General features: G+C 40.8%; 1 protein-coding gene and 1 non-coding gene across 4 annotated transcripts; one reads left to right on the top strand and one right to left on the bottom strand.

Moving 5' to 3' along the window:
* Window positions 1–33,693: 33,693 nt before the first annotated feature.
* On the top strand, window positions 33,694–118,514 carry LOC126344094 (GDP-mannose 4,6 dehydratase). 3 transcript variants are annotated; one of them, XM_050001993.1, is made up of 7 exons: window positions 33,694–34,064; window positions 72,706–72,948; window positions 73,039–73,231; window positions 73,333–73,565; window positions 74,074–74,289; window positions 93,238–93,306; window positions 116,802–118,514. In XM_050001993.1, exons 1-7 carry the CDS (start codon window positions 33,993–33,995, stop codon window positions 116,862–116,864), a joined length of 1,089 nt encoding a protein of 362 aa, XP_049857950.1. In that variant the 5' UTR covers window positions 33,694–33,992; the 3' UTR covers window positions 116,865–118,514. The 3 variants fall into 3 exon arrangements, with proteins under 3 accessions (XP_049857950.1, XP_049857951.1, XP_049857952.1); XM_050001995.1 differs by having other exon boundaries at window positions 33,811–33,934; XM_050001994.1 differs by lacking the exon at window positions 93,238–93,306 and having other exon boundaries at window positions 33,778–34,064.
* On the bottom strand, window positions 108,492–108,566 carry Trnas-cga (transfer RNA serine (anticodon CGA)). The gene has a single exon. It is a non-coding gene; the product is annotated as a tRNA-Ser (tRNA).
* Window positions 118,515–144,179: the final 25,665 nt, after the last annotated feature.

Genomic DNA, 144,179 nt, shown 5'->3' with positions numbered 1-144,179 from the left:
TCACACTTGATGTGATTGCAACTTCACTCTTACCAGACGACATTTCATTATACAATAGTTAAATCCTTGTTCACTCACCTCATGTATCAGCTTTACACCTTTGCACTTGTGCTATTAGGTTTCTATTCCATTTTAGTGATAGAGTACTATACACTCATGCACACATCGTACTTCTATGATCACTATGAACAGCAGATTTCACATTAATAAAATAGTCCATCTACAGCTCCTTATATGCAGAAATTAAAATTTGTTGTTGTTGTTGTTGTTGTTGTGGTCTTCAGTCCTGAGACTGGTTTGTTGCAGCTCTCCATGCTACTCTATCCGGTGCAAGCCTCTTCATGTCCCAGTACCTGCTACAGCCTACATCCTTCTGAATCTGCTTAGTGTATTCATCTCTTGGTCTCCCTTTACGATTTTTACCCTCCATGCTGCCCTCCAGTGCTAAATTGGTGATCCCTTGATGCCTCAGAACATGTCCTACCAACCGATCCCTTCTTCTGGTCAAGTTGTGCCACAAACTCCTTTTCTCCCCAATTCTATTCAATACCTCGTCATTAGTTATGTGATCTACCCATCTAATCTTCAGCATTCTTCTGTAGCACCACATTTCGAAAGCTTCTATTCTCTTCTTGTCTAAACTATCTATCGTCCATGTTTCACTTCCATACATGGCTACACTCCATACAAATACTTTCAGAAACGACTTCCTGACATTTAAATTAAAGACGTCTTACTAACTGCTTATTTCATACATACATTCATTTTAATACATTTATTGTGTCCTTTAAAATTCTAAGTTAATCACAAGTAACTCACGAATGTTATGCTAGTATTTTTAAGTTGCAGTCTGTTTTTCCTTATTGGGCTCCCACAAATGTGATATGATGCAGCGCATCAACGTAGGCTGCCAAATCAATTGAATGATCCAATCTCGACTGAACCACAGTCTACCCATCAGTTTACTTGAAATAAAAATCTACTACTGGTACTACTACTACTACTACTACTACTATGAGGTGCATTCAAGTTCTAAGACCTCCGATTTTTTTTTCTAATTAACTACTCACCAGAAATCGATGAAACTGGCGTTACTTCTCGACGTAATCGCCCTGCAGACGTACATATTTTTCACAACGCTGACGCCATGATTCCATGGCAGCGGCGAAGGCTTCTTTAGGAGTCTGTTTTGACCACTGGAAAATCGCTGAGGCAATAGCAGCACGGCTGGTGAATGTGCTGCCACGGAGAGTGTCTTTCATTGTTGGAAAAAGCCAAAAGTCACTTGGAGCCAGGTCAGGTGAGTAGGGAGCATGAGGAATCATTTCAAAGTTGTTATCACGAAGAAACTGTTTCGTAGCTATAGCTCGATGTGCGGGTGCGTTGTCTTGGTGAAACAGCACACGTGCAGCCCTTCCTGGACGTTTTTGTTGCAGTGCACGAAGGAATTTGTTCTTCAAAACATTTTCGTAGGATTTGCCTGTTACCGTAGTGCCGTTTGGAACGCAATGGGTAAGGATTACGCCCTCGCTGTCCCAGAACATGGACATCATTTTCTCAGCACTGGCGGTTACCCGAAATTTTTTTGGTGGTGGTGAATCTGTGTGCTTCCATTGAGCTGACTGGCGCTTTGTTTCTGGATTGAAAAATGGCATCCACGTCTCATCCATTGTCACAACCGACGAAAGGAAAGTCCCATTCATGCTGTCGTTGTACGTCAACATTGATTGGCAACATGCCACACGGGTAGTCATGTGGTCGTCCGTCAGCATTCGTGGCACCCACGTGGATGACACTTTTCGCATTTTCAGGTCGTCATGCAGGATTGTGTGCACAGAACCCACAGAAATGCCAACTCTGGAGGCGATCTGTTCAACAGTCATTCGGCGATCCCCCAAAACAATTCTCTCCACTTTCTCGATCATGTGCGAGCCCGAGGTTGTTTCGGTTTGTTGTCACTCGATGTTCTGCCTTCATTAAAGTGTCGCACCCACGAACGCACTTTCGACACATCCTTGACCCCATCACCACTTGTCTCCTTCAACTGTCGATGAATTTCAATTGGTTTCACACCACGCAAATTCAGAAAACAAATGATTGCACGCTGTTCAAGTAAGGAAAACGTCGCCATTTTAAGTATTTGAAACAGTTCTCATTCTCACCGTTGGCGGTAAAATTCCATTTGCCGTACGGAGCTGCCATATCTGGGACATATTGACAATGAACGTGGCCTCATTTTAAAACAATATGCATGTTTCTATCTCTTTCCAGTCCAGAGGAAAAAAATCAAAGGCCTTAGAATTTGAATGCACCTTGTACTATTACTATTACTATTACTACTCATTATTTAGGTTCAAGTTCAGTTTTAGCAACATAAGTGAGAAATTCTGACTATTTCAAGCTACTCATAAAAGCAGAAAGGGAACCACTTGAAGTAGAGCTCATCAAATTAATATTTACATCCTTCACGTTCTTGCACCAGTGAGAATCTACATGCTAAAAAAATTTCTATTTCCTAGTACTTTTAGGGCATATTATCTACTAATTCATATTTACAAAAAATATGCAGTTGGACAGTGGACTCTTTACCAAAATCATCTGTCTTCATATTTCTTGTATGAAGAATAATTATTATTGGCTTATCTGCAGCTTATTCACCTCAAGTAAAAGTATTGATATATGGTTACCTGCAATGGTAGCGCTTCCTATGTGTACTGTTTTAGTATGTAGGAATTTGAAAACTGCTATCACAGTCCCAACACAACATTCATTGCCTGCACCACCTAATAGAATTTGCTATTTCAAGGTATATAATTTTATTTCTGTTTGGAATCACAAAAGACATCAACTTTGTATGGAACGTGTGTGTCATGTAAGATATAACACCCCTTTTATTTCGTGAACGATTACAAATATCGAAATGTGTGGATCTTTATACTTTTTATAACTACATTCTATGGCTCTTGAGAAGACAGTTAGTGATATAGCGTTTGTTACTGTTTATGTTGAAATCTGTCATAAAACAATCGAGAAATGTCCTAGAATGTGAAGGAATGGTGGCCAGAAATGGCATTTGTGGTGCAAACACTGCTAAGCAAGCATCTCCGAATAGGCTGCATAGTTGTATGTTATAAGGTACGACTATGCTGTGAGAATAAAGCTTTATTTCCCCCTGAACCAACTTAAACTTAGATGCAGGTTCACCTACGAATGTATATGGAAATACAACACAGGCTAGAATCTAGCTAATCACAATCAGCTTATGAAAACTATTTCACTTTGTATAAATTCCCAGATTTACATGCACTGAAACAGAGAAATCAATTGGTTGTTCTTCAAAAATAAAGAGATCTAACATGCGCAAAGGCAAATACCATATTAAATACCTGAATGTTAGAAGGAATATTTATTTATTTATTTATGCATTTATTTTACCTGGCAAGATTAGGGCCTTCAGGCCCTCTCTTACACCTAACCAGGCATACTCAGATTGAAGGAGTTACAGTTTCTAAATAACATTAAGGACATTTAACGTATTATGCAGTATTGATGTTAAACAAAAAAAATTGAGATTATAACAGTAGTACAATGATAGTTATAACAATAAAAATAATTATGACAATGAAGAATAATAATGATAATAGTAATAATAATAATAGTGACTAAGTATATGAAAGTAAACATACATTTCTTTTGTGAATGTCAGTTAGTTGGGAATTTTCTCGTTATATTCTTGCAGCTTGTGAGTTATTCTCATCGAGCAGAGACATAAGACGATAGAATGGGGTGAAAGAGATATATAAGAGGTAGATAGGTTAGAGGAAGAGAAAAAGAATGGTAAAATTCGAAGCTGTGATGGAGAGGAGAAAGAAAGAGATGGGAAGGGCACAACAATGGTGGCTATACCGTCCCTAATATGTAAGTTTTGAGTTCCCTCTTGAATGTTGAGTAGTTCTGGATAAGACGCAGATCACAGGGGAGTGTGTTCCATAGTCGTATGGCTGAGATGGAGAATGACACGGAGAAAGATTTTGTGTTATGTAAAGGTACAGCCAAGATGCTAGACGTATCTGATCTGGTATTGCGATTGTGGAATGATGATAGGTGTTTAATGTGAGAAGATAAGTATTGGAGGCACCAGTGGCTAAGAAATTGATGAAGTAAGCACATCGTGTGGAGATCGCGTCCCTTATGTGGGCGTATCCAACCTAGCTGGGAGTATGAACGACTGATATGATCATACAACCGAATATTGCACACGTATCTAACGCAAGCATTCATCACTAGCTCGAGGCATCTAGAATTTTCACTATTTGTGCCGTGTTGAACTACATCGCAGTAGTAAAGATTGGACTAATTTTTGTTTAACATGGGTTGGAAATATTTTTATAAATTTTTGAATTGCATGTAGGGAGGAGAGCGATTTCCGGCAAGCTGTGACTGTTTGTTCTTCCCAGTTTAGGTGTTCATCCAAGATTATTCCAAAGTCTTTTACTGTTTTTTGGTATGGTAGTTGGGTACCATTGAGGAGTATTTTAGGGACCGTTTCACGAAAGTACCGGCTGATTAACTTTGGATGAGATATAAGTGTGACCTGGGATTTCTTGGGGTTTAGTTTCAGACCTAGGTTCTGTGCCCATCGAGAAACAGAGCAAAGATCTGCGTTCATACTCGCTACTGCGCCAGCAATGTTTTTGGGGCTTGCACTTATGTACAGTTGGATGTCGTCAGCATATAGATGGTAGCTGCAGGAGTGAATCACTGAAGAAATATCATTAATGCACAGTGAGAACAGTAGTGGACCAAGGACGGAGCCTTGGGGAACTCCAGAGTGCACGCTTTTCCATGATGACTTTTCCGACCCACAAACGACTTGTTGACTTCTGTTTTTGAGGTAGCTGTCGAACCAGTGTATTGTGCTGATTGAGAAATTCAGCTGTTTCATTTTAATTAGTAATATATCGAAGTCAACTTTGTCAAAAGCCTTGCTAAAGTCAAGCAGTGTGAGGATAGTAGCTTCACGTCTGTCCATAGCATGTTTAATGTCATCAGTTACTTTGATTAATGCAGTTGCTGTACTATGGTGCTTTCGAAAGCCTGACTGATATTCGTCATGGATGTTATGAGTTTTGAGGTAATCCGTCAGCTGTTCATGGACGATGTATTCTAGGGCTTTAGATATTGCAGGTAGTATGCTGATCGGCCTGTAGTCACCTGGCGACTTAGGGTTGTCAGTCTTGGGTATAGGCTGGATTAAACTTTGCTTCCACTCAGTAGGATATATACTACTGACAAGAGACAGGTTGAAGATGTCTGTGATAACTGGAATAATAGTGGCTACGACGTTTTTAATCACGCCAATGCTCACTCCATCATTTCCTACTGCCTCGGAAGAGATTCTCATAATTGCCTTGTGTACTGTGCCGGTAGTGACATGTTTTAGGAAAAACTTGTCTCTCGAGAGATTGATATCTTGGGGCTGGTAATTTGTCGCTGCGTGGCAGATTACAGCTGTTGAGAAGAAATCGTTTAATTCTTCTGCAGACGCTTGATAAACAGCGTCATATCTTTTCTTATATGTGGCTGTGTACTTCTTACAGGTAAAATAAATGCTGTCGGATAACTGTTTCTACCTACATTGCCCTAAATTATATCACATGGGATACATTTTTTGAATTACACATTTATTAAAAAGACTTTGGTGACCACCTGTACACTGCAAAATAAATATTCTACTTAACGAAGAATGCCATTAATGCTGAAGGTAAGCATATAATGGCAATGTTAGCAGCTAGGCGGAATACATGCTGTCGACTTATTTGACATTGCAATGCAATTTTGTACCCACATAAATGAAATAAACAATACACTAACAATGATTTGGTAACCACCCAAATCACATAACATAAGTTTTGTCTTCCATACAGATAACTTTATCCTTTATTGAAGCATGTGTTCAAATTGTGACCATGGACTGAAAGGCACATTTGCAATGCCTTTCGAAAGAACTATAAACAAATGTAATTATAGTGGATGATATGGTAGAGCATACACTGGTGATTCGACAGCACATATCACTGGAGGAGTTGGGACTTCATATTAGAGTGCATCTTTCAGTGCTTCACAAAGAAAGAAATCAAATGGAGTCTAATCGGGGGACCTCACAGGCCATTTGACAGCAGAATTGTGTCGTATCCAACGTCCAGAAAAGTTCTCATTTAGTATTTGCGTTGCATCATGAGACAAGTGAACTGGACAAGCGCCGTGTTGGAGCTGCATACCCTGTCGAAAATCCCATGGCACCTCTTCTAGAAGAACGGGCAGAATGTTCGTCAGAAAGTGTGTGTACGAATGTCCAGTTAAAACGCTTGAGATAAAATAACTTCCCACAATGCAATTTCCTAAAATACTGCACCATACGTTTATGCTCCACAGCTGTTGATGAAGCTAGTGGGGATTTTCAGCTCCCCACTTGTGCATGTTATGCAAACTTACGTTAGTGTGGTTATTAAACGTTGCTTGGTCGGTAAAGAGCACACGTTGGAAAAACGTAGGATCGTCTCTCAGTTGCTGAACAGCAAAGTAACAGAATTCTGAACGTCGTTCGAAATCACGATCGTCCAGTGCTAGGTGTAGCGACAGGTGTTGGAGATGGAAGCTCTGTTAATACAGGATGCGAATGGCACTCGCCTGGCTGATTCCACCTTCCTTGACAATATTCTTCGTACCACTATGCAGATTCATTAGCATAATTGTCAGAACAGCTTCCTCGTGTTCTCTGTCAGTTGCAGTCTTCTTTCTTGTCCTCTTTTTGACGTTCAAGCATCCTGTCTGCACTAGCTTCTGAATAATTCGTGCAATTTTCTGGCACATTGGACATAGCAAATCCGGAAAGACAGCCTTATATCGCTGTTCTGTTTTTACTTCATTTCATTTACATTCCCCACATAAAAGTATTATATCCATCTTCTTCTCATTGGTGTACACGTCTCCATGCAACGAATGTCGAAGCAGAAATAGATGGCCTACAGTGCAGACAACGAAACAGACAAATGTGTTGACATTCTGACGCAGCTGAGCACTAGAGCCCTACTTGGCGGTGTTTGCACCGCGAATGTCGATACCAGCCATTGTACTCTCATATTCTAGGACATTTCTCGATTTTTTTATAACAGGTTTCAATGTCAACATTAACAAATGCTTTATCACTGTAGTGGTCTTCTCAAGAGGTATCGAATGCAGTTGTAAAAATTATATGGTTCCCCTTAAAAAATACCTACTTACTTCAATATCTCAGTTGATACCTGCTCTAAAATCATTAACCAAACAAAAAAATGCTTGCCTTTCGACACTTCTGCATTTTCCTAAACAAACGTTTTGATATGTGTAACTGTTCACAAAATAAAAGTGGTGTTAAGTCTTACATAATTCACCCAACATACATATACACACATATTTTCAGTCATTGTAAAATGTACTTGATGACATAGCTGAATCAATACAAAGATAACAACATCCACTTTGTATTACTGTTACACCAGTGTAACAACTTAGTTGATTACACTTGCAGGAAATACTTAGCTTATTTTTTCAATAAGTGTGCACAAATACACATTTTCACAATGTGAGATTGTCTCTTACTCTTATGTAATACACATTCATCTAATATCTATACTTTATTAGCCAAGTAAGTGGGAAGTGATCCTATAAGCAGTATGTCATTCAGTGCCTACGTTGTTTCTTGCTTTACATTCGTTAGTTAGTTTCGTGCCCAATAGATAATTTTCTGTAATAAAATGTAACATTGTGGAACGAGTAATTTTTACATTCACATCACAAATTAATTTGTAAATATGGGTGCATACTGAACATTTAGAAGCTTTTAATTTAGTTTAATTTTTTTCAATATACACATATGTGTTAGTAATTCCTACCCACTACCTTTTACTGATTACAATAAGAGAAATTTTCTGTGGAGTAGAAGTAGATGTGAAGGAGAAACTTCTTCCATTTGTTTTCAAAGTTTACTTTGCTGTCTTTCAGATGTTGTATATGGGTGGGTAAGGGGTAAAAAATTTTTGTTGCACCGTTGTACATCCATTATAGTGCTAAAGAAAATTTTAATGTGAAGTAATGAATATCATTTTTCCTTGTGGTGTTGTAGTTATTTACATCATTGTTCGTTTTGGACTACAGTGGATTATTTAAAAACAAACTTCTAAAGGGAATAAATATACCGTGGAGCAGTAGTCAGAATACTCAATACCTTAAACAGATGTCTACAAATGGTCATGGGTGAGCACCAAGTGTTATATTTATGGCACGTTTTTGGGCAATGAAAACTTTCTTTCTTATTGATGTGTTATCCAGAACATTATTCCACAAGACATTATTGAATACAAATATGCAAAATACGTCAACTTACTGATTTGTCTCTTCCCAAGATCTGCAATGATTCTAAGTGCAAATGTGGCTGAACTAAGTTGTTTTAGATGCTCCAAAATTTGCTTTGTCCAGTTGAAACTCTCATCAGTATGGACTAAAAACATTGAAGTCCCCACCTAATTTGTTGTTTCATCATGTTTACACTTAACATTGGTGTAGTACCCCCAGATGTGTAGAACTGAATATGTTGTGTCTTTTCAAAATTGAGGGTGAAACCTTTCACAGGAAACCACTCAACGATACTTTTAAGAATACTGTGCACAATTTCTTCTGTTTCTATATGTGTGTTTGGATTGATAACAATACTAGTGTCATCTGCAAAAAGAACTAGTTCTGCTTGTATATGAGATGGGAAATCGTTTACATATATGAGCAACAAGGTGGATGTAAAACTGAGTCTTGGGAATACCATGTGTGATTTCTTCCCAGTCAGAAATACGTCATGAATTTTCTGCATTATTTTGATTAGATATGACATTAATGTTGCTTGCATATACTATCAGTCCCATAAAACTTCAATTTATCCAGGAGAATACTGGATGAATGCCTTAGATAGATTGCAGAAAATACCAATTGTTGCTTTATTTTATTTAATGCCTGGAAAATTCGCTGAGTTAAAATGTAAAAGGCATTCTCAGTAGAGCAAAGCTTCTAAAACCCAAATTGTGATTTGGAAAAAGATATCAGTAGTGAAACAGGTTCGTAATTATTGACATCTCTCCTGTCACCTTTCATAAAGAGCAGTTTAAGAAAGCCATATTTCAGTCTCTCTGCGAAATGAGTCGGTGATTCATTACATATTTCAGATATGACCACACTTATTATATGGAAATAAATATTAAGAACTCTGTAGGAAACACCATCAAAACTGGATGAGGTTTTCTTTTTGAAAAAAATGTATATTTTTCTTAATTTCAGAAGGAGTGGTTGGTGATCTATTCATATGACTGAATTTTACAAATGGATACAAAAATATCGTTCTATAAACATATATTTCAATGTATTCTTCTTGGAGAGATACTAATGTAGCCAGCAGTAATTATGTTTTTGTAGTTAATTCCGCTAAATTCACCTTCTTTGTCTCAGCATCATTCCCTTGAGACCCTGCCGTTTTTGCATATAATAACCTTAGCTGTAGTTCTTTCATTAACTCTATATCCTTTCACTTATAAATATTTCCTTAGGAAATGTCATGCATACTCTTCCTTCTAGTATATAGTTGAGTAGCTCACTGTGTAAATAATTAGTTTCTTCAGCTGTATGTAATGTAGTAAGTGGTTGTAGATGGCTAGTAGCTTTCCTGCTCATTTAACTGTAAGTTATATATTCTTTTCAGTGGTGGATAATTATACAAATGGTATGCTATGTGAAATGGAGGCGATATCTCGAACAATTGTTTCCAATCCGCATTAGGATTAAAACCTATGGGTACTGTACTTACACTTCAAGGGGAAAACAATGTAAGATGTAAATAATCTTTACACAGTACAAGATAGTGTATCTAAAACTAATAAAATGGTACGCTATACACATACAGCTCTGCAAATATCAACATAGGTATGGTGATGTGATTCAGAAACGTTACAGTCGGTTTGCGAAAAGAAAAATATTCCTCTAAGGTATAGTTTTAATACTAAACATGTTTGCACTTAGGATTCACTGTGTAAACTTCCATAAGTGGCTAGATTCCATATGAAAGGCATTTCCCTGTCGCAATTTATATGGTCTCAAAACTGCTATATACAATACGATAATTTAAATATTTTTGTGTCCAGGGCTACTGCTTATTTCCCATCCCTTCTATATGAAGAAATCCCACAGTTCATGCAAATGTGCATTGATTTCAACAAAAATTTCGTTGAAAAACTGCAGAAAGTCCAGGCGTTCCATCTGTATTTCATTCATTGCCAGCAAACGTGTTTTACATGTGAAAAGAATTGGAGACTTTATTTTATGGACATGACTGAAACTTGTTAACCAGTCATAACTCTGTTACCAATGTCTTTATCTTTTGTTCAATTTATATTCATCATAACTGAGTAATTGTTTTATCATACATAATTTTGAAGATCTTTATGTGGGAATAGGCCACATAACGTACCTGAGTTGGGCTGCTGTAATAAATAGCAAGCAGAATGTAGGATATCTATAATTAAAAATGGGCCTGAGTATAACAATTGCACATTACAGTTTAATTGTTCTAATTTAGTTGATTTAGGGTACATTCATAATAAAACTTCCTCTCTTTATTGTAAGTGCAGGTGCATTTTAACTGACTGTTAAATGATTTTTCTTAATTGCTTTGACAATCAACATTATTACAGTTAGGCGAATCTTTTCCTCTAATGATTCATCGCCAAGTGGTGTCGAGGGTTATAGTTTAACTAATCCTTTTCATGAGACATAAGTTCGGTTGGTGTGAAACCTGTGGGTCAGTGTGGAAGGTTATTCACTATCTGCTTGAAAGGAGCGAAAATCTGTAAATTGTTTATTGATTGGAGCAAATTCCTAATTGATTTGATCAAACTGCTGATCTTGATTTTTAAACTCAGTGTTCATTTGCTAACTATTTTGAGCTGTTTTTTCACTGACACTCTCAATCTGTTGATTAAACATCTCAATATATTGTAATATTATGTTCATGCCATTTCGCATATCTGCCCATGGACCTTGTATTACCAGTAACGAGCGATTACTTCTAACTGGATGTTGATTGTCTAATATGTGAATTGTGAGAACTTTTAATTTCAGCACTATTTGTTCATATTCATTTAATTTGTTATATGAGTGTGGACTGCAGAGGCTTGCTAGGGTTGTCACTGCTGTTGTGCAAAGCTGCTGTACCAGTGTGGTGTAGTGGTTAGTGCATCCACCTATAATGTGCCCAAAATTATTTTAGGATTGACGGAGAGAACAGAAATAGCGGTGGTGTTGGTGGGGGGGGGGGAGGAGTGTGCGAGAGAACCCACACAGCAGGCCTTGGCCACTTGGCGCCAATACCACCCTACCTGCAGTTTGCAGCAAATTCTTTAAGTTGCCAAACCTTCATCCCACACAACACTTCCTGCTTGCAGTGGCCTTCAGTAGCATCCAGCTTCCTGTCCTGTGTGATCCTTGCGCCCTGTGAATTTCTGTGTTCATTTTTAAGTTGTAGCAGTTGTTACTGTTATTCGTTGTTATTGCTACTTGGTACTCAACGGCGTCAGTGGGAAGTTCGTCGGAAGCTGTAAATGCAAAATTTCGACGTCGTTCTTTTTGCCAAGGCGTTGTCATATGAGGGCAGTCAAGAGAAATGGTTTGCGTGTTATGTGCCTACCTTGAGAATGAAAAACTTAATGATGGCTGGCTGCTATCCGTTAACAACTTGCTTCACATAACTGCTTTGAGTATAAGCAAAAACACTTCTGTGAAGATGGGGAAGGAAATGTTCAACAAAGAAAGGGAAGCTCAAGTACATCGAAACTGAACACACCTAGGAAAAAACGTCAAATGGATAAGCGGATTGCCGATACCGATTCGTTTGCAGAGGATTCGATTTGTCGTCACGTTTATGATTACTATCGCAGGAACATCAGACGTTGAGGAAGTTATTGGTCACACTCTAAGAATCAGAGCTTTTTCTAATGAGCCACACATCCTTGTCCACAGTTTTACACAACCTTGGCTTTCGCTATGGACATTTTTGTTGTTGGAAAGAGAAGATATAACTGTACGACAATGCCATTTTTTGAGGGACATCCATAACATAAATATCTACGAAGTGGTGTGACTTGACGAAATGTTGTGGTCACGATGTCTAACAGGGCTGGACAGAGGACACAGCTAAAGTAACAATGAAAATGCCTTCTGACAAGGGTGCCAGACTTATTCTTCTGCAAACAGGGTTTTCTCCCAAACAGTCTCAAAGAAAACAAGAGATTATCACGAAGAAATGAACTGTGTTACATTTGCAAAATGGTTCGAAGATTTCACTAAATGACAACAGTGGCAGTAACAGTGACAGTGATAGTGATGCTTCAAGAATCGGTCATGTCAGCGAGAGTGACATCAGTGGAGCTTCTCCATTACTCCCGATGAAATCCAGCACAGCCGGATCCAACTACAGTACGTGTTTGGAGTGCGCAGTTTACATTTGAAACTGCCTACACAACGAAATATACCTTCTTAAATTTTCAGATTATTATAATAAGGCCTCAATAGCACCTGATTTAAAAGCAAATTCATCTCAGACACAGGGTCCAAAAGATATTATGTTGTACATTAAGTGGACTCTAGATAGTCAATTAAATTACGCAATATTTCATAGTGCACAGTGTTATTGACTGTTTGTAGATGAGGTTGAAGACTGTGGAATATGTTGCTGGATCTAATGAAACTAGAAAATGGGAAAAGTTGCTTAGATTGTATAGTCTCTGGCCAATACTGTACATATGTTTATCTTTTCAGTTCAATGTCTTTTGCTAATCTATTTATTTTGCGCGTGGTTGTGAAATGAAAATGGCTTAGAAATCACCAGGCTTCTTGTTTACTTGAGAGTTATTATAACTATATTGTTGTTTATCAGCTGTACAGTGTGTTAAATGAAACGAGTTTAGTACTCACAAAAGAAAAGAGAGAATTACAATCAGTTGTTGTCCAAATGTAGAGAAATGTTCCTGGACACATGTAACCTTCCATTAGGAAAGAAATTAAATATATTGTGGCCAAATTAAATCTATTGTGGGCGAATTTTAAGAGCGAACTGAAAATAAATGTGAGTGCATCAAAATGTGAAGCTGTTGCTGATGAGCTACTACAGCCAACACACTGACAGTTTAATGCCAATAAATTTTTGCAACTTTTTTAAAAAAAATGTTGGATCTAAATAAATGAAAAACTTATAGAGATATAATCATAATTATAAATGCAACCATTCACTTAAGTACATCGTACGAACTAGGGCTATTCCTCAGGTATTTTTGATAGTCATTTGGCTTATCTCAAATCACTTAGCAATTTTCATGTGCCAATATTCCTCTTTTCTTTACCACTACTTCTTCCATCTACACTCCATCTTTTCTTTATGTGAGCGCAAAGACAGCCCAAGAGCCAAACAACAGCTGGTGTTCATGTTCACCATGTTTTCACGTCTGAAATATGACACTAATATCGTACAATATCGATTCACTGTCTGAGTTAATGTGTTGCACAATATTATTTCCCATTATTATTGATAATCTAGAGGCCAATTTAGGAGAGTAATAACTATATAAATATCAGCCATTGCCACAAGCTAGTTGTAGCTTTCCTTAATGTTGTGTGCAAAACTGAAGCAGATTAATGAGCTTATTAGGAGAACCTGGCAACTAAACACACAAGTCTTTACTTTGGAGGTCTATAAAAAAATAAATATTCGCCATCACAGCATACTGCTTGCAGCATTTATAGTAGATTGCCTATATCATTTCTTTAAAAAAATGAATACAAATTAACAACATTTTAGAGAGACTGGCAATTAAATCACCATATAATACCTCCCATATTCAATTATGGTTTTTCCTAGTCATCTCTATTATATAGCTTCATTTTTTCACACAAAACTACAAAAAACATTTATTGTGGATACTGCAAATGGTATCTTGTGATGCTGAATATTTATTTATATCTCTGGTCAGGCATACTGACAGATAGTTATTAGTGTATTGTTGCCAGACTGTAAGGCACAGGACTTTATAGTCATTTGCACCTCTGTTATGTGTTGTAATAGTTTCTACTTTCGTTAAAATCAATATAATTACGTTTTATGGTGAAATATTGATTTAGGTTATGTCAGTCATTTTGTTATATAAATGATGTACATGTGCATTACTTGAATTTAAAAACATTTTAAAAGCCTTGTGAGGCAATTCATTACTTGCAGTCTACATTGTGTAGAATTATTATAGACAACATTAGGTATTATAAGTTTATATCAAGTATAAATGTACATAAATGAGTGATAAATAAGTATTTCAGAGTAAAAAATATATAACTACTAAAATTTCAAGCAAATTAGCATGCTAAAGAAATTGTATAATAATTAATATGATACATTCTAAATGCATATTGTTAACTCTATGATAGCTGAAATGTATTTCTGCAATAAAACCAGATTACTGTGTGACAGACTGCTGTAAATACCTGCCTTGTGTTTCAAATCAAACAATCGTTCAGCACACCAGTTCCCCATGGAGTCCAATCTGATATCTGTATGGGTACACCTGACAGTGTCTTAATCAAAGTCGTTTGATTTGCTTAAGGAGCTTTGTTGTTTGGTATTTTCCCTGGGAGAATCGAAAGTTGGGTAATTTCCTTCAACATGTAAGTAGCCTGTTTGTATGTTGGCAGCACTATAGACTATGTTAATATCGCTGACAAAGCTCTGTGCCCTCGGCAAGAGATTCTGTGGTTGGACAGACTAGCAGTTAGCAAGTGGATCGAGAAGTGTATGGACATATTTTTTTCCTTAGTGGAGCCTCTGTGTTAGTAGGACATGCATTGTAAAGTGAGATGCAAGGAAATTTATGATGACATATGCTTGATTGGTAATATCTGGGCAGTGGAATTATTGGCAGATTTACAATTTTTGGAACTGGATGTTACAGGAATAAAGTAAAATTTTCTAAATACATTGTTTGTTCTTCAGCAAAATCTTTCTTTTGCTAACCATATGCCTCCTAGTAGTTAGAGTCTATAGTACTTAGAATTTTTTTATTTACCTGGCTATAGTTGCTGCTCTCTGTAATTGCTGTAGTTTATGTTATCAAGATTTTCTGTGAGGTAACTTAAAAAGAAAGGGGGTTTCCACTGTTGGGATTCAGGACTGAAATGCGTTTACGAAATTAACGGAATTGCAGGTAGTGTCAAATTTCTTTAATTTCAATTTATTTGGATTTTTATTATTGTTAGGATTTCTTGGAATTCTGGACCACACTTTTGTGTTAATTATTGGGAGACATGTTGTTACCGTATAGCAATCAGATTGTATTGGGTTTTATATTGTATGCAATAAATAAATAGGTTAAATTTGACTTGTCTTTGTCAAAGAAAATTCTGTAGGTCAGTTTCTGGGTGATAAAAATAATTAAAGACTTAGTTTCACCTGATGACCCTCAGCCAAAGATGCTACACTGGAATCTTCTGACTTCCTTGTAGTTTGAATAATTTGAAATTAGTTTATGGCTAGCACGTAATTGTATGTATGGAATTTCCTTTGTAGTTGTAGTTTCTTTTTTTTGTACTTTATTCTCATCAGCAAAGTGGTTGTGGCGTTCATGTGAATTTGCACTAAGTAACTTGTATTCTCTTTTGCAACTAATTAGATATTTACTATTTTCAGTGCTATTTTAGTGTTTCTTCTTATTTTAGCTTTTCAAATGGTTTTTGTGTGTTCTTGTGCAAAATAGTGCGATAATCATGGCGAGTAAAAAGCGTAACACTATGCTGTAAAGCAAATTGAGAAATGACAGCAACAATGAGTCTAACTTGTTAGCACCGCCTAGTAACAAACTGACAAATGTTCAAGACGATAATTTGATATTAGAGGATAGAGACTTGGACCAGATAGTATATAATAGGGTAGAAGTTGAAACAATCAGTGAACAGAGACCTATTGACGATCGATTGGTCGGTAACAGTTCGCCTCAGGAATGTGAAATAACAGAATAAAATCTTGCAGATACTGTAGATTCAGGTTTTGCATCAATACACTTTTCTCATTTAAGTCAAGACACACTCTCTGCTTTTCAAAGTACTAATATTGCCAGTGCAAACGTGCAGACGAAGAACACAAGGAAACATGTTTCAGTCAGTAATGCATTGGTATTGCAATTAATTAAAAAATTTGATGAAACGGAGAAACAAACACAGCAACAACTTCAAAAGTTAGACATAATTGATGAAATTAAACAAACACTTGAACAAACATGTGAAGGTTCGACTGCTGAGATATACAAAATCAAATCGAAATATCAAAACATTTCAGAAGATCTAAAAACACAAATTTTTGAACATTTTCAGCCTATTTTATCGCATTATGAAGACACATTACAGAACAATGAGGAAAGCAACGAAAGAACTGCAGATCATTGTACACGAAAATCACGACACAATGAAGGCTAAAATTGACTCTGTTGCATCTACTAATATGGTGGCACAACCTGTAAAAATATCAGGAAAACTTAAAGGGCACAGTAGATACGCTTACAACACAAAAGGGACACTCTAAAACTTGGTTCAGAAAAACACACGGAGGAGATCAGTACATTCTCGGAAAAAGTAACCAAACTTTCCTATCAGTGAACAAATTTATCTACAAAGGTAGATGATGATTTGCATGATACAAGCCTGATAGCGTTTACTGACACAGAGGAGTACGAGACATTAGGAAATTATACAGATTCAAAAACAAATTAATATGCAACACAAAGCAGAAATATGGGAATTACAAGACCAGTTTGTCACAGGTGATACAAGAATTACCTATTTCAGAGGATCCTCGTGTTCCAACACGGGAAGAAGGATTTAGAAATACTGAAAAGTCACACAGTAATAATACATGGTATTTCCGAGATCTTGAAAGGAGTGAGTATGGTGCACTGTGCCTTGAAATGGAACCACCAACACAATGTAACAATGAGTGATTTGCGACACTGTGACTCGATTACTTTGACTAGAAGCTTTACATCACATCGCATAAATTTAAAACATTCAAGAATGCTAGTAATAATATATGTCCACGAGCTTCGCTTCATCAATTTTCTCATTGGTTTCCTCCTAATCGGTCATTAGAACATTGATTAGAATTTATGTGTGGCTATTTAGAAAGTCAACCAGCTGTACGAATGCGATATGTTATTCGCTATCTACAACAATATACTAATAACAAACGATAGCATAAAGATCGTGCATTATTTTTGATACTGTCAATTAGCAAGCAGCTTGTGTGGAACAACAACAAAAAAGTGTTTGCAGGCTATGTTGACCTGGGCAACATTGTGAATACAGATGCAGAAGAATAGGCTACTGAAGCTTTACTTTTTCAGATAGTGTCATGCACTGAAAGTTTTAAGTGACTAATCGCGTATTTCTTTGTGCATAAACTATCATCAGAGGTAATGACTGAAATTGTGAGAGTTTGTATACTGAAATTGTTTTCTGTGGGTGTTCTTGTAAGGTTAGTGACATGTGATGGTGTTGCTGTCAACATTCAGGTGCTGGAAAGTCTTCAGTGCTCATTGAATCTGGATAATTTTGACCCTTACTTCAAGCATCCTTCCAATGACCCTAATGTCCACACAATTATTGATCCATGCCATGTGCTGAAATTAGTTAGTAATACCTTAGCTGAGAAGAAACTTATTAACTGTTAAGCTTGATGTGAAGTGAGACTTTGCATTGTTTGAAAGAGTGTGAAGTTTTAAAAATTGCCAATTTATTCTCTGGTTCACATGTGAATTTCTACAATATGAAAATGAACATCTCTTTAGGAGCCCAGACAATAACTTCCAGTGTTGCTGATGCCATTTAATTTCTAGAGAGTTCCCAGCACCTAGATTTTCAGGAAGCTTTTACCACTGTAGAATTTATGAGAATTATTGACAAACTGTTTGATGTGTAACTCTAGGACTGTTCAGGCAAAGTTCTTTAGACAACTATCACGAGATGAAAATGTAAATTACTGGACTGAATTTCTTTGTCACACATAAAAATTTATTTAAACATTAAGGGTTGATGGTGTGTCTGCATTAGTACATTCATGAAAAACATTTGTGGTGGATACATGGTGTTAGAAACCTCTCACGGGAGTTTGTGCTTTGGGATACTGAATGTCAAAAGTATTTTTTAACATACAAAGGCTCACAAGATCATCTAACATGTTTAGATTTGCTGAGTGCAAGGAACGTATTACTGTTCCTTGCATGTAACCAACTGATCATACTTACTGTAAGACTCCTGCGGCAAATCCAACTGCCTTTAATATGAAGGTGTTTAAAATAGTGCAACATACAGAAAAAAGCTTTCGTTCTGCTATAGTAAAATTTACCTTAAACTTAAACAATTTTTATGATGGACTTATTAATTCTATTCATTGTTTCTTTGGTGAACAAGCCAATGTATGTGGCAAAGCTCGTATTCTAATCTGCCACAGATTGTGAAGACATGTTTGAGTAACAGTTAATACAATACATTGCTACTGCACACCTTCAGATTAGATTAAAGGCAGGCACAAAATAAAACCAAGAGCTACTGCACAGGGTAACTATTCTGGCATGAGGCAGAGGTTGGGGAAGCCAATTACTTTTGTGAATATATATTGTGTGAATAAATTAAAATTAAAATTTGATGTTGACATGTTACTAATTTGACCACCTCATTCCTTCCCCAAAATTCTTGCCTGTTAATTGTTAACATAACCTGTTAAACGATTCCTGTTAACATTAAAGGTGTTTGCCCTGTCAGCAGCTGAAATTAGCAACAAAGCAATGGTTTAGCAGTTTTATTGCCTAATGTTGTCTACAGAACTTTTATCGTTACATGTAGAGAGAAATACACTTTCAATCATATGTGTTATTGTGTGAAAGTTCTCCACATATCTGATAGGGTAGCTATAATAAGAAATTTTTCATGTCAATGTTTTGGTCATTTTGTGTACAGTTCCCTCATTCAGGAAATAAAATGCGAAAATTGAAAGCAAAAAAAATCTTTCGCACAGAGGTAAGATTTTTGAGAATCATTATTTGTCAGCAGCTGTAGGGGCAGTATAGAAAATACGTATGTAAACACAGCAGAATAATTGTGAAATTGCACTTTCGGGGAATGGTGAGAAGTTACAAGGCAATAGCTAACAGTGAACTATAAACTAAACACACACAACGTCATATAGTGTACATAAATGAAAACTGTATTGTTTCTACTTAGCAGAACATTTGACACATTGTCTCAGTTTAACATGGCGTCTATGACATCAAGTGTCATAGCTTTTCTTCATATAGTAGTCTCTCCAATTTAGTATTGTGCTCAGTGGTTCACACATATAACTAATATGATGCCAAAGCTTGTATCTGTCCTTATTGGCACCATGAACATTCATACAGAATGCTAAAAATTCTATGTGGTTGCACAGTTTCCAATAGAGCAGCAATTGAAATCATAGGAGCGGATATTAAGCTGGGATCACACAAACAACAAATGTGGCACCCCAGCTAGCAGCTCTGTGCAATAGCTTCGCAAGCTACTGTTCACACAGAACTCCACAAATTCTACATAGTTACATTGCTTTCAATATTGCGTCAATTGAAATAATTTGGGTGGGTATGGATGGTACAGTGTAGGTTATGGTATCGGAGCTGTGAAAAAAGTTAAATACAAGAAACACAAATTTTGGATCCAAAAATAGATTTGGCACAGGGAAAAATCAGAGGCCACAAACTGATTTATAAAAGAAATGACGCTAGGAGAAGAAAATGCTGTCTGCAGTGGAAACTAACCAATATCTTCGTGACACTCTTCCAAGATTTTAGAATGTTGTTCTATTATCTGATATAGGCACTTCAAATATCTAACTTTTAGTTTAACAGTTACTACATCAAACTTGGGAGCTATTTTTTGGCATAAAATCCACGGTTTATAAGATGCTTGGTCTCACAGATCATGAAGTTTGGACAATTTAGTTTTTTTGTTACATATGTTAAGTATATTTATTTATTCATCCAAAAACTGGTAAAGATTATGGGATGGGTCATTGGTTTGTATCAACACACACAAACACACACACACACACACACACACACACACACACACACACACACACACACACACACACACACACACATACATACATACATACATACAAAAGTGCGCCCACTAACTGCTGCTGAAAATTAAACATAGGTTGCTGTTCTTGAACATTAATTGTATTACATTAATAGTTGTTCCATAGTTCATGAATAAGACATTTTGTAATGTGCTCAAACATGTCAGTTTAATATAAGTTTTCATTACATATTTTTATGATTGCTAAACTTATATCATCAGCAAAAATAACTAGACTTGCCTCTTCATCAACATAGAGCAGTGAATTATTAATATATACTAAGAACGATAAGGGATCCAAGACTGAATCCTGTGGATCACAATTCTTGATACCTCTTCAGTTAGAGAACTCTGCTGATTTTTGCAGACTATCTGTACTGTTAATTTCAACGTCCTGCATTCATCCAGTTGAATATGATTTAAACCACTCGTGCACTGTCCTACTCATACTACACTACTTAAGCTTATCTAGCAGAATTTCATGATTCACACAATCAAAAGCCTTTGACAGATCACAAAATATCCCACTGGATGATGTTCAGTTAATTAGAGCATTTATTATTTGATCAGTGAAAGCACATATAGCATTTTCTGTTGAAAAGCTTTTCTGAAAACCAAACAGACATTTTGTTAGCATTTCAATTTTACAAGAATGTGTAGCTACTCTTCAATACATTACGTTTTCAATTTTGGTTAAAGCTGTCACAAGTGAGATTGGGCAGCAATCTTTTGCATCAGACCTATCCACTTTTTATGCAAGGGTTTAACAATAGCATATTTAGATCTACCTGGAAAAATGCTCTATTTCAGTGAGCCACTACATATGTGGCTGAGAATCCTACTTATATGTTGGGAACAAGCTTCTAAAACTCTGTCGAAAATGCAATCAATTGCATGTGAGCTTCACTTTTGTGTGAATTTATTACTTTCCTGATTTCAGTAGGAAAGGTGGGATTTATTTCAATTTTATCAAATTGCACATGTATTGCCTCTTCCATATAAAGCTCAGCATTTTCTAATGAATAGCTGGATCCTATTTTCTCTAAAACAATTAAAAATGATTATTAAAATATTTTTTACTTGTGACTTTTTGTTAACAAACTTTTCATTGAGTTTGATAGAAACACAGTCTTCCTGTGCTCTCAGTTACCCCATTTCCCTTTTAATAACATTCCATTTTTTTAATTTTGCTGTCAGAGGAGCTAATCTCAGCCATAATGCACTCATTTCTCAATTTTTAATAACTTTTCTTGTAACAGTGCTGTAGTTTTTATAATGTTTGTTTCTGGATCATTCCTCATCCTATCTAAAGATACATTTACCTTTCCTGTTTTCAAGATATTTTTATCCCTTTTGTAAGCCATAGCTTTTTATATCGTTTCTTAAACTATGTTTCACTATTTCTTAGCGAAACTGTTTTCAAATTTACCCACAAAGATGTCATAAAATAGGATAAATTTTAAATTAGCATCAGGTTCTCTGTACACCTCATCCCAGTCTAACTGTTGCAAGCTTTCCCCAAGATTTGCAGTTGTTAAATCGTTAATTAAACACACTATTTTGGTGGACTGTTTTCTGTTAGAACTATATCATATACTGTAATTAGGTATAAATCACGATCAGACATCATTCTTAACAGGAAACGTTTTTAATTGATTAAATTTATCTTGGTCTATAAAATCATTATCTATCAGTGTGCTGATTTCCTGTACCACACACACAGGAAAGTTAGTAATTTACATCAAATAATACTTCAAGTTCAAGCTTTCTATCGGATTCTTTCAGAAAATCTACTTTGAAATCCCCAAAAAATTAATTTCCTTGCCTCTCTCTGACAGATAGCACAACAAAGAACACAGGTTTCTCAAAAATATCTATAAATTTCCGAAAGGAGATCTACGCAAGCTACAATTATAAAAGAACAATTATTTAACTGAAGCTCACACGCTTGTGTACATTGCTCTGTACAACATTTTTAGTTTCTAAATTTATTATACTACGATAAATGTTAACATACATGGTAACTATTCCTCTCTCCATAGTGTCTCTACTTACATGTGCTGGAAGCTTATATCCACCTACATTTACGCTTTCCATGTCTCTGACTATATGATGTTCAGATAGGCATAGTGCATCTGTTTCATCCTCACTTACTAAATCTTCTAAACAAACAAGAAGCTCATCTACTTTGTCTGTTAATTCGCTGATATTCTGATGAAATATACGAACATTATTTTTCACTGTATTTTTATGGGAAGCTTGGGACATATGTACATCATTTTTCACTGCACTTTTATCAGAATCTTGTGATACTTGAACATCTCTAGTACCTTCCTGTCTGAGTTTCACATTAAGCTTAACTTCACTCGATATTGAATCATTGGACACTGGTCTTGGCCTAAGAAAGGGGGACTCCCATGAATTTCAGTGTCACCCCTTTTAAAGATTTTTCTACCATCCCGGCCAATTTAACCTTTCCTTTCCTTCTGAGGTGCAGGCCATGATTTGTGAAGTTCCACCCACCAATAGCAACAACAGGAATCAAACCTAGGCCTGACAAAGTAGCTTCCTGAACCAGTTGATTTAGCTCTGTACTGACCCTCCTGAAAGAGCAGTTCAATTAGGACCAATCATACCCTTCCTCTATCACTTGGCTAAAACAAGCACTGGGCTCGAAAAAACTTGTGACCTGCTACCTGTCTCCTAATTTTTCCTGCAAGATCTGGCAAACATTTCTGCCATGGCTATTACGCAACAACAGAACTTTCCTCCTACTTTCTACTTTTTTTGAAACAGTTGGTTTCCAGGTGAAAGTCCGTTAGTATTAACTCCACTTAAACATCTACCAGAGCCTCTTCCTTAGTTAACTCAGGCAGCAACGGAAATCTATCGTTTCTATCATTAATGAAAGTGTCATATACTGTTCTCTGTCTGTTGCTCCTGTTCCTTGCTACTACATCCCACCTATCTCCAACCTTCTCCCCCCCCCTTAACCGCATCAGTTGCTTCCAAGCACTACCCAATTCAGCCTTAAGGGCCCTAATCTTCCCTTCCTGTTTAGCTATTTTCGTATCCATTGCAAATACTCTTCAAAACTGTGGAAGAGATTCATTTAGTCCCCAATTCCCATGCCACTACATTCACCCTAAAGTAACAGTCTGTCACAACAGCTACATAGAACGTCAGGACTATTTTCTATGCCACCTCAAGCATTTCTCATTCATCGTTTTCACGATATTTTTACAAAAGTTTTCTAAATTATAACAGTAATATTCTATTAACTACAGGTTACAGGAGTCACTAAGGTTACACGGAACACTAATATATGTGTATACTATTAATATAGTAACGTAATACTCTTAAAATAACGTTAAAACTCAAAACTTGTATACCAGAAAAATTAAACTTAAGATCACATATGCGCGATGTCGACTTCATGCATTTTAAGAAGAAATAAAAGGTAGCACTTAAATAAAAGCTTTAATTCCCCAAGCATGGCACTACTAAATATATGTGTAACGAAACCGACCTAGGTTCTTCACTTAATACTTATGTAAACATCTTAAATTTGTATGTAAACCTATGTCTAAACTACATAGAAACTGGACCTCAGTTACGTTTTTCTTCTTTTTTTGTTCGAGAAATACTCTGAAACGAATGAAACCTTCATAAATAATATGGAATAGACTCTAAATAATTAATTAAATAATGCTCATATTTCTGGACTTTTTAATAACTTTTCTTAATAGTGTGCAATAGTTTTTATAATGGTTAAATGTTTGGGGATAATTGCTCCTTCTAGCTATAAGAAACGTTTCCCTTTTCTGTTTACAATTTATTTTTTATCCCTTTAGTAAACCATGACTTGTTAGAAGGTTTATTGCAATAACGTTTCACTATTTTCTTAGGGGCACTGTTTTCAAATATACTCACAAAGGTATTATGAAACAGGCTAAATTTTTAACTAGAATCAGGTGGTTCCAGAAGCTGCAAAAATTGTATCTGTCGACCATTTTTTTCAGTAATTACATGAAAACTCAGTAAATATAATAGAGCACTGCAGAAATTACTCCAAGATAAGTGCCACAAATGCTCATGTTTCGAAATCCCACCACCAGGGAACAGTGGTGGAAGGAAAATGGCAGTACACAGTACAACCAAGCTGAATTTTTTGTTGACTGACAAAAGCTGTGTCTCTTACATTGTACCACTAGAAACAGGGAGTTCACATATGCAAACACATTGCAACTGCAGTATGCCACAAGCTGTGGCAACAATTTTGTTGTGTATGTGAACGTGGCTTTAATGGTATTGTGCAGGGTCATAACATTAGAGTTGTATCAAGAGATAAATTCAAGGACAAAGAAACCCAACGTTAGATTCGAAAAAAATATTTCATTCAGAGATAAATAAGTACACACGAACACATTTATAAAAGAAATAATTGTTTGCTATGGCAAACTAATCAACATCTGTCGTGTAAATATCATCTGCAGACTTACCACTATTCCAGCATTTTTGAATCTTATTATATCTACTGAGTAGGCATTTGCAATAAATAATTTTTAGTTTAACAGTTGCCAAATCACACTCATGGACTGTTTTCTCCATATAATACACTATTTATACAGTGCCTGGCCTCACAAATCATGTGGTTTATATGACTACCATTATGGGGTATAGGGGAAGATGTCATTATTGAGTGTCTGTAGGAGGAGACAAGATGACTTAGACAGAATTTCTAGTTAGTGTGATGAATTATAGCTTGGTCTAAATGTAGAAAAATGTACGTTAATTCAGGTGAGTAGGAAAAACAATCCCATAATGCTCGAATACAGCATTAGTACTCTGCTGCCTGACACAGTCACATCCATGAAATGTCTAGGCCTAATGTTCCAAAGTGGTGCGAAATAGAGTGGGCTAGAAATGATGGTAGTAGGGAAGGCAAATGGTCGACTTCATTTTTTTGGGGGGGGCATGATTTTAGTAAAGTGTGGTTTTTATCTATAAAGGAGACCATGTATAGAACACTAGTGTGACCCATTCTTGAGTACATCTCAAGTGTTAGGGACCCCAAAAGGTCAGACAGAAAGAAGACATTGAAGCAATTCAGAGGTGGACTTCAGATTTGTTACCAGTAGGTTCGATCAGCATGCCAGTATTATGAAGATGTTTTTCTTCTCTCAAAAGGGAACCTCTGAGGGAAAGATGACGTTCTTTTCACGAAATACTATTAAGAAAAATGAGAGAAACAGTATCTGAAGTTAACTGCAGAACATTTCTACTACTGTCAACTTACATTTCATCTAAGAAACACAAAGATAAGAGAAGTTAGGGCTCATATGGAGGTAGATAGACAGACGTTTTCCCTCACTCTGTTGGCTACTGGAACTGGAAAATAAATCAGCATTTGTGCTACTGGGTACCCTCCGCCATACACTATATGGTGACTTGTGGAATATGTATGTGGATATAGATGTATATTACCAGGAAAAATATATAGTGCATGGATTTTGTCTGAAAATACTAGCATAAAAATACATGGATAGGTAGTATACTGCACATAATAACATTGAAATTGGCACATACAAATGCAATGAATTACAGAAATCTTCTTGTAGAAATAATAAACAGCCAATTAGTTTATTATTTAGACATGAACATTTCATCCTATGTTTGTTGCTCCAGCCACATACAAAATTTTAAAATCACAGAAAATTGTGTTGTATATAATACATATAGTTGACATTTACACAGAAACAAAATCTGAGTTATGACACATTTGTGAAAAATATTCAATCATATTAAAGTAAGCACTTAATGAAAGGCACAGTTTGGATACAATAAATGAATCTACTTATTTGCCAGAAGTTTACTACATATACTCATTTGCAGTGTAATACTGCTACTTATGAAATCTGAACTCTGCTAATTTCAATTGCTTTGCAATTTTGTACCCATTTTGCTTTATAATAAAGCCTTGTTTACGCTTTATCAATGACGTTGCATATTCTAGTGTTGTAAGAATGAGAATTTGGATGGTTTTGAAACTGTCAATGTACCTTTCTTTCTTAATTATACATTTTTGATTGTAGAAGTATGGAAAGGGGAGAATATTTAACTTTTGAAATAATTATTTTAAGAGTGTTAGATTTGAACCATTAGTATTTATTCTGATACTCGTTTTTTTTTGTAGGATAGTTAGTTTTCATGCTTTTCTTATGATCCCAAAAGTTGAGGCCATAGGTAATAGAAGCTGGATGTATAGGAAGTAGACAATTCTGCTACATTGTCTACTATATATATATATATATATATATATATATATATATATATATATATATATATATATGGTCCAAATGACATGTAAAGTAAGAGAAAGGGTGTTTAGATTGTAGTGAAATGAAAGATGCAGACTTATTGGTCCAAATTTTCGACGATAAGTACATCTAAAAATTTGATAACAGTTACCATTCCTAACCACCTACTTTCAATTCTGAGGCTTCAGTCATGATGTCACTTTTGTGTAATGAATATAATTAGTTTTTGAAAGAGTTTCATTTTAACCCAGTTTTTTATGTCTTTGGAAACTATACTTGGAGCTGTTGTTAACATCTGGCCGATTTCAAGTATAGTACCACAACATTTGTGTCATCAGCAAACAGAGTTATATCAGTAACATTGATTAGAATCCTGATATACCATCTGTAATACAAAATAACAGACTGTAGTATCAAATTAATTAGCTAAGTATTGCAGTAGAAATTGTTAATGACCAAATCCAAATTCATCATAGATGTTCTTGAAAGGATGTGTGGTAAATTTTCAACTCTGCTGAGAAATGAACCAATTAGTATAATGTCATCCAAATATTGTATGTTTCTTTTACTAGTACCTAATAAAACAAAAAAGCTTATTTTCTCTTTCTATAGAGTCGAATTTTTCACTGTTAAAGGAGTTTATTTAGTCTAACTGTTTCTTCTATTTTCATTTCTATGTATGGACAATGTAGAGATTTTCTTTTTCCAGATAATGCAAAACCTAGAGCAGTTCTTGCTTTCAGATATTTAGCATCTTCTGTGGAACAACACTCATAGGAAAAATATACTTGTCCTTCTGCAGCTTTCACAATGTGTCACAAAAAGACAGAAAACAATAAAATAAGGATAAAGAATGCAGAAAATCATGCTATCCACCACTATACTGCAAGTGATCGATGCAAGTGTATGGTTTCTCTCAATGTTCGCAGATGGCGCCACTCTTTCCCCACCAAAGTCAATGTCAAAACTTCCTTTTTCAGAACCCTTGACGTTGACGTTAATAATGTCTTGAAGTTTTGTGTCTGAATGTCACAGTTCAGAATGCGCTGTGGAATGCTTTGATGTTCCATAGTGCCCATTGCGAATTAATTTTTACTCCAAAACTTATAATCTGTTCATCATAAGAATAAACATGATCTAAACACTACGGCATGTATTCCTCCATATCTGCTTCAATCTCATTGGATTTTGCTTCGCGTGGAGTGGAAGCCAATCTGTGACCAGTATAGTCAAAAGCAGTCATACAGATATGTTTTGTGTGCACATAGACTAAGCGATAATGCTAGAAAACAGCTTTACTGGCGCATTAAATATGGGACAGCACGCCCAGCCAGCAGTCCAACTAACCTGTAATGATTTGAGCAGTTGCAGTTCGGGTATAAAAAGAGATGAGCAAACAAACACTATAGCTTCGAATGTCATTTAATTTTTAAAGAGAATGAAATAATATTCGGAAAACCTCCAGCACTACTTCCTGCTTATTAGGTGACCAGACGGCAAGCATAAAATGCTTTCGATCTCACCTGAGATAGTGTTCTAATTACAAACAAGAGTGATGAAATTTTCTAACTTAAACACAGAGTAATTTTTCTGAGTGCGCTGCAAAAAAATATTGCAGGGATTTCACCGTACTGTTGAATACTGCAGTCTCTGAAGGTGTTAATTAGTCAGTTTTCTGGTAATCTCTTAGCTCCTTCCTTCTCCGAATCGGAGAAATACATTTCAGTTTTGAAAATGCACCTGCTACATTGATAATGAGCCTATCAACAACAGAATCCATGAAGCCAACAAGGGCCCGCATTTTCTCCTCTTCTTTTATGACGAGCTGTTCCATATCTCACGAGCATTCGGCACTGACACGTGAAAAACCTGAGTGTGTTAGTTCCAGTACGTCTGGCAGCTTAACAATCTTGTTATTTCACGATCCATACCCCGTAACTTGGTTCCAAATCAATTCTCTTGGGTTCATATGGTATTGGTACAGTGACAACAGTAAAAATGTAGCATTTGTACAATGTGCTCGGTGCTGTGAAAATGATTGTTTTCCACATTTCTACAACACTTATCAACATCTGTGGTACAAAACGATGGTCATAGTCCATATAAAAGAGCATTTGGTATTTCATTTTTGCCTTATAAATTAAACTGTTATTTATCCTTAATTTAACCACCTTTTATTAAAAGTCTTTCATAAAATACCGATAATTAATAATTCATAGTTGGAATAAAAACAGGAATTTCGCGTGCATTATTTAATTAGAGGTTGTGGATTATTCATAAAAAATGATCATCAATTTTACAATTACGTGATGTAGATATTTCAAATTGAAGGAGAAATAACAATGATACAGACGATATTTGAAGCAGTGAAGCACGAACTGCCATACAACCTACAATCTATTGCGCTACCGATTCCGCTATACGTACAATGTGTATTTATGCCTCAACTGCATCTACTACACGTCTTCGAAAACTTCAAAGCCGACTATCTCTGTGAATTTGTGAATAACAATGAGAACAATCTATTTCTTGGCATTTTTAACAGTGTTCCACACGCGTGTTTCACAGGAAGCAGCCTCAGTCATTTTCATACTGTTCGTTAACAGCGTGACAATCAAGATGCAACACTGCAGAGGCTGTGACTGTTCACCAGTTTTGAAATAAAAATTACATAGCTAAAGCCTGATTAAGAATATCGTTGATGGCTACTAATACGTTTGAAATCTTAAAGTTTCATTTAATGTAACTTAGTAATAATATATCTAATATATAAATATGACCTATTACAAAGAGCGTAACAACACCATTGTACGTGTGCTATGACTACTGATGAATCATCACGTCTGTATTTGTTTACATCAAGTTAATTTCATGGTGCTGGGTGACTTGCGAATATTTATATACCAGCAGCGAGGCTCAGCATGAACGCAATAGACTCCATGCAAGCAAGGATGCGCCAGCTGTGAGCAGCGAGGTGCCAGCAGCGTGGCTGGAGCATAAATATACCCTAAAGACATTGGCACACGGCACGAGAAAATGTAGGGGTGCATGCAGGCGAGATACCCCACATCACATCACACAACAGTGTTGGCACGAGCCACGAGCTTGTTAACGTTATTTTGCACACTCAGGGCTATCCAGAGGCGCATGTCGGCTTTATTTGGTTAGCAAACCATACAATTTGTTCACGAAAATGGAATCGCATAGAATTTCTAATACTAGTCATGTTGTTCTGTCTGTGGCATATATAAATAAAAAACTTCAGCATCCCTGGACGTGTAATAAGATAAAAAATGAGATACATTTCCACCCAGGATGTAAATCAGTTTAAAAATGTTCACCAAATCGAACAAACTCATCCCTGGCAGAGAGCATTCTTGCATTTACATAACATGAAGAATTAGGGAAATTAATTCTATTAAGTTCTTATAGAAAACGCGAAAGTGAAAAAAAGGACACAGTAAGGCGCGCATCTTCCACCCACCCCCACCTCAGCTTCAAGTGGTAATACTTCAAACAACTACGCTATGCTAAACGTCAGTCTTCACCCTCCTCGTATTTGTATTACAATGTTGTAAAAGCTTTAATCACCGAAATGTTATTGATATTTAATTCTAACAAATCCTAGCAAGAATGACACGTTTTCATGAAACTTCCTTCAATGGGTCGTTGCCTTAAAACAGCTTTCCTCCATAACATGAGAGTTATAACACGAAAATACTAAACAGGAAAATTCTTCAACAAGCAATATGAAGTTCCCCATCATTTTGTTACAACAAATCGTATGAACAACGATTTCCCATAACCTCCCACTCAATCATTCAATAGCGATTTGTTCTCAAGACATTTATTGCTAGGATTTCACATTCAACATAAAAACCACAAAATATGGGTTTCTGCTGAACATGACAAATACAGTATGGTGCCTTGCTTTCTACTTGTGACGCAGGGAGCGTTCTCGCTTCCTATGGGTTCGATTTTACTTGGCACATCGTCGAAATATCGCAGAACTTAAGCCGGGTTCACACACACATCTACTGTAGCGCCACAGCTTGTGGCCTGCTGTAATGGCATCGTGGTCCACTGTTATGGCCTTAGAGCTGTGGCAACAGTTAAATGGAAGGAAGACGAAACCCAAATGTTGGATACGAAAATAAATTTCGCACCGGAATAAATCAGCTAAAACAAACACATTTATAAAAGAAATAACTCTCAGAGACGAAAGTGCTGTCTGCAGTGGAAAATTGACAACAGCTGACATTTAAATATCATTGGCAAGCAAGACACTCTTCCGAGATTTTAGAACAGACATGCATATCTAAAATTTTGTTTAACAGCTGCCATATCACACTCTAGAGCTATTTCTTGCACATAATCAACAATTTAGACAATGCTTTGTCTCACAAATTACGAAGTTTATAGGACTCTTTTTTTGATTACATAATTAAGTTTATCAATTTACTCCTTCGTTTGATATGTCATTGGCTTGCAAATAATGCACACACACACACACACACACACACACACACACACACACACACACACACACATTGCAGCAGAAAATCGTAGTTGCTGTTCTTGTAGTTCTAGAAGCTGCGAAAATGTACCTGTCGACCATTGTTTTTATTTTTTTTCAGAAATAAAATAAAAACACACTGAAATCGAATGCAGTACAGCAGCAGTTACTGCAGGATAACTACAACAGAATGCACAAGTTTCGCAACACTGCCACCAGGGAGCAGTGGTGGTATAAAAAAAAAAAACAAGCACAACGAAGTTGAACTTTTTGTGGCGCGACAAAAGTTGCGCTACTAAGCACTAGGGACGGCGAGAACAGAAACAACACTATCCCCACCACATTGTCCCAGTTGTAACCAAGTGGCCAATGAAAAGTTAGAGCTTGTTTTCTTACTCTTTGACGCACTGAAGATTTATCACAAATATGTTACCCTTGGTAGGATTTCTTATAATTAAATATCAACTAACGACACATCGACAAAGTCATCAGGAGATCCTAGTACGAAAGAAAACAACCTTTAATCCACCATGTCCATCGTTCCGTCTGGTCGTGTGGTTAGAAGCGTCAGTTTACAGTGTCGAAGATCGCAGTTTCAAAGCTAGTTCTAAGTATCCTACTTTTTTTAAAAAACCTTCGTAAGCAGCAAGCTTAAATTGTTGTTGGTGAACGAGCAGCAGTGACATTTGCTAAGGAAAGTGCTAAAAGAGGACTCCCATTTCGTTTTTTTATTCAAAAAATAGAAAATAGTAAAAGATTGTGCTTTAAAAGCATGTAATATTTATTATGTCGTGTGCCATTTACAGTTTAGTAGTAGGAAATAAACGAAAAATTATTAAGAAAAACTTTACACTTAGATAGTTCAGAAAGTAGCCCCCAAAATCGGATCCCATGTACAACCAAACAAAATAACGCCAAACAAAATTAGAAGAAGGTATTAAATCGGATAAAAGATAATCTAGTTTCAAAGTAGGTAACTTCCAAGAGCCCTCTTATAGGATGTTCTTGTTGGATTTATTCTGGTAGTTTGGTTTTGTACCATATAAGAACTAGCCTACATTTTCGTCTTTGAATGGCTGTTTGTTCAGTGTTATTTCTCTCTGAGAGTTTATAGCCCTTCTTCACAAGTCATTGCGATTAAACATAAAGGAATAAGCTTCCATAGCAAGGCAACACTAAGCTAGCTCTTCTTCAAAATCTTCAGCCAAATGTCTCTGTCTAACACATGTTTTTGTTGCTTCATCAGGTGCACTGTACTTCTTGCTGGATACCATTATGAGTTGCTTTGGAACATTAAAATGTCCACTGGCTTTCTTCTAACTCACCTGTTTTGTAACTACATCAGTAGCTTTCATCATTTTAGACAGACTCCACTTTCTTTGATTAACGTTCCCTATTATCTTCCTAGAATCAGCAAGAAAATCACAAGGGAAAAGGAGTGCACTTATAAGAGGTCCAGTTTACGTGACTAACGCTTATATTTTATACCAGAATAATTTCTTACCAAACATATCAATTCATCAAAGCACAACAGATATGTGGCGTCTTCTGTCGTCGTCCAGCGCCATGACATAGACGAGTGTCTGAAAGTACAGTGCCGCGAAATTTTCCCCCTGAACGCCAGAGACGCTATAAACAGGCGACATTTGTTCTGTGATTTACTCTTTGATTGTTGATTTCTGTTCCACGTTCTACTCCTTAGCGAAAGCGTGAATCCAAGTGTGTTAGATACGGAATGATTTACCGCACTGAACTTTTCTCACGCCTTCGCACGGGTTATCGATTGCAGTGTATTATTGTCTGTTCCGATCGCAGGGTTTCGTTAATAAATTATTACATCAAGCTGAGACAATCCTACTTCCCTTATTCAGGCTACAAGCACACGCACATGTTAAACCGTCGATCGCGGTATTTCAAACCGGTACCGACAGATATGCAGTGTGTGAAAACCATATAAAACATTGCTACGAAAAATACCAATTTTCCATATATGCGTTTACACTGTGTGTATAATTCCACTTCAGATAATTTATTTGGCGCCCCATTGACAGCATTCGCCGGCCGCGGTGGTCTCGCGGTTCTAGGCCTGCAGTCCGGAACCGTGCGACTGCTACTGTCGCAGATTCGAATCCTGCCTGGGCATGGATGTGAGTGATGTCCTTAGGTTAGTTAGGTTTAAGTAGCTCTAAGTTCTAGGGGACTTATGACCACAGCAGTTGAGTCCCATAGTGCTCAGAGCCATTTGAACCTTTTTTTTTTTGATAGCATTCACGAAATAGGTTTCTTTTCTTTTCTTTTCTTTTTTTTTTTTTTTTACAACAGTGCTAACCTTCAACTACACCAAACATTTCAGAACGAAACTCTTCTAGAAGCTTCACATTTCAGTTCATACACGAATAGTTTTCTAATTTCACTGTTTGAAACAGTAACACGAAAAAAGCACTGAACATAATCTCCACAAACAAGTACAATTATAGCAAATAAATATAATTTTCAGAGGAAACACTTTTCTCCCACAAATAGGCAGGTTTTCACAGAAGCGGCAGTACTTTACACAGTAAACAAAAATCAGCTGTTTTTAGAAGCACACAGGTGAAGCCGCGCTTTCGATTGGCCGTCCAGTTTTGATTTTCATTGGTCGCAGGACAACGTAGTGGGGATAGTGTGTCGACTGTCGCGTAAGTTCTCGCGTAGAGGGTGTGTAGTACGTCTTTCTGGAGCAAAGCACCACACATACGTAAACAAATATATGTTTGTGGTTTTCTCTGATTTGCGGGCGGGTGATGCTCCGTGGCAACAAGATAATAGATAGGCTACAAAGGTATGACAAATCCACGTCGAATGCTGGATAGTGTTGCTTAAAAGCGAAAGAGAGCGACATGGACTCTGGCGATTCAGCAGCAGCTGCTTGTCAGCGAAAAGTTGCGCTGATAACCGGCATTACAGGACAGGTACCATAGTGTTTTAATTGTAAGAAACAACATTTATTGAAATTTCGTTATGATTTCGGGATTAGTGTCGTGGATCGGAAATGGCACGAAATTAATAGATGTCCTGTTAGAGAATGACAACAGGACTATGTTCCAAGACATTCCAGGCACAATAAAAAAAAAAACAACAATATAACTCATATTTTAGGATAAAGTACACCTGGTTATACACTGATGTTTATTTGAAGAGCCGCTGAAATAGAAAACTCTGTCTGTGCACAAAATAATAGATGTCACAAAACAAATACCCGTTTCTTTTTATGCAGAGGGTCTCGCGAGTGCAACTGTCTTTCTTCAGAGCTAATGAGAGAATAGTGAGTTTTCTTCAGTCTAAAACGTTTTTACGTAAATTTCCTTTATATCTGTTTGATTTGTGCTGGCTATTAGCTTTGCTTGCTGTTACAGCAGTTAAGTTTTCCCCCCATCTGTAGCACAGCGTGTTAAAATGAGCTTTAAAGCTGAACATGGCTGTATCAGTTGTAATGTAAATAAATTTTCGTGCTATGTAATACTTTTTTCTCGAGCGCACAGAATAGTGTGTAGGAGCACTTCCGGGGACTTGGAAAATAGTTACAAAGCTGACTTTGATCATTTGGAAGTAGCAGCACTGGTAAAATTAATTAAACAATATCGTCCTGCCATTAGTTGCTGTGAAGAGAGTAAATGCAGAATATTCTGAGTGCATTGTAAATTGAGGAATAAAAAGGAACATTTGTTGAGTCTATCACCACCCCTCCTCTCCACCTATCCTCCAAGCAAACTGTCCTATAGCATCTCGCACACCTACATGACTACTTTTATTGCCAACTCCTCCACTCTTGCCACAACTACATCCCCAAACACATTAGCTCTTGACAGCTATTCTCCCATCTTCTTCTCTCATTACTCACTTGTCCTATTCACAACCTTCGCCTGTCTACCTGATGTCACCCATCAGTAACCATGCTTACTTCAAATGCAAACTTGTTCAGTCCACATACCATCCGCCTTGGGCAGGGTTGATGTGTTTATATTTGTGTGAAGTAATTTGGGCAGCTGTCAAGGAGAGACAAACTGGGATTGGAGCTCCACTCCTCCCAAGCCTCTCAACTGTTGCACAGGGTTTGTTGTTTGCTTGATTTAAATTTCTTTCTAGCTCATTTACATAAGTGTCAACTCCCCTCTTTCCTAACTTTGTTGATAAGAGTTTAATTTAATTAATATTTGTTCTATTGCCCCATGAAAGAAAACACTTTATTTCTGTCCATCTTAGATTGACTAACTTTTCATAATTGCACACTTGAAGGAATACAATTAATTGATTTGTAATGGCTTTTTCCATTTCAACTTTCATTGTATTGAGTTAAATGTAATATGCATGTATTCCAGTGACTTGTGTTCCCATTCTTTCTCATTAACTAATAACATTTTCATTCTATGTATGAATACTTTAGTAAATGTGCACTTAGACACTAATCATTTTATACATTAGAACACATGATGAGGGATTGATTGGTATTTGTATGGAGCTGATCTTAATGTTATTAATCTTTAGTCAGTATCTATTACTGTAATATGACTTCTGCACTGCTTGCCTATCCTGTTTTTATTCTTGTCCCAATCTTCTCACATCTCTTAGACTTTCCTAAGCCTTCTATGATCCAGCTTCACTGTCTCCAATCCTTTTTTCATTTCATTGCCCTCTGGTTTGTTTGGTTTGGAGTCTTTTACTTTTGTCAGTGACATTATAAAGGCTCCATTGTCAGAGATATTTATGGAAAGGTCACAGTTAGCACAAACCCCTTTTAAAATTGGTTTTCGAAATTCAGTGTAGACTGAGTTGTTAATGAAAATTCAATGGCAGTGAGATGTTGCTTATTTACTATTTAGAATGGTATAGACTGTGATGAACATTAGTGACACATTATGAAAATCGTGCTGTGTGCTACAAACATGAAATTTAAGACATCTGATGGGTCAACTTAATGCTCCAACTTGTCACTGTTTGATGGTTTTCTATGAGTTCTTTAATACTTATGTGCTGCCTGCCACTTTTAGTTTATTCTCAGACTATTTTGCAATTTCTGCCTTGAGCCATTTCAAGTACCTAGCTACATTTGTAAGTCATTTGATCATCAAAATATCTGCAGTGGCAAATATTGTGCAGTTTTGTCAACAGAGTGTATCTGGGTACATAAAAATGGCTTAAGGCCAATATTGTACAGTACCACAGTACAAAAATAAACAAAAAATCAACAATTGTAGACAGCATGACGTCAACCAAAAATTACTGTAATTTATTCTCCGTATACCATTAAAATTCCAAGGTCGTTTGCACAACACTGTGGGTTTAACATCTATAGAAAAATGGATTTAATAGTAGAGAGTTGACTTAATCTCAGGCTTAGGAAATTTGCCAAGATGAAAATACTATAGCTTTGAGCCTGTACTTGAGGTGAAGGTACATTTGGACTGCCTGGCTAGTAATACACTGACAGAGAAAGGTAGGGATTCAGGTTGTAGTACTGGTTTGGCACACAGTTCTAACATGTCACATGTATTCTACAGAAGAACAATGTTTACATTGAAATTATGTCCTAAGAGTTGTTCATATATATCTCTTTATTTACCTTATCGGGCATTTATTTTCGATTGTTATCTTTGTTTGAAATCATTTGCTTTCAATAAATTTCAATACGGGTTTAGTTGTAATTTTAGGTACATTTGGGTTAAAGCTCAAACTCCTGATAAAATGTGCTTAACCAGTTACCCTAATCCATTTCTTTTTGTTCTCTGCTCTTCCATTATTTGCTTCACTTTTTGACTTGCATGGAATGTATGTGAATAGAGGCTTTCTTCATGAATTTCATTGATGAAATCATTGTCAGGTATCAGCTGTGTTGTGAGATGTTGGTCACTGTTTCATTGGGTAGGAAACTAAAATCATTTACATGATAACACACCACACCACTTCATAAATGCACTGTTAAACAATGGAAAGTCCAGATTAACAATTACGGGAAGGATAAATTGTTCCCAATTATAGAGATGAACTTAAGTTCCAGGCAGGCATGACAAAAAGACTGTTACATAGTGAGCTTTTGGTCAAAGCCTTCTTCAGAAAAGAAAGGGAAATACACATACATTCACACAAGCAGGCACACCTCACACACACACGCGATCACTATCTCTGGCCACTCTGACCAGACTGTAACTGTTGGGTTGAATGAAAGCAGCAGTGGAGTGGGGCAGGGAAGGCAAAGGGGTAGCAAAATACAGATGAGGTGAAAGATGAGCACTGTTTGGTGGAAAGTGCAGGAACTAGAAGGCGGCAGGACAAGGCTACATTTTGCAGCGTTGGAGGCCGAGGGGGGTGGGGTGGAGGGGAGCAGAGAGGGTAAAAGACTGGTAGGTGCTTTGGGAGAGAACAGCACACAATGCAGATGAAAGAATTTGAATTGGGAGGACTTTAAAAGACAGATATGCAGAAATAGTAGGGTGGAGTATATGGGGACAGTAGGTTATTATAGGTTGAAGTCAGGATGATTTTGGGAGTGGAGGATGGGTTGTAAGGATAGCTCCCATTCACAGTTCAGAAAAACTGCTGGTGGAGGGGAGGACCCAGATGGTTTGGGTTGTGAAGTAGCCATTGAAATCAAGCATGTTATATTGAGCTGCATGTTGTGTCACGAAGTGGTCTGTGTTGCTCTTTGTCTGAGTTTGGCGAAGGCCATTCATACTGGTGGACAGCTGGTTGTAGTCATACCAATATAAAAAGCTGTGCAATAATTTCAGCAGAGCTGGCATATGTCATGGCTGCTTTCACAGGTGGCCTGGCCTCTGATGGAGTAGGGTAAGCCTGTGACAGGACTGGAATAGGAAATGCTAGATGAGTAGATTGGGCAGGTCTTGCCCCCTGGGTTTTCCACAGGGGTATGCTCGATGTGGCTGGCAAGAGGCTGGTATTGGGAGTGGCATAGGGTGGAGTAGGATATTGTGGAGGTTGAGTGAGAAACGGAATAATGCTTTAGGAAATTTGGAAAAGGTCTTGAGTAGGATGTGTCTCATTTCATGGTATGATAATAGATAATCAAAACTGACAGAGGATGTGGTGGTATTCAGATGATGAAAAGCCTCATCTTCAGCCCTGCACTCACATTAAACAATGTTGAAGTTGTCAGAGACCTACTCTCCCGATCCCTGCAATGGAAACACTTCTTTGCCACTAACCCCTCTAACCAAAGCCAATATAGTCACAACGTTGAACCATGCATCTCCCAGTTCATACCACCATCCAATTGAGACACACTCTCTTTCCCACCTAACCTCCCCCTAGTCTCTTTCCAGAATTTCCTTACATCCAACTTTGCCTCATCATCCTTCCCCAGGTCTCTCCCTAAGAAAACTGATCTTCCAAAAGAAGAAATGACAGCCATACACAGTCTTAAAATAAATCATAAACTAATCATTCTCTCTTCAGACAAAGGCTCCACCACTGCCGTGATGAATCACAGTGACTACCTGGTAGTCTCCTTTCCAACATAACCTCTGATCCCTGCTTATAGCCTAGGCTTTTCACAGAACCTCTCCCCTGAATCCGTTTCCCTCCTCACCCTCGTGACACCCTGCACACCCACCGTCCATATCCTCCCCAAAATCCATAAGTTCAACAGTCTTGGACTCCCAATTGTAGGTTGTTATTGTGCCCCCACTGAAAGAATTTTGGCCTTCATTAACCAACAGCTCATCTCCAACCAGTGGCCCAAAATCTGACCTCACACATCAGTGATAGCAACCACTTCCTTCCCCGACCCTCCACCAGCCCTATCCCTTTATGTCCTGGATCCCTATGTGTCTTTGTTGATGCCACTTCCCTGCCATCCCTTTTTTTAAAAAAAAAAAAAAAAAAAAAAAAAAAAAAAAAAAAAAAAAAAAAAAAAAAAAAAAACTCCCGTACAACCTGGCCTCCAAGGGACACCTATTTGCAGTGATAAGAAATTTCTTGCCCATTATGCTGAAGGTCTCACAAAGGCCTTCACCAACAGGCACTGTCCCTCTAGAAATAGTCTGCAAACAGATTTCCTGTACCATATCCCCACACACCCCAATCCTTCCACCATCACTGCCAAGATCTAGCTACAGTGATTTCTCTAAAATTGCTTCAGGTGAATGCTGAGATGTTCCTTTGAAATGGCTGACTTCCATATCTAATCCAGGATTGATGACCTTGCTGTTTGGTCCGTTACCCCAAATCAACCAACCAAAAACCAGCTACATAGAAGGATCCCCCTTGTCACCCAATACCTTCTTGGACTGGAAGAACTGAATCACATCTTTTGTCTTGTATTTGATTATCTATTTCATGCCCTGAAATGAGGGACATCCTACCCAGGATCCTTCCCACCCCTCCTAAAGTGTTGTTTTCATTTCTCACCCAACCTTCACAACATTCTAATCCATCCCTATGTCATTCCCAATCCCAGCCTCTTGCCAAAGGGTGCATATAGGTGTGGAAAACCCAGATGCAAGTCCTGTCCAATCTACCCACCCATCACTTTCTGTACTGTTCATGCCACAGGCTTATCCTACCCCATTAGAGGCTGGGCCTCTGGTGAAAGCAGCCATTTCATTTACTAGCTTTGCTGCAACCATTGCATGGCATTTTATGTGGTATGTCCACCAACCAGCTGTTTACCAGGATGAGTGGCCTACTCCAAATTGGGGCCAAGAACGAAGTGGACCACCCTGTGGCACAACATGCGGCTGAATGTAAGATGCTTGATTTCAATGGCTGTTGCATAACCTGGGCCATCTGGATCCTTCCCTCTGTCACCACCATCACTGCCAGCATTTCTGGATTGTGCAGATGAGAGTCTTCTTAAAACACATCCTCTACTGCTGAAACTATACCGGCCTCAATCTATGATAATTTATTGACCATACACCCTCAACCCAGCAATTTCTGCCCCCTCTGCCCTATAACCTCCTCCCAATTCACATCCTCTCATCTTCATCGTGCACCACTCTCTGCCACCACAGCCACCAGTCTTTCTCCTCTCTGCTTTGCTCCTAATCTGCTCCCCTTTCCCCCACTCCTTACAGTCTCCCAACACTGCACCTGGCAGCCTTCTCGTGCTGCCTTCTAGTCCCTACATGTTCCGCCAGACACTGATTTTCTCTCCCCTTATCCATACTTTGCTATCCCTGACTCACTACATTGCTGCTTTCATTCAATGCAATAGTTCACCCGCAGGGCTCAGCATTTGTTTGCTGGGTACAGGCCTGGCAACCCCAGCGTTCCTGAGCTGTGGACTTCTAAGCATCACCAGTCCTCTGTCACCGTAAGTGCTGGGCATGTTTCAGCGATCATTGTATGGCGCAGTGGTGGAATGTAGTGTGTCTTATGGACCAGGCACCTTGGCTTGACCATCAGGATCACGAGGATGATGAAAACCTTTATAAAAACCCCTAAACATCAAGGTGTTCTGCACACCGATGAGGTGCATGGCTGTTGAGATGGAACAGTTATAGGCAGGAAATCTCTGGGGAAACTGCCAAAACTCAGTTGTATAAGGCTTACCTAGTCACGCGTGGTTCTGTCTAGGTGGGCATCTATTTCCCTAGCTACTTGTAGGACCGGGATGGACCCCTCAAAGTTCACTCTTCTTCCTTCCAGTGGAAAGGGTGGGTCTCTGGTAGGTACCAACAACCAATCGATCCTGTGGACTCGTGTAGCCAGTCCTCCAGTCTTGGGGATTACACAGAGTCTTGCATTCTTGAGTAAGAGGACACGTGCTAATGGCCAGAATGTGTTTCTTATAGTTAAATGGAAAGAGGACAATTTTGAGAAAGTTTCATCTTTCTACATACAAAAAGTTTTAGAGGGCATCACTGGGACTTTCAAATCAAGGGAGACCCAGGAGGTTTAAACTACTAAGCATATCTGGTGTGCTGAGGCCAAAAGGATCTATAGGGACATGCAGGCCCGAAAGTTCGCTACCTCCTTTGCATGTGTTCTTAAACAGGCAGCTCAGGTGACTGACACTCTTCCACAAATTGAAGTTGCTAGTGTTAGCAGTAGCACCGGTGTTTGTCAATGCACTTGTGCTGCTGCAATTCCTTTGAAGCCTGTATTTCTTCCCAGACCAACAGACAAGGCTATGGTTGTCAGCATTGCAAAGCTCCCTGCTCCTCCACAGTTTCAGACTGGTTGTCCAATGCAACCACTACCAGCTCTGCAGTGTGGCCCCAAAACCTCCCCAGTCAAAAACTCAAAATCTGAGATGAAAAATTAGCTTACAATGGAGATGAAAAGCAAGCAGTCTGACGATGTCGACATCACTCTGTATGGCACCTCTCATGACTGATCTACAGATCTGATGGACCTCGATTTTGGTGTAGGGCACAGATCATTGCCCCAGGAATGACCCTCCACTCAATACAAGCTCACTTCTGCAGCAGAAAGACAGACTAAAAGTGCAACGCCTGTGATAGATGGCTCCCATATTACAGTGGAGCATTAATGGGTTCGGGACACACATGAAGGAACTGAAACTATTAGTACAAGGACAACCTGTGTTCTTGTGTTTGTGGGAAACATATTTCAAAGTGTCAGATGCTCCCGTACTGTACAGGAGTGTCTTCAAACAACGTTTGGAAACATCGCCCAGACAATGGCAGAGCATTTTGCAAAAACTACTGCCAATGCCAGGCAAAATCCAACATTTTGCCACTACAGTGTGACTGCAGAGAGGGGCAAATGGGACTTCGGATCCAACAGTTCTGGCTTCTACAGCTCCTGTTTCTCCATGTGGGAACTAGAATTGTAACTGTCTGAGACTCAAAATACTGCATCTCATCACGACCAAATCTAGTATTATATGTTTCGACATCTGCCTACAGCATCAAAGGAAATCCTCCTCTAGTGTTTTAATTTTATATAGCAGGTAGGTTACATTCCCAGCTCATGGAGAGAGACAATTTTGAGCCCTCTCTTCAAACCAGGAAAGGACCGCATGTGTCCCAGCAGTTACTGGAGTATTGCCTTAACGAGCTGTGTAGGAAAGATGCTGGACAGTCATCTGGTCTAGTTGCTAGAGGCCAGGTAACTTCTTAATTGTTCTCAGTGTGGGTTCCAGATAACCTAACCTTGCTAGAGGCGGCTGTTCAGCAGGCTTTCTTATGTAAGCATCATTGTATCGGTATTTTCTTTAACGTCAGTAAGGTGTACAATACTATTTGGAGACTCAGCACTTTCTTGCAACTCTATCAGTGAGACTTTAGTGGCCACATCTCCATCTTCATATGGTCTTTTTGTGTAAGCAGTTTTTTAGATTCTTCGTTGTTGACACATCATTTTGTGCAGGAGAGTGGTGTCCATCAGAGCAGTGTTGTAAAGGTTACAGTCATTGCCATAACCATAAAAAGTATTACATGTGTGGTACAGGGTCCTGAACGATGCTCCTTATTTGTGGCTGATTTGCTGTTTTCTGTTCCTCATCCAGTATTGCAATAGTGGCTCGCAAGTTCTAACTTACATTGCAAAAGTGGGCTTCAAAGACAGGTTTTTCAGTTCCTGCAGGTGTGTGTGTGTGTGTGTGTGTGTGTGTGTGTGTGTGTGTGTGTGTAAATGCCAGGGCACATGGGTATTGCAGGGAATGAAAGGTGCAGATGTAGCATCCGAGCAGGTGTGTCACAAACCTCAGTTAGTTCAAGGTGCTGTCCTCCTGCATGCTTTCTTCTCACTGTTGATGTACAGAGTCATGTGTCAATGGGAAGATGAGTGGCTAGAAGTGACAGACAATGATCTCTGCCTAGTAAAGCACACAACATGGTTGTGGCATCTTGCTTGCTTTGGTGAGAGGATCCCTCAGTGTGTGGTGCTTATGGCATATGGGTAACTGCGTCCCTGTGTCATTTTCAGACCAGAGGATAACAGCATATTTGTCAACAGACAACATCTGTTTTAAGTGACTTCCCAATAAATGTCATAAGAGTTTTGAAGTTTTGTGAATTGTCCAACATTTTTCCCAATATTTTAGGGAGATGATCTTAATTTGCTGCCAGGCTGACTGGCTCACCAGTGTTTTCTTGTAAGTGGTCAGCTAGACACATTTGCCAATGCTCTTGTTTAAGCTCTTCTGTCATTTTACTTGTGATTTAATTGCTGGAATAGCACCTTTCACCCTTTCTCCATTGTCTTAAGGTGTGTGAGAACGTGATTGTGTGAATGAGCTGGCAGTGTGTGCATGAGTATCATTCTGTAGATTCCAATTGTGTGTGTGTGTGTGTGTGTGTGTGTGTGTGTGTGTGTGTGTGTGTGTGTGCACGCGCGCGCGCACATGTACGGGCGCTGTTTTGTTCCTTTCTTTCCTGAAGATGGCCTTGGCCAAAAGCTCAGTGTGCCTGTCTGCAAATCAACATGTTATCTTTATTGTGAGTAACAATCTACCCTTTAATAATTGCTAAAGTTATTATTAACACTTTCCTTCGCATGCAACCAACTGACTGGGTTCCATGTGCTTCAGATGGCTACTTTTCTTGCATCAGGTTGATCGTACATCAAATTGGAGACCCTTCAGAATTAGGTATTTATTAGTTATCAAGACATCTTTAGAGTTTAATGTCTGCTATCATATTTGTATCCTTTACACACTATCACTGAGTTTGTGACATTCCTCTCTTAAGCTGAAACTAAATCTTTCACATGCATCAGTGACTAAAATGTTCCCTAGTTTTCTTACATCATGTTGGCCATTATGATATAGGTAATACACTTCATTACAATAAAATGAAAGCTGAAGTTATTATGCCACCATACCAATTTTCATACCCAGTTGAGAATGGAGAACAGGACGGAGTAATGTTTTGTTCAAAATAGTAACGACAGATTTTATCTGGCAGCTTTGTATGATAGATTCCTGCGAGGGCTCCTGTCTAAGGTTACAGATGGTGGCTTGATGGATTTGATGGCAAACGAAGCTCGTAATGTCAATGGTAGTTATGAGAGAATAATTAAAAGTTACACATTAGAATTAGAAACCTGATACATCTTTTCCTGCATCAAGGCGCATTCTGATCAGCATTTTCTTCTGTGTTAGAAATGGCTGTTTCATAAAATTCTGAGACTTAAAACTATTACCACAACCTTTATATTGTAGTCACATTCATTGGTATCACCAACTCACAATTATATTGGAAAGTTCCTGCATGACTTAGATCGTGTGCTATGCTACAGAACAGTCTTTCATGACAGGGAGACCACTATCAAATTTGAACAAACAATTTTATATGGCTCTGCACAAGACCCGTGTAGATGTGATATACAAAATGTTTCATGTCATTTTTCTCAGTGGCACACTATCTCCACTTACAACTTTATTGGTCTAGTAAAAAACAGAAACCAATCCAGGACACACAAATGAATTCAACAACCTATTATAACAAAACACACGATGACTTTTATTTAATACAAGTAGAGTGTACAAATAAAAAATTACAGATACAATCTATGTACCTTACATCACACTTCAAAGTGGGGCCATGTTGTTCACTAGACCAGAAACTATTTTAGCACACTGTACTTTCATTTGGGAGGACAACAGTTCAAACCTGCATCCAACCATCCTGATTTAGGATTTCTGTGATTTTCTTTAATGGCTTCAGGCAAATGCCGGGACGGTTACTTTGAAAGGGCACAACCGACTTCCTTCCCCATCCATCCCTAACCCAGTGGGATTGATGACCTTGCTGTTTGGTCCCTTCCACCAAATCAACCAACCACCCAAAAACTGTCCCATGTGCTAAATTGAAAGGTGTCATTACACTAAGCAACACAGTATGCTCACTGGAGTCCAGAGAGCCCAAATCAACATGCAGGAATAATGAAGTTGATGCTTTCTGGAAATAGGAATGAATACTGAGGAACTACATTTTATTTGCGATAATACACATTCAGAAATACACCAGTAATGTCTTAACTACTAGAAATGTAGCCAGTAAAACTCTTTCTCATATCGTTTAAATTTGTACAAGCGAATAACAAAATTAAATTCAAGGAAAAAAATCTCTAAATATTGACTTCTCTTACTCATACAACTACATTCTTGGGATTGATGTTGCAAAGTTTAGTTTAGAACTCCGTATGCTGTTGAGGAAGAAATGGCAACATTGCCAGCAGATCTTTATGTTTTGCAACTAATAAACGAGGCTAGTCTTTCAGATGAAGTATGGGATGGCGCACATCTGCCATTGTCTTTACTTTTGAGTAGACTGACTTTTCCATTTTGCTTTTTCACAGTAAGCACTTTAAAAGCTATTTGGGATGGGTGAGTATGGGGCACTTTGATCATACAGCATTTGGAGATCTTATGTGCCTGCTTTGACAACAGTGTTTAATAGTACGCATTTTAATTGCCTAGGATGGGTTCATAGCTTTAGCTAACTCAACAATCTTGTGTAAATCATGTTAAGCAAAGACCTTACTTACCTTTGTTTGTTTCTCAGTAATTGAAAAACCTTCTTTCTGTTACTAAGATGTTTTATTGATACACACAAAAGCTTACCACACAAAGTATGCGTCAACTAACTGTAGTAGTCGTTGATGCATGATTCATGAAACACTAGAGGGAAGCACTGCTCGACACAGAGACCATGCACCACATATTCATTACCCCCTGTGGGTTCGGGGGTAAGAATAGGCCTGTGGTATTCCTGCCTGTCATAAGAGGAGACTAAAAGGAGTCTCGAACATTTTGGACCTTATGTGAGGGTCCCCTCTTGGGTTTGATCACCATATTTCAAAATTATTCCAAAGAGGGAGCCAACTGGGGAAGGGCATTTTACTTGGTGCATTGTGTCCAACGCACATTGAGACCTTTAGCCAGCTCATTCATCTTTGCATTGCAGTCCCGCTCGCTCTCCATCTCTTGGGTGAGGATACATTCCTGGGTGTGATTTCCACCATGCACTCTGCAGCGTTGCTTTCTGCACTGACGATGACCATGGACCACTTGCCACCTAATATCCAGCATGGTAGCCAGTCTGTGTGGTGGGGCCACCATGTACCCTGTTGGTTGTAGCCCCCTGACAACACAGGGATCGCTCTGCTAATGCCTGCGCCGTCAACTTCCCATGTATGCTAAGGAGTAGATGCCTATCTCCCTGGGGCATTGGGACTCCCGGCAATGGCCATCCTGCCAGGTGGCCCTTGCTGAGGCTGTGTGGCACCTGTGGGAAGGACCCTTGGTCGGAGTGGGTGGCATCAGGGCAGGTGACCCGCAATGAAGCGTGGTACATCATCTCCTGTTGGTGGCCAGCCGCCAGCAGTCTCTAAGAGTTCTTGGGTTCAATTCAACACACAGAAATACGATCCCAAATTGTTCCCCTCCCTGGCCACATTGTGGGAGGAGTGTAAGGCTCAGGATGGCAGTGACACTTATTTGTCCCGGTTCCTAGTTTGTACGAGAGCTGATGAGACTCTTTCACATCAGTGAAGCCTCAGTTCTTCGTAGAGCATTTACAGGCCAAGTTTGAGGAGGTGGAGGGCTTGTCCAAAATGGGCTCTGGGTCGGTATTGATAAAAATGGCATCCTCTGCCCAGTCACGAAGGTTACTTGCTTGTGACAAGTTGGGGGATGTTTCAGTTACCATCACACCCCATAAGGGTTTCAATATGGTCCAGGGTATTATTTTCCATAGGGACCTTCTTTTGCAGTCTAATGACGAGCTGCATGCCAATTTAGGGTGTCAAGGTGTTCATTTCATCCGGCGTATTCATCGGGGTCCGAAGGATAATCAGATTGCCACCAGTGCTTTCATCTTGGCCTTCAAGGGTGATTCATTACCAGGGAAGGTCAACGTGATGGTCTACCACTATGATTCAAGCCCTATATCCCTCCCCCAATGTGGTGTTTTAAGTGCTGGAAGTTCGGCCACATGTCTTCCCGCTGTGCTTCCAGCCTCACATGTCGAGATTGCGGATGCCCATCACATTCCAATACTCCATGTGCCCCACCTTCCATCTGTGTCAACTGCAGAGAGCATCATTCACCTTGCTTGCCAGACTGCAGGATCTTACAGAAAGAGTAGAAAATCATGGAATATAAGACCCTGGACCGACTGACCTATACTGAGGCTAAGAGGAAATATGAACGACTCAATCCTGTGCGAATGACTTCCTCATATGGGGCCACTACGACAGCCATGATAGCCCCATTTGTTCAGCGAATTCCAGTCGGTTCACCGAGCCGTACAACGCCACATGCCCCCTTGCCCATGGGGGGCACTACCCACCCTGTTGCTCCTGCGCCACCTACTGCGGGAGCAACACGCCCCCCCCCCCCCCCCCCCCAACCCATCGGGGACGTCCATCCCCACTTCTAAGCCAGAGAAGCGTCCAACTTCTTCGGCTCCTCACGCTCACAAGGGGTCCCTTGAGTCCCTCCCTTTCCAGGTTTCCACAAGTGGGAAGGATGACGCTCGGCAGTGGCATAAGTGCCCACAAGCAACTGGTCGTAGGGCTCCGTGATCCTCCTCCATCCTGGAGACTGAATCAGTGAAGCCCTCCCAGCCAGTAAAATCCAAGGAGCAGTGAGAAAAGTCCAAGAAGAAGACCTCTAAGAAGAAGGAAGTTGCAGTGTCACCCACCCCACTGCAACCTACAAGCTCTGAGGGTGTGGTAGAGATTCAGGCATCTGCTGAGGACCTAGATCTTGCTGGACTCTCAGACACAATGGATGTCACTTGCACAGGTACTCAATTGGTGGCAGCAGGTGACCCAGCTGCGTAATCTGCCTCCTCGGTCCCTTCACGCCTTTCTTGGCCATGGAAAATGCCATCCTCCAGTGGAACTGCAGCAGTTTTTTCCACCATCTTGCTGAGCTCCGACAACTTCTCAGCCTTCCCCCTTTCCCCCGCATTTCTCTCCAGGAAACTCGGTTTCCGGCGATGCGAACCCCTGCCCTCCGTGGCTATTGGGGTTATTATAAGAACCGGCCAGCTTATGAGAGGGTATCTGGTGGTGTCTGCGTCTATGTCCTTGGCTCCCTTTACAGTGAATCTGTCCCTCTACTAATACCTTTAGAGGCTATCGCTGTTCGGGTGTGGATGCCTCAGGCTGTTACTGTCTGCAGTCTCTATCTTCCACCGGATGGTGATGTCCCACAGCATGCCCTGGCTGCGCTGATAGCCCAATTGCCGCCACCTTTTCTGTTATTGGGTGACTTCAACGCCACAGTGTCACTCTTCTGGGCGCCATTGATGCGGTGGTTCACTCGGTCAGCCCCGGCATTGTTACTGCTGCAGAATCACCCAAATCAAACATAAAACAACCACAGACATAGTGAACAATGTAAATACTGTCTATTTAACCATATTATTTTCCATTAATGATTTCCTGTCTTGTGGTGAAGCTTTACTCATTCACATGTGAAGCAGTTTATTGCCCACTGACAATGCACTCAATATTAGCTAGGCATGACAAAACAGAAAAGAAATATGTTTACATTGAAGTTGAGCAGCCATTGTTACAGTGTACATTAATGAGATGTTGTTTGAAAATGAAAGCACCCCCATCACTAGGGTAAATAGAATAGTTCAGTGTGTCATGAAATTGAAATGTCATCATATTTTGTAGTAATGCCCATTGGTGTGACAGCTGAGTGCAAGATGCACATTGTGAAACAGCCACCCCAATTATCTGCTGAGATGTGTACAGTCCACTAGAGCGAAGTCACTATCAAAGGCAGAGACCGCAAAGTAATTAGAAATCCATACCTGTTCTTACAGAATATTCTTTTGAATTAATGCCTTACTGAAGTTCTATTTTTGCTATTGATTTTATTTTGAAGTATCTAAAACTTCATTAGCAAATTATTCCTTCAGAAGAAAAAATCAGAGGGAAAGGAGACAGTAATTGCTAGATTCATTGTGTGCTGGAGAACAGTATTCCAGAATTTGATTTCTGATGCAATCATTATTGTGAGGATCTACTTATTTCTTAGAAATGGCAACTACCACTAAAATCTTCTAAAAATATGACTCCTTTTTCTTCAAGGAGAAGCAGTGATACAAAAAATGGCTGCGATCATGTTGGTTGGATTCAAGGTAGGATGAAGAACCTCTGTAAATCGAAGATGTTATCTGCATCGCATGTCCTGGCTGGTATAACTTGGCTAATGACCTCCCCAATTGTTTATACAAGATCAATTTCTTTATTTAAAGAATGTATCATGAAACCACCAAAAGCTTCTGCAATGTGTATTTATTTATCAACAACCAGTTTAAGTCAAATGACCATCTTAAAGTCACAGAAACAGTTACATCAATTAAAGGAATGTTCCTTGGTTACGAGTACGTAACTATTGTCTGTTGCAGCATCTGTCGCTTAACATGTGTGTCCATTTTTGTTGCATATTTTTTTCCATCAGTCACGAAGTGCACACAAATTGACAGTACATTGCACTGTTATGCACATTGTCTCACCAAAGTCTTATTGTAGTGTTGCAAACTCACCAACCCCTCCATCCTGCATGGATCTTTTGTGCATTTAACTCTCTCTCCAATCTCTTGACCTTGATGTATGTGGAGATTGTCCATCCACACTATCACCAATGTATGCGTAGAATCTAGCCATCTATGTGACGGCATATTGTCTGCCCTCTGTGTGACTACCACCCAGTTTCATTAGCATATGAGTAATGCCTGTTCTATTTAAGTCATCATTCATGCGATCAGGCCCGGTGGACTGTGCACCATTTGTCTCTATCTTCTGCTATCTGTCTCCAGTTTTCCGTGACTCCCAGCTGCAACAAGTGTTCTTTCACTCCATTGATCCACCTCTTTCTAGGTCTTTCCACTGGTCTGCTGCCTAATGGGATCCGGTCCATTGCAATTTTAGGACACCTTGTTGCCTCCATTGTAACTAAATGTCCAGCCCATTGCAGTATTTCGCTTCTCATCACTCCCAAGACATTAGCTCCTTGTACAGCTCTTCTAATTGTGTTATGGTGTCTTCTCCATTCTCCAGTAGCCTGATCTCGGACTGGTCCAAATATTTTCCGGAGGACCTTCCTTTCAAATGTAAGCAATCACTTAAGATTGTGTTTTCCAGTGCTCCAGGTTTGAGAATGTTGTTAATGTCTTACACGATCATAGCTTTAGTTGAGAAGTTCAGTGGGAATTCCATCTTCTCCTGGACTTTTACCATTCTTAAGGTTTTTAATCTGGTTCCTTATCTTTTCAATGGTGAGTGGAGGATATTCTGGGTCCACTGTTACTGGGTCATCAAACTCTAGTATTGTGGTCGGTTCATCAGAGTTTAATAATTGTCTGAAGTATTCCACCCATTTTCTCCCAATTTTTTGATTTTCTGTTAACATTCTTCTGTTGGCATCTTTTATGAATTTGTGTTGATGGTATGTCCCTTCTTTAAAATTTTCACTTTACTATAAAGATCTTTGTACCTATTTCCATGGAAGTCTTATTGAGCTTCCGCTATGATGCTTTTTACATACTTTCTCTTTGCTTCCCTCAATGTGGCTCGTGTCTGCCACTGTATTTCTTTGAACTTTGATTTTCCTTCTTCCAGCATATTACTTTGTATCCACAGTAGTTTGGCCTGTTGTCTCTCCCTGATAGCTTCCTCTTCATCAAACCACACTCTTTTTCTCTTAGTTCACTTTGGGATTACTTCTTGGGCTGTTTCTTTAATGGTCTCTGCAATTGCCTTCCAGTTATGATGTACCATAGTATCTTCTTCCGCTTCATTCAAAGCCTCAAAATGGTTTGTCAGTGCTATCTTTAAAGTTCTTCTTATATTATCTTTAATCAGACTCTCCTGGTTGTATTGACTCTTTGCATTCTTTCACACTTCCTGGCTCTCCATATTGTTTTCATCCTTATTCTCACAAGGAAGTGGTTTGATCCACATTCTGCACCTCTTGCTGTTTTGACATTTTGTATCCTCTTCTTTATTCTCGTATCTACAAATAGGTGGTCAATTTGGTTCACTGTCTTCCCATCCGGAGACACCCAGGTTCATTTATATATTGCCTTCCTGTCGAACTCAGTACTAGTGATAAACAAGCCTTTTGCAGTCGCAAAGCTAACCATCCTAGTGCCATTGTCTCTGCTCCCATCATATAAACTGTGCTTTCCAATAGGCCCCATGAAGGCTGCTTCGTTCCCTATTTTCGCATTAAAATCTCCAAGGATAATTTTGTAATGTTCACTTGGTACATTGTGTAAAACTGTTTCTAATCCCTCATAGAAAATATCTTCTTTGATGTCATTGCTTTCTTCGGTTTTGGCATAACAATTTATATACGTGAGTTTGTTTTCCTGTGTCTATGGTTAGGAATGAGAGTCTGGGGTTGAATGATTTAAAATGTATAAGAGTGGTACAGAGTGATTTCTTCACTACAGAACCAGTTCCTAGTGAGTGGCTTGCTTCTGAGGCTCCATGGAATATGACATAATTTTACATTTCTGTAGCTGTGGTTTCTGTCCACCTTGTCTCTTGCAGAGCCAGTAGATCTACTTGATACTTATCTGCTTCCTTTACTACACATTTTGCTGCCGCAGGCTAGAATAGCCTTCTGACATTCCAGGTCCCTAGTTGTATTTCCTTCCATAGTCCTTGTTCTTGCTTAGGTCTTTTTATAGAGATCAGTCCTATCCGAGGCCCTTCTGTGATGCTCGTACCAGTGATTATTTTTTCCTGGTCAGGTTGGTAGCCCATCGCCAACCCCCAACCTGGAGGACCAGGATTTTTCATTCGGGATTTTCTGCCGTAGAAAGATTGGCTTCTCCGTGCCTATAGAGGCCTTTCTGCCCTTTTTTTTTACAAATACCAGGGAATGACAGGAAAAGGAAATGGTGAGGACAGGTTTGGGATAGGAAAGGCAGCAATAGGTCATTGTGGGACACACTTTGTCTGGCTCCTCCCCTTTGGCCTGTCCGGCTTGGGTGGCCCTGCTGGTAGTTATGCTATTCCTGGCATAGCCCTCCAGATCCGGAGCACACAAACCTTCTCTCCCGCACGGGCACTGCTACGTTAAGGCGGTGTCCCCTGTCCATTTAAGTAATCATCAATATTTTGTTTTATTTCTTGTGAAAGTATGGCTAGTACATTTATGAAAGTTGTTCTCAGTAGAGCCAGGGATTCCTGCTACCACCAAATAATCTACATCTGTAGATATCTGCAGTAGATCGAAACCGGTCATCCACAGATAATGTAACAACTTACATGTGATTGTAACTGTGTTAACTAAACAAATTATACATTGTTCTGCAGTATGGTAGGGAGATGTTCACAGTCCTACCCTCTTAGGAATGAGCCCGTAGCCTGTCAGTTAGTGGCTAGTGTCCATCCAGCTGTCTGTAACAAGTCCTGGTACCCTGCTTTGCTGGGCCCATGGCTGTGTTCCATGAACCGCAGCACTAATGTTAGTGGCACATACTGGAATCTTGCAGAGGTAGCCCCTCTTTGACGAATGATCGCACCCAGCTGACCGAGGTAAGTGGCAAGAGAGCCACTCACAGCATTATCAGAAGATTGCTGCTGTGTCCAGGGTCTGACCCATTTCCTCCTGGCAGCAGTCTGGCTGCTGTTGGAGTGGACTGGCAGGCCTGCTACACAGTGGTAACAAGTCTGGTGGATGGATTTGGTGTAGGAAGCAGGTATACCAACAGAGTCTCTAATGAGTGGCTGCGGCTGGCAACTCCACATTGTCTTGTTATCTGGTCACCTGCACTATAGTTCTATGTACTGACTTGGCAGAAAATACTAAGAAATTTTGGTCTTATGTCAAAGCGGTTGGTGGATCAAAACAAAGTGTCCAGACACTCTGTGACCAAAATGGTACTGAAACAGAGGATGACAGACTAAAGGCCGAAATACTAAATGTCTTCTTCCAAAGCTGTTTCACAGAGGAAGACTGCACTGTAGTTCCTTCTCTAGATTGTCGCACAGATGACAAAATGGTATATATCGAAATAGACGACAGGGGGATAGAGAAACAATTAAAATCGCTCAAAAGAGGAAAGGCCGCTGGACCTGATGGGATACCAGTTCGATTTTATACAGAGTACGTGAAGGAACTTGCCCCCCTTCTTGCAGCAGTATACTGTAGGTCTCTAGAAGAGCGAAGCGTTCCAAAGGATTGGAAAAGGGCACAGGTCATCCCGGTTTTCAAGAAGGGACGTGGAACAGATGTACAGAACTATAGACCTATATCTCTAATGTTGATCAGTTGTAGAATTTTGGAACACGTACTATGTTTGAGTATAATGTCTTTTCTGGAGACTAGAAATCTACTCTGTAGGAATCAGCATGGGTTTCGAAAAAGACGGTCGTGTGAAACCCAGCTCGCGCTATTCGTCCACGAGACTCAAGAGGGCCTTAGACACGGGTTCACAGGTAGATGCCGTGTTTCTTGACTTCCGCAAGGCGTTCGATACATTTCCCCAGAGTCGTTTAATGAACAAAGTAAGAGCATATGGACTACCAGACCAATTGTGTGACTGGATTGAGGAGTTCCTAGATAACAGAACGCAGCATGTCATTCTCAATGGAGAGAAGTCTTCCGAAGTAAGAGTGATTTCAGGTGTGCCGCAGAGGAGTGTCATAGGACCGTTGCTATTCACAGTATACATAAATGACCTGGTGGATGACATCGGTAGTTCACTGAGGCATTTTGCAGATGATGCTGTGGTGTATCGAGAGGTTGTAACAATGGAAAATTGTACTGAATTGCAGGAGGATCGGCAACGAATTGATGCATGGTGCAGGGAATGGCAATTGAATCTCAATGTAGACAAGTGTAATGTGCTGCGAATACATAGAAAGATAGATCCCTTATCATTTAGCTACAAAATAGCAGGTCAGCAACTGGAAGCAGTTAATTCCATAAATTATCTGGGAGTATGCATTAGGACTGATTTAAAATGGAATGATCATATAAAGTTGATCATCGGTAAAGCAGATGCCAGACTGAGATTCATTGGAAGAATCCTAAGGAAATGCATTCCGAAAACAAAGGAAGTAGGTTACAGTACGCTTGTTCGCCCACTGCTCGAATACTGCTCAGCAGTGTGGGATCCGTACCAGATAGGGTTGATAGAAGAGATAGAGAAGATCCAACGGAGAGCAGCGTGCTTCGTTACAGGATCATTTAGTAATCACGAAAGCGTTACGGAGATGATAGATAAACTCCAGTGAAAGACTCTGCAAGAGAGATGCTCAGTAGCTCGGTAAGGGCTTTTGTTAAAGTTTCAAGAACATACCTTCACCGAAGAGTCAAGCAGTATATTGCTCCCTCCTACGTATATCTCGCGAAGAGACCATGAGGATAAAATCAGAGAGATTAGAGCCCACACAGAAGCATATCAACAGTCCTTCTTTCCACGAGCAATACGAGACTGGAATAGAGGGGAGAACCGATAGAGGTACTCAGGGTACCCTCTGCCACACACGCCAGGTGGCTTGCGGAGTATGGATGTAGATGTAGATGTAGATAGTCAATGGCCAGGGACAACAACATGTTTATCATTGATGCTCACTGTAGACTATCGTGGGTAGTTACAGCAAATAGAAAGGCCACAGCGCTGCAAATAAGTAGTCATCTGAATGTTGGGGAGCAAAAACAACTAGCCACGTGATCCAGAATCAGTTCCTTGCTGTGGTACGCACAAGGAACTACCCCATTGTGTACTTCTGCTCACTATGTATCACAGGGCACAGAGTTTAAAATGAGTGCAGGAACCACTGCCATTTGGCACTGGATGCATGATAACCTGAGATGATAAATATTGATATAAGTAGTTACATAACAATGGCAGAAAACCATTATGGTGAAAATCACCTGAGGCTAAGCCATCAGTGTGACAACTTGTAAGCTTTCAGGCTGGTAGAGGAAGTATTCTCACACTAGGGATGTCATGAATTGATGCTCCTCATATGTCTGCTATCATCTCACCGGCAAACAACACAAGAACCCATTGTCAAATCATAGGCATACATGAGGGGGTACCAAAAAAAAAAAAGTAATTTTTTTAAAAGCTATATATTTTCAACTTGTTTGCCAAACAACCTTCCCCTGCGGGGTTCTCTCAAACTTGTCTGAGAGGTGCCCTCTTGGTTGACCTTCTTAATCAACTTAACCTTTTCTGCTTTAATGTAGGAGCACCCACATTCCTTTCATTCTCCACGCCCATCTGTTCCCATGTGGGCCTATCCTTCTGCCCTGCCAAGCTTGCCCATTGTCTTGAGTGGACTACTCTCTCTGACACATACTTGAGCGACCATTTCCCATGTGTACTATTCATTTTCGGACACCTACCCCACCTTCATGCCCCCTTCCCCCTCTCCTCCTCAGGGGCTCACCTTTCATTTGCCAAGTATGGGCTTGGCAAGAGGCTCCTGAGCTGGGGACTGGTAGGTGCCGCCAGCCCTCTGTCACTGTAAGCTCTAGCCATCCTTCAGTGACTACCATGCAGTGCAGCAGTGGAATGTTGAGTGTTTCGGAGGATGGGGGCCTTGGATTCACAACCTGGACAGCGAGGAAGGTACACACCTCTATATAATAAAATATAAATAATAATAATAAAAAAACACCTCAATCTCAAGGTGTGCTAGGTGCTGATGATGTTAATTGCTGTTGAGGTAAAACTGTATCTAGCGGGCAACCTCTGGGGCACCTGCCACACCCTAGTTGTATAAGGCTTGCTCAGGCATGCAGGGCTCTGCCTGGGTCAACAGTGGTGTCCCTAGTGTCTCATAGGGTCCCTGTGGAATGGTCTCATCAAACTACTACTCCTGACAGGATGGGTGTACTGTCAGGTAGTACCTAAATCCACTCATCAAAGAAACCTCAATTGTTCAGTGCTCCCGAAAAGAAGTCTCAGAATCATAGTAACAGGGCATTAGCATGCCATAACACTTTCATTGTAATCAAGAGTATAGGGGGAACCTTTGAGAAGGTCTCGCCTTCCTATATTCACAAGGCTTTGGAAGGTATTGCTGGACCTCTAAAAAGTGTCAAATGACTTCATAATGGAACTCTTGTAGTTGAAATTGCTGATTCAAACCAAACATCTTAAGCTTTTGGGATGTGAGGCCTTAGGTGACTACCCAGTTGAGGCTGAGTTGCATAATACCCTTAACTTTACTACCTGCTCCGATATAACGGAGGTGGAACCTGCAGGGTTATGTGAAGGATGGAAAAATATGGCCATCATGGAAGTGCGGAACTATATGAGGAGAGTCAGTGGCAAATTGGAAAAATTGGCAACATTTATTCTAATGTTTAGTACTCCGGAATTACCTGAACATATCTTTGCAGGCTATATCCATCTTAAGGTTTGCCCATTTGTTCCTAACCCAATGTGATACTTCAAATGTCAAAGATGTGGCCGTACCACTATGGGATGCAATGGGAGGGCTACGTGTGGCAATTGTGGAGGGTCAGCTCATGAATCAGGCAGTGCTTGTACACTTCCTCTGAAATGTGTAAACTGCTCTGGGGATTACCAGTGTGGGCTAGAAAGTGTGCAGTTTCCAATGAAGAAAGGAAAAGTTAGGATTTGTAAGTCAAGAGATGCATACCCTGTAGTAAACTACAAAACCTTTCAAAGCTATGCAACCTCCAGCTTTTACTACTACTTTTGCATCAGCCCTTAAGACGTCAATTGCCAAAAGTGATGCCTCCACACAAACTGTGACCACAGATTCAAGTACGAGCACATGCTCTTGTTGGTGCACCTATGGGAGGAAACACTCCACTTGAAACAGCAGTCATTTGGAAGCCGTCTGAAATGGGCTTACCATCTAAGCCATGTACCACTGCCCACCAGCAGAAACCAACTAAGCTGTCCATGCAACCCAAGCAAGCATCACCTCCCATAAGTAAAGGAAAGCATCCTTCAAAAAGTAGTACCAAGTCCAAGAAAGTGGTAGTTAAACCTTCAGATCAGCATGTTCTCCCTCTCTGATAGGGACTATGCTCTTGAGGGTATGAACTTCCAATCGGAGGAACCGGAGAGCTGGGAACTGGCTAATGTTCCCCCTGACCTCCCTGGTAAATCACCGCATCTGAGAGAGGAAAGCAAGAACAACCTTAGCTAAACAATGGCTTCCACAGGGACTTACTCATTGCAGTGGAATTTAAATAGATATTGCTCGCACTTGGAAGAATTGCAGCTCCTGATCCAGGAGAAACAATTCTGCATCTGCTTACAAGAAATGCCTCTTAAAGTCACTGACACACCTGTATTGTGGGGTTACCTTCCATACAGGAAGGGTGATCTTACTGGAGACAGGGCTAAAGGTGGAGGGGCTGTTTCCATTGATGACAGATTCCACTCCTCTCGTGTCCCTCTTACCATGACCACACAAGCAGTTGCCATGAAAGTTCTAGCACTCTAATATTACACGTGTTCTTTGTATCTTCCACCTAATGAGGATGCAGACGTTCTGACAGAACTTGTCTGAACACCCCCACAGCAATTCCTACTTGTGGGGGACTTCAGTGCACGCAATGTTCTGTGGGGCTCTGCTACCACTTGGTCCAGGTGTTGGATGATTGAGCGACTCGTCCATTCTGAGAATATCTGCCTTCTGAACGCGGGTCAGGTGACACACTTTTCCACAGGCACAGGGTCTTTTTCAGTCACCGACCTTTGTTTTTGTTCCCCAGCTACTGCAGACTCAGTTCAGTGGAAAGTGGCTACAGGTTAACATTCTAGTGACCACTTCCTGGTGCGGATCCATCTGCCAACTAGGACGGTGGCCAACAGGAGATCATGCACATGGATGTTACAAAGCGCAGATTGGTTGAAGTACAGTTGGTAGGCTATTTTTGAACAAAAGGTTTGTGCACAGGAGACGGAGGCCCATATCACTTGTGAGATCCGACAGGCTGCTGCTGAGTCCATCTCCCAGTCTAGAAACCACTTCAGATAATGGCCTGTACCTTGATGGAATGACAACTGTCGATTGGCATGACCAGACAACAGCTCTGCGAATTTCAAACACTGTCCAACTACAGAAAACCTTCATGCCTTCAGATCTGTGAGGGCACATGCAAGGTGAGTGATAAAAGAATGGAAGAGGGCTTCCTGGAAGGAATTCACGTCTTCCATTAATCGGCCCATTTCCACTGTGCAAGTTTCCGACGTAATAAGATGGATTTCAGGCAAGGGCTGCACAAGTCCCCTTACGACCCTGTCAAGTAATGGGGTTGTGATGGACACGACAGAACACATGGTTCAGATTTTAGCTGAACACTTTTTTACTGTCACTACATCATCCAGACAAACTCCTGCTTATCAAGTGTCCCATAGGACTGCGGAGATGAGAAAGTTCAATTTCTTCTCTCATAATGAGAAACTCTACAAGCTTGCATTCGCTATGTGGGAGCTGGAATCCGCTTTTTCTGCGGCCAGAGACATTGCTCCAGGACCTGATGAGATCCATTATACTATGCTTCGTCATCTGTGCCCTGAAGCAAAAGGACAGCTCTTTTGTTTCAATCAGATCTGGTTTGATGGACCATATCGCGTGACTTGGAAGGAGGCAATATTCATTCAATTCTGGAAACCAGGCAAGGACTGTAGCACGACTAACAGTTACTGGAGTATAGCTCTTACCAGTTGTACGTGGAAGACTCTTGAACGCATGGTCTGCTGCTGCCTCGTTTGGCTGCTTGAATCCCGAGATTACCTGTGTGCCACTTCCAGTGCAGTTTCAGGTGCTACTGTTCCACCCTTGACAACTTAATTCTACTGGAGTTGGTGATGCAGGAGTCCTTCTAATGCTGAAACTATTTGGCTTGTGTGTTTTTTGACCCCAAAAAAGCATATGACATTACTTGGAAGTACAACATCCATTTCCAGCTTCATGAATGGGGACTATGTCGATGACTGCCACTTCTTATCCATCCTTTCTTAAGCGCTGACATTTTCGATATCACATTGGCAATGTCTCACAATCTTCTACTCTTCCTCTGATCTTAGAACGGCAACAAGGTGGCTACAGCTGACCATTAGGAGGCTGGAAACCTGGCCAGGACAATTGGTTTTTGGTTCTTATGCAAGAAGACTACATGTGTCAATTTCAGTTGTGCTTGTCAAAGTTTTAACCAATGAATGCTCATAATGGAGGAATATATTTTACATTTTCAAGAAATTGTCCATCTTTTTGTGTTTATTATTTACCTCAAAATTGACTTGGTTCCCACATCTGATATACCTATGAACAAAGGGCTTCCCATCATTGAATATTTTGAAATGCCTTAGCAGGAAAACGTGGGGAGCTGACAGGTCCAACCTTAAGCAGTTTTACAGAGCATTTGTTCAATCACGCGTAGATTACGGTAGTGTGGTCTATGGATCAGCCTTAACTTACTTAAAGATGGTAGACGCTGTCCACCATGAGGGCATTTGGATATCGACTGGAGTGCTTCAGACCAGCTCAGTTACAAGTCTGTCTTCAAGAGGCTGGTGAACCACCACTCTGGATTCGGCGACACATCCTTTTGGCTCATCAGGCACTGAAAATCTCAGCATCACCTCAGTCATTGGCATTTAGTGCAGTGGTTCAACCCACCTTTGGATCGGCCCCATGCGACCAAGCAATATGGGATATTTGCTACAGGCTGTCTCGAGGATCTGGGTCTATAGGCATCAAAATACACAGCCTGGGATGGAACACATTGCCGTCTTGGTGTCTTCAGAGGCCCAAAGTGATTTTAATCTTGACACAGTACAAGAAAACTTGTACTCCAGATTACGTTTTTACAACTTTGTTTTTGTCCATTTTAAGTACCTACCACAGTTTTATCATTGCTTACACAGATGGATCCCAGCAAGAGAATGTCCTCAGTTGTTCTGCTTTTTCCCTGATAATTCTTTTACAGTAGTTCTTCCGGAACACTTGGAACTGGAAAGATTGGGAACTAGTATGGGCACTGATGACCACATTGTTGAGAGCCTCACAAACCATCATCATGACCATCATCATCTTCCTGAACAATTCACAGATTATGATGCGGAATTACATGGCATTATGATGGCAGAGAGGATTCAGAGACATCACTGTACAAGGTATCCCTGTTCTGATTCACTTAGTGCACTGCAAGCACATCACCAAATGTATCCAGTAGGCCAGCTGATTCAGCTCAACTATGACTCCTTACAGCGGCTCCAACACCATGGCAATGAGGTGATCTTTCACTGGGTACCTAGCCACATTGGGATACAGGGAAATGGCATGGCTGACAAAGCCACCAAGGAAGTGTGTTGGGGTGGTGCTGTCCATCAATGTCCCATCCTGTTGCACACCATCATCTCATTTTCTGACAGATGCATCATGCGTCAGTATGAGACTGAATGGTTGTAGGTGACAGAAAACAAACTATGGTCGCTCAAATCGACCACATAGGCATGGCGGACTTTGTCAGTTTCACCGCTGGAAGGAGGTTCTGCGTTGGACATAGCCCCTTAACACATGGCTTGCTCCTTCGGTGGGAGAATGCCCCACTCTGTGAAGTTTGTGGTGTGTCATTTTCAGTTAAGCATATTTTAGCAACGCTTAGAAACTTCCACATGGGAAAAATATATTAAAAACAAAGATTACAAGACTTACCAAGCGGGAAAGCGCCGGCAGACAGGCACAATGAACAAAACACACAAACACACACATAGAATTACGAGCTTTCGCAACTGGCGGCTGCTTCGTCAGGAAAGAGGGAAGGAAAAGGAAAGATGAAAGGATGTGGGTTTTAAGGGAGAGGGTAAGGAGTCATTCCAATCCCGGGAGTGGAAAGACTTACCTTAGGGGGAAAGGATAGGTATGCGCGCGCGCGCGCACACACACACACACACACACACACACACACACACACACACACACACACACACACACACACACACACATCCATCCATCCATACATACACAGACACAAGCAGACTTTTTAAAAGACCGAGTTTTCATGGAACATGTGGGTTCTGCCTTGTCGGACACCTTTATCTAGGAAAACAGTATGCCTCATGGCTGCGATCTGAGTGTCATCCTCTTTGCTATTGCCATTAACCCTCTAATAGCCTCTCTTCAGCTCTCATTGATGATTTTGCCATCTATTGCAGTTCTCCATGGACTTGTCTCATTGTGCAGCATCTCCAGTGATGTCTTGATTGTCTTTACTCAGGGAGCATTGACAATGGTTGTCATTTTTCCACTGACAAAACTGTTTGTATAAATTTCTGGTGGCTCAATTTGTTTCTTCCTGGGATGGAACACATTGCCGTATTGGTTTCTTCCACCGTCCTTACATCTTGGTCCTGTCACTCTTTTGTTTGTTGAAACTGAAATTTATGGGGCTCGTGCTCGATAGGAAACTTTCGTGATCCTCCCACGTCTTACCTGGCAGAGCGCTGTATGCTGTCCCTCAGTGTCACACAAGTCCTGAATGGTACTTCCTGGGATGCAGATCGAACCACCCTCCTCCATTTGTACCGGTTCCTTGTCTGTTCAAAACTTGACTATGGATGTTTTGTTTATGCATCCACACTTCAGTCCCTCTTATGCCTTCTCAATACTATCCACCTTGGTGGCATCTGTTTGGCTGCTAGCGCCTTTTACACTAGCGTGGTTGAGAATTTGTATGCAGAAGCTGCCAAACTACCGCTGTCCTAGTGCCATGACTTTCTCCTCAGCAAATATGCATGCCGTCTGCCACGTGTGGCCACCCATCCTATGCCTCCTTCTTCGATGACTCCTTTGATCGCAAGTATGGGGCATGTCCTTTTTTTCTGTTACCTCCTGAAGTTTGCTTTTGGCTCTTGCTCCGGCAGCTTAACTTCATGCTACCTGCACCACCATCGCTTCATGCAGTGGCCTGTGTTCATGTTGGCCTTCATTCACTTCCTAAGGACACTACTCTAGCCTATCTCTGTTGCCTTCACTTTCATGACCATCACATGGAATTTTGCTCTAAACTTTGAGTACATTGATGGCTCGTAGACTGACTGTGTTGTTGGGTGTGCCTTCCTCATTGGCGCCAACATGTTTCGTATCGGCTTCTAGAAAACTGCTGAGTATTTACAGCAGAGGTCTTTGCTCCGTATCAGGCCATGCGGTACATCCGGTGGCACGGGATTTTCAATTGTGTCATCTTCTCTCAGGTTTTCTCAGCACCCTTCAAAGCTTGTGTGTGCTGCACTCCATCCATTCCTTAGTGCAATGGGTCCAGGAAAGATGTCACTTGCTCAGTCTTGATGGAACCACTGTGATGTTTATGTAGGTTCCTGGTCACATTAGTTTGACGGGAAACGAGGCCATTGATGTTGCTACCAAGGCTGCAATCCTCATACCTCAGTCCACTAGTTCTTATATTCCCTCCAATGATATCCATTTTATTGTCTGTCAGCAGGTGGTATCCCCACTGGTCCTCCATTTATGGGAACAAGCTCTGGGTTATTAGGCCTCTCCCAGCAGCTTGGATGACCTCCCCTCGACCCTCTGGCCATGAGGAGATCATTTTAACTAGGCTGTGTATTGGGCACAGTCTCTTTAGCCATTGCCATTTGTTGAGTGGTGCTCCCCCACTACTTCGTGCACATTGCACCCAACTTTTGACTGTCCACTATTTCCTTATGGGATGCCCTTTTTTTAATCACTTACATTCCCATTTGTGTTTGCCATCTGAGTTATCGGCAGTTTTAGCAAATGACACATAGGCTGTTGACGGCGTTTTACTTTTTATCCATCGTAGCAATATGGCGAAGGCCATTTAATTTCTTGTTCTGGACCTCTGTTTCTCTATGGTGTATTTTATAGACCTTTCTCCATCTCCCTGTGTTTAGCTGCCTTCTCTTCCGCCGATTGTGATTGTCATGTAATCATTTTTAATTCCTCTTTTTGTCTTCATGTTCTACAGTTTTGACATGGGCATGTATGCCACTAGTTGTTTTTGTGCCCTAAAACAAAACAAACAAACAACCTTATCCCCTTCAAAATACTCTCCATTACAATTAATACATTTATCCCACCAGTGCTTCCACTGTTTGAAACTTTTTTTTGTAGCCATCTTTAGAGATGGCTGACAGCTCCTTCCTTGATTTTTTCTTGACTTCTTCAGTGTTGTCAAATCAGTGTCCTTTCGTGCCCCCTTTGATGTGTGGAAATAAGAAAAAGTAACACGGAGCCAGTTCAAGTGAGTAAGGTGCATGGGGCAGCGGAACCATGCTATTTTTAGCTAAAAACTGTCTAACAGAGATGGCTGTGTGTACAGGTGCATTGTCATGGTGGAAGAACTGGTCTCCTGTCTGCCACCAATTGGGTATTTTTTGACGAACGCTGTTGTACAATCTCTGACAGTTGGCCAATTTTCTGTTGATGGTCTGTGAGCACAAGCTCTTGAATTTTTTTCAATATGTTTGTCGATTTGAGCAGTTGATGGATGTCCAGAATGAGGTTTGTCATCAGTTGACATGTCGCCATTTTTATAGCGAGCAAACCACTGTGCACTTGAGTTTTTCCCATAGTGTCATCTTGGTAAGGTATGTTCAACATTAAAATAGTTGCAGCAGCATTTTTACCGAGTAGAAAAGAAAATTTCACAGCTGCCTGTTGTTCACTTAAATCTGCCATCATAAAAACAAAACAAGAACAAAACAGCCCTTGCAATAACAGTCACTATAGATGAACACAATAAGCCAGGTCAGTAACACAGGTGGCACTGAACTTGGGTTGAGTTTTCCTATTCACCCCTAGCAGCGGAAATGCATACTACACAAACTCTGCCCCTGGAATTGTTATTCCGTGGTGTTTTTTTTTTTTTTTTTTTTGTTATGCTGCAGTCAGCTTGTACCTTCAGTACAACAGTGCACCATAATGTCACCAAAATGGTTTTAAGAACACACCACAGTCACGAGAATGCTTGAATCCACCCTTTTACCTCTCTGATTAACTAATCTGCAACCTATTGACTATGAAGCTTAGTTAGTATATGGTCAACTAATGTTTGTGAACCTTGGATCCAGTTTTCACCAGTTCCTGACTTGTGGGCAGTGATTAATTGCTCCCTGCCGCCGTTGGATAAGCAGCAGCAAGCCGTATACCCCTAGCTTACTTATTTGTTACATAGTTCAATTCTTAATTTCTTTGCGTGTCTTTCGGGCGTATTATAGTATTAGAGAGTCGTAGCATTGCGCTTTAGTGTTTACTTCGTAAATTCTTACTTAAATTGTGTGTGAGTTTCGTATAGGAGGTGTAATATCGAGTTTTAGTTACTGTAATCGTAAATTCAGGCAGATTGTAGCACAGTCGTTAGGCATTTGTACATGTTAGTTAATATATTCTTTGCGTGTTTCGCTTGCGTTATCTAGGCACAGACTCGTGTTTCAGTAACTGTTGTTCAACATCGATTTGAATGGACAGGGACTGCGATTGCTGTGTTCAGATGAGGGCTGAGTTGGCATCCCTTCGCTCACAGCTGCAAGCGGCGCTGACTTCAGTCGCGCAGCTGGAGGCTGTTGCCAATGGGCACCACTGTGGGGAGCCGGACTTGGGTATCACGGGGATGTCAACCTCGTCCCGTCTGTCCCCAGACCGGTCTGCCACTGTGGTTGCCCCGGTTGCTGCCCGCAGTGGGGCTGAGCCCTCGCCTGTGGTTGATTGGGAGGTCGTTACAAGGCGTGGCAGGCAGCGAAAGACGTCCCCGGAGGCTGATCAGAAAGCCTCCCCCGTGCGTCTGACAAACAGGTTTCAGGCATTGTCTCTGGCTGAGCCAGATACAGCTGCCTACCCTGTTTCAGAGGATCATTCTCAGACTTCAAGGTCCGGGCAATCACAGAGGGTGGGCTTATTGGTAATTGGGAGCTCCAATGTTAGGCGCGTAATGGGGCCCCTTAGGGATATGGTGGCTAAGGAGGGGGATGAAATCCAGTGTGCACTCTATGTGCATTCCGGGAGGAGTCATTCCTGATGTGGAAAGGGTCCTTCCGGATGCCATGAAGAGCACAGGGTGCGGCCAGCTGCAGGTGGTGGCACATGTCGGTACTAATGACGTGTGTCGCTTTGGATCTGAGGAAATTCTCTCTGGATTCCAGCGGCTATCTGATTTGGTGAAGGCTACTGGTCTTGCTTACGAGATGAAGGCAGAGCTCACCATCTGCAGCATTGTCGACAGAACCGACTGCGGACCTTTGGTGCAGAGCCGGGTGGAGGGTCTGAATCAGAGGCTCAGATGGTTTTGCCCCCGTGTTGGCTGCAGATTCCTTGACTTGCGCCATAGGGTGGTGGGGTTTCGGGTTCCGCTGAATAGGTCAGGAGTTCACTAGACTCAGCTGGTGGCTACACGGGTAGCGGAGGCTGTGTGGCGTGGACTGGGCGGTTTTTTAGGTTAGAAGGCCTCGGGAAAGTACGGGGTGGGCTGCAATCTCACAGGGTGCATGGCAAATACAGAATGTGCTTGGATCAAGGAACAGTTGGAATTGTAGTTGTAAATTGTTGTAGTTGTGCTGGGAAAGTCCCTGAGCTTCAAGCGCTAATAGAAAGCACAGAAGCTGAAATCGTTATAGGTACAGAAAGCTGACTAAGGCCTGAAATAAGTTCTGCAGAAATTTTTACGAATTCTCAGACGGTGTTCAGGAAAGATAGATTAGGCAGAATTGGTGGTGGAGTGTTTGTGTATGTCAGTAGTGGTTTATCTTGTAGTGAAGTAGAAGAAGATACTCGGTGCGAATTGGTATGGGTGGAGGTTATACTTAACAGCCGAACTAAGTTAATAATTGGCTCCTTTTACCGACCCCCAGACTCCGATGATACAGTTGTGGAACAGTTCAGAGAAAATTGAGTCTCGTAACAAATAAATACCCCACTCATACGGTTATAGTTGGTGGGGACTTCAACCTTCCCTCGATATGTTGGCAAAAATACTTGTTCAAAACCGGTGGTAGGCAGAAAACATCTTCCGAGATTGTCCTAAATGCTTTCTCCGAAAATTATTTCGAGCAGTTAGTCCACGAACCCATGCGAATTGTAAATGGTTGCGAAAACATACTTGACCTCTTAGCCACAAACAATCCAGAGCTGATAGAGAGCATCATGACTGATACAGGGATTAGTGATCACAACGTCGTCGTAGCTAGGCTCAATACCGTTTCTTCCAAATCCACCAGAAACAAACGCAAAATAATTTTATTTAAAAAAGTGGATAAACTGTCACTAGAAGCCTTCCTAAGAGACAATCTCCATTCCTTCTGAACTGACTATGCAAATGTAGACGAAATGTGGCTCAAATTCAAAGATATAGTAGCAACAGCAATTGAGAGATTCATACCTCATAAATTGGTAAGAGATGGAACGGATCACCCATGGTATACAAAACAGGTCCGAACGCTGTTGCAGAGGCAACGGAAAAAGAAGAACGCGAAATGCTGAAGATTGGCTAAAATTTACAGACGCGTGAAATTTGGCACGGACTTTAATGCGAGATGCCTTTAATAGGTTCCACAACAAAACATTGTCTCAAAATTTGGTAGAAAATCTGAAGAAATTCTGGTCGTATGTAAAGTACACAAGCGGCAAGATGCAGTCAATACCTTCGCTGCGCAGTGCCGATGGTACTGTTACTGACGACTGTGCCGCTAAAGCGGAGATATTGAACGCAGTTTTCTGAAATTCCTTCACCAGGGAAGACGAATGGAATATTCCAGAATTTGAAATACGAACAGCTGCTAGCATGAGTTTCTTAGAAGTAGATACCTTAGGGGTTGCGAAGCAACTCAAATTGCTTGATACGGGCAAGTCTTCAGGTCCAGATTGTATACCGATTAGGTACCTTTCAGATTACGCTGATACAATAGCTCCCTACTTAGCACTCATATACAACCGCTCGCTCACCAATAGATCTGTACCTACAGATTGGAAAATTGCGCAGGTCGCACCAGTGTTTAAGAAGAGTAGTAGGAGTAATCCATCTAACTACAGACCTATATCATTGACGTCGGTTTGCAGTAGGGTTTTGGACCATATACTGTATTCAAACATTATGAATCACCTCGAAGGAAACGATCTATTGATACGTAATCATCGTGGTTTCAGAAAACATTGCTCTTGTGCAACGCAGCTAGCTCTCTATTTGCACAAAGTAATGGCCACTATCGACAGGGGATCTCAAGTTGATTCCGTATTTCTGGATTTCTGGAAAGCTTTTGACACCATTCCTCACAAGCGACTTCTAATCAAGCTTCAGGCCTATGGGGTATCGTCTCAGTTGTGCGACTGGATTCGTGATTTCCTGTCAGGAAGGTCGCTGATCGTAGTAATAGACAGCAAATCATCGAGTAAAACTGAAGTGATATCAGGTGTTCCCCAGGGAAGCGTCCTGGGACCTCTGCTGTTCCTGATCTATATAAATGACCTGGGTGACAATCTGAGCAGTTCTCTTAGGTTGTTCGCAGATGATGCTGTAATTTACCATCTAGTAAGGTCATCCGAAGACCAGTATCAGTTGCAAAGCGATTTAGAAAAGATTGCTGTATGGTGTGGCAGGTGGCAGTTGACGCTAAATAACGAAAAGTGTGAGGTGATCCACATGAGTTCCAAAAGAAATCTGTTGGAATTCGATTACTTGATAAATAGTACAATTCTCAAGGCTGTCAATTCAACTAAGTACCTGGGTGTTAAAATTACGAACAACTTCAGTTGGAAAGACCACATAGATAATATTGTGGGGAAGGCAAGCCAAAGGTTGCATTTCATTGGCAGGACACTTAGAAGATGCAGCAAGTCCACTAAAGAGACACTCGTTCGTCCTCTGTTAGAATATTGCTGTGCGGTGTGGGATCCTTACCAGGTGGGATTGACGGAGGACATTGAAAGGGTGCAAAAAATGACAGCTCGTTTTGTATTATCACGTAATAGGGGAGAAAGTGTGGCAGATATGATACGCGAATTGGGATGGAAGTCATTACAGCAAAGGCGTTTTTCGTCGCGGCGAGATCTTTTTACGAAATTTCAGTCAAAAACTTTCTCTTCCGAATGCGAAAATATTTTGTTTAGCCCAACCTACATAGGTAGGAATGATCATCAAAATAAAATACGAGAAATCAGAGTTCGAACAGAAAGGTTTAGGTGTTCGTTTTCCCTGCACGCTGTTAGGGAGTGGAATGGTAGAGAGATAGTATGAGTGTGGTTTGATGAACCCTCTGCCAAGCACTTAAATGTGAATTGCAGAGTAGTCATGTAGATGTAGATGTAGTAGATAAATCACAATAACTTTTCAGTACTTCTGATATTTTGTGGAGTATAATCAGGAGACATCGGTATTTTCATTAAAGTGAAGGTGAGAACTGTGGATTACTGGTTAGTAGGCCCATCTATGAGTCAATTGCTGGTGACTCACACTGCATACAGCATTCAGGTAGTTCTTTATATGCAGCTTGCCTGCGTGTACGTCTCCTCAGGTTTTATGCAATATAAAAAGAGATTTATTTCTAGTATTGGAAATTGTTAAATGTTAAGGATGTAATATACCATATCAAATGTTTTAAAGTGAAAAGAATCATTACAGCTGATGGGCAATCTATTCTGGAGTTAAGGGTTCTAATCTTTGATTTTCTGATGCCTAATACTGCCTTGTGAAGATTTGGTTGTAGCTTATTTCTAATTTAGTTTATACTAATAGCAGTTACATAAATTTATGTTTTTTCTTGTACCGGTTGGTTATAATTGAGGTGGAGCTACTCACAGAGGCTCAGTGTGGGATATGATCATCGCATGACAGTGAAACTTCATAGATCTTCTGCGTTAAAGCAGAACAGATTTATGCTGGAAAAAAGAATTCCAGTTTTGGACACCAGCTGCAGATCTGGCATTGTGAATGCAGGACAGACATACAGAAATGTTTCCAAATGTAATGGATTAGGAACAAGACATAGGTAGAAGGCAGTGAGAAAGACAAAATGTTGATTTCATTATTAACCACTGCTTATACAATTTGTTCAATATGAGCACCAGAGACATCAGTGAAATGCTGCACTCATAAAATGATGTGATCGACTGTTGCTTGCAGCAGTTCTGGTGGAATACAAGCAACATTTTCCTGTATACTGGCCTGGTAAACATGTTCTTTTAGCTATCCTCAGAACCAAAAGTCACATGGATTGAGATCAGGTGATCTTGGAGGCCATGCATCTAAAAAATCTCTGGAGATAATGTGTTTACGGAATGTTGCATTAAGCAGATCTTTCAGTGGCTGAGCAACATGAGGTGTTGCATGAAAATAGTGGTTTCCACACAGTTGTACTCTTCCAAAGCAGGAATGACATGTTATACAAGAAGGTCTGATGACATGTAGACATTACGGTATACTGACAGGCCCTGTTGGTGTAATGTCTTCAAAGAAGGACAGTGACATATCGTGAGTGCAGTGGCTCTTCTTGCTTAGCACGTGGTTTGACAATACCTCAGATTTGGCAGTTCTATGTATGCACTGCACCCTACAGAGTAAAATGTGGCTGGTCATTCTGTAGACTGTTGCCTAGCCACATGTTATCAACTCTGATCTGTGCCAAAAACCAAAGAGCAAATTTAGACTATTGCTACTGATCATGAGGTTTCAGTTGCCGCATTGTTTGGATCTTGTAGGGGTATCGGTGTAATATGTAACTCAAAAAATTTCCATACTGTTGACCATGGGGTGAACAAATCTCGTGACCACTGCACAAGCACTAGCACTACCCAGGCTACATGCTGCATGGCCAGTTACAGCAACAGCAACCTCGTCAATAGCTTCCAGCAGGATAGGACATCTTCCTCTTCCAGGTGCCACACCAAGCTCACTTGTGTTTTCAAATTTCATTATAATCTTCTTTAACCTATTTAAGGCATTGGTCCTCTCCTCAGACCTTTCAGCTGGAGATTCTCTCTCAATGTAGTACTGCAATTGCTGCAGTTCACATAAAACAGTTTCACCAACAGTACCTAGTCTCTCTTGTTGGCACACGTACTGTTCACACGGATTATGGCTTGTAAAATGACTGTGGATGTATACCATCAAACAAGTAGTGTACAGTGCCAGATCTGCACCTGGTGGCCAAATTGAAACTAATTTGTTTTCCAGCATAAATCTGTTATGCATTAATGCATTAGCACATCTACCAAGCTGCATTGTAATACAATAATTATAGCCCATTCTGGATCTCAGTGAATAGTTGGTATATTTCATAATTTTTGATTCAAGTTTTTGCTTGATTATTAAGTTGGAGGAAGGGATGATGTCTGCTGTAGCCATTACAAAAGTAAATTATGCTGCATAAGCCACTACTAAAAGAAAATATTTAGTTTATACACAATGTGATCAAAAGTGTCATGACGCAATTGTGCAATGGGGAATTGACCTCAAGATGTTATGAAAGCTGGACCTGGCAGTGTAAAAGGAGGCAGGGAGTATTGTGTTGTCAGTAGAGAAGCAGTAACAGCAGAATATGTTGGTCAGGAGAGCTCAGTGACTGAATGTCACTGGACGTTAAATGAGTATCAAATCCATCAAGGGCATTTCAATCCTTCCAAAACTACCCAAGTTGACTTTTGGTGATATAATTGTGTCATGGAAGCACAAAGGAACAACCACAGCTAAACCAGGACCAGATAGATCTTACATACTGATGGGGAGGTCCTGTTGTGCATTGTGAGGGATGGTTGTAAAAAATCACATGAAATCAAGAAAATGAATCATGAATGAGATCCAAACTGCTACTAGCAGTCCAGATAGCATAGTGACTGTGCATAGGGAATTAAAAAGAATGGTGTACGATAATACTCTACCAGCTTCTAATAAGCCACACATTTCTGTAGTCAGTCCTAAGCGTTACTTAGGAAGTGTAAAGAGCAGTGCCACTGAACAGAGGATCATCGGAAATGAGTGGTCTGAAGTGATGAATCATGCTGTACCATATGGTAATCCAATGGAAGGATTTGGAGTTGGTGTATGTGTGGAGAATTTTGACTGGCATAACATGTAGTGCTGCCAGTGAGATAAGGTGGAGTTGGTGTTATGATAGGGGGTGCTTTTTGTGGGTAGGGTGTGACCCCCTTACTGTACTTACAGATGCAAAATGTGGAAGGATATGAACATATTTTGCAGCACTGTGTATTTTTTACCACTGAGCGAAGGTTCAGAGTTGACGATTGTTTGTATCAGCTTGTAAATGCACCTTGTCATAAAACAGCATCTGCAAGGCAATGGTTCGCAGAGAATAACATTCCTGAATTGATTGGCCTGCCTAGTGTCCTGATCTGATGGCAATGGAACACAGGTAAGTAAGAATGTCTACTTTGCTCCAGACCCCAGTGCCCAACAGCACTACGTTCTCTGGCTTTGGTTCTTGAGGAAGAATGGTCTGCATGCCCCCACAGACATTGAGACACCTCCTTGAAAGTTTCATCAGCAGAGTTCAAACTATCATAAAGGCAAATGGTATGTCCAAAAATGAGTGTCTGGATACTTTCGAGCTGGCCGCGGTGGTCTCGCGGTTCTAAGCGCTCGGTCCGGAACCGCGCGACTGCTACGGTCGCAGGTTTGAATCCTGCCTCGGGCATGGATGTGTGTGATGTCCTTAGGTTAGTTAGGTTTTGAGTAGTTCTAAGTTCTAGGCGACTGATGACCACAGATGTTAAGTCGCATAGTGCTCAGAGCCATTTGAACCATTTGATACTTTCGATCAGGTGGTGTATTTATTAGAGATTATACAGGGTGTCCCATGAAAAGTGGCCAGTATTCAGAGGTAAGATGGGAAAGATCAATCAAAGCAGAAAAGGCCAATAAACATCAACTCAAAAACGCATATCATCTTAAGAGCTCTGAGCACTTGTTCATCTTTGCTACTGTGAAGCACACCTTTTCTACTGAACAAATGCTGACAACTCTTAACATATCCATTTTAGAGCCCATGTTTTCTTGTTTTGTACCTTACTATCTCTGCCCAAAATATGGAAAGCAAAGAGCTTGAAGTAGGAGAGGTTTCACAGAACTGAAGATGTGGTAGTTCTCATAGTTCCTAAGGTATGCATTTTAGAGGTTATGATTAGTACCCTTTTTTGCTTCGCTCAGTTGTTTCTCTCATACCCATGAGTACAGTTAGTGCAGTGTCCGTATAGTTCGATCCAAATGTCCTTCAGACATGCATTGAACTAGACAGGCACTGTTAAATACAGAAACTGAACTAACTGTATTTCATGCATCAGCAAGGCAAACTGACAAGTAAAACATTCTCTCTTCTGATGCGGGAGAGCGTTGTGGAATGTAGATACTATGACACATGGAAGCTTGGATCAGTTCGAAATGTGCACGAATAATCAAAATGATTAAGACAACTCCTCACAATAAGTGGGAAATCTGGGTTCAGATCCTGGTCCGGCACAAATTTTCATGTGTCTGCAATAAACCATGCAGCTAATGTAATATCATATTTGCAGTTTGCAAAAACATTTCATATCCCTGAATACTGAATTCCTCCTAGGTCACTCTGTATTTGTGATCCCTTATTATTATATAAAATTCTGATGCTCTTCATATTCCACTTTATTCATAGTTCTTACGGTTTGTTTTATTTGTAGGATGGGTCATACCTTGCTGAATTTCTGCTTGCCAAGAATTATGAAGTACATGGGATTATTCGTCGGGCAAGTACGTTCAATACTGCCCGAATACAACATTTGTATGCTGATCCAAAATCTCACAAACAAGGAAAAATGAAATTACATTATGGAGATATGACTGATAGCAGTTGCCTTGTGAAAATAATTAGTTCTGTGAGACCAAGTGAAATCTATAATCTAGCTGCACAGAGTCATGTGAAGGTACTTTACTAATACAAACTGTGTGTTGTGAATTGAGAACATTTATGTGCTTTTTTAATGAGATTACAGACTTGTTTTTTTTCCCTCCAGGTCTCATTTGATCTGAGTGAGTACACAGCTGAAGTTGATGCTTTAGGAACATTACGTCTTCTTGATGCAATCCGGACATGTGGGTTAGAAAAGGCTGTCAGATTTTATCAGGCTTCAACTTCAGAACTGTATGGAAAGGTACACGAAATTCCACAAAAAGAAACAACACCTTTTTATCCTAGATCTCCATATGGTAAGTTCTAGAGTGGTTTGTGTTTTCCACAATTTCTAGTGTGTTATTTGATGTAAATCCTTAGCTCAACAATGTCAGCTGACATCATCTTATGTTCCCAGCTTGTGCTAAGCTGTATGGCTACTGGATTGTTGTGAACTACAGGGAAGCTTATAAAATGTTTGCATGTAATGGCATATTGTTCAATCACGAGAGCCCGAGAAGAGGTGAGAATTTTGTGACAAGAAAAATTACACGTTCAGTTGCAAAAATTCATCTTGGGCAGATGGAGTGTGTTGAACTGGGAAATCTTGATTCAAAGAGAGATTGGGGCCATGCGAAAGATTATGTGGAGGTAAGCTTTACAGTTAGTTGCCAGATCACCATCAGTCTTCTGCCCTAGAGTGGGTCTTCAAATGCAGCTCTCCTTGCAGTCCTGTCCTTTGCTACCCTCTTAATTTTCTCAATATTGCTTTCTATCCTTATACTACCCACCATCTTGTTTCTTCTTCTTCTTCTTCTTCTTCTTCTTCTGTTCTCCATTCCTTCCACAGCACTCATCGGTAAACAATCTCTTCTCATCCAGTGTCCAAGTTGGTTGTGTTTCCTCTTCCTTCTAGTTCCTTCCTCCCAGTTGCCATATATACCTACTGAGAATTGCTGCAAAAATTTAAAATGTGTCTAATGGGTGCTGTAATAGTATACAAATTTTCCTTGAGTTTCTAGGATGCATTTGACTTAAATCTTACTGATTTGTTGCAACTCTTTGTAATGAGACAAACTTGTATTAATTTAAGAAGTGTGTTACTAGTCTTTCATTTTTACATAATTCATTATATATCTGTGTTTGACACTTTTTACAGGCTATGTGGCTTATGTTACAACAAAATGAACCCGAGGACTATGTGATTGCTACTGGAGAGACACACAGTGTCAGAGAATTTGTAGAAGCTGCTTTCATTCATGTTGGTAAAGAAATTATTTGGGAAGGAAAAGGAGAAAATGAAGTAGGTCGCGAGAAGGACACTGGTGTTGTAAGAGTGAAAGTTAACCCAAAATACTTCCGCCCTACAGAAGTGGTAAGACAACACTTTTGAATGTTGCATTTTTAACCACATTTCCACCAGTACTTTGATTTCCTTTCATTGTTCCCTGAAATATGGGACATCCATCCCACCATACCTAGTCAGTGAAATACCCTAGACCATTCTTATGTGATTCGACCCCCCTCCCCCCTCCCTCCATGCTCTCCATGCCACATTTGTCATATCCCTCTCTCAAGTGCAAGACCTGTCCTATGCACCCCCAGCTAGCACATCATATTTCAGTCCCATCACAAGTACATCTTACCTCAACAGAGGCAAGACTATCTATAGAAGTCGTTCAGTCATATAGCAACACTGCATTAACTTACTCACTCACTCATTCTGTTCTGTAGATTCCATCAAGAGAGGAGAAGCTTCAGGCATACATTAAAAAAAGACAAGTGAATCATAAAAATTTAATCTCTATGCTGCATTAACAGTGAACTATGTGATACAACTTAATACTATATTCTTATGCCCCTAAATTTGACCTAGTAAAATAGAGAGTTACTACTTTCAGAGCAACTGCTGCTTCCCTATTTATATTAAATAGCTGCTGCTTATATGTTTGTAGCTTAATATTTACTTGATTACATTGGTAGTTTTTCAAAGAAAATAGCTAACTTGTATACTCTTGTAAACAAACTACTACTTTTCATGCAGCTTTACAATGAAGGTATCAGCTTACCATATAACTAACAAAAATTTATAGTCCTTCAATCTAGGACTGATTGAGACATTTTTTAAAAATTTTCTTTTGAATTGACTGGAATTCCCAATTTCTTGCTTCATCCTATGTGAGAGCTTTTTGAATGTGTTTGCAGCAGAGGATAATTCCGCCCTACATTCTAGACAAGGAGGCAAATGTACAAAGGAAAAAAAAAACATCCTGTATTGTGATTGTATAAAATGTGGTTTAGCTGATTTTTACTTCTATTATCAGCAACAGTAACCTTTGCACAACCTGCTATGTGGACACAATCCAGCTGTCCAACCAAACAAATGGCCTTGTGAGACTGTAACCAAGAGCAAAGTTGATAACCATATAGCAGAGTTTGTTACTGAGCATGTGATAAGTTGCAACAACTGCTTCACAACCTACTCTGTCTGAATCATCTCTCCCTTTCTCCACTAAAGGCAACTTATCTGAATTGCATGGATAAGAATTGTTTTCCTGGCTTCAATCTTTGCTGGTCCGTCTCCCACACCCACCTCCACTCATGTCCTCATATCTCCACATTCACTTCATTAATCTGCACTGTCTCCGTCATCCTCTGTTCTACTGTTCTATCTGATCTCCCCCAAGTCTACTCCATCACATCATCATTTTGTGACCCATGTAACATCCTCCACCTTTGTCAGGGAGGGATTACTGATGCCACATTCTATGGCCCTCCACCCCCCCCCCCCCCCTCCTCCTCCTCTCTGTTCCAGACATTAGCCTCCCTTCCACTCCCAACCTCCCTGTTTCTTTCATTTGTTTCATCTGACCTAACACAGCTTCTTGCCTCCTCACTCTTGTCTAACTGCTGTGCTGCGCATCAATTAGTCATTGCAAATACATGTTTCAAGAACCAGTTCAGTAGGTAGTATACATGCCTGGCAGTCAACAAAGATTTCAGATTGACTGTATTTTAGTAAAACAAAAATTCTGGATAGTCTGCAAGAGCTTTCAAGTGCTTATGATACTGACCTTTACTTAGTGCTAATGAAATGTCTGTTGAAATTTGAGATGTTGAAGAAGAAACAGCAACGTTAGAACCTAGACAAGTTGAAGAAACTAAAAATACAGATTGCTCTGATCACCCAGTGATGATCAACTTACTCATTGTGGTGAACTTTAATGGCTGCTTGATGACCAAAGCAATCTGTGACAAAAGAAATCACAACATTTCAGAAGAAATTAGACCAATGAAAAGTAAGTACATGCAGAAGAAGATGATTGAGGAGATTAAATACTTACTTCTAAAAGTTTTAGAAAAGCTTTAAATGAAAGACACTGCAATAGTTCGCACTGGTAAAATGGTACAAGAACCAAAAATGATGAAAATTGTGCCAGAGTTGTTCACTGCCATCACTGATATTTCTTATTTTTTTATAAGCAGTGAAGAAAGGGAAGGATTATCTTTAATTGGGAATTGTCTGTCACAAACAGAAGATCGGCATGTTACAGTTTGCTGATGACATAACAATTTGAATAGGAATTGAGTCGGGTGCTTAATGAAACAAAAGATGTTCTAGTTGGGACTGTAATACAGACATTGGGGGGTGGAGGGGAGACAAAACTACAGTAGGTGAACAGACAGGATGGTTAAATTTTAAAAAAGTGGACAAGTTGTGCTATCTTGACAGTAAAATAGATAAAGAAGGGATAGACAAGAAAGGCATAGTAGCAAGTATTACATAAATCTTTCTGTTAAAAGAAGCAGCTGCCTCAAAAAATATAAACTTGATTCCAGCAAAAGATTCATGGAAAACTTTATATGTGGGTTGTGACCTGAGTGTAAAAAAATAGAACAATCAGTGAGGAGCACAGAAATGATACAATGTGATGCATTTGAAATTTGTTGCTACAGGAGTCTGTTGATGATCAGTTGACCTGGTTGAATAAGGGACGAAAACATCCTACTGAAGGTAAACATAAAAGTGCCTAGTAAAGAATGAATCAATGTTTGGGAACATTTTGTGTCACGAGTCATTGCTGAAACTATATTTGAAGCAATAATGAATGAAAGAATTGCAGAGACAGGCCTACATATGAGAACATAAATCAGATCAACAACAATGTGGGATTTAGCAGTTATGCGGGAGTGAGGCGGATAGCCAATAAGCGACAAGAATGGAGAATTGGATTCAACAATTCCTATAGTTCATGGCTGAAACATTTGGTAAAGTTTTCATTCTGTATTGTCCTAACCCACTAGACAAAATACTGAGGCTGTACATTATCCTGATTTTGTACTGGATATGACAACATGCAGAACTCGAGATGGTTATTATGGGTGGAGAATGAACATTAGCGTAGTGTGTATGATGGTGTTCCTACTGCACAGCCGTAAATTTAGAATTTTGTAAATGCAAAGCTTATTTATAACAGACTGATATAAAATTGGACCCTAACAAGATTTCAGCATTCTGTAAAGAGTGGCAGCTGCTCCTTTATGCTCAGAAATGAAAAGTTAAACACTCATCTAATCTGCAGAATGAAGCAAAATGATCACATAAATGCAGATCCGAGCAGCACAGCTGAAAGTCTTTGGTTCCCTAACAGTGTTTTAGGAAACAGGAGTGCAGCCAATACAAAAACAAGAAAGCTTTTAAAATATTTTTTGAGAACTGAGTAAGACTATTGTTTGGCATTAATACCACATTGGAGTAAAAGAAGATATTAAGTGTAGCATTTGATATGATAGGAGAATGCCAAGAATGTTGAATATTCTCATTTGGAAAATTGTGAAAGAAAGTTGCTGCTTGATATGAAGTGACATAATTTTGAAAATGAAGCTACAATATTTATGTGAATAAATGAAGGTAGATGGCGCTTCTGTTTTTGCTCAGTTATGTATTGCCAGATACCAAAACAATTTCATACAGTTCGAAGAGTTGGTCCAGTTATGTAGTGCTCTCACAGCCTTCCTTTCATACAGACTTTTTAATATGTATCATCTAATTCCTCCTACTTTACTTTCATGATAGGAGGAATGGTAGATGTAAAAGACCATTAAATTTGTTGACCTAGTTTATATTTCGATATCTGATGCTTAGCACAAATCCGTCTCTGCAAAAATACAAAATTATTTTGTTTAAGAAATAACCCCACAGTCCTACGGTTAACAAAGTAACAGGCAATTTACAGCATTGTAGCTATTTTTGTTAAAGTACACTAAAACAATGAGATGCACTACGAAGGAACTATCTGAATGCGATGATGGAAACTGGTTGAAGTGGTGTACATGTACATACAAATAGATGATTACAATTTCAGAAAAACTCGATGATTTATTCAAGAAAAGAGCTCCACAAATTGAGCAAGTCAATAATGTGTTGGTCCACTTTTGGCCCATATCGAAGCAGTTATTTGACTTGGCATTGATTAATAGAGCTGGAAGATGTCCTCCTGGAGGATATCATGACAACTGCTGTCCAGTTGGTGCATTAAATTGTCAGAATTCTGAGATGGTTGGAGGACGCTGCCCATAATGCTCCAAACGTTCTCATCTGGGGAGAGATCCAGTGACCTTGTTGGCCAACATAGACTTAGCTAAGAACAAAGGTCATTGGTAAAAACTCTCACCATGTGTGGATGGGCTGAAATGTATGTCCAGGGTAGCTTACAAACAAAGAAGGGCATAGAATATTGTTGACATACCACTGTGCCGTAAGGATGCCACAGATGATAACCAAAGAGATCCTACTAAGAAAAGAAATGTTATGCTAGACCACCACTCCTGGTTGACTAGCTGTATTGACAGTTTGGTATGCTACCACTACTCGGAGCATCTCCAGACATGTCTTTGGTGGTTATGGGGGCTAAGATCAAAATGGGACTCATTGCTGAAGACAATTATATTCCAGTTAGTGAAATTCCAGGGCTGACAACCTAGAGTGATAGTCCAGGGTGCAATTTCTTTTCATAGCAGGACCCTTTTGATTGTCATCCACATCCTAGCAGCACAGAAGTATTTCAACAATATTCTACGTCCCTTTTGTTGCGCTTCATGGCAGGCCATCCTGGGCTTAAATTTCAGTAAAATAATACCCTCATGTACATGGTGAGAGTTTCTACTGCTTGTCAACCCCTACCTCGGCCAGCAAGACCTCTGGATCTCTCCTCAATTGAGATCATTTGGAGTGTTAGGGGCAGGGCCCTCCAACTATTACAGGATTTTGTTGGTATAAAGCACCAACTGGAGAGAATTTAGCATGATATCCCTCAGGAGGACATCCAACAATTTTATCAGTCAGTGCCAAGCTGACTAACTTCTTGCATAAGGCCCAGAGGTGAGTCAACACATTATTGACTTGTTCAATTTGTGGAGCTCTTTCTCTTTAACAAAAAGTCAAATTTTTCTGAAATTTTAATCATTTGTTTGTTCATACATGTGCATCACATCTATTGATTTCTGTCCCATTTGGATAATTCCTTCATGGTGGGTCTTTTTTTATCTTGGATTGTGATCCAGAATCATTGTTGAGAGAGAGAGGGAGAGAGAGAGAGAGTATTTGTTTATGTCAGTGGAAAACTGTTGGTGTAAAAGAACTTAGTTTTTACAGTGAAGAATATGTGAAGACATGTCATTATAATGACCTTGGTCCATTCATTCATACACTCACTGTGTTCTGTAAGGCCAATTGTGGAGGAGGATCTTTAGTCTATGTATTCATTAACAAAAGAGAAGCTGGTGTTAGAAACTAAACTTGCAAGATATGTTAACAATGCACTACATTCAAACAGCTGCTTATTTCCTTGCTAAATATTCAGTAATTGCTGTTTATGTCTCATTGCTAACGTAATATCTTCTGCTGAAATATAGAATCCCACTATGATCTGTAAGTGAGGGAGAACTATCTGCATTGAACCTATTTTTGAACCATGTATTGTGCTTGTGTAAATCACAATTACACTGAAACTTATTTTTATCTTCAAATACAGCCATCTACATCACACAATCCTCTTACTACTCATTTTAACTAAATAAATACTTTCTATACTTCACCTGCATTATCCCAGTAGATATTTCCATAAATCAGGGAGTGAAATGTGCGTGTAAGTCAGTGCTCTGATCTTTATGCCAGCACTATGAGGAATACTTAAAAGTGAAAATATTCTGAACTGAGCTTCTAGATAATTTTGTTCATGTATTGACGAACTCCAAGGAGTTTTATATGTAGGCAAATCTTTCATGAACCCACAGAGGTAAAACACAAGTTGAGTAACTTCAAAAGTAAGTTTTTTTGAAGCATTTCTGCTTTCTAATGAAGTAGAGCATCAAGGTACGAAAATAAATGAGGACTAATAAAGCTTCATGAGTTGACAGAATATGGAATTTCCCATTAATACTGATTCCCATGAAAGGAGATTAATTGCTAATTTCTTCTAGGATATATGTAATAGTGACCCAATTCCTAATTGATCTGGAAAGACAAAGATCTTAGCTGTCGTAAGCATGGAAAGCAAAGGAATAGGGCACAAAGTTTTTGAGCAGTCCTACTCCAGAGGGAATACTATAAATTCTGGGAAAAGGTATTTATAGCAAGAATAAATGAAAAGATCAGTGAACGTACTGTTATCATATCAAGCTGATGAAGCTGGCTGCCATGTGAGAAATAGCTGCAAAGATGTGTGTTGCCATCTAAATTTTAAGCAGACCTTGAAACATTGTCAGCATGGTAGAACTAATGGCACCATATGGTGCAATGTGTAACCATGGACTAAAGATTTTTGTTTATTATATTGAATAAGGTATTGGCCCAGTTATTGAATCATATGCTGGTCAACATATGCCATCAAATTGCCTTCCCTTTTCAAGAATTCGTAGCATTCACTCTGGAGTAGAACTGGTCAGTAACTTCCTGACCTATTCCTTTGTCTTTAAGTAACTGTGGCAAGAGCCTGAACAACAGGTGTAGATGTACTACAGTATGTATAACAAATCCAAAATACTGTTTTGATAATTGCTAGTTACTTACTGAAATCTGGATCTGCTCTAATAAATCTAGAATTGAAACGATGACTGATTGCTGCTTTTTACTGTTTTGAAAATTGATCATAATACTATTTCAAGAGATTGTGTTCAACCATAACAGAAATGTGAGACATTTGAAGAAAGGCTTGCCTCTAAGCTCCATCCTGTACATGTAAGTTGCTGACAGGCTAGAAACCACAACAGTACAGTTTGATTAAGCTGACAACATGGACATAACAGCCAGATGACGTGTATAGAAGAGCCCATGAAAACATTATTAAGTGGTGATCTCTGAACTCTGGGAACCTAAACATTTCATTTTATTTAATAGCAAGTGGACTTACTAACCACTGAATTTCTAAAATACTTTTCTTAACATTATTGTACCACAAAATGTATGGAAGTTATTCTGTACAGGTCTTTGATCTTCAGTCAATGTCTTATTAACATTTTAGTTGGTACCCATAAGGAAAGTCATCTTATAGACTCTGTGAGAACAATTGCAAACAGCTTGTGCTGATCAACTTTTAGATATTGTCCACAAAACAGCAAGGTGTGCAGCACCTGTGTGGTTACACGGCAGGCGTATACATACACTTGACACCTGTCTGAACTCAACAGGTGAAATCATCACAAGCTGTACTCAGTCCACCTGTATGTTCCAGCTTCCAACGGTCATGCATATTGCTCTCCTCTCTTTAGAAGATGAAAAAAATTGGTACAACAGCTCAGGAAAATATCAGGCCAACTACTTCCAGTACATGAAAGCCTAGACAGAGCCACTCCTCAGACACTTCGGTTCTGAAAAGCATGTATTAGAACCTCAGTGTATCTTTGTACGAGTGTGTTTGATTCACAACACAAATGAGAGGAGTTATGGATGCAAACTTTTCTGCTGGACATGTCTTCCAAAACAGCAATGGTCTCTCTCAGCAATTATGGAGACTGCTAAAAGTATGTGCACTGGTCATGGAAGAAGTGTATGTATGCTACATAAATAGAGCCAGTTAGATTTCAATCGAATGTTGTGAAGTAACAACAAGGCAGGTCATATCCAGGACACATTTCACTTTCCTATATGACTAGGTCAAGTGGTCCAGCTTGGAACTGTAATACAGATAATATGATCATTGTAATATTTTTTAATTAATTTATTTTAGCATTTTTATTTTTTGACTTTGCACTGTTACCATACTAATGAAAACCTGTATGGAGTGCCATACATCAAATAAACAGTGATTGTTAAAATGTGTTTATAATATGTGGAAGACGTTCTATTGCATTAGAAATTGTTTAATGGAAGTCTCTTTTGGATAAAGACTTAAATTTATTTGTAGCAAACTTGTTGCAGCTCTCTTCAGTTAACATCAGTTTTTTGCCTGGGGTGGTTCTGTTTGGGATCATCAACAATATGCTTGTGAAATCAGCAGATATTAAACATCTTGGAGATTTACATAGGTGGAGAATAGTAGCAGCTTCAGTACCAAAGCATTTTGGACTGAATACTTTACGCTTTTCACTTGTTGAATTTGGCTTTAATTGTGTAGTTAATTTTGTTCTTATGACCATCTGCTATTTGTTTTGAAGTTAACTTTTTGGGAGAGTGATACCTATGATGCCTTAACGTTTTAGTTTGTTGAATAGATTCTATTGTTCTCAAAGTAAAGAGCTTTGCCAAGATGCGTAAAGTACCAAGAGGATAAATATCTTTTTTAGCTGTGCCAGACTGTCATTTGTGGTTTCACGTATGGCTTCGCTTTTGAGAATCAGTTATGGAAGCCAAAGTTGGATGCAACTTACAAATTGTATGGAGAAAATTGAAACAGTTTTCTGTTTTAGGCCACGTTCTAGTAGGAAAAGAGTGGGTGGATTCAAATGTCAGTGTAATTGGAGGGTGACTTGCTCACCTCCACTTTTGTAGTAGCGTGTTATTATCGTGTAGTTAAGCCTGTCAGAAATGAACATTTTCATTGACTAACAACAAAGATTGCTTTAGGGTGGTCACATCAAATCAGCATAAGATTTTAATGCATTGCTAGAAACATTGTCTTTGTCAGAAGATTTTTTTAGTTATTAACAAACATATTATTTCTTTACTCTCCTTACATGTGTTTCTTTTTAAACAAAATTTCTATCAGTGATGTATATAGTGACTGTAGAAGTAAATCTAATGTGTCTTTTATTTTGTTGTTTATTAGTTGGGTTCAATATCTGTTACAACTGTCAGTAAGTAATTATCGAATATAGTGGCAAATGATGACAATTTGTCATTTTTGCCTCAGTTACTACTGTGTACAAGCTCACTCTCATGGGGTTTGTCCCCCCCTCTCCTTTTCTCTTTTTTCTTTTTGGTGTTTTACTATAGGATTTTACAATACTGATGATAATACAATGCTGATCATAATAAGGTTTCACCTTTTGATTGCAGTTTTTACTCTGAATTATCTACACAGTACTTCCATTTGAAAGGGCCATCCAGATCTAGATTTTCTGTAGTTTTCCTAAAATCTAAAATCTTGAAGTTAATTGCTGGGATGGTTCTTGTGAGAACCACAACCTTAGCTTAAGCTGAGATCAAACTGTCAATGAAGTGCTAAACCCAGATTTTCCTTATGTATTTTTCTATCCTGAAGACTTATCCATTGGCCAGGATTGCATATAATTTCATTATTGTTTATTTAGTAGAACCAGTTCAAAACGGTATAAAAATTTTCAAAATGTATTTAAATGTTGTGCATAGTTTGGTAAACCTTGTCTCAGAGTTATATCTGCAGTGTTTTCTCAACACACAGCAACTGAATTGTTGTTTATGGTTCTGTTGTAACATATTTTTCTTTTGTGAACTATACCTAACTTTGGATTGTTTGGTTTGGAGTTTGAACATCATGGTCAGAACAACCATTTGTCATTGCTGTTATGTTTAAATTGCTGAACATACTAAGCACAAAAAAGGCTTTCAGTGGTTGTGTCTCCTTTCAGGTCTGAAAATGTTTAATGAAACTCTCTCTAAATGTCTCATAAAATTGTATGATGTCATTATTGTTAGCTTGGTGTTTATGTACACACTGTTGTGGCATAGATTTCAAAGGACTTTCATCACAATATTCATTACCCACCAGGACGTGTGCATTAGCTCTGAATTTTGTATATGTTGTTCGCTGTTATTAACTACATCACTCAGTTGACACGCAAATTGATTAGATATTCGCTATGCTCCAGTGAAGAACAAAATATTAACAGCTGCTTGAAACAGTTTTCCATTTTTTATGTGTTACTTCGCTTGACAGAATTCTGTTCTTAATGAGTGTGTTGGTGCGTTCTTCCAGTCATTATTTTCACCACATATACAACTTTAAATCATTGTTCCTACCGTAAATATAAAAGATCATACACTTTACCGAGAGGAATGTTCCTCTTTGTCATAAAACCAGCAAGGTATTAAAAGAGAGAAAATCAGGAACTGTTTTAAATATTTGTGCTGCTGCATTATAATCGTTTATGACAAAGATAACTGTATAATAAGTATTGCGAAGTTAGCTTCAAATGTTGGTATAGATATTAACAACGGATTGAAAACTTAGGTTGTGCTAGATAATGTGTTGTGAAACATGGCCATTATGTTGTCATATGTCTTTAATTGGTTAAGAAACTTTTTGTTGTATCCTGAATAAAATGAAGCTCCTATTAGCATTGTAGCATGTTTTCTTAGAAACTACACAGAATGTCATCATTGGTAATAAAACATACCATCATGTTGACGTCATTTGGAAGTAGCTTTCTAACACTTTTTGTGCCTGTAGTAGGAAAATAATATTACCAAAGAATTTTGTATTAAAAAGTGTCAATGCCATCTTGCATTATAACCCAGTTGCCAGAGAAGAAAAAATTTTCAACAATTTGAGAGTTATTAAGATGTCATGAACAAGCCATCTTGTGGCAAATATTAACTTCACTGTGCAGAATTCTTTTTATCAGAACCTGAGTCTCAAAACATATCTGTTTACTCTGTACGTATTTGCAGAAAGCTCTGCCCAGTCCTCTTGTTAATGGTACAGTGTTATCTTGTACCATCTGCTAATGTTTACAAGCTCAAGCTTAAGTGTGGTAAACATGTTTGTCCCTTCATTAATATTCAGTCCACGAAAGTTTATCATGCATTAAAGAACTCTAATCTTGTTTGTTAATGTATGTAAGTAAATTATGACAATTTAATAATTATTAAATGTTGGTTTATGTGGAATATGAAATAAACTAACTTTTTCTGTATTATATTAAGGCTTTTTATGGCAGGCTTGTACAGGTAAATCTTGTTGTAAAAGATAATTACATTATGCACAATTGCTGTGCCCACTGAATTTATGTAAATTGAGAGTCATTTTGTATATAAAATATGGAATTAGGTTGTCATCTACCCACTTATTAAGTTTGAAATGGAAGAGTTTACCAAAATAAACATTAATGTATTTCTGAAACACATTTTAATACAGATTTATACACTTAAGTATTTAATAGTCAGACACACAGCAATACACTACAATCACTTCCATTAAGTCCACCTATATCCTAAATGGGCTGTTTTTCATGTACAGGGGAAGAATCTATGGGTGCTGTAGCCAGTTCAGTTTCCATGTCAAATTTCCGTACATTCAAATCCTTTGTAGGTAAAGTGCTCTCACTAGGTGCTTGGCATTTATTTTGTAAAGAAATGTTCATCAGTCTTGTAGTCTTCACCGCCAGTTTACTGTAAAACTCTTTATAACATTTAAGTTAATGTACAACTTTTTGCTTCACTATTGTATTCCTTACATCTTCAGGATCATGTTCTTCAAAAATTGTCATTGGAACATTGATCATTCTGAAGGCCTCCACAAGTCTCTTAGTTATTTATCAGCTTTCTAACAGGCTAACCTTGTTTGGTTTCTGTTTCTTCTTAATTGTCACTGAAAGCTACCTTGGGTTCTTTATATATTTTATTCCATTTAACAATGGTTTCCACTCTTCTGCTCCTCCGATGGGAACCTTTATCCTTTTATGTAGGTTGACCTCTGTAAGAGGCTTTCTGGCATACCTAGGATTGAAGATGAAATTCTCTTCTTGCATGTCATGTACCAGGGATGCACCATTTTTATATATTGTAATCTATTTTAACCTTAGTTAGGCAGCCTTTGTGGACTCACATTTTAATGTGTGTATAGGTTTTTTTTTAAAAGTATTTCTGCTGGTTCTCTTTAGATTTACTATTTTAACCATTTATGCAGGTATTGTTGTTCTTTCAAAAATTCTGCAGATGCACCTGACGATGGGACATATGTCCTAAAACCTGGTAGCGCTTTCCATTTTAGAAATAAATAATTTTTACAACTGCAGCAGATTTTATTGTTGACAATGAGTAACAGTTGTGTATGTCCCATGAAGAAAAATACGTATCAAATCTTCTTTGCTCAGATCCACAAAGAGAACTGAGGCGGTCACACACATCCTCTTCATCAACATTAATGAATCCAATCTGCCCCTGCTAAGTCTGCAATTTCACTCGTTGAAATGGTGATGTGAAATGAATGTAGAAGTAACTCCCAGGTCCATGGATTGCAGGACAGATGTAGTGTTTGATGACAGAAACTGGACTTCATTGTTTCTATTTGAACCAGTAATGGAAAGTGAGCATTAGCATTATCAAGGAGCAGAAGAATTTTGAAAGGATTTTTTTCTTTCTCACAGTAGGTCTTCAATTTTCTGTTCATTAACAAACAGTCGCTGAAAATAACAGATGTCATCCAACCTTTCTCACTCCATCTTCAATAAACTCCCAGCCTGCTCTTATCACAGTAGTATAGTGCGCTAGGATTTTGAGAGTGATAGGTCATAACGGGTTTTAATTTGTAATCCGATGCAGCATTTCCAGTGAAAAGAAGGGTGCAACAGTCCTTGGAAGCCATAATAAAGTTGTGAAATAAAAAATGATGCTTGAAGTGATCAAACGAATCTGAGGTGCCCAAGAACGGTGCTGGGTCATACTCTTCTTTCATTAAATCTGTATACAAGCTTTAGTTTGAATAGTAGATCTAGAGAGATGCTTGTGCTGTTTGTTGTGGTGCTCAATCCAATGGTTTAGATTTTTTACTTTCTTTCCATTGCCTCTGAGCAAGATTTGATCACTGTACTCTCACTGAAGCCAATTGAAGTTTCATGAATTGATTCTGCATTGTCACAAATAGTTCGCACAGAAGATTTGCTACATCCCAGAGCTCACTGGATGTCAACAATACCCTCATCTCTGTCACAGTGATCCAAAACTTCTAACATTGTTTCTAATGAATATGACCTTTGTACACACCTTCCCCTTGACAGGTATACTATCTTTCCTTTTACCTGACATTTTAAATACAGACCCTGTCCAGTACAACTTCACATCTTTACTGTCATGAACTGACAAAATACATCTTGACAAAGGTGAGAGAAAATGCACATTCAGATGTGCTAAGGCTTTACTGTTTCTGCATACTACTAACAGGTGACAATACTGGATGTAAAATTAAAATTGTATATCTTTGAAAATGCAGATAATGGGTTGTGCTTGTACTGTGGTTTCCCTTTTTTGTAGCATAATAATCACAATTTAGGCTTTATCTAATAGTATAACATTTCCCCATAAAAAGACCATCTATCTTTCATGAAGCAAAACACGTCTTCACTGTTTTCTCCAGAGTCTCAGATGCAGTTTTAAATATTTTATTTGTAAAAAATGAATTGATCATTGAAAGCATAAGATTTGTAGGTTTGAAACAATATGAAGTGGTATAGCATTAAATACACTGGTCTAATACCGGGTCCCAGTGTTGTGATCACGTAGTATGACAGAATACAATGGCTTTAATATATTCTACATTGTGTTCTTTGAAGGGCTTAGAATGCTTCTGATTCGAAACACCACTCTCTCCTCGTTGGAGCATATTGTCAAAATTGGCTATCATTTGTGGGTGTGATCCATATATTTCCTTTATCCATTTAGTGTGTTTTGACATACTCCTCCATGCTATTCATCCTCTCTCTCTCTCTCTCTCTCTCTCTCTCTCTCTCTCTCTCTCTCTCTCTCTCTCTGTCTGATTATTCATTCAATTTGTACTGGATCGTTTGTTCGATTGATGTTTCTGATTCAAGAATGATTTGGAAATTATATGAGTGGATACAACTATTTTATTACAGGAATCTGATATCAACAGATAATTAGTTTCCAAACTGAGACTCTCTGATGATTGCTTTCATTTGTCATGAATTGTTAAGTGTCAACATTTCACATGTGATAACTGAATGTGAAAGGAAGCAAGGACATGGTAAGCACAAATGAATGAAAGTGTCCCTAAAATGTCAGTATATGAAAGAAAAATTGAGACCAGCAGCAATGAACTGATTGTAATATAGTATTTTATTTACAAAAATCCATAATGATCACATGCTCATTTAAGGAATATGTTTCCTTTATTAATAAATATAATATTCTAAGTGTACCGTTACTGTTTTCACAAATCTCTCTCCATCTCCAATGTACTACTTTGTTCTCATTTCAAGCATATAAATGAAACACATGAATATGTCATAAATTTTATTTAAAGACTGAGAAGAAGTGCAAGAAAATAAATGGTGATAGAACAAGAGAATAATTAAAATTCCAAAGAAGGCTGTTTAATAATTCACGAATGCAATATACTGGCATAAATTGCTTACAGATGAATGGAAAAATTGGTGGAAATTGACCTCAGGAAGGAAATGTAGGTATATGCAATGAAAAGAATGGCAAACCTATGTTTATATAGCATTTGTAAATCTGGAGAAAACTTTGACAATATTGACTGGGTTACACTCTTTGAAATTTTAGGTTCCTCCATAGATGATCTAGTGCACTTTGGATCCAGTGCTAATGCACACCCATCTGCTGAACATCCTTCTGCTGTCATACAGTTTATGGTTCTTTTGTCATCTTCAGGTGTTCTCTTTGCAGATAGGTCCATAGATCTTTCTCATGGTTTTCCATTCAAAGATCAGCAGGTTCTCTTAATTTTCTTCTTATTTTTGTCCCATATAACACCACCAATACAACCCTTTCAGACTTTTTAGTTTGGTCTTAACTGGCAGATTTTTGTCAACGTTATCTGCTTCAGACTGAATCCAATTCTGTGAACTGGTTCTTTTGTCTTGTTATGCTCAGTTGCTATGACAACACCTAATATCTTCTTATCTTGTTTTCGGTTCAGAATTCCTGTTTTCTTCTGTCCTTTCACACAGGTCACCACGTTCTAACACTTTGGATGACTTAAAGTGGTGAAGTATGTGTGTAAACTCCCACTTCTTTAATGATACGACCTACTTGAGATGGTAAGCCAATGTTTCTTGCTGGTTAGCATGCTACTGCAACTTCCTTTTCTCTTCTTCTCTGAAGTATATCTGCTAGGAACAGGAATTTCTGAAGGCTCTTTCTACTTCCAAAAATAATCAGATGTACGCAGTTTATTTTGCTTCATTTCATGACATATATTTGAACATGAAATTTTTACAAAACGCATTCACCACATCAACAAACACTATCAAGTAAGTCTCTTCACGTGTCCAAAGGTTAAAAAACAGAGTTCATTTACACATAAGAAAAGGTTGGCTTAAAACCCAAGTTCATTCTCATTCTGAATCTGAACACACGTCTTATCCTCTCCATGTCCAAAATGAACAATAATCAACAATATTTGAACTGTTCTTTTTTTTCCACTACAACAGTCAAAGTTATAAAACAGCACAGAATACAAAAACACTCCTTGTTCCTTCACTACGGCTTCCATGGCGCAACCAGCAAACAATTGTTGATGCCGTTTGACCGCCATATCTATGGTCTTCTTATTACACACTTTGGACCTGCGCAGACAGACAGGCAACTCACAGTAGATAGGCTCTCTCACACTTATATTTAAAGTATCATGTGTTCGAGTCGGTAGAAGGCTGAGTGATTCTAGAATTTACACAGAAATTCTCTAAGCACTACAATGTCAGTAGTATATTATATAACAAGACATCAGTGGTTCATGTGGTAGAGGGTGGAACTCAGTATGAAGGCAGTTGACTCTGACTGTGTGGTGTTAGTATATGTGTGTATCTTTTACTGCAGATAGAAAACAGACACCTTTAATGACAGTGTATATTGTGTGTAGGTAAATCACAATTGTGACAGTGCCATTCGAAAAACAATTACCATGTGATGTAAAAGCAAAAATCGGTATGTAAAATGAAATGGGACACTCTAATCATCAAATTGTCAAGAAGTTGAGCTATTCAAGTACAGTGATTGATAATTTCGTTAGATTGGCGTCAGGATATGGACAGAACAGAAAATATGGGCAGAGTAGAAAATTATCTGAAGCATAGAAAGGGTTACTTTTGCATAAAGCAAGCGCCACAAACTGATATTCTTCTCAACTTGTTACTGACTTAATGTTGCCACTAACTGCCAAATGTGTATGACAAATTTTGTCACATAGCAAACATCTTGCATTCAAGAAATGACTGTGGAAACCCACTCTAACACCCAAACATAAACAGGCTGGAATGGAGTGTATTGAAAAACATGCATCATGAACTTCACATTGAGATAAAGTGATCTTCAGTGATGAGAAGTAGTTTAGGTGGTCAGTATGGATTTCAATATTATTGGCATGATCTGAGAACGGAGCAGCAGGTAAGAAGTCAAAGAAATTTTGATGGTGGAAATGTTATGATTTGGGCAGCTCCTACGATAGAGATAAGTCACAAGTTCCTTGGCTGAACACTAGAATCATCTCTGACATGTACGATAAGATGCTATAGACAGAGTTGATTAGAATGTATGAGGACTTAGGGGACGAAAGTCTAATGTTTTATCAAGATAATGCATCTGTGTATGTTTCTGGTTTGAAGATAAAGATATCGATGCCTTGGCCTGGCCTGCACGTAGCATAGATTAGAACCACATGCAAAACCTTTGTGGAATACCAGCAAGGTGTGTTATCGCAATGGAAGTCAATTTGAGGTCGTATATGAGCTGAAAAGAACAGCACAAAAAGAGAGGCTGACAATTTTGCTGCAACTGTCACCGACTCTAACAAAATCAATGCCAAAGAGAATTGCTGAGATAGTTAGCAAGAACAAAGATTGGACAAAGTACTAACAGTGCAGTAACACAACAGGACAGTGGGTGCCTTTATACCAATTTCCACCCAGGAAATGCGGATGCCTTATGCAGTTACTCATGTTATGAAAGAAACTATGTAATTCTGTCTTGATTGTTTGTCTTATATGTATTTACTACTTTCATAGCAAATCCAATAAATGTGTGGTTCAGCTTTTGTACTATTACCTTTGTGGTACCATGCCTTTATACTGATTTCTACTACTATAGTGAGACATGACATTGTCTTGCTGTTTGCACTGACTCTCTTCATTTGGATTAACAAACAGTCACTCACTACAAATACTGTTCCATGTTCATGCCTTCCATTCTCGCTGCAGCCTCCATAAAAGAAATTACTGATTCTCTTGTAGGTTCCTTCTCGATACCATGTAGTTTCTTGTAATGCTGAGACAACAACTTGATATTCCTCCAACTCTGACACTGAAATTTTGACAGACCTCTAACATTCTATGTGCTGACTTCTTAACTAACCTGTCTAGCTTCCATCCTTTTCTGGGGCATGCTTGTAAGATTTTTGGTATTTATAAATGCCCCCTGGTGACGTTACTGGCACTGCGCAGGTCTCTGCTCCTGGGCTAGCAGGATTTGCTCTCAGGATTTTTCCCCCAGGAGAATGGATTTCTCTACACTTCCCCCTGCCTTATAGAAGACAATAGAAACTTTTGAAATGTGTTGCTAAGGCAGGATGGGATTAGATGGCTAGATCTAATAACTGATGAGGCTGTACTGATTCAGGTGAGCTGCATCAAACCGTGTTTGTACTGTATACAACAAAACAGATTTTTGATTTTGTTCCCTTGCATGTCACTCAAGATGCCCTGGGCTATGTGCCCTGTTCCTTACTGTAAGACTAAATGGCCCCACTCTGTAAGCATCATGCTGTGTATTTACTATTTCCTGCTTATAATGAGGGAGGTGTGGTTAATTATCAGAGCCTTAGTTGTTGCATGAAAGTGATAACAAAATGGTGGTCCAGAGGCAATGTGTCTAATTCTAAGTGTCACTGTAAATCTTCATTTCAAACTCTAGAAGTGGTTGCAAAAATTTTGCAGAAAATTACTGATACTGCAGAAATGTCTTATCAGGCAGATTTCACTACTGTCAGGTGTTAAACATACATCTTATCCTTCTGTACTTCAGTTTTTTCATCTGAAAGACATTACTTCCATTTGATAAAGAAATGAGAGTTAAGAATTGTGAGAAGCTTTAAAAATATTGTGCCTGGTGAACTTTATTATACAATGTATTTTAAGAGTGATGAGGCTCGATTTCACCTTCCGGACTGTATGACCCAAACAGGCTTTGATCTTAGCTGCACCACTATTCATATTTTTCAAACAACTTTTTCTTTTCATTTTTGTATCCTGAAAATAAAATTTTTGTCTTAGAAGCAGAATTTTGTTAGCTATTTTTCTGTCTTCTCTACCTTTGCAATTTGTTTCAGTGTGGAATAGTTTCCTATAAATATAGATATTTATTATTTACTCTCCATCAAGATGAAAGTAACTGAAATATAGAGATTTCACACTACCATTTATATGATCAGTAATTAGCCAGATTATTATCTGTTATTTGCCATTATGGGAATGGCATCTTTGTCAGACCAAGCTCCAGTTTGTCAGATATATGAGCATCAAAACTTTTACACACATTTTGGTTAAGAATAACTTTTCTGTGGAACCATGAAATATTGTGTGGAAGTAAATTTGTTGAAATTTTAGTGTAATAATTGAAACACAAATTAATCCAAATATGGATGCATAACAAATTATTTCTTTATTATATTTGAAGAGCTATGATCTTTAAGCCAACCTCCCATTTGATGACAGCTTTATTTCCTGTATATTAATGGTGAATTGTTTTGCTTGGCAAGTGATGATCAGTTTCCTTTCACAGATTAAGTTACATAGAGAAGTAGTATATCATCTTTATGACATATTGTTATGTTTTGTCATGTTATTAAATGTACCTGATATTGTCCTAATTTAGAAATGCATTAAAACTTTGAAACTAAACACTTTTAGATGTGTTTTGTGTTCTTCTTTACAGGATTTACTCCTTGGTGACCCTAGTAAAGCTCGAGAGAAATTTGGTTGGAAACCAAAAGTCAGTTTCAAAGTAAGGTTAAAGCTGTTAAATTTACATATTGTCATAGTTAGATGTTACAATGAAAACATTCCAAAAATACCTTTTTTGTGAGCCATAATTTACACAAAAAGTTTGATTTTTCCAGGTACAATTTAACATTTGTTATGTAAGCAATGATTACAGTTTACACATCATGTAAAAATGACTGACTGCTTTCCTACCAAAGCATTTTACTCCTTCCCTAATATACAGTTCATGCAGTCTTAGTTGTAGTATAGTCCTTTCTAATATCTTTACTTGTGGAAAGGGTAGACTGAAATGTGATGAAATATATAAAAAATGATTCTTTCAAAAATGTTGCTTCTGTTATTAGTGTTCCAGCAGGTATGGGAGAGCTCTATAGTTGCCACATCTAACTATGAGAAGTAGATGGTGAAGGCCCTCCACATTTTTCTTGACATACCATGTTAAAGATTCACACCTGATATCATGTACTTGTTCAGTTTGAACAAATATGGCTTTCTAAGTATATTGGGCCAAGGCTTTATTTCAGAATTTCTAAATTTCTTTGACCTGACCAGACTCTCAGATGAACTTTATTTTGGTTATGTTATTTCTTATCCGAAGACGTGATACAAATATGTCAGGAATGTAATGCAAGAGACCAGAATGGGACCCTCCAGTGCAAACTTTCTTATGTTTGTATAAGCGATAGCAGCTGGAGACTTTTGATACAAGGAGTCACCTCCATTCCGCCAACAACTTTTTCAAAGAGGGTGAAGGAGAAGACACAGATTTGAATCACTTTCTTGCCCTTGGGTCGGAAACTGTTCCGAAAGGCACAAAAATCAATAATGTTCAATGGCTTGAGATTGCAGTAGGCAATGGAAACAACTGCATTAAAGAACAAAAGGTGTATACACAGGACATGTGGCCTGTAATTGAAAAAGTGTCATAATGATTTCTCCATTGGGAAAAATATGCTGGATTTGTCCTGCATTAGGACCTCCAGGAGGGTACTGCGAAGGAGGAGGTAACCATGAGAAAAAGACTGATTAACAAATAAAAGAATAACATTATATGAATCAGAGTGTGGAATATCATAAATTAGAATGTTGTAGGAAAACTATAAAATCTGAAAAGGAAATTCAAAGACTGGCTTTAGATATAATGGGGAGTCATTAAGGTGAAATTGAAAGAAGATAAGTATTTTCTGCTCAGTTGAATATAGGGTAATATCAACAGTAGCACAAAATGGTATAACAATAGTGGTTTAGTTATAATAAGAAGGTGGTTCAGAGAGTGAGCTACTATGAATAGTTCAGTGACAGTGTTGTTCTTGTCAGAACTGACAGCAAAGCAAAACTGATGACAATAGCTCAGGTACATATGCTTATGTCACAAGCAGAAAATGGAATAGACAGAGAATGTATATGAGGATTGAAAAGATTAGTAGGTTTTATGAAGATGACAATAACAATTATTTGATGCCTGGCAAAAAAGATTAGGGTTTGTGTGAAAGAAATGGTACTAGGTTCAGAGAAACAAAAGCTTAATATTGTGTAATTTAAATGAACTATTCACTGAATTCAAAAAAGAAAACCCTGACATTAAAATTGAAAGGTCGAAATTTTACAAGTTTTTGGAGCGGCATCTGCCACCCACGATGTTTGTTTGTATCATCAGATTGTAAAGTTGATGATTCTCCTCGTGTTGTCGAGGGTGACTGTTTTTGGACTTTTGAAGGTTTTTGGTCTTTTCAAGGTTTTTGGTCTTTTCACTGTTTCAAAATGCTTTTTCCCTCCTCACACATGTTTGCTTTTTGTATTCTGGTCACTTTTTTGGATTTGACCTCCACTTTCCAAATTTTACAGAAGTGGAGGCCATTTGGTGAAAGGCACCTTACTGTGGTGCACTACCTCTCCATTGTGTGCTGTTACCTTTTGCATTTACCAGTCAAATGGATCTACCTCTGCATCCAAAATCCAGCATGGTAGCATGTCCATTGTGGTGGGATTGTCATGTACCCTCTTGTTGGTAGCACCTTCACAATGCAGGGATTGCACTGCCAATGCCTGAGCTGTGACCTCCATGTGTTAGCCAAGGAGTAACTGCCTGTCCAATTTGGGGTACTGGGACTTCAGCCAATGGCTACTGTGCCAGGTGGCCTTTGCCTTGGCAAGGTGATACTCAGGGGGAGAGCCTCTGATCGGAGTGAATGGCATCGGGACGCATGATCCACAATGAAAAGTATTGAACTTAATGGTGGGCATGCCAACACAGCCATCTCATCAATCAGGAACAGTGATTTTAATGTAGACATTTACAATTCAATGTCATTTCTGTCATTCACCATGCCTCAAGACGAGAGCTGGGCAAAGAGAAATGGAAATGGACAGTTTGCCGCGATCTTGGATTGTTTCCACACTGACAGTGGCTCTTTTGCTTCAATGAAGCCAATGTTTTTTGTTGAAAATAATGAAGATCGGTTTGAGGAGTTTGGAGCAGTAGAAAAGATGAGAAATGGATCTTTTGCTGACCAAAACATCACACATGCTTCAGGCCTGTGTCAAGTTAGGAGATATACCAGTCATTTCTTCCCATAACAAGCTCAATAGAAATCATGGTGTTAACTAATTTGGCACAGTGTGGAGTCCATTTTGTTCGCCACATGCAGGAGGTATTCAAGGATAACAAAGCGGACACTGGAGCTTTTATCCTAGCCCTAACTGGCAACATGTTGCAAAGAAGGTCAAAGTCATGGTTTGTAGATGTCATTGCAGACCTTATTTTCATCCTGCAATGAGATGTTTTAAGTGCCAAAGGTTCAGACACATGTGCTTCAACTGTGCTAATGAGGCTATCTGTAGAGCACGTGGATGGGCGTCCCACGAGGGCGTCCCTTGTGACCAACCCCCTCAGTGTGTCAACTGTCCACAACTGGATCCCCCTTGTTCACTGCAATGCTTAGTGTTTGAGGGAGAAGAAATTTCAGGAGTCTAAAATGCTTGACCACCTGTCTTATCGACATGCAAGGAAAAAGTTTTAAAGAATTCTTCTGACTAATTATGGTCTCCAATTTTGTGACTGTAATGTCACAGTCCGCACTTCATGCAATGACAGTGTCTTGCACGCGACACCTCAAGGCCTTGTTCTTATTCCACAGCCTGCCCTCTAGGTGGAGGAGAGAGCATCAGCTCCTTCATCCTCACACTATCGGTGCAGCCAGAGATGCCAGTCATCCTCTGGCATCAGAGACAAGGACATTTGTCAACATGCCCCCTCTCAAGACAAGGACCAGCAGCCACAAACTGCAGGCCAAAGAAAAGTACAGTTCTCTTCGTTCCTAGAAGATAAAGTGGGGAAATAATCACAGCCAACCCTGCAGCAGTCGAGCCTGTGCACATGGATGACGGATTGCATGCAGTCAGGTGCACCATGACCTTGTAAGAAGGTAATCACATCCGTATTTTCCATTTGACACTTTCTCAGACCTAACACCAAAGCTCATTCAATGGAACTGAGCTGTTAGAGTTGCTGACACAGCTCCCTGCCCCCTTCCTCTTACTAGGAGACTTTAACGCCCATAATCCTCAGTGGAGTCGCGACACTGTCTCACAGATGCTGAGTATTAGAACACCTCCTTTCAGAATTGGGCGTCTGCCTGTTCAATACTGGAGCTGCAACCCATTTCAGTGTAGCTCATGGAACATTTTCAGCTATTGATCTTGCAGGTTGCAGTCTGAGTATCTTACCCCTGATTCAGTGGTGCACCACAATCTTTGTGACAGCTACCATTTTCCTATTGTTCTCGTACTCTACACTCACAGACATCTAAAAGATGCTACACGATGGTCACTTCAGAAAGCTGATTGGCGAGCTTTCTCCTGTGCAGCCACTTTTGCACTATTTGTGTGATGGCTATCGACATTGTTGATACTATTACTCATGCTGCAGCAGCAATGATAACCTACTCCTCCTGTTCATCTTGATGACTGCCGGTGCCATGGTGGTCTGAAGACAGCCACAGCTATCAGGGAATGCCGCAGGGTGCTTCAACAGCATGAGCACCATCCTTCTATGGATAATGTAATAACATTCAAGAGACTACAGGTGAAATTGATATTTTTAATTAAAAAAAAGGAAGCAGGAATGTGAGTAGCATGTCTCAACTATGCATTTCCACATTCCATCGTCCCAAGTATGGACTAAACTGTCCTGCATTTGTGGCCATCTACCACCCACGGTGGTTCCTGGCATCCGTGTCAATGACAACATCTGCACTGACCCTATGGTACTTGCCGAATGTTTTGTGGCACACTTCACTAAAGTGTCCACTTGCAATAATTACCGTCCTCATTTCCTGGCCCAGAAACACCTTATTGAGTGCCACCTACTGTCTTTCCATGCACATTTTAATGAATATGAGCTTTGATCCCTGGACATGACAAAATCCACAACCAAATGCTCAAACATCTTCGTGCCAACAGCATGAAACACATCTTCTGGCGTTTTATTCACATTAGGCAGGAGGGAGTATTTCCCTTTCAGCAGGGGGAAGGTATTTTTATTCATGTCCTAAAACCGGTAAGCGACGCATATATTTTAACTAACTACTAGCCAATCTCCCTAACGAATGGGCTGTGTAAGCTAACCGAACAAATGGTCAACTGCTGTCTTTGTTGATGTCTTTAAGCCAGATGGCATATATTATGATCACAAAGTGGCCTTCGGGCTGTCTGGTCCACCACAGATACCTGCTCCCCCCCCCCCCCCCCCCCCCCCCTGCCCCTGCCCCTGGGGGCCCACAGTCCTTTTGTGGGTACGTGTGTGGTGTGCACGTTGCCTCAAGCTATTGCAGTCTCCTTTCCTTTCCTTTGAAGGCTGCATTACCATCCCTGTTCCTCTTCCTCCCCCTCCTTGCTCCTTTGTCCCTGCCCCCTCTTTTCCCTCTTAGTGGACTTCTTTATGTCCACTAGGCTATCCTCCTGTCTTTGTTTTGGTCTGTGCTATTGTTTAGTTTGCTGTTTTCATCTCCTTTTTGACATTTTTGGTCCTCTTGGGGTTTGACCACCATTTCCAAAAAATTTCCGCTCAGTGTGAGCCATTTGGGGATGAACTCCCTACCCAGCTTCCATGGTGCAGGTTCCTCTACCCGTCCCCTCCCCTTCCCTTTGCACCCTGGCCCCCACTCCTGTTAAGGTCACCAGCACGGTTGCCAGTCCATATGGTGGGTCTGTTTAGTACCCACTTGGCTGAGCTCCCTGAAACCACAGGGATCACTCTACTAGTACCTGAGTTGTTAACGCCTCATGTATGCCCAGGAGTCGATGCTCATCGTTTGGGGCACCAGAAGTCCTGGCAATGGACACTGTGCCAGACGGCCCTTGCTGTGACTGGGTGGTGCCCATGGAGCGAGCCCCTGATCATAGTGGGGGATACTAGGGTGGATGCCTTGCACAAGAAGTGACAAAAGCTTTACCATCCTGACCATTCTGTGGCTGTCTCTAAGAGTGGTAGCAGACGTGACACTCCTCCTTCTGATCCTTCGGCTTTCCTTCCCTGGCCACCCCCTGGGAGGAGGGGCAAAGTTTCTGGCTTAGGTTGAAATTTTTCCCTTGGTACGTGGTTTGTACCAGGACGGATGGCGGTAGTTTTGCAATGACCGAGCCTTTGTTTTTCGTGGAGACAATTGAAGATAAGTATGGCGAAGTTGAATCGATGAGTAAAATGCGGTATGGTGCATTGCTCAGCAAAACATCTTGTGCTGCCCAATCTCATGCTCTGTATGCTTGTGACCATCTCAGTGACGTCCCAATCTTTGTCATGCCCCACCAATCTTTGAACTCAGTACAGGGAATTATTTTCCACCGAGATCTTGTTCTGCAAACTGACGAGGAGCTCCCTGCTATGTGCAGCGAGGCCCTCCAAACAATCACATCGCTACGGGTGCCTTTATCCTGGCCTTCGAGGGGGATGTCCTCCCTGAGAAGGTCAAGGTGATGGTGTATCGGTGTGATGTAAAACCTTATATTCCACCACTGATAAGATGTTTTAAATGCTTAAGTTTTGGACACATGTCTTCCCGCTGCACCACTGATCCCTTCTGTGGCAACTGTGCGCATCCCCTCCATGAGGGGAGTGCCTGTGCTCCTCTGCCAATGTGTGTAAATTGTAATGGACAGCATTCTCCACACTCGCCTACATGCCCAGTGTTTGTGAAAGGCAGAAGAATTCAAGAGTACAGAACCTTAGATCGGCTCATCTACACTGAGGCTCGTAAAAAATATGACCTGCTCCATCCCGTGTCTGTGACCTCTACTTTTGCTTCAATTATGTCCATTGCCCCTCCTACCCCGTCCTCTTCCCAGCCCCACCCCATTCACCCCATGCCTTCAGCCTCCTCCTCCTCCTCCTCCTCCTCCTCCTCCTCCTCCTCCTCCTCCTCCTCCCCCCCTCCCCCCTCCTTCCCCCTCTCTCCCACACCCTCCCCCTTACCCTCCCCCTTACCCTCTCCCACTCCCCCTCCCCTCAGTACCCACACCCACCCCTTTGGGTGCTGCTCCCCCTCCCGCACCGGAGAAGTGCTCCCCTCGTACGGCGGCCGCCGGTACTGGAGCTCCCTCCCAGGATTCCTCTTACCAGCACCATCCTGAAAGGCGATCTAGTGCTCCACATCAGCAGTGTGATCCGTGGCTGGTGGGCGCCAAGATGCCTGGTGTAATTCCATGCCTGCCCTCGCTGAAGTCTGCCCTTCTCTTCCTTCCAAAGAGAAGAAGCAGAAACAAGGGCAAGGCCTCTCTGGTACCCCCCTGAGGTGCGGCCTTCCCCTCCTACAGTCAATGAACCAAGGTGTCTGACCCCACCTATATGGATATTACCCCATCCTTATCGGTGACGGATAGCGACTCGGTGGCATGACCGGCTCTGGTACAATCACTTCCACTTTGGACTCCAGCTTGAGAATCCTCCAGTGGAATTGTATTGGATATTTGCGTCACCTTCCGGAGATGCAGCCCCTTCTTTCCTTCTACTCTGCCGCTTGTATTGTGCTCCAGGAGACCCATTTTGTCAATTCTTACTCACCGACCCTTCGCGGATTCCATGCTTCCTGTCTGAAGAGAATTGGCCCCTTGCGGGCTTCTGGTGGTGTTTGCACCTTGGTCCGCAAGTACATTGTTAGTAAATGGGTTCCCCTCCATACCACTCTGGAAGCGATTGCTTTCAATGTCCATCTGGCCACTCCAGTCTGTAATCTTTACCTCCCAACTGACAGGCTGCCCACATCCCATGCCCTCACCACCCTTCTTCAACAACTCCCTTCCTGTTATTAGGGGACTTTAATGCTCAGAACCCTCTTTGAGGTAGTCATACAACTACTGCCCTGGGCAGGACAGTTGAAGCTGTTCTGGCAGGGCTTGTCCTTTGTTTAATAAACACAGGTGCTCCCACACACGGCACTTTCTCAACCATTGACCTCTCCATCTGCAGTTCGGCCTTCTTCCCTCCATTGAATGGGGTGTCCACAATGACTTATCTGACAGCGACCATTACCTGATTGTTTTGACCTTCCTTCAGTGTCTCTCACTCCGTCACCTTCCCAGGTGGGCCCCCTCTAAGGCTGATTGGGGTGCCTTCTCCTCTGCTCCCATTCCCCCTGTATAGCCTCACGACAGTGTTGATAAATCTACTCAGACCTTGACTGCCTCCATCCTTTCAGCAGTTGTTTCAGCAATCCCTTCTTCTTCTTCTTCTTCTTCTTCTTCTTCTTCTTCAGGTTGCCCCTGCCAGAAGATGGTCTCTTGGTGGACTCTGGAAATTGCTGCGGCCATAAAAGACTGCCACCGTTCTCTTCAACACTTCAGGCGGCACCCTTCTACTGCTCTTCTTCTGGTCTTTTAACGACTCTGCGCCAGGGCCCGCTACTTAATCAAATTTCAGAAACGGATTTGCTGGGAAAAATATGTAGCTGCCATAAGACACCACACCCCCTCTTCACAAGTCAGGGCGAAACGCCGGCAAATTTTTGGCCGCCATCCTCCCACCGGGGTTGCAGGAATTTCTGTGAATGGTGTTGTCATTACCAATCTGGACTTTGTGGCAGAAAATCTTTCTCAACACTTTGATCATGCTTCGGCATCGGCTCAGCATCCACCCACGTTTCTTCTCCTGAAAGTGTGTTCAGAGTGACTGCCTTTGTCTTTTGTTTCTTGCTGTTCAGAACCATATAATGACCCATTTAGCGAGTGGGAATTTGCCAGCACCCTCACCCTTTGTCCTGACACAGCTCCTGGACTGGATCGGATACAGAATCAAATGCTCCAACACTTATCGGTGGCTGGCCACCATCGTATATTGACCTCCTTCAACTGTCTGTGGGGTGGGGTGTATTTCCTGCCCAGTGGTAGGAAAGCATTGTTGTTCTGGTGTTGAATCCATGGAAGCCGCCCCTTCAGTTGGATAGCTACCGTCCAATTAGACTTACTAACACCCTCTGCAAGCTCCTTGAACGCATGGTGAGTTGGCGGCTGTTTTGGATCCTGGAATCCCGCGACCTTTTGTCATCAAATCAAAGTGGTTTTTGCTGTGGCCGCTCTATGGTGGGTGACTTGGTACACCTAGAGTCTGCTATCCAGTCGGCTTTTGCCCATCGGCAACATCTCCTTGTCGTCTTCTTTGATCTGCATAAAGCTTATGACACCACCTGGTGCCACCACATCCTCACGACCCTTCACGAACTGGGCCTTCGTGGCGCTCTGCTCGTTTTTATCTGTAATTTTCTTTCTTGTCACTCTTTTCGGGTCCAGGTTGGCTCCTCCTACAGCTCTCCCCATTGGCAAGAAAATGGGGTTCCACAGGGTTCCGTGCTGAGTGTCCCTCTCTTTCTCATAGCCTGCAGAACGCCGTCTACAGGGGGCAATCTGTCGGGCCCACTCATGGAGTCTCTCCCATGGCTTTCAGTTTTCGGGGTCAAGACTTGTGTCGTGCATTTCTGCCGTCGCTGTACATTCCATCACTATCTGGAACTGTTCCTCGATGGCCAGCCCCTCGTGGTGGTGGTCACCCATTACTTCTTGGGTCTGGTCTTTGATGCCCGGTTGACATGGCTCCCACACCTTCGCCAGCTGAAGAGGATTTGCTGGTCCCATCTCATTGTTCGTAGGTGTTTGTGCAATACCGCCTGGGGTGCAGACCACTCTGTTCTCCTGTGATTGTATCAAGCGCTGGTCTAGTCTCGTTTAGACTATGGAAGTCCTGTCTGTGGTTCTGCATCACCTTTGACACTGCAGCTAGTAGACCCGATACACCACTGAGTGGTCTGACTTGCGACTGGTGCTTTCCGGACTAGCCCCGTACTTAGCTTTGTCGCAGGGGTGGGGATTCCGCCACTGTGAGTTTTGCGCCAGCAACAGCTGATAAATTATGTGCTCCGCATTCGCTGCACTCCAAAGCACCCTAATTATGGTCTCCTTTATCCAGACATGGAAATCACCCTGCCACAGCGGCGGCCATGATGTGGGCTTACCATGGCTGTCCGCATTCAGTCGCTCTTTTCTGAGCTTCAACAATTGCCTTTACCACCTCTCTTCTCCGCTCACGCACACACCCCTCCATGGTGCGTCTCTTGGCTGCAACTCTGTCTTAATCTCTCAATCGATTCAAAGGATTTTGTTCCTCCGATGGCTCTTCGCCACCAGTTCTCCAGTCTTCTCAGTTCCTTTCAGGGTTCAGAAGTGATATATACTGATGCCTCCATGGTTGCTGGCCGCACTGGTCTTGCTTACACCTATGTGCGATGCACGAAACTTTGCTCCTTGCCAGATGGCTGTAGTGCTTTTATTGCAGAATTGGTAGCCATCTTGCATGCACAGGGCCATATCTGCTCTTGCTCAGGATTATCCTTCACTATCTGTAGTGACTCATTGAGCGGTTTGCACGCTATCGGCCAGTGCTTCCCTCGCCACCCATTAGTCATCGCTATCCAGGACTCCCTTTCTCTTCTCTCTCAACATGGATGCTTGGTGGTTTTTCATTTGGACCCCGGGCCATGTTGGGATTCCTGGCAATGAACTTGCCAATTGTCTGGCTAAATTAGCTACTAACAGGCCATCTCTTGCTATTGGCATTCCAGAAATAGACCTTTGCTCGGCATTGCGTCGTCAGGTTTTGGGCCTTTGGGATGCAGAATGGAGCACTCTTTTTCTTCGCCGAACAAGCTAAGAGCAATTAAGGGTATTACAACTCCATGGCAGGCCTTACGTGAGACCCATAAGAAGGACTACGTTGCCCTCTGCTGGCTCCGCATCGGCCATACTTTTTTGACTTACGGTTACCTCCTCCGTCGTGAGGACCCCCCGCTCTCTGTTGTGGATTCACATTGACTGTGGCTCACATCTTATTGGACTGCCCCAACTTAGCCACCCTATGATGGACTTTTCGCTTTCGAGAATTGCTACTCCTGGTGTTGGCTGATGATGCCTCAGCAGCAGATCTCGTTTTACATTTTATTCATGATGGGGTTTTTTATCGTTTTATTGAAGGGAGGGGCCTTCCACCTTATCGGCGAGTGGCGGGGATGGCAGGCTTTCATGCTCCCCCCTTCACCCCGACTGGATTGGTTTTAACTGGGCTTGGTGGTTCACACTGGCTGCCTTCCCACTCCTTTCCTCTTGGGGTCTGTTATGTCCCGAGCATCTCTCTTGTCTCCTGTGCTTCTTCCTTCATGCCTCTGTCATTAGTCACTTTCTTTCCCTCACCTCATCTTCTGTCCTTTTCCTTCCTTCCCTGTCAATAGTTATCATTTTATGGGTGTTGTAGCTCCCTCTTTTAATGTGGGATTTTACCAGTTTTAGTTAATCTGAGGTCAGAGGGACTGATGACCGTGTAGTTTTTTCCAACCATCGAACCAGATACCTGTTTTTTTAAACCCGCAGTGCACAATGCTTCTGTGCATTGCCAACACCTGATTGCTGTATTCTTTGACCCACAGAAGGGATACAGTACACTGCACGAGTCGGGTTTCCAGTGCAGTTCACCCATAGTTATCCAGAGTTTCCATATCTCCCCAGTTTTTTCAGATCTGGACAGGTTCATTTTTAAGCAACCATTATGTAAAGGAAAAAGGAGTCCCCCAGCAATCGGTTCTGAGCGTAATGCTGTTCGCTATCACCATTAGTGGTATCGTAAATGCAATGGGCCCCAAAGTCTCTCCATTACTGTAAGTGGATGATCTTTGCCTGTACTATGCCTCTGCATCACTGCACACCACTGAATGCCTGCTTCAGGGAGCTGTCTGGAGAGTCCGTGACTGGGCCCTGAATCACAGCTATCAATTTCCCCTGCAAAATCAAGTGTTACGCATTTTTTGTTGACTGCGGACTATGCACCTACACACAGAAATTGATCTAGATGACCAGTTACTTGAAGTTGTTGAAACTTTCAAGTTCTTATATGTTTTATTTGACCACAAGCTATCTTGGCTGCTGCATATCTGCCAACTCAAGGCAGCTAACTTGCATATAGGAGCTGAATGCTCCCAGTTTTCTTAGTTACTCCTCATGTGGTGCATACTGCACACTTCTTCTGAGATTTTGTACAGCCTTGATTTTATCCCACTTGGACTATGGATGTGTAGACTATGAGTTGGTAGCACCATCCATACTGAATCTTTTGGACTCTGTTCACCACCCTGGCATGCGATTGGCAACTGGGGCTTTCTGTATGAGTCCTATTGACAGCTCCTGATCGGTTAGATGACAGCAGCTTCTGGCAAGTTATGCAGTCGCAATCTGTCAGATGCCTACCCACCCATGTCAATCAATTCTGTTTTACAACCAGCAGTTCAGACTGTTTGTGAATTGTCCAAAACTGGGATGACCAGCTAGGATCTGACTCTATATTCTACTGAAGGACCTCCAACAGCCTCCGTTAGTCTGTGTTCCTAGAGATCCCTCTTGACATCCCCTATGGATTGTGCCCTGTCCTGTGATACAGATGGACTTCTTTTGTGGCCCCAACAGGGATGCTGGTCCTATACTTCTCACACTTGTTTCTTTCAATCTATCACAATTATTCTAATTCGGTATGCATGTACACAGATGGATTGAAAGTCAACGACAGGGTCAGTTTTGTCTTTGCACGTGCTAGGGGACATGAGAAGCACACTCGGCTGAGTGCCTGCAATTTATACACTTCAGAGTTGTTTGCCATCTCTCAGGCTTTGCAGTATGTCAATTCTTAGACCATGTCGAACTTTCTGACCTGTAGCGATTCAGTGAGTTGCTTAAAATCCATAACCCTGTTCTATCTCAAAAATCTTTTAGTTGCAAACATACAGGACCTACAGCTGACCTCTACAACTCTGGAAAGACTGTGACCTGCATCTGGACAATGAGCCGCATAGGCATTCCAGGCTAGAGACACATCTACTGGAGATCAACTTGACATTGGGATACCTGGCCCAGACTTAAAATTACAACTTTGGTGCATATTTTGAGGCTCTGAGAATTGGAATGGCAGGCTACTATGACCAAAAAAAGAAGTTGAGAGCAATTAAAGGGTCCACTAAAGTGTGACACACGTCTTTCCAGGTGTCTCCAAAAGATGCCATTGTGTTGTGCTGACTATGCATTGGCCACATGAGACTCTTCACTGCAGCTGTGATAGTCCACTGATGATAGCACATATTCTTGTTGAGTGTGCCCTGCTGGCCAATCCGCGGTACACTCTCGGCTTTCCTACCGCACTACCTCAGATGCTTGCAGATGATGTGACAGCCATAACCAGAGTGTTGCATTTCCTGAGGAGAGTGGATTTTCCTTTACCTATACTACTCTTCTACTTCCACAGTGGTTAGGGGGTGAGAGCCTCCCCCCCCCCTCCACTCCCTCCCTCTCTTGTGGCATGTACCCACCAAGTGACCACAGAATACTTTCTTTCCCCCTTACTCTGTTGTGCCTTTATCCCCGCCCCGTTATGCAAGATGCTGAATGGGTTATCTCTTTTCCTTTACCTATTGAGGTACAACTATGGCCATGCCCTTTTAAACTGTTTGATTTGCTTATATAATTCGAGCAGCCAAGTCACCCTTTGTTTCACTTTCTTTCACTTTTGACATGTTTTTCTCATGATAATGAGGTACTGACGACCCACTAGTTTAGTCCTTTAAATAGACAATATCATACAGTTGATGATAGATGGGTTCAGTCTTAGGAGTTGACTATAAATACGTTATGGACGTTCAAGTTTGCAATATCAACAGCTCCAATTGTATGTTGTTGTTGTGGCATTCAGTCCTGAGATTGGTTTGATGCAGCTCTCCATGCTACTCTATCCTGTGCAAGCTTGATCTCCCAGAATCCACTGCAACCCACATCCTTCTGAATCTGCTTAGTGTAGTCATCTCTTGGTCTCCCTCTACGATTTTTACCCTCTACGCTGCCCTCCTATACTAAATTGGTGATCCCTTGATGCCTCAGGACATGTCCTACCAACCGATCCCTTCTTCTTGTCCTGTTGTTCCACAAACTTCTCTTCTCCCCAATCCTATTCAATACCTCCTCATTAGTTACGTGATCTACCCATCTAATCTTCAGCATTCTTCTGTAGCACCACATTTCGAAAACTTCTATTCTCTTCTTGTCCAAACTATTTATCGTCCATGTTTCACTTCCATACATGGTTACACTCCATACAAATACTTTCAGAAATGACTTCCTGACACTTAAATCTATACTCGATGTTAACAAATTTCTCTTCTTCAGAAATGCTTTCCTTGCCATTGCCACTCTACATTTTATATCCTCTCTTCTTTGACCATCATCAGTTATTTTGCTCCCCAAATACCAAAACTCCTTTACTACTTTAAGTGCTCATTTCCTAATCTGATTCCATCAGCATCACCCGATTTAATTTGACTACATTCCATTATCCTCATTTTGCTTTTGTTGGTGTTAATGTTATATCCTCCTTTCAAGACACTGTCCATTCCGAAACTTCCTGACAGATTAAAACTGTGTGCCCGACCGAGACTCGAACTCGGGACCTTTGCCTTTCGCGGGCTAGTGCTCTACCAACTGAGCTACCGAAGCACGACTCACGCCCGGTACTCACAGCTTTACTTGTGCCAGTATCCGTCTCCTACCTTCCAAACTTTACAGAAGCTCTTCTGCGAACCTTGCTGAACTAGCACTCCTGAAAGAAAGGATACTGCGGAGACATGGCTTAGCCACAGCCTGGGGGATGTTTCCAGAATGAGATTTTCACTCTGCAGCGGAGTGTGCGCTGATATGAAACTTCCTGGCAGATTAAAACTGTGTGCCCGACCGAGACTCGAACTCGGGACCTTTGCCTTTCGCGGGCAAGTGCTCTACCAACTGAGCTGCCGAAGCACGACTCACGCCCGGTACTCACAGCTTTACATCTGCCAGTATCCGTCTCCTACCTTCCAAACTTTACAGAAGCTCTTCTGCGAACCTTGCAGAACTAGCACTCCTGAAAGAAAGGATACTGCGGAGACATGGCTTAGCCACAGCCTGGGGGATGTTTCCAGAATGAGATTTTCACTCTGCAGCGGAGTGTGCGCTGATATGAAACTTCCTGGCAGATTAAAACTGTGTGCCCGACCGAGACTCGAACTCGGGACCTTTGCCTTTCGCGGGCAAGTGCTCTACCAACTGAGCTACCGAAGCACGACTCACGCCCGGTACTCACAGCTTTACTTGTGCCAGTATCCATCTCCTACCTTCCAAACTTTACAGAAGCTCTTCTGCGAACCTTGCTGAACTAGCACTCCTGAAAGAAAGGATACTACGGAGACATGGCTTAGCCACAGCCTGGGGGATGTTTCCAGAATGAGATTTTCACTCTGCAGCGGAGTGTGCGCTGATATGAAACTTCCTGGCAGATTAAAACTGTGTGCCCGACCGAGACTCGAACTTGGGACCTTTGCCTTTCGCGGGCAAGTGCTCTACCAACTGAGCTACCGAAGCACGACTCGCGCCCGGTACTCACAGCTTTACTTGTGCCAGTATCCGTCTCCTACCTTCCAAACTTTACAGAAGCTCTTCTGCGAACCTTGCAGAACTAGCACTCCTGAAAGAAAGGATACTGTGGAGACATGGCTTAGCCACAGCCTGGGGGATGTTTCCAGAATGAGATTTTCACTCTGCAGCGGAGTGTGCGCTGATATGAAACTTCCTGGCAGATTAAAACTGTGCGCCCGACCGAGACTCGAACTCGGGACCTTTGCCTTTCGCGGGCAAGTGCTCTACCAACTGAGCTACCGAAGCACGACTCACGCCCGGTACTCACAGCTTTACTTGTGCCAGTATCCGTCTCCTACCTTCCAAACTTTACAGAAGCTCTTCTGCGAACCTTGCAGAACTAGCACTCCTGAAAGAAAGGATACTGCGGAGACATGGCTTAGCCACAGCCTGGGGGATGTTTCCAGAATGAGATTTTCACTCTGCAGTGGAGTGTGCGCTGATATGAAACTTCCTGGCAGATTAAAACTGTGTGCCCAACCGAGACTCGAACTCGGGACCTTTGCCTTTCGCGGGCAAGTGCTCTACCAACTGAGCTACCGAAGCACGACTCACGCCCGGTACTCACAGCTTTACTTGTGCCAGTATCCGTCTCCTACCTTCCAAACTTTACAGAAGCTCTTCTGCGAACCTTGCAGAACTAGCACTCCTGAAAGAAAGGATACTGCGGAGACATGGCTTAGCCACAGCCTGGGGGATGTTTCCAGAATGAGATTTTCACTCTGCAGCGGAGTGTGCGCTGATATGAAACTTCCTGGCAGATTAAAACTGTGTGCCCGACCGAGACTCGAACTCGGGACCTTTGCCTTTCGCGGGCAAGTGCTCTACCAACTAAGCTACCGAAGCACACAGTTTTAATCTGCCAGGAAGTTTCATATCAGCGCACACTCCACTGCAGAGTGCTCCCCAAATAGCAAAACTCCTTTACTACTTTAAGTGTCTCATTTCCTAATCTAATTCCCTCAGTATCACCTGACTTAATTCGACTACATTCCATTATTCTCGTTTTGCTTTTGTTGATGTTCATCTTGTATCCTCCTTTCAAGACACTGTCCATTCCGTTCAACTGGTCTTCCAATTCCTTTGCTGTCTCTGACAGAATTACAATGTTATCGCCGAACCTCAAAGTTTTTATTTCTTCTCCATGGATTTTAATACCTACTCCAAATTTTCCTTTGTTTCCTTTACTGCTTGCTGAATATACAGATTGAATAACATCGGGGAGAGACTACAAACCTGTCTCACTCCCTTCCCAACCACTGCTTCCCTTTCATGTCCCTCCACTCTTATAACTGCCATCTGGTTTCTGTACAAATTGTGAATAGCCTTTCGCTCCCTATATTTTACCCCTGCCACCTTCTGAATTTGAAAGAGAGTATTCCAGTCAACATTGTCAAAAGCTTTCTCTAAGTCTACAAATGCTAGAAACGTAGGTTTGCCTTTCCTGAATCTTTCTTCTAAGATAAGTCATAAGGTCAGTATTGCCTCACGTGTTCCAGTATTTCTACGAAATCCAAACTGATCTTCCCCAAGGTCGGTTTCTACTAGTTTTTCCATTCGTCTGTAAAGAATTCATGTTAGTATTTTGCAGCTGTGACTTATTAAACTGATAGTTCGGTAATTTTCACATCTGTCAACACCTGCTTTCTTTTTGCCTCTCTCATACATCTTGCTCACCAGATGGTAGAGTTTTGTGAGGACTGGCTCTCCTAAGGCCGTGAGTAGTTCCAATGGAATGTTGTCTACTCCGTGGGCCTTGTTTCGATTCAGGCCTTTCAGTGCTCTGTCAAACTCTTCACGCAGTATCGTATCTCCCATTTCGTCTTCATCTACATCCTCTTCCATTTCCACACTATTGTCCTCAAGTACATCGCCCTTGTATAGACCCTGTATATACTCCTTCCACCTTTCTGCTTTCCCTTCTTTGCTTAGAACTGGGTTTCCATCTGAGCTCTTTATGTTCATACAAGTGGTTCTCTTATCTCCAAAGGTCTCTTTAATTTTTCTGTAGGCAGTATCTATCTTACCCCTAGTGAGATAAGCCTGTACATCCTTACATTTGTCCTCTAGCCATGCCTGCTTACCCATTTTGCACTTCCTGTCGATCTCATTTTTGAGACGTTTGCATTCCTTTTTGCCTGCTTCATTTACTGCATTTTTATATTTTCTCCTTTCATCAATTAAATTCAATATTTCTTCTGTTACCCAAGGATTTCTTCTAGCCCTCGTCTTTTTACCTACTTGATCCTCTGCTGCCATCACTACTTCATCCCTCAAAGCTACCCATTCTTCTTCTACCATATTTCTTTCACCCATTCCTGTCAATTGCTCCCTTATGCTCTCCCTGAAACTCTGTACAACCTCTGGTTCTTTTAGTTTATCCATGTCCCATCTCCTTAAATTCCCACATTTTCGCAGTTTCTTCAGTTTTAATCTACAGGTCATAACCAATAGATTGTGGTCAGAGTCCACATCTGCCCCTGGAAATGCCTTACAATTTAAAAACTGGTTCCTAAATCTCTGTCTTACCAATATATAATCTATCTGATACTTTTAGTATCTCCAGGCTTCTTCCATGTATACAGCCTTCTTTTATGATTCTTGAACCAAGTGTTACCTATGATTAAGTTGTGCTCTGTGCAAAATTCTACCAAGCGGCTTCCTCTTTCATTTCTTTGCCCCAGTCCATAATCACGTACTACGTTTCCTTCTCTTCCTTTTCCTACTACCGAATTCCAGTCACCCATGACTATTAAATTTTCATCTCCCTTCACTATCTGAATAATTTCTTTTATTTGATCATATATTTCTTCAATTTCTTTGTCATCTGCAGAGCTAGTTGGCATATAAACTTGTACTACTGTATTAGGTGTGGGCTTCGTATCTATCTTGGCCACAACAATGCGTTCACTATGCTGTGTGTAGTAGCTTACCCGCATTCCTATTTTCCTATTCATTATTAAACCTACTCCAGCATTACCCCTATTTGATTTTGTGTTTATAACCATGTAGTCACCTGACCAGAAGTCTTGTTCCTCCTGCCACCGAACTTCACTGATTCCTACTATATCTAACTTTAACCTATCCATTTCCCTTTTTAAATTTTCTAACCTACCTGCCCGATTAAGGGATCTGACATTCCACGCTCCGATTCGTAGAAAGCCAGTTTTCTTTCTCCTGATAACGACATCCTCTTGAGTAGTCCCCGCCTGGAGATCCGAATGGGGGACTATTTTACCTCCAGAATATTTTACCCAAGAGGACGCCATCATCATTTAACCATACAGTAAAGCTGCATGCCCTCGGGAAAAATTATGGCCGTAGTTTCCCCTTGCTTTCAGCCGTTCACAGTACCAGCACAGCAAGGCCGTTAAGGTTTATTGTTACAAGGCCAGATCAGTCAATCATCCAGAATGTTGCCCCTGCAACTACTGAAAAGGCTGCTGCCCCTCTTCAGGAACCACATGTTTGTCTGGCCTCTCAACAGATACCCCTCCGTTGTGGTTGCACCTACGGTACGGTATCTGTATCGCTGAGGCACGCAGGCCTCCCCACCAACGGCAAGGTCCATGGTTCGTGGGGGGAGGCCAATTGTATGATCATGGGAAAATGTCAAGACTGTCCAGGCAACCAAGCTTTACTTGGCATGCTTGAAAAATCAGAAGATGACGATTTAATATGTGATAATATAGAATGGAAATGGTGACAATTACAAAGCCATGAGAAGTAGTTTAGTTTTTGAAGTGCTGGTAGCTAATCTTGAAAACCTGAAATGCCTCATTTTATTGCCAAAGCTCAGGGTAAATTTCTGAAAGACAAAAAGCAAACCTTGGCAGGTGAGGAATGCTTATTTCCTGCCGACTTTTCTGAGAACCATTCCTTTTTTGTTCAAGATGAAGTACAGGGGCACTACTATGTAAACAAACAGGCCACATTTCATCCATTTGTGTTCTGTTATAAAGATCAAGCTAAACTAGACTGTCACAGATTTTCTGTCATAAGTGGCTACCTTGAATAGCTGTGCACACTTTTCAGCAGCAATTAACAAACTACATAAAACAGCACCATCCTTCCACAAACAAACTGATCTATTCCTCTAATGGTGTTGCAAACCAGTATAAAACAAAAAAAAAAATTATTCACATCTCCTTTCAAAGGAAGACCATGGACATAATGCAGAATGGCACTTTGCTGCATCATGCCATGGGGAGAATGGATGTGATAGCATTGGGGGTACAACAACGTGAGCTGTCACAAAAGCTTATTTGTAGTGGGCCTATGACAATCACATCTTGAAAACTCAAGAAATGTTCAAATTCTGTAAATAACAGGTGAAAGGGATTACCTATGTTGTTATAAAATGTGGGGAAATGCAACAACTGTACATCAATGTCATGGAGGAAAAATTCAACACTTGTTGTTGTTGTTGTTGTTGTTGTTGTTGTTGTTGTTGTTGTCTTTGTCTTCAGTCCTGAGACTGGTTTGATGCAGCTCTCCATGCTACCCTATCCTGTGCAAGCTGCTTCATCTCCCAGTACCTACTGCAACCTACATCCTTCTGAATCTGCTTAGTGTATTCATCTCTTGGTCTCCCTCTACGATTTTTACCCTCCACGTTGCCCTCCAATACTAAATTGGTGATCCCTTGATGCCTCAGAACATGTCCTATCAACCGATCCCTTCTTCTGGTCAAGTTGTGCCACAAACTTCTCTTCTCCCCAATCTTATTCAATACTTCCTCATTAGTTATGTGATCTACCCATCTAATCTTCAGCATTCTTCTGTAGCACCACATTTCGAAAGCTTCTATTCTCTTCTTGTCCAAACTATTTATCGTCCATGTTTCACTTCCATACATGGCTATACTCCATACAAATACTTTCAGAAATGACTTCCTGATACTTAAATCTATACTCGATGTTAACAAATTTTTCTTCTTCAGAAACGCTTTCCTTGCCATTGCCAGTCTACATTTTATATCCTCTCTTCTTTGACCATCATCAGTTATTTTGCTCCCCAAATAGCAAAACTCCTTTACTACTTTAAGTGTCTCATTTCCTAATCTAATTCCCTCAGTATCACCTGACTTAATTCGACTACATTCCATTATTCTCGTTTTGCTTTTGTTGATGTTCATCTTGTATCCTCCTTTCAAGACACTGTCCATTCCGTTCAACTGGTCTTCCAATTCCTTTGCTGTCTCTGACAGAATTACAATGTCATCGCCGAACCTCAAAGTTTTTATTTCTTCTCCATGGATTTTAATACCTACTCCAAATTTTCCTTTGTTTCCTTTACTGCTTGCTGAATATACAGATTGAATAACATCGGGGAGAGACTACAAACCTGTCTCACTCCCCTCCCAACCACTGCTTCCCTTTCATGTCCCTCGACTCTTATAACTGCCATCTGGTTTCTGTACAAATTGTAAATAGGCCTCGCTCCCTGTATTTTACCCCTGCTGTCTTTAGAATTTGAAAGAGAGTATTCCAGTCAACATTGTCAAAAGCTTTCTCTAAGTCTACAAATGCTAGAAACGTAGGTTTGCCTTTCCTGAATCTTTCTTCTAAGATAAGTCGTAAGGTCAGTATTGCCTCATGTGTTCCAGTATTTCTACGTAATCCAAACTGATCTTCCCCAAGGTCCGCTTCACTAGTTTTTCCATTCGTCTGTAAAGAATTCGTGTTAGTATTTTGCAGCTGTGGCTTATTAGACTGATAGTTCGGTAATTTTCACATCTGTCAACACCTGCTTTCTTTGGGATTGGAATTATTATATTCTTATTGAAGTCTGAGGGTATTTCGCTTGTTTTATACATCTTGCTCACCAGATGGTAGAGTTTTGTGAGGACTGGCTCTCCCAAGGCCGTCAGTAGTTCCAATGGAATGTTGTCTACTCCTGGGGCATTGTTTCGACTCAGGTCTTTCAGTGCTCTGTCAAACTCTTCACGCAGTATCGTATCTCCCATTTCATCTTCATCTACATCCTCTTCCATTTCCATCATATTGTCCTCAAGTACATCACCCTTGTATAGACCCTCTATATACTCCTTCCACCTTTCTGCTTTCCCTTCTTTGCTTAGAACTGGGTTTCCATGTGAGCTCTTGATATTCATACAAGTGGTTCTCTTTTCTCCAAAGGTCTCTTTCATTTTCCTGTAGGCAGTATCTATCTATTCAACACTTATTAGTAGATTAAAGGAACCCGATCTGTTCATTGTTTTATACCTCAGTCACACAACTCGCTCAAGTGTAAGTTCATATCAGCATCCCTTGATAATGAACTTCTTAAATGTGAAAAACTTGTACCACTGACACTTCAAAATATAGACATAGTAGCTTGTATTTGTGGTGAACATTGCTGGATCACCAGAGTTGATAATATTGATTGTCAAAACCAAGATATGCATGTTACATTTTACCACCCACTGGGCAAGGATCTTGTTTAAAAAACTTGAATAGGATCAAGTTCTGATACTTGTTAAGAATGTACTGAACAACATAGTAAAATCAAATAAGGTGAGAACAAGGTTATATAATAAGATGGCTCATTTTAAAAAGAGGTGATCACAGATATGTTTAAATTATGTCGCTGATACACTTTACCCATTAGTCCAGATATTGCAGACGTTTAGAAATGTATTTTTGACTTATATTTGTAATTTTTTTATTTGTAATTTTTTTGTAACTTCCCATTGAATCTCAAAGTTGAAATTTATACTGAACTCTATTAAGTGCATAATTTTTGGATTTTTGTGTGGTCCCTTGACAAAGATATTGCAGGCCAAAGAATGAAATAATTTTAAAAAATCTGTTTTTTAAAATAGTGTATTTTTCGAGTATAAGCTTCTCATCATTGATAAGCTATAAAAAGTAACTATACTATGTAGTGTAATAGCATGAAAAATATTAAGGCCGAGCAATTATTCGTTCTTTGGAAAAATACTATTCAAAAATTGAGTTTTTTTATTTGGAACCAATAACATTGAGCCACTTAAAATATATTAAGGAATACATTCAGATAGGTGATCATAGTTTTAATTTATAGTCCAGTGTATGCTGAACGAACTGCTTCTTCTTTGAAAGTCTAGGGCAACCCATTTCCAAATAAGTCAAAAACCACAGATGCTTGTAAATTCAAAAGAATGCTTGTGGTCTGAAACAAAAACTGCCACTATTTAGAAATGATAACCAATAAAAATTCTTTAAAAATAGTTTCAAATCCACCAAACATAAAGGAATTCACCCAGCAAATATCAACTATTTCCGAGATGGTCAAGTAACAAGTGCTGGACCACTTGGTACAGAACGACACATGTGTTTTGTTTTTAGACTTTCTCAAATTGTGCAGTTCCCAATATCATATGAAAAGCTATTATCTGCCAGCAACAGGATGCAGAAAGGTGGCATCTGTCCCTAAAGACAGCTCTCATGTACCACCATGAGAAATGGATAGAGACCCTTCCCTTGGTCCTTTTAGTCTTTACGTGGCATACAAGCTAACATCAGCGCATCATTAGCAGAAATGGTGTGTTGAGAACTGCGGATTTGGCACACTGTCTCGCACTTATACCGCTGCCATCCCCAGCAGAACTGTCTCAGGTGGTGGAACAACTCTGAGACTAGTAGTCAAGATCCAATGACTGCCTGTTCTTGCTAGGCGAACACCCTGTTTTCATCCTCAAAGCTTTGGATGACTGTACTCGTGTCATACTATGCACTGATCTCATCAGATCGTAACTCCAGCAATTGTACACCAGCCCTTTTCTGATAATACGGCTAGGAGGCCACACCATGGAGATCTTGTAGAATGGCAGTGTTACAGAGGTCTCTTATTGAGTGAGTCAAACCATTGTGGATTGTGTACCATCATACTTACCAGACATCACACCAATGCTTCAAACCTCATGACTCCAGGAGACAACCCTGATGTCCTCACTTGCAGTTACCACCCACTCCATCTGCAGTTATCACACACTCCATCAGCTAGCAAGTTATAACATCACCCAGCCAAAAGCTGGCTGGCAAATTAAGTTTCAATTCCTGTACATTCAAGTTGCTCCACATTGTTGGGGGAGGGGGCTGTGTGGGGCATAACTGATCCAGCAATTGACAGTAGTATGTTGCTTTTGGTACACAGTTCTCTCTCTTTGTTTCTTGGTGTGTAGGTATCCTTTATTGTTGACAAATGTGTATTTAGTGCAGTGAGAAATAAAAGTAATACTGTGCACTTAAATGCTGTGTACATTATTCTATGTGATGTATAAGTTTTATCCACTAGGACAAAATAAACCAATGTATTGACTTAGATGTGCTGCTTTGCTGTATCCAGTTTCTTCTATACATAGTACAATGTGCTAAAAATGGTTGGATTGCTGCATAAACAAAGTTTCCTCATTTTTAGGAAAATGTATGCCATACATAACTACATTTAAATACAAATCAGTGTCATTATGATTAATAAATGTATTTTGTTTTATAGGAACTTGTTAAGGATATGATGGAGGCAGACATAGAGCTGATGAAGAAAAATCCTGCTGCATAAATTTTGAATCAGATCAACAGTTGTGCACCTTAAGTAATCTGCCTATATCACTCACTTTTTTTGAAAGAAACGTGAGAGCTTGTTTGTGTATATTTTGTAATACACATCTTCCAGCACCATTGGCCAAGACCAACAGTTCTGTATTTAATATTGATCATGGGAAAACATTTGAGTGCCATTTATTTTTACATTTAATGCAGACAATAGCATTACAAAGTTACATTTTGTCTTCCACTTCTCCTGATCTGTAAATATTCCTTGGATTATATTGCTACCACATAAATTGTATATCTGTGTGATGCAGGAAAACAATCTTAACCACCATGTGTAAGTGGTGTGTCTTGTTCACTAAGGTAAAGGTGTCCTTGCACTAGGTGAACTGTCTTCACTGAACAATCAGAAATACCTATTATTCTGGACACCATCTTATGATCACACATTAAACAATAGACAACCTAAAATAATATCTCATGATTTTTTCATTTTGAAAATTACTTTTTCTATAAATTTTTCAGATATTAAAATAGGACCTGTTCATTTAATCTTCATAATCATTATGTTCCTTTGAGATAATGCCAGTTCAGCCACATTAGGCTACATAGTTTTAAAATAATGAAAGAAGAAAGTTCTAAAAGCTTGTAAACTTTGTTCCTCATTTGTGAAAATGGACTTTCGTGCACAGAAGGACAATAGAGAATTATAAATGTGAAAGGAAATTGTTTATGATAGTTGTAATGATTCTGATTAGAATATAATGGTAATGATTTTGCTTACAAAACCAGTTTCAGTACCCATTCCCCTTGGTTGCTTACTCACACAGAATTCTGATATATATCCACATATCACTTGGCTGAACTCAAAAATTCATTACTTAATATTCATAGGTTTCATAGGTAGGTGGCCAGGTAACTGCTACTGAAGTTTATGATCATTTGGAATAGTGATTTCCTTATGGGACATATGTATAACGACTGGTGTGTACAAGGCAATGTAACCATTTGTACGTAGGGCTGACATTCCTGCTTGTTATTGAAAGTGAATATGCTTATGGTATTCTGACTAGAAGCTGTTTTTTTCCTGAACTGTTTTAGAAATTTCTAGTTTTTCTTACTTCACTATCAGATTATTGACTTGTATACCACACACATTGAAAAATAATTACCATGGATTTGTGAGTTCATGCTCGGGGAAGGCCTGGGTTTCTCATTTACAAGTTGACATCTTCTGCAGGAGCTGTGAAAGTAAAATTTCTTGCAGACGATATTTTTACATTATGTTAATGCCAATTTTAATATTAATGTGTATATTTGTCAGTCTCTCTCTCTCTCTCTCTCTCTCTCTCTCTCTCTCTCTCTCTCTCTTTCTGTCTCTTTAGTAAATAATGACCTGCATTGAATGCCTGTTGTTTTTTCTCATGTGATAAATCTTTATCATCTTTTTTTTGTTTTTACATCTTGCACTGTTTGTTTAATAATGATATCCTGACAAGAAAAATTTCTGTGTTGTATTTTGATAGATATTATCAAAACATAAATATGTGAAGTTTGTGGTCAGTATTAACAGAGTGCATATGGTAATACCATATACTGAGTTGATGTACAATATGTGTTTGTCAGATCATTCCACAATAAATATGTTGATCAATAATTATCTTTTTGACTAGTATCTCTTTCATTTGTAGTTTTAAGTCAGTTCACTTTTTATGTCACATCACATCACATGATGCGAAATGGGGATGTGTTCACATGGAACACAGTGTCAACATGATTACATTGCTCGTTGCAGTTGTGGCGACAATCGACCAAGTCACATATAACATCTTCGTTTTTCAAACTCTTTGTGAGCAGTCTGTGGTTGCACGCGATACAGTAAACGCGTGTGTACCAGAATCAACAAAATGTGTAAAATAGTGTGAATTACATCTTGTACAGTGTACATCATTGGATCCAGCAATCCTGCAACATGAAACCCATACAGTGACCCCGAATTTATTCGCAAGTGCTATAACAAGCTTTCGTTCTGTCAAGCAGTACACAATGGATTGCTTGCCACCCACTACACTGCTTACTTGCCAACTAGGTTTTCCAACGGACATTTTGGCATCGTTTTCCAATTATCCATCTTGTATTCACAATAGTTTGACACAGTTTCTGAACATACCGGCTAGCTGTACTCAACAGGACACTGCTTCTACATTCCCACAGCCAGGTGTGCCGGCATCAGGTACGAACAATAACTTCTCGTTATCGCACATGAGTCAGCAGTCATGTGGGAGTGTCCCATACCAACAGAACATTTTTTGTGCACGAAACTTCACGTGCGAACTTTTTACGTCAAATGTGAACTTTCCACATGCTCAGAGTGCTCAGCAATGGTCAACACAATGTGCTCAAACACTAGTGACTCTCTTTATAAGTTTCTCAAGTGCCTGTGTGAACTTTCCACCTTGGTCAGGGGCGGTACAAATTGAGTGTTCCTGCCATGTCTGCCGCATGTGTTCTGCAAACGTTAGGTGATTTTAACAATTTTAATACACCTGTAGGGGAGGGGCTCGGAAACTGTACTCCGTTGTTTTCCGCACATCAGTCAACTGCGGTAGACTCTTCTGCACCCGTCCATTCTACGCCTGTTGGTGTTACTCCAACAAACACCTGACTTGTTGATTTCTCGACCCTGGTCAAGCCAGCCGTGCCTACCGTGCTGTGTACTACTGACAGTGTCGTGAACTGCTACACCACTACTGCATCTGAGCCAGTTACGCTGCACAACACCAGACAGGGAGCAATTGTTTCTGACAAACTGTTTTGCCAAGACTTCCCCATCCGTTGGCCTAAACTACCAGCCCTTTGCAAGGATCACCCACACACATGGTTTGCCTTGGTGGACCATGTCCTGCAGCTACACGGCGTCGCTGACAATAACTCCAAATTCCTTTGCTTACTGTGCCGCTATGGACATATGCATTTGCACGATGCACCATCCTTAAGTGCCTGTCCAGATCTACAGCGCTATCCACCTCATCATCAGTCACGAGTCGCTGGGTTCCAGATCGCCATCGCAGCTCTGGTGTCATCTCCATGCTACGCTACACTTTGGACCATCTGGTTGCTCAAACTTCCTCCGGAAGTTCAAATGCACCTTCTCTATCTAAATTTGGCCCCATTGGAGATGCTAAACTGAAGATCGCAGACCAGGTTTACATCATCCTGCCCCTCACGCAAAATCTCCTCCCCCCCACCCCCCCCCCCCTCCCCCGTACCATTCTGCTAAGTGTTATTTGCATTCTCGCTTTGGCAACCCGGCTAAGAAATGTTGTTCGCCATGAGCGTTCCCAAACTAATAAAGTGACCCCACTCAGGTGCTACGGGCCGCACTGCATCACACAGATGCATGTCTCTTAATACTTCTTCACCTCATGCTAGGGGACGCTTGTACGTGAAAAATGATGCACTGTCTTGCCTTTCATTCCTAAGCAAGATGGGAGCCGATGTCTGTGCCATGCCTTTGTGCACAGGTATTAAATTTGGGCGTCAACCTTGCCCCCCACTTCGAGCCACCACTCATTCCTTGATCCAATCTCATGGCATAACCAATTTGTGTTAAACTGCTGGACATTAACACTCCCTTACAATGGACTTTCGTTATTGCCAATGTGGATGGAAATCATGCTCGGGGGTAGATTTTCTCTCAGCCCAAGCTCTTTCACCTAACCTGTAATGAGGTGCATTAATCTTTAACTCGGTGGACTATACCCCCGGTTCCAATACTTCTTCCCTCCCATCTGAGAGAGCCACTCTATTGTGCAAGCTAGCTGACGCCGCCGTTACAGTGCTCTCTCTTAAATTACACAACGATGTGCTTCGGGACAACAACAAAGCCATTTGCTTCTGCATCACCACCATACAAGCCAAGCTCACCGTTGCCCGTAAGCGGGTCGCCCAGCTGTCACACACAGCCATGCCCTCATCGCCCGCACCATCTCCTCACACCTGCCGTTGACACTGCGGGACTTTTCTACTGCCGAACAGTAGCTGTGTTCTTGACAGCACTGAGTACCCCACTGAGCTGCACGACAAGGGCTATCAGAGAATCACTGCCAATTCTGCTGTTTCACCGGCTGGGGACACACAAGCGTGTACATTACAGGTCAGTCATACTTAATCGGGTGCAGGTCCATCATCCCTGTCAGTGTTTGCAGTCAACAATGGTACTGTTCACAGAATCAATACCACGGAAGGTCCTCTGGTGCGCACAAAGACCAGGCATTTAAACCTGGAAGAACTTAAATACGCCAAAGCGATTATTCATGAAATTTTAGACAGTAAGACTATTCACCCTTCTTCTAGGAGTTGGTCGTCACCCATTCATTTGCTGCCTAAGAAAGATGACACTTTCTGCCTCTGCGGTGACCATTGGGTGCTTAGCACCAGAACAATTTTAGATAATTATCCCATCCCAAATATTCAAGATTTTGCTTCCCAACCGCATGAGGCAAATTTTCAGTGTACCCAACTGTCAAAAAGCGTACCACCAACTGCCAATGGCACCATAGGACATTGATAAAACCGGCATTATCACCCTGTTCAGATTGTTCGAGTATCTGTTTATGCCGTTCGGCCTTAAAAACGCTGCAGAGATGTGGCAATGGTTGACTCATTGGTTGGAAAACTGGACTTTGCATATGCGTACCTGGACGACTTGTTAATTTTCTCTTCTTCACTCAAGGAACATGTACTCCACTTACATTCAGTGTTACAACTATTACAAGCAAATGGTGACATAGTGAACAATGCTAAGTCACAACTCCGTCACACTAGCGTCACTTTTCTGGGTCATGTGGTTTCTGCCGACGGCATCTGTCCCCTACCCGAACGGGTTGAAGCTACTAGTATGGTGCCTTTCTCCAAAGACTTTCAGGGCCTCCGCCGCTTCCTAGGAACTGTAAACTACTACCGCAAACACATTCCCCATGCCGCCGATATAGAAGCCGCACTGACAGGTGGTCTCAGGCAGTCACGTGGACTCCAGGTATGTGATGTGCATTTAATAACCACAAGTCAGCCTTGCAGACGGCCATTACGCTCGCTCATCCTGTCTCTGATGCTCCGGTCTAGCGTACTACAGACATGAGTGATGCAGCAGTGGAGGCGGTACTTCAGCAATCCATGGGTGCTATTGTACAGCTGCTCAGAGTTTTCTCCCACAAACTGTCTGCTTCCCAATGTAAATGGTCAACCTTGGACCAGGAACTATTTTCTATTTACGCTGCTTTCAAATATTTACAAGACGATATTGAAGGTTGCCATCTCACTGGTATAAGCTTTTCGTAACCCAGGCAAGTACTTGCCCCCAAGAAGTTCTCGTCGTATGGACCTCGTATGCCAGTTTACGAATGACATAAGTAACGTCAGAGGGGCAGACATCATCATCACTGATTTTTATCTTGTGTGTTGGTATTATCTTAACAACTGGACCTCAGTGAACTCCCTAAATAGCAAACAGATGATACTGAACTCTGCGCATTGTAGTCCAATGCTAAAACAGGACTCAAACAAGAGTTTCGGACACTTTCTGGGTTCTCATCACCCATCTGGTGTGACATTTAAACAGGACACATGTGTCAGGTGATTCCTGCATCTCTCTGCTGGGGTGTTTTTAATAGTATTAACAGCCATGCACACCTTGACAAATGCGTCACTGCACGTCTGGTATCTGAACGTTTCGTTTGGCCCGGGTTGATAAAACAATGTCGCAGTTGGGCATTTATGTATGTGACTCGTTAACACGCAAAAGTAGGATGCCATGCACAGCCCCCCATGGGTACTTTTGATATGGCAAAACGAAGGTTTCAACATATACACATCAATATTGTTGTGCCCTTACCCCCTTTGGACTCCTTTCATTACATACCGTCTGCAGTTGACTGGTTTACCCACTGGGTAGAAGTAATTCCCCTCACTACTATCACAGCCGATGCGGTGTCCCGAGCCCTTTCATTAATGTAGATCTCACGCTTCAGCTGCACAACTTCTATCACCACTGACCAGGGGCACCAGTTTGAATCCGCCCTCTTCTGGCAGCTTTGTGAACTGTGCAGGGTGAAACAATTTAGGACAACAACATACCATCCCCAGAGCAACGGGCTTCTCGAACACTGGCACCAAATGCTTAAAGCTTCACTGATGTGCTACGGAGACAAATGGGCTGACGCCATACCATGGGTAATGTTAGGTGTTTGGGCTGCCTACAAAGAGGACCTTAGCACATCCCTGGCAGAAGTGCCTCGCAGAGAACCCCTCACACTCCCAGTCGTCAAGCCTTCACTCCCCGCGGATCAAATCTGCGACTCAACGTTGGTTGGACATGTTAAGCAGCTTATCACTAACATTTGTGTGCTCCCTCCTTGGCCGCACTCACTACCCCCTGCATTCCTGACTAAGGACTTTGCATTTTGCACTCAAGTCATGGTGCACGATGACACTGTCCGGCTGTCACTCAGCCCTCAATACTCGGGCCCCGACAGAGTCATCTCACGGCGTAACGACACGTTTGAAGTGCTCATTAATGACACGCTTCAAAGCGTATCTGGTGGCCCCTCATATCGGTGTGGTCGCTAGGCGAGCTTCTAGATATCCCACCCAGTCAGTCCTCATGTCCTGTTACACCTGCCTTGCATGAGGTATCTACCGATGGTCTGCGGGTGAGTGACAACTATCCCTGCACATGTGATGTTACCTACTCACAGTCGTATGAAAATGCTACAGGTAGAATGAGCCAGCTTCCCCAATGACAACGTGATCCTCATTCACCTTCTCCTATCTGTCCCCTTGCTTGTTGGTACTGACCCATCAACGGTGAAAGTCCTTTGTATTGCTACAGGCATCCAGGTTCACTATTCTAGCTCCTCACAATCCACCGCACCTTCTCCAAATCCCTCCACTGCTGATGAGGATTCTCCCAGAGGATTAGGCAGGTGAGGGCTATGGATTGTTCAGTTTGGAACTGGTACAGGGACTAATGGAAAGAAGGGTTACAGCCAGGGATGGGAACTTTAAGTGTGAGGCCTTTGGAGGTAATTCCAAAAGTCAGACAAGCTTGAGTAAATAAAATATGGGAGCGTAATCTGGATATGGCGAAGGCATGTTCGCGGAGGGAATGTAAATAAAACTTATTGGGGTCATTGTGGGAATGTTCTGAGGGTGACGTGGTATTAGAAGATGGAAAGTGTAACATGAGGCTGAAATGAAAATAAAAATATGTGGGGAGAGATAAAGGTGAACTAGAAAGCAACTGGAGATCTGGTGTGAAAAAAGTCAAAAAAGTGTTGGTTAAAGCTGAGCTATGTTGATCCTGTGGTGAACTTGGTTTGGTAAGCAACGATGTGCACAAAGGTTAAGTGGTTGTGTTGCCTCCAAAACACGTTAAAGGGTGGAGAAATTCGGGAAAATTTCGAAAAAACTGCATGTAAATGTAGTAAAAGGAGTGGTTTTGTGGTGGCAGATTATGAAAATGAGGCTAACAATTGTTTGATGAAGAAATATTGACATTAAAACCTGTGGGAAGTGGCTAAAAATGATCAGTGATATGGGAAAAACAGGAATGGAAATAGAGCGGAAGTTGTTAGAATGAGCCGAAATGGTTGTTTAATAGGTGAAAGGAACTGTTTGTGAGCTGGGAACGGTGGATTTTATAGCAGTGGTAGTGTTGAAAGTGGAAAAAAAAAAATTGTTTATGGTTTGGAAATGAGTTACGTATTATTGAGTATATATAGGCAGGATAAAATTGTATGGTAGAGTACACTAAAAAGGAGAAGGTGAATACAAAGTGAAACTACTTGCGCAAACAAAAAGAGAAAGGCCAACCGCAAATTAGAACAGCATGCCACCCTCCACCTCAAAAAACTATCCAATCTCCTGGTTTGCCACCTCTGGAAAGGCAACTCACTCACCCTCCACAACCTTTCCAGCAAACCTCAACCTCCTCTCATTGCACACAGACCCAGTCTCTCCCATCTACTCAATATCCCATCTACTCAAATCACTTCCAGCTCCACTCCCCCCAAAACCTCAAAATTCTAATCAACACAATCTGGAACCACAACACCCTAATTCAGTAGTTAACCTTTCCTCCAAACCTCTCTCCCAATCCGAAACCTCTGTCCTATCCAAAGGCCGCACCTTCAGCCCTCATCAAAGATTTACTGTCCTACACTCATACGCTCTGCTGGAAATATCACTTTGCCATGAAGAAAAATAATCCTAATCCTACTGCTAATGATCCAACTCCCCAAGACACTATCCAAATTGAACCCTGCCTGGAACAGTTCCATCCTCCGTCACAGTGGGACCCAACTCCTCTTCCCCAAAATCACCCTCTCCAAACCTTCCAGGAATTTCTCACTTCCAGCCTTGCCTCTCAGTCCTTATTGAAAAACCTTAATCCTACTCCCAACATCACCACTGCTGAAGCCCAGGCTATCCGTGATCTGAAGGCTGACTGATCCATCGTCATTCTTCCAGTGGAGAAGGGTTCCATGACTGTGGTACTTGATCGTCGGGAGTATGTGGCTGAGGAACTGCATCAGCTTTCAGACAACAATACATACAAAGTTTGTCAAGGTAATCCCATTCCTGATGTCCAGGTGGAGCTTTAAGGAATCCTCAGAACCTTAGGCCCCCTACGAAACCTTTCACCTGACTCCATCAACCTCCTGACCGCACCGGCACCCCGCACCACTACCTTCCACCTACTTCCTAAAATTCACAAACCCATTCTACCTGGTTACCAAGCCCCCACAGAACGTATCTCTGCCTACGTAGATCAGCACCCTCAACCCATTACATGCAGTCTCCCATCCTTCATCAAAGACACCAACCACTTTCTCAAACACCTGGAATCCTTACCCATTCTGTTACCCCCTGAAACCATCCTTGTAACCATTGATGTCTCTTCCTTATACACAGATATTCCGCACGTCCAGGCACTTGCTGCGATGGAGCACTTCCTTTCAAGCCGATCACCTGCCACCCTACCTAAAACCTCTTTCCTCATTACCTTAGCCAGCTTCATCCTGACTCACAACTTCTTCACTTTCGAAGGCCAGACATACCAACAATTAAAGGGAACAGCTATGGGTACCAGGATGGCCTCCTCGTACGCCAACCTATTTATGGGTTACCCAGGCCTGCGAATCCAAAGTTTGGTACAGATTTATTGATGACATCTTCATGATCTGGACTCACAGTGAAGAAGAACTCCAGAATTTCCTCTCCAACCTCAACTCCTTTGGTTCCATCAGATTCACCTGGTCCTACTCCAGTTACCATGCCACTTTCCTTGACGTTGACCTCCATCCGTCCACATCAAACCCACCAACAAGCAACAGTACCTCCATTATGACAGCTGCCACCCATTCCATATCAAACAGTCCCTTCCCTACAGCCTAGGTCTTCGTGTCAAATGAATCTGCTCCAGTCCTGAATTCCTGAACCATTACACCAACAAACTGAAAACAGCTTTCGCATCCCGCAACAACCCTCCTGACCTGGTACAGAAGCAAATAATCAGAGCCACTTCCTCATCGCCTCAAACCCAGAACCTCCCACAGAAGAACCCCAAAAGTGCCCCACTTGTGACAGGATATTTTCTGGGACTGGATCAGATTCTGAATGTGGCTCTCCAACAGGGATACGACTTCCTCAAATCTTGCCCTGAAATGACATCCATCCTTCATGAAATCCTCCCCACTCCACCAAGAGTGTCTTACCTCACCTGTCATTCAACAACACCCTCGACTGACATCTCTACCCAAACTCTTTGCCTTTACACATGTCTGCTTGTATCTGTATATGTGCGGATGGATATGTGTGTGCGCGCGAGTGTATACCTGTCCCTTTTTCCCCCTTAGGTAAGTCTTTCCGCTCCCGGGATTGGAATGACTCCGTACCCTCTCCCTTAAAACCCACATCCTTTCGTCTTTCCCTCTCTTTCCCTCTTTCCTGATGAAGCAACTGTGGGTTGCGAAATCTTGAATTTTTTTGTGTATGTTTGTGTTTATTTGTGTGTCTATCACATACCAATCTTTCATTTTGTAAGTCACATCATCTTTGTGTGTATGTGTGATGCTTTCTATGTGGGAATGACCAGCAACAAACTGTCCATTTGCTTGAATGGACACAGGCAGACAGTGTTTGTTGGTAATGAGGATCACCCTGTGGCTAAACATGCCGTGGTGCACGGCCAGCACATCTTGGCACAGTGTTACACCGTCCGGGTTATCTGGATACTTCCCACCAACACCAACCTATCCGAACTCCGGAGATGGGAACTTGCCCTTCAATATATCCTCTCTTCTCGTTACCCACCAGGCCTCACTCTCCGCTAATTTCAAGTTGCCGCCACTCATACCTCACCTGTCATTCAACATCATCTTTGCCTCCACACTTCCGCCGCGCGCCGCTCCTGGGATTGTAATGACTCCTTACCCTCTCCCTTAAAACCCACATCCTTTCATCTTTCCTTTCCCTTCCCTCTTTCCTGACGAAGCAGCCGCCGGTTGCAAAATCTCGAAATTTTGTGTGTGTGTGTGTGTGTGTGTGTGTGTGTGTGTGTGTGTGTGTGTGTGTGTGTTATTTTATTGTGCCTGTCTACCGGCGCTTTCCCGCTTGGTAAGTTATATATATATATATATATATATATATATATTAAAAATAAAGATTCCAAGACTTACCAAGCGGGAAAGCGCCGGCAGACTGGCACATGAACAAAACACACAAACACACACACAAAATTACGAGCTTTCGCAACTGGCAGTTGCTTCGTCAGGAAGGAAGGAAGGAGAGGGAAAAATGAAAGGGTGTGGGTTTTAAGGGAGAGGGTAAGGAGTCATTCCAATCCCGGGAGCGGAAAGACTTCCCTTAGGGGAAAAAAAAAAAGGACAGGTGTACACTCGCACACACACATACATATCCATCCGCACATACACAGACACAAGCAGACATATTTAAAGGCAAAGAGTTAAGGGCAGAGATGTCAGTCGAGGCGGAAGTACAGAGGCAAAGAAGTTGTTGAAAGACAGGTGAGGTATGAGCGGCGGCAACTTGAAATTAGCGGAGGTTGAGGCCTGGCGGATATCGAGAAGAGAGGATATACTGAAGGGCGAGTTCCCATCTCCGGAGTTCGGATAGGTTGGTGTTGGTGGGAAGTATCCAGATAACTCGGACGGTGTAACACTGTGCCAAGATGTGCTGGCCGTGCATCAAGGCATGTTTGGCCACAGGGTGATCCTCATTACCAACAAACACTGTCTGCCTGTGTCCATTCATGCGAATGGACAGTTTGTTGCTGGTCATTCCCACATAGAAAGCATCACAGTGCAGGCAGGTCGGTTGGTAGATCACATGGGTGCTTTCACATGTGGCTCTCCCTTTGATTGTGTACACCCTCCGGGTTACAGGACTGGAGTAGGTGGTGGTGGGAGGGTGCATAGGACAGGTTTTACACCGGGGGCGGTTGCAAGGGTAGGAGCCAGAGGGTAGGGGAGGTGGTTTGGGGATTTCATAGGGATGAACCAAGAGGTTACGAAGGTTAGGTGGACGGCGGAAAGACACTCTTGGTGGAGTGGGGAGGATTTCATGAAGGATGGATCTCATTTCGGGGCAGGATTTTAGGAAGTCGTATCCCTGCTGGAGAGCCACATTCAAGGTCTGATCCAGTCCCGGGAAGTATTCTGTTACAAGTGGGGCACTTTTGGGGTTCTTCTGTGAGAGGTTCTGGGTTTGAGGGGATGAGGAAGTGGCTCTGGTTATCTGCTTCTGTACCAGGTTGGGAGGGTAGTTGCGGGATGCGAAAGCTGTTTTCAGGTTGTTGGTGTAATGGTCGAGGGATTCAGGACTGGAGCAGATTCGTTTGCCACGAAGGCCTAGGCTGTAGGGAAGGGACCGTTTGATATGGAATGGGTGGCAGCTGTCATAATGGAGGTACTGTTGCTTGTTGGTGGGTTTGATGTGGACGGATGTGTGCAGCTGGCCATTGGACAGATGGAGGTCAACATCTAGGAAAGTGGCATGGGATTTGGAGTAGGACCAGGTGAATCTGATGGAACCAAAGGAGTTGAGGTTGGAGAGGAAATTCTGGAGTTGTTCTTCACTGTGAGTCCAGATCATGAAGATGTCATCAATAAATCTGTACCAAACTTTGGGTTGGCAGGCTTGGGTAACCAAGAAGGCTTCCTCTAAGCGACCCATAAATAGGTTGGCATACGAGGGGGCCATCCTGGTACCCATGGCTGTTCCCTTTAATTGTTGGTATGTCTGGCCTTCAAAAGTGAAGAAGTTGTGGGTCAGGATGAAGCTGGCTAAGGTGACGAGGAAAGAGGTTTTAGGTAGGGTGGCAGGTGATCGGCGTGAAAGGAAGTGCTCCATTGCAGCGAGGCCCTGGACGTGCGGGATATTTGTGTATAGGGAAGTGGCATCAATGGTTACCAGGATGGTTTCTGGGGGTAACAGACTGGGTACGGATTCCAGGCGTTCGAGAAAGTGGTTGGTGTCTTTGATGAAGGATGGGAGACTGCATGTAATGGGTTGAAGGTGTTGATCTACGTAGGCAGAGATACGTTCTGTGGGGGCTTGGTAACCAGCTACAATGGGGCGGCCAGGATGTTTGGGTTTGTGAATTTTAGGAAGTAGGTAGAAGGTAGGAGTGCGAGGTGATGGTGGGGTGAGGAGTTTGATGGAGTCAGGTGAAAGGTTTTGTAGGGGGCCTAAGGTTCTGAGGATTCCTTGAAGCTCCGCCTGGACATCAGGAATGTGATTACTTCGGCAAACTTTGTACGTAGAGTTGTCTGAAAGCTGACGCAGTCCCTCAGCCACATACTCCCGACGATCAAGTACCACAGTCGTGGAACCCTTGTCAGCCGGAAGAATGATGATGGATCGGTCAGCTTTCAGATCACGGATAGCCTGGGATTCGGCTGTGGTGATGTTGGGAGTAGGATTAAGGTTTTTCAAGAAAGATTGAGAGGCAAGGCTGGAAGTGAGAAATGCCTGGAAGGTTTGGAGAGGGTGATTTTGGGGAAGAGGAGGTGGGTCCCGCTGTGATGGAGGACGGAACTGTTGCAGGCAGGGTTCAATTTGGATAGTGTCTTGGGGAGTTGGATCATTAGGAGTGGGATCAGGATTGTTTTTCTTCGTGGCAAAGTGATATTTCCAGCAGAGACTACGAGTGTAGGACAGTAAATCCTTGACAAGGGCAGTTTGGTTGAACCTGGGAGTGGGGCTGAAGGTGAGGCCTTTGGATAGGACAGAGGTTTCGGATTGGGAGAGGGGTTTGGAGGAAAGGTTAACTACTGAATTGGGGTGTTGTGGTTCCAGATTGTGTTGACTAGAATTTTGAGGTGTTGGGGGGAGTGGAGCTGGAAGTGGGAGATTGAGTAGATGGGAGAGACTGGGTCTGTGTGCAATGAGAGGAGGTTGAGGTCTTTCCCTCTCCTTCCCTCTTTCCTGAAGAAGCAACCGTTGGTTGCGAAAGCTAGATATTTTGTGTTATTTTTTTTTTCTATTTATTGTGCCTTGCGCTTTCCCGCTTGGTAAGTCTTGGAAAAACAAAGATTCCAAGACTTACCAAGCAGGAAAGCGCCGGTAGATAGGCACAATGAATAAAACACACAAACACACACACAGAATTTCGAGCTTTCACAACCGGCGGCTGCTTCGTCAGGAAAGAGGGAAGGAAAAGGAAAGATGAAAGGATATGGGTTTTAAGGGAGAGGGTAAGGAGTCATTCCAATCCCGGGAGCGGAAAGACTTACCTTTGGGGGAAAAAAGGTTAGGTATATACTCGCGCACACACACACACACACACACAAACACACACACACACACACACATATCCATCCATACATACACAGACACAAGCAGACATATTTAAAGGCAAAGAGTATGGGCAGAGATGTAAGTCAAGGCGGAAGTATGGAGGCAAAGATGATGTTGAATGACAGGTGAGGTATGAGTGGCGGCAACTTGAAATTAGCGGAGATTGAGGCCTGGTGGGTAACGAGAAGAGAGGATATATTGAAGGGCAAGTTCCCATCTCTGGAGTTCGGATAGGTTGGTGTTGGTGGGAAGTATCCAGATAACCCAGACGGTGTAACACTGTGCCAAGATGTGCTGGCCGTGCACCACGGCATGTTTAGCCACAGGGTGATCCTCATTACCAACAAACACTGTCTGCCTGTGTCCATTCATGAGAATGGACAGTTTGTTGCTGGTCATTCCCACATAGAAAGCGTCACAGCGTAGACAGGTCAGTTGGTAAATCACATGGGTGCTTTCACACGTGGCTCTGCCTTTGATCGTGTACACCTTCCGGGTTACAGGACTGGAGTCGGTGGTGGTGGGAGGGTGCATAGGACAGGTTTTACACCGGAGGCGGTTGCAAGGGTAGGAGCCAGAGGGTAGGGAAAGTGGTTTGGGGATTTCATAGGGATGAACCAAGAGGTTATGAAGGTTAGGTGGACGGCGTAAAGACACTCTTGTTGGAGTGGGGAGGATTTCATGAAGGATGGATCTCATTTTGGGGCAGGATTTTTGGAACTCGTATCCCTGCTGGAGAGCCACATTCAGAGTCTGATCCAGTCCCAGGAAGTATCCTGTCACAAGTGGGGCACTTTTGGGGTTCTTCTGTGAGAGGTTCTGGGTTTGAGGGGATGAGGAAGTGGCTCTGGTTATCTGCTTCTGTACCAGGTTGGGAGGGTAGTTGCAGGATGCGAAAGCTGTTTTTAGGTTGTTGGTGTAATGGTCCAGGGATTCAGGACTGGAGCAGATCCATTTGCCACGAAGGCCTAGGCTGTAGGGAAGGGACCGTTTGATATGGAATGGGTGGCAGCTGTCATAATGGAGGTACTGTTGCTTGTTGGTGGGTTTGATGTGGACGGATGTCTGAAGCTGGCCATTGGACATATGGAGGTCAACGTCAAGGAAAGTGGCATGGAATTTGTAGTAGGACCAGGTGAATCTGATGGAACCAAAGGAGTTGAGGTTGGAGAGGAAATTCTGGAGTTGTTCTTCACTGTGAGTCCAGATCATGAAGATGTAATCAATAAATCTGTACCAAACTTTGGGTTGGCAGGCTTGGGCAACCAAGAAGGCTTCCTCTAAGCGACCCATAAATAGGTTGGCATACGAGGGGGCCATCCTGGTACTCATGGCTGTTCCCTTTAATTGTTGGTATGTGTGGCCTTCAAAAGTGAAGAAATTGTGGGTCGGGACGAAGCTGGCTAAGGTGATGAGGAAAGAGGTTTTAGGTAGGGTGGCAGGTGATCGGCGTGAAAGGAAGTGCTCCATTGCAGCGAGGCCCTGGACGTGCGGGATATTTGTGTATAGGGAAGTGGCATCAATGGTTACAAGGATGGTTTTCAGGGGTAACAGACTGGGTACGGATTCCAGACGTTCGAGAAACTGGTTGCGCTTCGATCCAAGAAAATAGTGCTTATTACATGTGGTATAGTGTACATCATGGGTTCCAGCAGTCCTACAACACGAAACCCATAGAAGGGGAAAGTGAGGTTATGAGAGACAGGCTGTCTATAAAAAAAAGTCTGTATATAGTATTCGCATTAAGGAACCATCAGTGATTTCAAGGCTTCATTAGTGACAAAAACAAAAATTGTAATACATATAAGTAATATTGAGAACATAGTACATACCACCATAAAAAAAACTCACAACTTACCTTGAATATTTTCTTTCTTATTGACAATTAAAAGTAAAGAAAAATATCATTCTCTTCATGGAGCTGCTCACTGTTTCACTGTTGAAGCAATTTTCATTAAATAACTCTTATTATCTAAGTATATTTTTATTTACTCTCTGGTTAGGGTGCCTTCTTTGCCCATGTATTGTAAAGCTGCCAAAATCTTTAACTTTCAAATATTGAAAAAAATGCAGTCTCATGGTGACCATTTTGCTTGGACAATAATACAGTAGGTAAACTAGCCCTACAACTTGAAGTCTCTCTCTCTATGCATGCGTGTGTGTGTGTTTGGGGGGGGGGGGGGATCTATGAGGAAATAGATGAACTGATACAATGCAGAGTGTAACAAAAAGGTATTGCCACATTAGAGCTCATTTTCCACTTCTCTTCATAAGCACATTAATCATTGAAAACACACAGAACGAGAATGTACTGACATTACTTGAAAGGTCGGAAATACCTTCTTGATTACTTTTGGGGAGGCATTGTTGGTGACTGCTTTTAGAGCCTCGTGTTCTTCCACCCAGGCTCAACAAAGAAACTTGCCATGCTTTCTTAGAGAATACTCTACATTTTATGCTAGAACATGAGCCTTTATAAATGTGACAAAACATGTACTTCATGCACGATGGAGCACCTCCTCGTTTCAGTGTTGCGGTTGATAAAGTCAACCACTCGGCCGTGGCGTTCCTCCTGCCGGTTGCTCAGGCGGGAGGAGGTGGCCCTCACACGTCTTCGGATCGGGCACTGTCCTCTCACACATAGCTTTTTATAACGGCAGGAGGACCCACCGTTTTGTGATGCTTGTGGTGTGCACATCTCTGTCCGGCACATTTTAACAGACTGCATTTTATACCGTGATGCACGGGCAGAAGCACAAATTGCTGGGGATCTGCCTTCTGTTTTATCTAATGATGAGACGTGTGTGTCTAGGGTTTTTAAGTTTTGTGATGTGTCTGGACTCTGGCCTAAAATTTTAGGCTGGAGGTTTTAGTGTATTGCAGAGTGGCTGACAGCTCCCCTTTTTTCCTTGCAGTCAGCCAGCCACTTCCATCTGCTACATTGTTTTAGCTTCTTCTATCATTTTCTTCCTGTGTTGTCCATGTTTTACTGCTGACGCTCTGCTTCATCTCACGCTCTGGTGTGGGTGAGCACATGTTTTTCGACGATTATTACCCATGTTTTCTGTTCCGTTTTATATTCCTGTTCTTGGATTTTTCTTGACACCCGTCTCACTAAGTTACTGAACGGGCGCTGAAGACCTTGCTGTCGTGCGCCCAAAACCCCTCTACTACTACTACTACTACTACTACTACTACGTTTCAGTGTTAACGTTTGTAGGTTTCCAAATTACAGATTCTGTGACAGATTAGATAGGTAGAAGTGGTCCAGTTCCTTTTATGGTCTCCCTACTCTCCCACACTAAATCCATGAGGCTTTTATTTTTGGGGGATTTTGGAAGCTCTTGTCTATGGAAACACAGTCACGATGTACAGACTCTTCATGCGCGTATTGTGGAAGCCCGTGAAACAATACGCAGGCCTCCAGGGAGACATCATCACATTAGGGATTCAGTGTGACAGCATTGAATATCTGTAGAAACAGAGTTCTAACACAGAAATAAAGCATTTCCGGATCCATGTCTGCATAACATATTTTCGGTCTGTATGTGTGAGGAATGTTTCCTGAAAGTTTGGCCACACCTGTTTCTTACATCCTGTATTTGAAATGTAATGAAAAGTTGATGATTTTTATGGGAAAGGAAGGAAGGCAGTATTAAGGTGAAATATGGGGTGTGTGAAAGAAAGGACTTCCCAGGCAATCTATAATAGTGTATAATTAGTTTTAGTGAATGTCCTCTTCAAAAATCCCAAATGAAAGTGCATATTGAAAAGGCAAAACGACACTGGAAGGTATCAATTTAATTATGTTATTGTTAAACAAAGATTTAAAAACAAACTACAGCATTGTTAAGCATACCGAGATGATATGGCACAAAATATTACTCTGTTAGGAAAAGGTATGAAATTCTGGACAGCACCAATTACGGCGGGGCTTCAACATTTCAACAGTAATGTTTTTCAGAACAAATCCAAACAGCATTAACTAGTTGAAAAATCAGATTATACGGAGAAGCGTGGAATGGCGTCATGCACATACTAAGGCATTAAAAGTTCTAACTTGAGCAAACTTCTAATGTTTGGTAATATCTGAGTGGGTGGGAGAACATCTGCCTCATAACTGAAGTAATGACTGAGTTGCCCAAGTTCTGTAAAGAATGGAGCTTCTGTGGAAGAAATAAATGGTAAGGGTCTGGTTATCTGAAGCATCCCTGACAACCATGACAAACTGCATAATTGTTGCAGGACTCCATGTGATGACTGAGACAAGGAGCAGTCACTCCCTTTCTCACTCACCTATGAAAAACTTACAGCTTACAGAAAAGTAAATTGTTTTGAATGTGTTACAGGTGCTGTGGATGGCAATGTGATCCTTAACCACAACACCAAATTCAAAAGTGAAATTTACAAGAATCTGAAAATTTCCCAGATTCCTCATGTCTACAAAATTTTGCCACAAAGCTTTCCAAAATATAAAGAAATTGCAGTTTTAGGAAACGCACAACTATTCTTGAAACTCTGGTTATCATGTCTTTCACTCATCTGTCAGTCAGCACTTTCTAGTGCCAGAGTTCTTTGTGCTGTGGCTGTGCAGTAATGTTTCACATCAACTGCTTGTGTTGCTTTTTCACATAGATACTGCAATAGCAGTGGTGACAATAGTTTCCAGCAGACTGGAGGCAGTCAGCAAAAAAGGTAAGAACCATCACAATATCATTGAATTATGTTGATTGCCAGATTTGCCTGTGGATACGGAAAGTGTGACCAGTGTTTGAGTCATATTACCTTGGCAGACCTGAGAGTCTGGAATCAGGTAGAGAAATTACTTGAAGATTAAAGGATGTTACTATTGCGAGGGATTTCAAAGCATTTAAACAATTTAGATGGGGATCTTGGGAAGCTGACAGCAAAAGTTAATTCATATAATTCAGTACAGATGATCTGGTTCGCATCAAAATCATTCTAATAGTGACTCATGGAATTATGACTGAAATCAGTGGACTATGATAATAGGGTAGAGCAAGTGCAAAATTGGCACCAAGGCAAACCACATAATTCTTAGAATTTGCCAGCGAATAATTTCCATCATGATCACACCAATAACTACAACAGTAATGAAAACTATGGATGTCAAATCGGCAACAGAATTTCATAAAACTAGGCTGCACCACTTCCAGGGTCCAGGGATAGAAATAACTAGCAAAACAAAAACTGATTTCATTATTACAAAACAGAATGACAGAAGTTTAAGGGATGGAGCAAGACAATGATTATGAGTCATTGATGCAATCCTAAGTGATAAGATATGGAGAAGATGAACTGAACATTACAATAGGTTTGAAATATCTGAGGAGAAAATTCAAAATTCTGTGGTAAATAAGAAAGGAAGCAGGTGGAATGACATGAATTTTCAGTGCAGTAAATCACTGGAAAATTTTGATTAGTGGCCCTTCCCAAATTATGTTTCCGGTCTAAAATTGGAGGCAGAACTGATCAGTTAACAAAGCGAGTGTGGTGGGTTGTTGGCAGAGTAGATATACAGCAGTAAAGGTGATAGTGAACAAGATGAAATAAAACAAATTTGAGCTGTTGGTGGTTGCATAGCTGCTGGATGTGAGATGATTGTCAGTAGGGGGCAGGTATATGATGTAAGTGGCAATGAAAGTCATGTGTCATACCATGAATTTCATTAATGATGAAAAGCTGCTGTCTGGGACAGGACTCACTTTTGAACATATAAGTGAAGAGTTACTGTCATTGATACTGCCAGGGATGGAGTCAGCACATTTCTTTGCATAGAGGGAGGTGAACTGCGAACTTTTGACAGGTGTGTGAATGACACAGATACTGAAAAATGAATAAGTTTTCAGTGTGGCAGATTGGAGATCATTGTGCCTTAATGAATATGGCTTTGCTTCCTAATAGGTGGGAAAACAATAAGCATAGAACGGCTAGAAAATTTGAGAAGTACAAGAGTGATGGTGAAGTTGAAGTGGTGTTCTTTAAGTTATTTACAAAGGATAGTAAGATAGATGGTGCAGTTTTGATGAGACATGTCTAATGGAAGCAGGTAAACAAGGTCATGTTGTAGAAAACAATAATTTAGAGCATATATATTAGAGCAGAGAGGATCAGTGTCTTGGTTTTTTTTTTTTTTTTTTTTTTTTTTTTTTTTTTTTCCCCCTCCTCTTTCACGAAATATGGAGTAACAATTGACATTCTTTCAGATACAGGTATAAAAAGCTTGTTACCCAAGACAATGTTTTCCTTTTTTCCCCAAAATCTGATTGTTCACAAAATTAAAACCACAGTGAAAACTTGATGAAGCTTCACAAAAGTGATGATGAAGATGAAGAAGAAGAAGAAGAAGAAGAAGCAGTAGCAGTAGCAGCTTTATTCATGGCCAACTGGCCCCCCAAAGATGTTGATATAAATAGATACAAATTTCATAATGTGTGGGAAGCATCTGGTTCTATATAAGGCCATCCAGTAAAATTTGATGAAGTGCAAACAAAACTTCCTTTGCTAGGCAATGTGACTGGTGACAGTGACCTTCGTGCATGATTTTTGCAAACTTTACCCAAAGAGTTTGATTTTGTTGGTATTATGTGGCACAATTTACATTCTGAAGAGAAAACGTGGAATAAGTGTTGCAACAGCAATGATGTCAAAAACAGAGGTTAATGAACAACAAAAAAGACACTATTAAATATCATCTGAAGCAGGTACATCAGAAAGTCCCATTATGAAAGGAATGAAGATAAAAAATGCTTTCTATGTGGAAAAGTAGGACGCACATCAAAATAGTGTTTAAATTGGGTTTTGTTTTATTGTAATTGTAAGAAAATGTGCCAATGATCAACTGAGCAAAGTGTAACAGTGTTCACGAAAGAGAAGACTGCTATGCTGTCACCTAATTTGGGAAGATCAAGAAGTTGAGGCCACACACATACTCCAAAAATTGAGAAGAAAGTTTTAATGGTGAGATGCAACAATTTCTCTGTAGATGTAAGCAGTCTGGACTGTGACAAGTGGGACACTAGCAGTAGTGTGACACACCACATAACAAATTAAAATGATTGATTCACTATGTATGAGTAATTTGAAACATCGAGTACTGTCAAAAAAGGTGTACAAATTGAAGCATTTGGTTGGGGTCAGACTAATTTACAGAGATTTAATGGATAGAGCAGTAGTCTGAAGATGTTTGGTTTTGCCCCATTTTCTTTAAATAAAGCTGCACAGAAAAGAAAAAATCAAATAACTGAAAATGATGGCTGGGTGCGGGTATTTTTCTAAAACAATATTGTAATTGAAATTGCTACATCTATTGATGAAAATGAGCCTTTTTGCTTGGCTGTGAAGATTTTTTGTTAAGTAATGTCTGATGTTGTTGCTGAAACTGATGATGCCATACAGAGATGGCGTGAAAAAAATGGGTCATTAAAATAAATGCTATGTGCACCAGTTTTTGAAGCATCATAGTATAGGGACAATGGCTGATAGCTACTTTTATGAGGAGAGCCCATCTATAGTAAACATCATGGACTGGCTAGTTGGTGAAAGACTACGAAACCCTCTGAACGTTGATAAATAGTTTATTCAAAAGTTTATGAACAAATGGAAGACTGTGATTTGCAGAGCCATCATTTTAAGGAAGGTTCATCTAGTTTCATGGTAACTTACCTTTTGTAATTCAAAGATGAAAATAAAGAAAAGTTTCCACCATTTTTTTTTAAATGATAAAGACTCTTGTTAAACTTACCATGAAAGAATTACACACAGACAGTGGCAACAAGTTCCACTGTAGAGGTGCATGTAAGTTTGCTGATTTAATTGGACTGAAGCATTTGACTATTGCACCATATACTCTTCATCAGAATGAAGTTGCTGAGTGGGAAAATAAAATCCATTGTAAGATGGCACATTAATGGCTGGGCTCTGCTGAATGTCCACTAAAAGCATTATGGAGTGATCCATAAAAATGTAACATACAAGTGCAAACAATTACAGAAACTCCTGACTGAAGAGACTAAAAGCCGTGTTGCTATGTCAGTTGTAGATGGAAGGGAAGATATTACAGAAACTGAATATGAACAACATTGATTTTGAAGAGAATGGGCAACAGTACTGTATGCACCAAGACATAGCTGTAAATGATGAGAGTTAGCAACCATTTCTGTTACATCAAGGAACAAGTTAAGAGCAACTTTGAATGAAGACAAAATAAAACATGAGATCTAGTTTACAAAACTGAAACAAATAGTCATTGAAAATCAATGGGTTTCTGCTACCAAATTAAATGCAAATAATGAAGTGGTTTGGTGTATGTTGCAATTGGTGGCAAAGGGATGTACTCAATGTTTTATAGTAGATTATGTTGACATGTTTAGCCATGTAGCAAGATTTGAGACAATGAGAGCCATGTTGCATATTGCAATTCAAATTGATTGGCGTATAAAGCAGTTTCATCTAAGGACAGCATTTCTCAATGGTATTTTGGAGGAGGAAATGTAAATGTATCAACCAGTGGGCTCTGATGATAGTACAGGACATGCATGTAAATTACTGAAAAGTCTGCATGATTTAAAGGCAGTCTCAAAATGTTTATACGAATGTCATGTTAAGATGGCTGCTGGCTCAGTTGTGGCTTGATATTGGTTCCCTGTTGGAATGTAGTTTTCACGTGGTAGAAGTGGATTTCAACAACTGGTGTTTGTTCCCACAAGTGCCGAAAGTGACACTCATTGTGGTGCATGATATTTGAAAGAGAAATATGTCATGCATTCCTGGCTGACAGCTGTGGATGACTCAGCAGATGCCATTTACAGTGCTACATTGACGCGTAGCCTATGGAAAGCTGTAAGCAGGTATTCTCACACAGTGACTGACTGTTTAAAGACTATGGCAGCAAATGTCATAATCAGGCTGTCACTCAGTGATTTCTGTCTGCTGTGAGCTGTCTTTTCGTCACACAGTGAGGTACTAAGGATGCAAAAATTAGACTATCCAATAAATTTAGTTCCACGTCCACATTAATACGTAGACATTGGAGTAAGATGGCAGCAACTGCTGCAAGTAGTGGTGCCGTGATCTGATTCCCGGGTATGAACTCAACACACACGTCGGACGGTGGGAACAACACACTGACCAGAGCAACAAGCTGAAGGGGGGAGGCTATGCTGCAATGATCAAGCATAGAGATAAAACTAATAGAAACTGTTGATGATATTCTTGCAGACTTCCAAGCTGAATTAAAACGGTAAAGGGTATCCTCAACAATTACAGCACCTGTTAGACAAAAAAGCTGGTCACTTTCTTTTGGTCAGGCCAAACTCGCAGGTAACAACGAGGAATTAAGTGTGGAAAATGAAAGACTAAGAAAGGAACCTGGGGTCACCAACGCCCCTGATGCATCGTTCAGAATTGCCAAACTAGAAGTGGAAATCAAGGCACTCAAGGAAGAGAATTACAAACTCCGAATGGAAATGCCAAACGTTCCAACGTATGCTGCTGTAGCTTCTGCTCCTAGAGTCATGAAACCAAAAAAATGACATGGCTAGCAAAATTGAGAAAGTAAAGGCAAAAAGAGTTATGTTTTTTAAGAACAATGAACAATCAGGAAACAAGGGCAATACAAGATGCATCCACATCAGGATAAAATCGAAATAAAGGAGATTAGATTATCAACAAACACAGAGATTATCGAAACCAAGATTAAGATGGATGCCATTCAAGCTGTAGAGAAAACATCACAGCTTAATAACATATGTGAAGAGGCCCGAAAAAAGAGACCACTAATGGCCATATAAGAAGAGAATAGAAGCTTTTGAAATGTGGTGCTACAGAAGAATGCTGAAGATTAGATGGGTAGATCACATAACTAATGAGGAGGTATTGAATAGAATTGGGGAGAAGAGGAGTTTGTGGCACAACTTGACAAGAAGAAGGGACTGGTTGGTAGGACATGTTCTGAGGCATCAAGGGATCACAAATTTAGCATTGGAGGGCAGTGTGGAGGGTAAAAATCATAGAGGGAGACCAAGAGATGAATACACTAAGCAGATTCAGAAGAATGTGGGTTGCAGTAAGTACTGGGAGATGAAGAAGCTTGCACAGGATAGAGTAGCATGGAGAGCTGCATCAAACCAGGCTCAGGACTGAAGACCACAACAACAATTATTGAAGTTAGCCCTCAAATGTGGTATGTTCTTATGCAAAGAGAACAGGTATATACTAATTTCGAAGCACTTGGGATAAAAAATTTCATAAGGGTGCAGAAATGCTACACTTGCCATGACTTTTAGGGCACCCAATTAAGCTCTGTAGGTGAGACGCAGCAGTCTGTTACAAATGCGCCAAAGTGGGTCACATCCAAACCAATTGCACTGAAAAGGCATTTGGTTGCATACCATGTGTGTACAGAAACCGTACTTGCAAGAAAGGAGGTGGTCCAGAATGCCCCACCTACAAACAGTTACTTGAAAAACTGATCGCTAATACAGACTACAATTATGAAAACAATGTCTACTAAGACCACCACATGTCAAGAGGACCTTAATTCCACATATCGCAACAGTGCATGCGAAGACATTCACCACCGGAAACACAAGTCTCCAGCTACCAGGCCTAGCTCATGGCACCGTGCAGTTGCATGGTGGCAACAAATGGGATTCCTCACACAGATGTTCGATGATACTGAAATCCTTCTGTCACTGGTTGCCAGTGATGCAGTACATCATCATCATTACTTACAGAACTACTTCAGGGGGTGGAGGATCATGCATTTATATCAGAAAAGAAATACAGTTCAAATCAAGACATGACATCAGTGTCGTAAGTGAAGAGAAACACTTTGAAAGATCAGCTATTGAATTAACAGGGCTTGATATCACCAAGAAATTAATCATTTTGTGTGTGTATAGATCTCCCAGTGGTAGTGTGGACACTTTTTTCAATAAGTGATAGATAAAGTCTCAAATCCAAAGGTCAACATAATTCTGTGTGTGGACATTAACATCAACACTAACATCATAAATGAATCCAGCAGCACCTTCATAAGCATCCTTCAAAGTTTTGGGATGTCCCTATTGGTCAATAGTGCAACAAGGGTTACCACAATGACTTCATCAGTAATTAACCATGTCGCCACAAATATGGACAGGGAAAAATGTGATGTAGCTGTAAAAGATCTTGGACTATCAGACCATCTCTGTCAAATAACAACAGTAGTCAGGCATCGAATCATTCCCTGAACTATGAGCATTCAAATGATGCCTGTCAGAAATCAAAATAGGACTTTTCAAAAGAACTAGAAAAAGCAAAGCTGGGATGAAGTGTATAAGTAAACAAACGTGAATATGAAATTCTCTAAATTCTCCACATTGTTTAAATTGAACTTTGAAAAGGCATTTCCAAAAGTTTGCATGTCTGTATCAACATCTCACAAAAACAGATGGATAACAGCAGGTATTAAGAAGTCCTCCCAAACACTTAAACACCCCAGTTCCATGAAAAATATTTGCAATGATCCAGAATTCTTAAATTTCTATCATAGATACAAAAATATGTATAGGAAGGTGGTGATTGCTGCAAAAAAGACATTTAATGACAAAATAATATATAATGCAGAGAATAAAAGCAAAGCAGTTTGGGATGTTATAAAAAAGGAAATGGGGAGAGGCGAACAAACGCAGAATAACATACTGCTAAGGGAGGGGGATAAAGCAATAAATGATCCACAGCATTTAGCAAATTATGTAAATGAGCATTTTTCAAGTATTGCAGAGAAGTTACAGCAAAAATTCCCCCAAACAAATACAGCACCTGTAAATAATGTTGCAGTAAATACAATGATGTTACTTCCAACCACAGAGAATGAAGCGCCGGCCGGCATTGCCTAGTGATTCTAGGCATTTCAGTCTGGAACTGCGATACCACTATGGTCACAGGTTCGAATCCTGCTTTGGACGTGGATGTGTGTGATGTCCTTAGGTTAGTTAGGTTTAAGTAATTCTAAGTTCTAGGGGGCTGATGACCTCAGAAGTTAAGTCAAATAGTGATCAGAGCCATTTGAACCATTTGAAGAGAATGAAGTCAGTAAAACAATTCAAAAGCTAAAAAATAAAAAGTCAATAGGCTTAGATGAAGTACCAGTGTGTGTACTGAAACAATGCATAGGAGTTACACAAGGCCCCTCAACTTTCTTTTTTTCTTTTGCTTGTGCCATTTCTCCGCAGTCACGTGGGGTCGGCACGGTTAATCGGAATTGGCAACATTTATTGAAGGAGTGACTGCATGCCCTTCTTGCCGCCACCCTGTACCCTCCCGAGATGGAATTAGTGTAACCCGACTGTCTGCGTTTAGTGTAATCCATGAAATAGTGTGAATGTGTTCATATGTCTACGAGCCATATAACTGAGGCAGGACATGGATACCAGCCCGGTATTAACCTAGTGGGATGTGGAAAACTGCCTAAAAACCACATCCAGGCTGGCCGGCACTCCAGCCTCCATCGTTAATCTGCTGGGCGGATTCGATCTGGGGCCGGGGTATCTACCCAAGTCCAGGAAGCAGCGCATTAGCGCTCTTGGCTAAACTGGCGGGTCATACAAGGCCCTTCAACAAATATAATAAAAGAATCCTTCACAAAAATTATTGGCCCATTTCCCTGTTGTTAGCATTCTCAAAAATAATAGAAGCAATGATTAAAGACAGACTAATGAATTACCTAAATAAATACAATCATTTAAGCAAATCACAGTTTGGTTTCTGAAGTGGCAAAAACAAGGAGTAAGCCATAGTAGAGTTCACAAAAGTTGTGCTTGATGCTCTTGGTAAAGATGAGTGTGTCACAGGCATATTTTTGGATCTTTCTAAGGCGTTTGATACAGTTGACCACAAGATTCTATTAAATACATTAGAAGCATTAGGAATAAGAGGTGTAGCTAATGACTGGTTACAATCATATCTAACAGATAGGGTACAAAGAGTAGAGATAACACATATTTCAAATAAATCTAAACATTTAGTTAAACACTTATCAGAACCAAAATACATTAATATAGGGGTTCTGCAAGGTAGCACATTAGGACCAATACTGTTCCTGATATACAGCAATGACTCTACCAGTAGTGTTACTCATGTTGAATTAATCCTCTTCGCTGATGACAGCAATATTATAGTCACTGGGAAAACAAGAGAAGTCCTTGCCAAGAAAGCAAGTGAAGCTCTCAAGGAAGTTTATGATTGGTCAATAAGTAAAAAAGTGACATTGAACTTAAAGAAAACTAATGCCATGAATTTCTGTTTGAACAGGAAAAATGGCAATGTTAAATTAAATGTAGATGGCACCTCTTTAGACTACGTAACGAATGCAATTTATAGGAATGAATATTGATTCTCAGTTGAAGTGGTGTGAACACACAAAGGTACTTGCAAACAG

This window comes from Schistocerca gregaria, chromosome 1 (genome assembly GCF_023897955.1).
Source record: "Schistocerca gregaria isolate iqSchGreg1 chromosome 1, iqSchGreg1.2, whole genome shotgun sequence".
Classification (NCBI taxonomy): domain Eukaryota; kingdom Metazoa; phylum Arthropoda; class Insecta; order Orthoptera; family Acrididae; genus Schistocerca; species Schistocerca gregaria.
Note: the sequence above shows the minus strand (reverse complement) of the source record. Positions and strands in the feature narration are given on the sequence as shown.

Excerpts from the sequence above, each read along its gene's own strand:
- LOC126344094 (XM_050001993.1), top strand. The coding sequence starts at position 33,993 with ATGGACTCTGGCGATTCAGCAGCAGCTGCTTGTCAGCGAAAAGTTGCG. Across the intron at positions 34,065-72,705 it reads TAACCGGCATTACAGGACAG|GATGGGTCATACCTTGCTGA; the intron begins GTACCATAGTGT and ends TTTTATTTGTAG. Across the intron at positions 72,949-73,038 it reads CTGCACAGAGTCATGTGAAG|GTCTCATTTGATCTGAGTGA; the intron begins GTACTTTACTAA and ends TTTTCCCTCCAG.